Raw genomic sequence first — 143,340 nt, forward strand, 5'->3', positions numbered from 1 at the left:
CTGAGCCAGACATGGCCTAAGTCTTATGCATTCTCACAAGGCATGGGAAGGAGAATGTTTTTGAGACGTTAACTACTTTCTCCCCCTTTCCTTCTTCACATCGATGTGAGCTCTGCAGTCATTGATGTGGGGTTGGGGGAGGTTGGGGAATGAAAGAACCTGAAAGTCTTGTTCATGGGTTCCCACAGCTGCTCAAGTCCCAGCCAGACAGGGAAGGGAAGGCAGGGCATTGACAAGCAAAAATAAATAAGTAAATAACAACAAATTAAAAACTGGCTATAAATCCCTCATCCTAGGCCAGGAGAGGAGCCAGATGGGCTGGATCCCCTGGAAGCACACCTCCGCTGGCCCGACCTCACGGGTCAGGGCTTCACGCTGCATCCAGAGAAGCTGGAGTCTTGGGTGGCCTCTCAACGGGAAGGGGCAGCCTGATTGGACACTGTTTGGCTTGGGCTGTCCTTCCTGCTTTCTCGGAACGTTGTGCCAGCGAGACCTCTCTTTGTGGCCAGCACAAGCCTGCCCATTGCCCGATACAGAGCTGCGTGTTGAATGGAGGAGGCAGTACACAGCACAGGTGCTCCAACTCCCTTCAGAGAGAACTGGAAGGTGGCTCCTGGGCAGCTCACTTCCCTGGAGGGTTTGGTTTGGGAGACCCTTCTGATCTATTTCATGACGGCCTGGTCAAGTGTCATCACATCCTCCTCCGCTCAAGGTACCAGAGCCTCGTGATGCATTGGTGCAGTAGCCAGGCCTGAGGTAGGAGAGTTTGGCTGGTGTTCACCCCCTGTTGGAGCGAATCCCACCATGTGATTTCTCTCTGGCGCCAGAACCCCAGGTATGGCCTTTCACAAAATGGGTTTGCCCTTTTTCTTCCCCTTTGAAAGCATTTTTTAAATGTGACTGCCCTCTGGTGGCTAAAATTACATGTGTAAATGCCCCATGCCCTTCAAACAAGACCCAGGTAAGTGATTTGGAGTCACAGGAAATGAGTTGCTGGATCAGATTACAGAGTTTGTTTGGGATTAGGGTGAAGGAGTGGGAGGTAATACCTCTTTTCTGTGTTTGTTGGCACATAAAAACAGACTTTAGGTAGTTCATTCGATCAGGATCGTTCCAGCTATAAGCTTCATGAGGGCTGGGAATCACCTCTCTTTGGGCCCAGCATTGTCTCTCCTAGCGCTCAGGAGACTGTCTGGCACAAGGTAAATGCTCAGAAATATGTATGGAAAGAATGGAAGAATTGCAGGCATGCCTCAGAGAGAGCAACCACAACCTCCTTCATTTTTATCTTATTTTGCTGCATCGTCATAGCTGCTGAAAAGACATTTGAAAAATTCACCATCTATTAATATTATTACTTTAAAAAAAAAAAAAACAACTCAATAAAATCAGAACAGAATGACTTACTTGACATGATAAATAAATAAATCTGAACCCGGGCTTAAAGGTAAAGCCCCGTTAGTGGAAGAATTTCCACTCAACTCAGGAACACAGCAAGCTGTTCTTCTGGGCAGAATGCAATTTCCAAAGTTGGCCACAATGGTGTCTCCCATCCCACACTCTTCCTAGGGTGTAATCCTGACAATCCACCCCCGTGTGGACAGTCCATGTCCCTTTCCCCTGACTCTGTGGGTGGACTTTTGTGACTGCTTGGAATGATACAGTATGATGGATACTTTGTGACTTTTAAGGTTAGATCATAAAAAAGCTATACACTTCTGCCTTCCTCTGTTGAGATGTTCACTGTTAAAAACCAGCCACCCTGTTGGGAAGAAACCCAAATTAGCGACCATGGAGAGACCACTCGGAGGGGCCACGTGTAAGTGCTTTAACCATAGACTCTGGACATCAGCCAACGAAAACTGTCTGACATTCGTGTGAAGACGTCTGATGATTCTGTCCTTCAGGTACTAACTCATCTCTAGCCTTTACATTTTCCCAACTGGAAGCTCCAGATAGTAAGGAGCAAAGGGAAGCCATGTCGCCTGTGTCCTTGCAGATTCCTCACCCACAGAATCTGTGACTGTTTTATGCCAGTTTGGGGATAGTTGGTTACACAACAATAATGACTAAAACATTTACTGTTACCGTAATTACCACATTGGTGTCACCATAACAAGATAATACCTCCCGAGGAAATACTAAAAGGACCAAAACTGACGAGGAAGTAAATGTATCATTATTTGCATCTGGAATCATTACATACCTGGACAAGCTAAGAGAATCAAATGAAAAAAAAGTATTAGAACATCAAGAGAATTCAATAAGTACTCGTAGTTTTCTTTTCAGTTTTATTTGTTTGGTTTATCTGTCTTCTTATTTCTGACATGTATTACTTAAACATACTCATTATGCCACTTCTTTAAGATTCAAAATTCTTCCAGTGGCTTTTCTAATATACTTATTATCTCATCTGTTGAGTTTGAATCTTTGAACCCTACAGAACATATTTACGTATATGAATTGTCTGGCCAGAAATTACTGACTTAGTTTCCCCCAGAAAGTAATTCAGTATTCAGTATTCACCACATATTACCTGCTTATGCAGTTCTAGCTAAAAGTGGGTTTGACAAGAAAGGGCACAAATAGGCCTAGATGAAAGTTTGGGATCCTGAATGTAGTCTGGTGGAATAAAATATTAGTTTTGCTATTATCTAAGGAACTCCTATAAATTAAAAGACCAAACCATGGTACATAAATGGCTAAAGAATATGGACAGTTTCAAAAAACGGAAATGTTTTTTGTATTATATTTAGCCACATATTTGTGGAAAAGGGGAGGAAGGAAATTTTTTAGAAATATACTTTGATTTCAGAAAGAAGGGAGCAGGATAGAAACATCAATGATGAGAATAATTGATCAGCTGCCTCCTGCATGCCCCCTACTGGGAATTAAGCCCGAAACCCGGGCATGTGTCTTTGACCAGAATCGAACCCAGGAATCTTCAGTCCACAGGCCAATGCTATAACCATTGAGCAAAACTGGCTTGGGCGAAAATTTTGAAGGTCATTTAGATAATTTTCAAAAAATGAATTGCTTCCTAATCACATGGTATGAAACTTTTAAATATACAAAAATGTGCAGTGGAAAATTCTCTTCCTTCTTCCCTGCACATTTGTCATATCCATGAGATTCTGCCATGCAGAAATTTAAAAAAATATATATTTTTATTAAATTATCTGTGTACATATTTTAACATTGCCCCCCCCCCTCCCCATGCAGGAATTTTAAATATTTCAAAAATTTCATTTGTGGTTCCTGGATTTTTGTCATGTTTCTGACTCTATGACTATTTCAAAGTCAAAACATTAAAACTCCTCCATGATTTCTTTTCTTTTTTTTTTTTTTTTAATATATTTTATTGATTTTTGTACAGTGAGGAAGGGAAAGAGATAGAGAGTTATAATAGAAACATCAATGAGAGTCATCGATCAGCTGCCTCTTGCACACCCCCTACTGGGGATATGCCCGCAACCAAGGTACATGCCCTTGACTGGAATCAAACCCGGGGCCCTTCAGTCCCCAAGCCGATGCTCTATCCATTGAGCCAAACTGGTCCTGGCTCTTTTCTTCTTTTTTTAATATTTTATTGATTTTTTACAGAGAGGAAGGAAGAGGGATAGAGAGTTAGAAACATCGATGAGAGAATCATCGATCAGCCGCCTCCTGCACACCCCCTACTGGGGATGTGCCCGCAACCAAGGTACATGCCCTTGACCGGAATCGAACCTGGGACCTTTCAGTCCGCAGACCGACGCTCTACCACTGAGCCAAACCGGTTTCGGCTCCTCCGTGATTTCTTGTACTTTTAAAAATATTTAAATCTCTGATTCTTTTTAACTATCCGGATATAAGGTGTGACTATGGATTTAACACCATGTGTTCAATTACCCATTTGTCCTCCACGAATTTCATTTTTTCCATCACCATTTATCCCTTCTATGCCCTCTTCCACGTCCACGCACCCTCCTCATCCCCCACAACCACCATTGTTGTCCATGTCCATAGTTCTTTTTTTTTTTTTTTTAGCTCTATCCCTCCATCCCTCCAGAGTTGTCTGACTGTTCTCTATCTAAAGTCTGTCTCTATTTTGCTTGTCTCTACCACTGACTTTAAAGGCCATCTTTTTCATAAATTAAATTCCTGCATATATTAACATTTGGAGGTAGGCAGGTGAGCTGATCAGAAAGCAAACCCCTGGAGAGGGAAGAAAAATAACTGGAATTAGAGAACCTTTCCTTCTCGCTTAACTGACCTAATGAGTGACCACATGACAACTGGCATCGTATTCACCTAATAGGACCACTGAAGGACACTGAACCACCAATAATATAGAAAACCAACATTTTTATTCCGAAAACTATGTATTTGGGCACAAAAATGCAATACATAGCAGGAACCACAATCCTATCAATTGTGACATTATTTCAGCTAAGAACACAGACATTAAGTTATCTAGGAATGCTAAGAGGAAACAAAATCCTTTTAAATATATATTTTTTATTTTATTTTTCCCATCATCATGCATTCCCCCCTATATATTTTATTACTCTTAAGGTGTTTTTCACCTTAAGATGAAAGTCCTATTTAATTTACTTTCTTCGGGAGCACCAAGTTTATTTGGCTCTGGTCACAGTTCCATCATTTCTACTTCCTTTGTGAGTTCAGCTTCAATGGTAGCCTAAAGGAAGAAAGAAACACCGAAAATACTATAAAGACAGAAAACAGGTTCTCTAACTTCTACCCCTATTTAAAATAAGAGAAATTCAAAAACAAAAACACATTAAAACAAAAATTAAAAAACATTATAAATATTAAATATGCTTTTAGACATTCCCTTTTACATCTCTCCCCTTTTCCAAACCCCAGAAGTTTTCAGACTCCTGATTGTAATCAACATCTAAAGAGGGGGGGAAAAGCCTTAGAGAGATGATTTAGTATAATGAATGATACGGAGTAGATTTTCCTGACCTTTATTCCTTAAACAATGTACTTCTGTAATTGCAACTTTCCCTGGTCTCCTATAGAACCCACCCTCTTTACACCAAAGGCCCTTTACATCATAAACCAATTGGCCTTCTGCAGTCCCATCTTCCATTGAATACTCCCAAGCAGCTGGACCTCATCGTTTCCCTAAGCTTGGAAAGCCCTCCATTTTTGGCTATTGAGCAAGAAGAAAGAAAGATGAAGGGAGCTTTAGCTATATCAGCATTTATTTTATTTCCTTTTTAAAAGCTGAAGAAAACAACAAAACTTACTAATTCTCGCTTTGCTTCTTCAATTTTCACTTGAGCAAGAGATGGATCCTTTTAATGAAAAACAAAATAAGGAAAGGTTATATTACCTCAATTAGGGCTTGAGGGGAAAAAATTGCAATGATGCTTTCAAAAGTAAAAAAATCTAACAGAGGATATACCCATTGAAATTCAGCTTGAATTTTAAATCCTTAAGCATGGATTCACTATTTTAATGGTCATTTAGTGCATACTAAAAAAAGACATCTGCTTTTTTTAATTCATAAAAATGATTACCGGCATTAAATCTAAATAGGACTCCAATTTTTTCTTCAAAGGTATAGTCTGTTGTTTTAGTTCTTCCAGTTTCTGGGGATGAAAAAAAACAGTCATAGAGTAATAGAGATATTCACAATTAAATACTGCTCATTTCTGAAGTAAAACATAGTAAAGCATTAACACTAGGAATTTAAAATAATGGATCAAATAAAGAGTTTCAAGATAACAGATAAACTCACTTCCAATGGAAACAGTCTTTATAAGACGCTTAAAATAGAAAAGTTTTACTCCCATTTACTAAAAATAGGATTTAAGTATGCTGTCTAGGAACCCAAAATAATGTGATTAAGAGAAACTGAAATGTAAGGGAACAATTAGAATCTCAAATACATATTTTATGAATTGTCAACTTTAGATTTCAAAAATTAAAGTATAAAAAAAATCTTGGAGAATCCAAGATGGCTGCTCGGGTAGGCAACTAGCCGCAGCCGCACACAACAATTTTAATAAAATACAACTAAAATATAAAATGGACATTACCCAGAACTACAGGAAAGTCGACTGACTGGAAATCCTACAACAAGAAGCAAGGAGAAAACCAGAAGGAAGCACGGAGGAGCTGTAAAAGCCCAAGGTACGGAGACACGCGGCGCGCGGAGAGGACGGAGCCGGAGAGGAGGGAGGCCGAGTGCCTGGCAGGCGTTCCCTAGCGGAAAGGAGAGAAAACTCCGACTGTGCTGGGCCCCCGACTGCTCTGAACCCCCGTTCTGGGCCAGACCCCGGGGACTCAGGCTCAGCCATAGGGAGCTGGGCTGTAAGTCGGAACCCCGGGGTAGCGGAGAAAGGAGGTCCCGGAGGCGCGCACACTGCCCCCAGAGAAGGGACGGTCGGCTGTGCCGCGGGATTGCCCTGACGGGAAGGAGACTGGGGCTCCAGACTGCTGTGAACGCCACCTCCAACTCCACTTCCAACTGAACTGAACCCCAATACCGGGTTCATTGGGGGAGAGCATAGACTGTTTGGCAGCAGGCGAAAATCGAGGGCACCTTTCTCTCAGAGGCGCCGGCAGCGAGCACTGAAGGACCCGCATAGGGCGGGGCTGACGGAAGCCAAAGCTGCAGGCTCCACCCTGAAACCCCGTCCCAGCTGTAACTGCGAAATTCGACAACAAAATAGATCACAAACAAAAGAAATGGAGGACAAAAAGCGTCTGGATATAGAGTTCAAATCTACGCTTATAAGGTTTTTCAAAAATTTCCTAGAAAAGATGGATAAGGCCTATGAGGATATGAAAAGAGATCAACTAGAATTAATAAGGAGTCAACAAGAAATGATAAGGGATCAACAAGAAATAAAGAATACATTGTCTGAAATAAAAAATATTTTACAGAAATAAAAAATAAAAACAGAAGGGAAGATCGCAAGAATCAAGTCAAAGATTTGGAACATAAAGAGCCAGAAGACACTCCTCCACAGAAGCTAGAAGGCAAGAGAATCCAGAAAATTGAAGATAATGTAAGAAACCTCTGGGACAACTTGAAGCGAACCAACATCAGAATTATGGGGGTTCCAGAAGAGGAGAGAGAGCAAGATATCGAAAACATACTGAAAGAAATAGTGACAGAAAACTTCCCCCACCTGGGGAAAGAATTTGACTTACAAGTCCAGGAAGCGCACAGAACTCCAAACAAAAGGAATCCAAAGAGGACCACACCGAGACACATCATTATTAAAATTCCAAGAGCAAAAGATAAAGAGAGAATATTAAAAGAAGCAAGAGCAAAGAAGGTAGTAACTTATAAAGGAGCACCTATACGATTGTCAGCTGACTTCTCAACAGAAACCATGCAGGCCAGAAGGGAATGGCAAGAAATATTCAAGGTGATGAATAGCAAGAACCTACAGCCAAAAATAAGCTACCCAGCAAAGCTATCACTCAGAATCGAAGGTCAGATAAAGAGCTTCACTAATAAAAAAAAGCTAAAGGAGTTCATCACCACCAAACCAGAATTATATGAATTGCTGAAGGGGGTTCTTTCAGAAGAGAAAGTAAACAAAGATAAAAATTATGAACAACAAATACGTAATTATCAACAAGTGAATCTAAAAACCAAGGAAATTAAAAAAATCTGATGAACAATATTAACTGTTGAATATAATAGAATCAGAGGTATGGAAGGGGAGTGAACTGACGATTCTTGGGGAAAAGGGGAGAGGGGGGCGTGGGAAGAGACTCAACATAAACTGTGCACCTATGGATGAGGACAATGGGGAGAGGGGAAAGGGCAGAGGGTGGGGTGGGAACCTGGTGGAGGAGAGCAATGGTGGGGGGGGGGGGGAAGGAACATTTGTAATAATATGAAAAATAAAAACTTAAAAAAAAAAAAAAAAAAATCTTAAGCTGAAAACGGTTTGGCTCAGTGTATAGAGCGTCGGCCTGTGGACTAAAAGGTCCCAGGTTCGATTCTGGTCAAGGTAATGTACGTTGGTTGCAGGTGCATCCCCAGTAGGGGGTGTGCAGGAGGCAGCTGATCAATGATTCTCTCTCATTAATGTTTTTAACTCTTTATCCCTCTCTCTAAAAAAAAAAAAAAAAAAAAAAAAAAAATCAATAAAAAAAAATATATATATATTTTTTAAAAAACCTAGAAAATGTAAGGTTTTAAAAAAAATCTTAAGAATAATAAAATATATAGGGGAGATAAATGGTGATGGAAAAACAATGAAATAATCCTATATAATAAAAGGCCAGCCACCATAAGCGTAATGACTGGAATGACCAGAGACCAGAACCACCATGGTCCCTCAGCTGGCTGGCCCTGCCCCCAAGCAAGCAGTTAGGAGTGATCAGCCAGGCAGGCAGAGTAATTAGGGGTGATCAAGTAATTGGCAGGCAAGTAATTAGGGGCAATCAGGTATGCAGACCAGTGATTAGGAGTGATCAAGTAGGCAAGCAAGTGGTTAGGGGCGATCAGGTAGGCAGACAACCCCTTGCAGAGCTGGCCCCACCCCCCAGCAAAGAAAGAGGGAGGCCCAGGCCACGGGCTGTGACTCTGTGGCAGGTGTGTGGCCGGCCAGTGATTGCCCCACAGAGTGAAGTCCAGGCCAGCTAAGCCATTGCACCCCACACCTGCCACCTACAGCGGGAGGCCACCAGTGGGCAGGGGAGGGGGAGCAGTGTTGCACAGATGGCAAGCAGTGGCAGCTTCGGGGGTGGGGCCAGCTGCCTGCAGCTGGTGGAAGGAAAGCCCCGATAGGCCCTGATCTCAGGCCAGGCCTATGGACCCTACCCGAGGGGGTCCCGGATGGAGAGAGGGTGCAGGCAGAGCCGAGGGACACCCCACCCCTGAGTGCACTAATTTACATTGGACCTCTAGGGCTAGGGCTCTTAAAAAAAATTATATACATATATGTGTGTGTGTATATATATATACATATATACGTATGTATAGGTCCTAACTGGTTTTGCCCAGTGGTTAGAGTGTTGGCTGAAGACTGATGAATCTTGGGTTCAAGTCTGGTTGAGGGCATGTACCTCAGTTGCAGGCTCAATTCCCAGCCAGTCAGAGGCAACCAGTCGATGTGTCTCTCTCACAGCAATGTTTTTCTCTCTGTCTGTCCCCCTCCCTTCCATTTTCTCTAAAAAAAAAAATCAATTGGAAAAAATATCCTAGGTGAGAATTAACAAACAAACAAACAAAACACACAGAGTAAAAAAATAACACAAAGTCCTTATTATTGCCTTTTCCCACCAAAACAGATAAAATCTTTATAAAATCTAAAAACCCAGAATTACATTCTGCAGTTTTGGGGCCTGCGTTTTTACTGTACTTTGAAAGAGAAGGAGGAGGAAGACCTAGATGGCTAGCACAGAGTTCCTCAATAAATTTGTTTAATAAATAAATCAATAGTGTATAACTGACTCCAGCAAAGAGTTTCTAGCATACAGTAATAAAGAAAACTAAACAGATGTGAGTATGGACAGCTAGACAAGGAATAAAGCTATCAATACCGATGAACATAAAGTACAGAGACAAAGGAAAAGAAATCAGGTTAACAGTGAATAAAGCTCTATAAAAAGAAACAAGTGAAAAAGCAGATTGTGCACTAAGATTTTAAAGAAAGTTAAACTGGGTTAAACTAAGCTCACCTCTGAAAGCTCCACTAGTGACTGATGAGACAGAGAAGCCTCCATGCCTCTGGCTGCAAGTTTCTCCTGCGGATACAAAAAAGGGGGGTTCGGTTAAGGAAATTATTTTCTAAGTGATCATTAGTAAATGTTTCAACATATAACCCAGTAAAGGGGAGCTACAAATCACAGATGAAACACGTATCTAAACACTTTTATGTTGCATGTCAATCTTCCCAGAGCCACAGATGTGTGACAGCATGGGCACAGTGCTTCTTAAGAGCCTGAGCTGCGGGGCCGGCTGCCTGCATGGGAATCTGGATCTACCGAGAAGCAGCTATGAAACCTTGGGCAGTGACTTTCTCTGTAGTTCACTGGTCTGTAAAAAAGGATTGGTAATACTGCCTAGTTGTGAAGATGGTCAAAAAGCAGTATGAAGAGACCTAACATTTTTCAGTCCTTCATGCATACCTCTAAAGCTCTGATTCCAAACCTGGACTCCTCTGACTTTGCTTTTAGGAAGTCCATGTTCTGAAGACGATGGTTAACTTTGGCCCTTTCTGTAGACAGCTGCAGCTCTGTCTTCTTGAGATCCCTTTAAAAAGTAAAATTGAAACATTTTTTTTCTCCTCAGTGAAATTATCATTTTTAAAAAAGCACTGTTAGCCGAAACCGGTTTGGCTCAGAGGTAGAGCATCGGTCTGAAGACTGAAAGGTCCCAGGTTCGATTCCAGTCAAGGGCATGTACATTGGTTGCGGGCACATCCCTGATAAGGGGTGTGCAAGAGGCAGCTGGTCGATGTTTCTCTCTCATCGATGTTTCTAGCTCTCTATCTCTCTCCCTTCCTCTCTGTAAAAAATCAATAAAAAAAATATATATACTTTAAAAAAGCACTATTACTTTTTGGATTCAACTCTGAATTAGACAAGAATACATAATATAGTTGCTGGGTTTTCTACCATAAAATTTATATCCTAGACTAATTAACAGGCATTCTTTAAAAAAAATATATATTTTATTGATTTTTTACAGAGAGGAAGGGAGAAGGATAGAGAGTTAGAAACGTAGATGAAAGAGAAACATTGGTCAGCCGCCTCCTGTACACCTCCCACTGGGGATGTGCCCGCAACCAAGGTACATGCCCTTGACCGGAATCGAACCTGGGACCCTTCATTCTGCAGGCCAATGTTCTATCTACTGAGCCAAACCTATCAGGGCAATAGTCATTCTTTTAGGTCATCCTCCCCTCAATGTTGACATCTGGGTTTTTCTCAACAAATATGAAATAATTTTAAGGTTAACTTATGCCAATTATTCTTAGAGAAAGTAAATCACTGCTTAAAAAAGTGACTGAAAAATACCATAAAACTGCCCAACTGGCATAGCTCAGTGGTTGAGCATCGACCTATGAACCAGTAGTCATGGTTTGATTCCTGGGTTCAGGGCTCAATGCCCAGGTTGCGGGCGTGATCTCCAGTGGGGATCAATGATCAGATTCTCTCTCATCATTGATGTTTCTATCTCTCTTCCTCTCTTTTCCTCTCTTAAATAAATAAAAATATATTTTAAAAAATACCCTAAAGCCAATTTGAATTATGGAGGTCCCAAAAGGCCCAGAGCATCAAGAGAGATAGTAGAGCACTAGCATAAAAAAAAAAGAGCAACAAAATAAAATGCACTTCAAGTTTCCCTACAGTTTATAAAAAAGAAAAGAAAGTTCACATACATTTAAAAAATGAACAAACCCAGATTATTTGTAAAAAAGAAGGAAAAACTGTATCAAAAGGTGAAAGTCTATTCCCAACCTTCATTCAAGTAATTTTCTGCTTTAAAAAACATTTTATGGACCCCATTTCTTAAAAACTAAATATGATAAAGTCCTATTATTGCCTTTTAATAAAAGTTGTCACCGTTTCCAATTCAGTTACTTACTCTCGTAGACATTTTTCTAATACTAAACTTGCAGTTAATTTTTTTTCAAGTTTTGACAATTCAAGCTTGAGTTCTTCATTTTTGGATTTGGTACGAAAAAGGTCAGAGGTCAAATCATTCACTGCAGAGAGAAAACTAAAAAAAAAAAGAAAGAAAGAATAAGAATCTGGTCACATAAATGGACATCAAGGACAAGAATTACAATTGTTCCTCATTTCGAACAATGACTTGATCTCTATGTAGATTCTTCCATAACCACGCTATTTCGTACCTCTATGGATTTTGTACCTGCTGTTCTCATTGCCTGCAGAGCCTTTCTTAAAAAAAAAAAAAATAATAATAATAATAATAGTTATTATTATTATTGATTTTTTTTTACAGAGAGGAAGGGAGAAGGACAGAGTTAGAAACATCAATGAGAGTGAAACTTCGAACAGCTGCTTCCTGCACACCTCCTATTGGAGATGTGTCCACAACCAAGGCACATGCCCCTGATTGGAATCGAACCTGGGACCCTTCAGTCTGCAAGCTGACGCTCTATCCACTGAGCCAAACTGGCCAGGGCCAAAGCCTTTCTTCACCTGGCAAATTTCCTTGTCTTTCAAAACGCAAATAAGATGGACTCCCATCCTGGAATTCACTTCCTTTTTCTCTGTGCCTAAGCTATAGCTTGCACATTCCTGTTATGTTACAACTGTCACACTTGGTGCTATACTTTTACATGCGCCTCCCTTATTTGACAACGAGCAGAGATTGTTCTTCACTGCAATTACTATCCTATTCATCTCACTTCTCCAATGCTATGTATATGTGTATAGGTGGCATGTAACCAGTATTTAGCGTCTACTAAACGGACTTAAGTCTAGATGTCTGCTGCCATACAATATGCGTTTTTATTCCTGAAACACTACTCTTGAGCATATATATATATAAATTCCAAGCCCTTATATTGACAACGAAGCAGAAGAGCTGTACAGTTCTCTGTAAGTTATAATTGTCATCCTAGCTAAGATATGGCCACCAGAGATATTCATATAGACTTGGGAGTCAGACAGGGTTTGAACCTCAACTCTGCCGTTTACTAGCTCGGAGAAGTTATTTAACACCCCTCCTGAACGTCAGTTTCCTCTTGGGGTTAATGGAAGAATAATGTCTTTATACAGGTGAAATGCCTGTCACAAAGAATAAAGGTCCTTAAACTACTCTACCCCGTAGGGTAGGAACATAACCAAAATTCAGTATGCTCAACCAGATGATTTAAGCTACGACTTTTCTCATGGTATACTTATAAGGAACAATGTAAGTGGTACCTAATACCTTTCCAAATATACATGTGAATCAAACTTCAAAAACCTGATCCTGGAAAGAGAAAACACTAAAATTTAACCAATACCAAGTTTAATTTAACCAATACCTGAATGAACTACACATACTCACTGGCAACGATAAAGAGTTAATTAAATTCAGTGTTCGGGCACTTATTGTTCATTTCCCACATAGAATTACACTGAGTGTTTAAACAGTCTCTTAGGTCAAGACCTTATAACATACATGATTACAGAAATAAAAACTATCGTAAAAATTACCTAGATACTGAGGTATCCTTTACCTCAAGGGCCACTGCACTGTCAACCAAAGCATTCAGATACCTAGAACCAATGCTGGAGAGACTGGCAGGGGAAAAATTCACACTCTCCATGAGAAGGTCTTGAAGATGCTTGGCTGAAAAGATAAAAGAGTTCTAGATGTTTGTTTTGTTTTACTTTTAATTTTTAACAGTTTAATTGAAATCTTTCACATGTCATACAATTCACCCGCCTCAAGTATACATACCTGTAATTCCATGGCTTTTAGTATATTAAGAGTGGCATACCCATCAATACAGTCAATTTTAGAGCATTTTTATCACCCCAAAAAGAAACCCCAATTCTTAGTAATCATTTTCCAATTCCCAACCCGTGAAGCCCTAGCAACCGCGAATATGCATTTTGTCTCCACTCATTTGTCCATTACGGACATTTCATGTACATGGTACATCAGCCCTGGCCAGTGTGGAGCATCCTCCTACACCGAAAAGTCTCGGGTTTAATTCCGGGTCAGGGTGCATGCCCAGGTTGTGGGTTCCATCCCCTGTCAAGGTGTGAGATGTTTCTCTCTCACATAGATGTTTCTTTCTTTCCCCCTCTCCCTTCCTCTCTAAAAACAAACAAGAAAACCCCAAAAACTTTTCTACACCAAATTACTCTTGTATACTTTAGTGTTATAAAATTTGGTTCCTTCTGATTATCATCTCATTCAAAAACTCTGGAATTAATCTCACCTTCTGATTCATATTCACTTGCTTTCTGTTTCAGGTCCTCTATTACCAGGTGGCCATCCCTGTCCCGGACCCTGTTGCGTTCTGAAAGGTGATGTAAAATCTCTGTGGTCCGGGCATTGACCTCATATTGTGGAATAGGATGATCTCCAAACATCTTTTTCAACCACGCAGCAACCTAACCATAAAAAGGAGGGTAAATACTTTAAGTCTTGTTTACTGTAATAGCACAAAGGAAGTATTACAAATAAGCAATGAGAAGCAAACAAAATGCTTTCTATGAATATTCTGAAGTCCTACTGACTTCACATCCTAAAGTGTCTTTAAGAAGATACATACCAGATGTCAGGAAATAAGTGAGGAATCACAAGGAACAAAATGACCAGAAAACAATCCATCCTTTTCCAAAGGAAACAAAAGCGGCACATAGGCTAGTAACTTGCACCACTCAAATAATTTAAAAGATCAAACTGCATGTGCTAACTAAAGCATTAGTTACCCATGCAAACTCTGAAAAAAGGAGTTGTCCACAATACACAAGCCCCACAGAAGCTCGTGGGGCTGGGTTGTGGGCCACGGATGCAGGTCAGGAGTGTGTAAGGACAAAAAACAGATCTTTCCTTTTCTTTGCTATGGCCTTCCACAATTTATGAGAGTACCTGGTGATTAAACCCCAAGATTGTTGGCTCCTCTGATTCAAACAGCGCCTCGGTTCAAACTATGGCACAAGATTAGCTACTCTCAAGGCTACATTCTTGCATGCACTCCCCTCTTTAGAAGTCCCCCTTCAGTCGCTGGAAGGGATTTTGTACCAGGGGGCTCCTCAACTCCACTCCGAGCGCAAGACTAAGCGGGGGAAGGAAGGGAAAAGCTCTTTCCAGGGCAGTCCAAGTAGAAAGGGGAATCAAAGAGCGCGAAGGCGGACTAAACATGGGCCCCCGGACTAGGCAAGTAAACCTAGCAGGAGATCCGCCCTGCGGGCGGGTGTGTCAAAGACTCCGCTGGCAAATGCCGGCCCCTGCCCCTTACCTGCGCCTCTTTCTCCTCCGGCGCTTCCATAGCGGCTGCTCCCGCCACTTCAGGAGCAGCTCCCGCCTGAGAATTGCTGGGCTCGCTCTGAAGGTCCCGCCCACACCCCGTGGGTCCAGCCTCTTAGGGGCCCGGGACTTCTGGGAGTTGTAGTTTTCACTGGGACTCCAGGCTGCTGCAAGGCTCCAGCACTGCAAGCATCTCCCTGCTGGCCACCTTGTCTCGCCTTCTGCCCTCCATGGCATAATCTGCAGGACGAGAATAGAATCGCATAAAGCCAAGCTGTGTTTTCTTACATGTTGACTAGAGGCCCCGTGCACGGAATTTGTGCATAGGAGGGGGGTCCCTCAGCTCAGCCTGAACCCTCTCCAATTCAGAAAACTGGCAGTCGGACACCCCTCTCACAATCCTGGACCGCTGGCTCCTAATCGCTCACCCGCCTGTCTGCCTGGTCGCCCCTAACTCTCCTCCCGCTCCCCTGCTGACCTGATTGACCCTCACTGCCTCTGCATGCTGGCCTGATTGCACCTAACTGCCCCCTTCCTGCTGGCCTGGTCACTCCTAATGCCCCCCACACCAGCCTGGTCGCCCCTAACTGCTTCCCCTGCCAGCATGGTCGCCCCTTAGAGCCTACTGTTCAGTTGTTTGGTCGTCCCTAACTAACCCCCCTGCTAGCCTGATTGTAGGCAGCCACCTTGTGAGGGCTAATTTGCATATTACCTCTTCATTATATAGGATTACTAACTTAAATTGCTTGTCTTAAAAAAAAAAAAAATACCTGAAACTTGTTTTTTGGATAGCAGATGTTTGTGTGCACTAGCTTAAATTTTTTATTTTACCTCAGCATTATAAACTGCAGCAACCTTAGATTTACCCGTTAGTCTCCACTACCAAAGAGCTAAATGTGCTGGAGACTTTTAAAATAAATAGCTGACAGCCCTGGCTGGTGTGGCTCAGTTGTTTGGAGCATCCTTCTTTATACCAGAAGATGGCAGGTTCCATTCAGGTCAGGGCATATACTAGTACCCTTGGGGCACATACAAAAGGCAGCCTATAGATGTTTCTCTTCCCCCACCCTCTATAAAAATCAATGGAAACATGTCCCTGGGTGAGGATTAAAAAAATAAATAAGATAAAATAAAATTGTTGACGGCATTCAACTGCTAGCGCCGCCACTCGGCTACTCTTCCATGGAAAGTTCTCTCCCCGCTTCATGATAGTAGCTAATAACACTGTGCGTGATTCTTGATACTGCTACTGCAATGCATACTTTTCCATGCGATTTCTTACTTTTGTTCCTTGTTACAGGAACCCTGTAAATTAGACACACACTATGTTACATATTTCCACATTAAAACCACACGCACATAGAGGCCTTCCCTGAGCTTGTCGAGTTTAGTATGTGGCCCCTCTTTCGTCCACGTCCACGGGTGCTTGTCAAAATCCAGAGCCCAACGTTTCTGACACAGAGGGCTTGGGGAGGGGCCCCGTGGATCTGAGAATCACCTCTTTCTGCAGAAAACTGTTTCGTGGTGACAGCCTCCGACCTGACACCTCCAGCCCGCCTCGTGGTCAGCCTGCCTGCCTGCGCCCTCAGACCGCACCTGTCACCTGTCACGTGGCCCGGGAGCTGCTTCCTGGCCGGCTCCGCTGCCCACGTGGTCGCCCCGGGCAGGCACAAGGTCAGCTGCAAAGACCAAAGTAAACGTGTAAGCCATGCCTGCGCGGACGCTGGCAAAGGTCTAATCATTCATTTTGAACTTTACATCTCTAAAAATAATACCTAAAAAAAAAAAAAAGGAAGAAAGTAACCACTCCCACCTCGCGCAAGGCAGATTTGCATCCGGGAGGTGACGGCGAGGGGCGGTACTTCCGGGTCAGGTGGGCTGGCTGCCTTGACCTTCCTCGCCGCTCGGCCATTTTGTCCCAGTCCGTCCGAGGCTGCGGCTGCAGAGGAACTTCTAGGAGCTGCCAAGATGCTGTCCGTGCGCGTCGCCGCGGCCGTAGCCCGCGCCCTCCCTCGGCGGGCCGGCCTGGTGAGCGCCGGGCACCGGCGGGAGGGGGCGGCCCGTGCGGGCGGCGGCGGGCGATGGCGGGCGATGGCGGGCGCTGGCTCGGGAGCTCTTTCTGCAAAGGAGGGCGAGGGGCTGTGGCAGGCGCCGCCATCTTGCACCGCTGGCTGCTCGGCCGGGCCCGGCTGGACAAGGAGGACGGCGGAAAGGCCTTTGTGTTCGCCATCCGTGCGAGATGGTGCAGGGGGGTGCAGGGGAGACCGTGACCTTGATGCTGTGCAGCGACGGGGCCCCAGGAGGATTCCCTTCTTTGGTTGAGAGCAGCTCGCGAAGGGCCTGGGGAAAGGTCAGGGCCTGGGCGCTAGCTGTCCGGAGCCGGGGCGGAAACGGGGCGGCCGGGCCCTGCTGGTTCTCCGGGGCCCCCTCGCTGAAGGTCAGAGCGAGCCGCGAGCGCCCGGCCTGTGAAGGTCATGCTGCCCGGAGGTCAGTGCAGAGGGGAGCGGTGAATGAAGGGGGTTTTCTGGATACGTCGGTGGGCGACCTCTCAGTGCTGATTACTGAAACGATGCTGAAAACCCAGCACTGACGCGGGTCGGGTGTGCATTTCTTGTGGCCCGTGCCCTGACTGCAGGGAAGCCGGCTTCTGCACTGGCCCAGGCCAGCGGGAGAGCTGGCTTTGTGCTACCTGGACAGGTTGTAAGATTCTGTCCTTGGGGAATTGTGAGGCAGTGATTGAGGACTCGAGGAAAATAGAACATAGGTTGGGAAATACCTGTAAAGGTCAGTGACCTTCATTACTTCTCTCTCATTCAGTGAAGAGCATAACCCTTGCTTAAATCCTATGTAAGCGCTTTTACATATATTTATTTTTTTTCCGTCTTAAAAGTAGTCTCAACCTGAAGGATGAAATAGACATACTGCCCTAACACAACCGCTGGTAGCATAGTTTCTAATCAAATTTCAACATTGGCAGTTTTTTGTTTTCTTGATTAAAAACAAGTATTTTTTTATTTTATTGATTTCATAGCGGAAGGGAGAGAGATAGAAACATCAATGATGAGAGAGAAGCATTGATCGGCTGCCTCCTGCACTCCCTACACTGGGAACCAAGCCCACAATCCAGGTGTGGGGCCCTGATCAGGAATCCAGTTGTGACCTCCTGGTTCTTAGGTCGATGCACAACCATTAGGCCACGCTGGCCAGTATAATTCATATCTTAATAGATAACTTGATTAAACTAAGCTTGCATTCAAGCTAGCCAGTTTTATAAAGGCCCTTTCAAAAACCAGATTTAAAAAAAATATTTTTTTGCCCTAGGTCTCCAAAAATGCTTTGGGATCATCCTTCATTGCTACAAGGAATCTCCATGCCTCTAACACTCTTCTTCAGAAGACTGGTGAGTCATTATTTCTAAATCTACACCACACTTACTATCTTCTCATTAAATGAAAGATAAGTTACTAGCTGCATAGTTGTTGCAGGCATTTTTCCCTACTTGTTAATTTTTCTCAATTTTAGTTACTGCGGAACCCCAGATTTTTTTTTCTTTTTCTAAATATATTTTTATTGATTTCAAAGAGGAGGGGAGAAAGAGAGAAACGTCAGCTAGAGAGAATCATTTACCGGTATTTATCGGCTGCCTCCTGCACACCCCCTGCCGGGGATCAAGCTGAAACCCGTGCATGTGCCCTGATATGGATGGATTGAACTGTGACCTCCTGATTCATAGGTCAGCCACACCTGCCCGGCAGAACCTCAGATTCTTAACCCACAATGTGCCATTTACCATGTTGGTAGGTGTGCTTGTTCTAGTGAAATGAACTACAGTTTTATATAGTTCTCTTTTGACGTTAGTACAGCTTCTGATAATGTCCCCTTGGGTGGAAACAGAATGTGCACATGTCAGGTGGTGGACACACTTTCTAATCTATGAAAGATTTTTTTTCCTCTCCTAAAAAGAATTACAAAAAATAGCAGTTTTACCTCTATATTTTTCAAAGGCAAATAGCTGCTAATCTATGAATTTGCCCTTGCAAGTTTATTTTAAGGATATTTTAATCTTACTAGTTTTTTTTATCTGTCTTGTGAAGTTTTCTCTGAATCACTTGGGTTCTTTTTCATAGGTCTCAAGCTTTTTTGAATAGAACTATATATATATATTGCATTTTGGAGTATAATTTGATCATTATGATCAAAAAGCTATATTATTCATGTTGTTATGAAAATAGGCTTTGAAAAGAAACTGGGGCCAGATTATTATTTGTAATGAAATTGCTCTCAATAGGCACTGCCGAGATGTCCTCTATTCTTGAAGAGCGAATTCTTGGAGCTGATACTACTGTTGACCTTGAAGAGACTGGGCGAGTGTTAAGTATTGGTGATGGTATTGCCAGAGTACATGGGCTGAGGAATGTTCAAGCAGAAGAAATGGTAGAGTTTTCTTCAGGCTTAAAGGTAAATTATAAAATAGTATTTTGCTGTTTTAGGGTTGTTGTCTTTGTTTAGTTATTCATTTAGTAAATCAGATTATGTCATTCCTCCCCCCTTAATTTTTAATTAATTAATTTTTTTTTACTTTAAATCTCAATCTACCTCAGGGTTTTTGTGGTCAATGTCATGAATTTATTTTATTTTTAATATATATTTATTGATTTCAGAGAGGAAGGGACAGGGAGAAAGAGAGAGAAACATCAATGATGAGAGAGAATCATTGATCAGCTGCCTCTTGTAAACTCCACTCCCCACTGGGGATGCCCGCAACCAATGTGCATGCCCTTTACCAGAATCAAACCTGTGACCCTTCAGTCTGCAGGCTGACGCTCTATCCACTGAGCCAAGCCAGCTAGGGCGTCAATGTCATAAATTGTGAAAATAAATTTAAGGGTTTTATTCTAGAAACTGATACACAAACTGTAGCCATTAGCTCCTAAATATATAGTTTAGTAAAACCCAAATTCTAAGAAGTTCAAGTCTGTTCTTTGTAGCTGTGAAGATCATTTTATATAAAAGCATTTGCTAACTTTAAACTCATTTAATTAAATTAATAAATTCATTTCTGGTGGAAAGTTCAAAGTCACTGACTTTGTATTTCTGGTAAGAGTAGATCTATTGGTGAGAGGTGAGTTGCTGATATCGCTATCATAAGTTCTCTGATTATATAAGCCCACTTTCTACTAGGTTAAGCCTAGTTGGCCAGTCCGGTGAGAATTAAAAGTTGTAGGAATCATAGTTCTCTGAGGAAAGCAGAGCCTGATGTCTAGATAGACCAGGGGCAGTAGTACACAAATAGGGAAAAGGATCGTCTTGGTCCTCTTGCTATTATGGAAAAAGAGCCACCTAATGTACAAGACGAATTGTAGAGTCAAAAGTTTTATCAGTGTCTAAAAATTTAACCTCATTTATCTCAGTGTGTGTATCTTATATGTCTTTGAAAGCTTAGGCTGAAATTAATGAGCTCTCGAGTCTCCTTTTAGCTTTTAAGAAGAGTCTTAACCCATACCATCCAATAGAACTTTCTGCAATGACAGAAATATTTGGTGTCTGCGCTGTTTAATGTGGTAACTAGTGTATGTTTGAGACTGTTGAGCATGTAAAAGGTAGCTGGTGTGACCTAAGGGACCACATTTGTAAATTTGACTAAGTTTAAATTTAAGAAGCCACATATGGTTAGTGACTTAATATTGAAATCAGATTTAGACTAAAGATCCAATACCTCCAATAATCTACAATATTCCTCTGTATTCTAGGCTCGACCTAGTAGAAAGAAGTGGACGTATATCATCAGAGAGCTTATGATAGCTACACCAGATCTTACATTACTGACCAGACTGAGTTCCTGAAATAGCCTTTTTATTTTGATTTAGGGACTGTAAAATTTTACCATTTTGAAATATGGTTGTAATGACAAATGACCCAGTTCTATTAGGAAAATTTTATCTTGATTGGGTAGCTTTTAATTTCACTTTCCATTAACCTGACAATTACAGGTTTTCGTTAGATAATTAAACTGTTTATAGAGCTTCTTATAGGTCAAAAGATGTAAATCAACTAAGTCTTAAAATTTCCAATTGCGCTTGATCACTGTTTCATATTGATCACCCAGCTCAAAAACTATGGTCAAAGGAAATGCAGTAGAAAAATCTACCATGTTCAATGTCTTTCCTTCCATGTGCTCTTTAAGGATGTGATAAGAAGCAAGTCCTTATTTAAAAATTTTACTTATTGATTTTTAGAGAGAGAAACATTAATTTGTTGTTCACTTATTTATGCATTCATTGTGGACTCCTGTATATGCCCTGTCCAGGGATTGAACCTGCAACCTTGACATATTGGGATGAGGCTCTTAACCAACTGAGCTATCTGGCCAAGGTGCTATTTTAAAAGTCTTCACCAAAGAAGATTTTTTTATTGGAAAAATACTTAAGAGTAATCCAAATCTAAAGAACAATACTGCTTTTCCCCCCTATAGCTATTTTCATATCTTGTAGTGTTTGGTATGTGGGGAGAAGAGCCACTCGGGTTCATTGGTGTTCAATTGTCTTTCATGTAGGGTATGTCTCTGAACTTGGAACCTGACAATGTTGGTGTTGTCGTGTTTGGGAATGATAAACTAATTAAGGAAGGAGATATTGTGAAGCGAACAGGAGCCATTGTGGATGTGCCTGTTGGCGAGGAGCTGTTGGGTCGTGTAGTAGATGCCCTGGGTAATGCCATTGATGGGAAGGTAGGTTTCTCATTCATTAGATGTAGTTCCTTTTTGATGTGGTTGTAGTTTCTAACAAATATCAAGACTGATTGTTCTGGGGATTCTTTTTATCATCAGGGTCCAATTGGTTCCAAGATCCGTAGGCGAGTTGGCCTGAAAGCCCCCGGGATCATTCCTCGAATCTCTGTGCGGGAACCAATGCAGACTGGCATTAAGGCTGTGGATAGCTTGGTGCCCATTGGTCGTGGTCAGCGTGAACTGATTATTGGTGACCGACAGACTGGGTAAAGACTCAGTAACTTGTTAACAGTTCTAACTAAAATTGTCTCTATGAAAAGATTACTGTATAGAGTTGGAATGGTAAATGCTTTGGATATAACAGGGAGAATAAAATTTGATGTGTGGATTAGTTGTAGTGAAATTTTAATTGGGAAATTTTTTGAAACGTTTAGCTAATATTTCTGTTTACTTTTGCTTTTTAAAGCAAAACATCAATTGCTATTGACACAATCATTAACCAGAAACGTTTCAATGATGGAACTGATGAAAAGAAGAAGCTGTACTGTATCTATGTTGCTATTGGTCAGAAGAGGTCCACTGTTGCCCAGTTGGTGAAGAGACTTACAGATGCAGGTATTAAAGAATTTTAGTCCTAGTCCCATTATTGTTACCTGGGAGTCCTATAGCTGCCAATCTTAGGATAGTGTCTACTTAATGAAGGCTCATTTTAATTACTCTCTAATGAACTCTATACTAATATAATCAATAAATAAAAGAAAAATAAATGTAAAAATTAGCGCAGTACAATAAATTTTAAGGTTTTATTTTTTTTTAAAGTAGAAGCTGTTTGACTCAGATTAATCTTAGTAGTAAATCACTCAGTAAAGCATTTACATAATTTTTATTACAGTAGCCTCTACTTTAGAAATCACAATATTAACAACCTTGTAAAACAAATCTGTGTTTTTCTCAGATGCCATGAAGTACACCATTGTGGTCTCAGCTACCGCTTCTGATGCTGCCCCACTTCAGTACCTGGCTCCTTATTCTGGCTGTTCTATGGGAGAATATTTCAGGGATAATGGCAAACATGCTTTGATCATCTATGATGACTTATCCAAACAGGTCAAAATAATGTATTTTTAGACTCGATATGTTGCATTATGTGACCACTTCTGCCTAACAGGTGGATTTCATAACCCTTTTCTGTACTATAGGCTGTGGCTTATCGCCAGATGTCTTTGCTGCTGCGCCGACCCCCTGGTCGTGAGGCCTATCCCGGTGATGTGTTCTACTTACACTCCCGTCTGCTGGAGAGAGCAGCCAAAATGAACGATTCTTTCGGTGGTGGCTCCTTGACTGCTTTACCAGTCATCGAAACACAAGCTGGTGATGTGTCTGCTTACATTCCAACGAATGTCATTTCCATCACTGACGGACAGGTATTCTTATGTTTAATATAAATGGAAAAGCTCAGGGTGATTCCAATGTATTGGTTGAGAATAGTAGTTCTGAACTGATTTTACTTTTTTATTATGGAAATTTTCAAATGTATGCAAAAGTAAAGAGGATAGTATTGCAAAACCCCATATATTTTTCCATATATCAATTCGTAGTACAGAGTACTTTATTCTTGCTTCATTTATACCCCTGCTGTCCTTCCCCCTGCATAATTTTGAGCAAATCCCAGAGATCGTTTTCACTTCACCTGAGTATAATAATAAAAGCATAATATGCTAATTAGAATGGACAGCCGAACGACCTTCTGGATGTCCTTCCTGACGAAGCTGCAGTGGTGGGGGCTGAGGTAGAGGGGTTAGGAGCAATCAAGAGGCAGAGTGGTTAGGAACCAGCGGTCCTGGATTGCGAGAGGGTGCAGGCCAGGTTGAGGGTCCCCCCCTCCTCCCGCATGGATTTCATGCACCAGGCCTCACATATTTTAATAAAACGTTACCTTTTTCTTTTCATGTCACGCACATCTCCCAATCGGCAATGAAATACATAGGCTTATATGGGTTGTGAAAGATTTGAGGAGCTATTTACCATAAGATAGCATTTAGTATTCAACGTTTTTGGGCTTCAGTTTTTCAGCACAGTGTCTTAATTTTGAAATGTTGATTTCTAAGTTTGCTAGCGTGTGCACTGTCCTTACATTGTAGATCTTCTTGGAAACAGAATTGTTCTACAAAGGTATTCGCCCTGCCATTAACGTTGGTTTGTCTGTGTCCCGTGTCGGATCTGCTGCTCAAACCAGGGCCATGAAGCAGGTAATTTGAATCACTTTTGGGGAGAGGTATCATTTGGTTAACATCCAAGAGTGTTTGTATAGTGCTCTGTGTCATCGAGTGAAGTACTTTTGTATCGTAGGAGTTAACCAGTTCTATATTTCAGGTGGCAGGTACCATGAAGCTGGAATTGGCTCAGTATCGTGAGGTGGCTGCTTTTGCTCAGTTCGGTTCTGATCTTGATGCTGCCACTCAACAACTCTTGAGTCGTGGTGTGCGTCTGACTGAATTGCTGAAGCAAGGACAGTATTGTGAGTTGCTCTCTATTTGGTCACACAGTGGGAATGTCACCCAGCTTCCTACATGCTGTTATCTCATCAGAAATGCTGCCTTTTGAATGCAGTTGATGCCCAGTTTAATTAATCAAAGTACAGACAGTCCTTATCATTTAAATGTAAATGCTATAGACTTAATAACCAGCAAAACTTACTAAATATGTTTAATACCTTTTGGGGAATTAAGACTTACTAGATGCTCCTCTCACCCCACTATATGAGTGTAAAATTTGGCCTATTTAAAAGTGTTATGCATTTATCTTGTTGTAAAAATTCAGCAAATTGTTTATAACCAAAATAATTTAAACGCTGTCAGGTGATACAGTGCTTGTGGAGAATGCCCTAACATTATATGTTAGGACTTGCAAATATAAGAAAATTGCTATTTCCTGGGGAGGGGGGGAGGGGGGATGGAGTTTCTCACTGAGAACGTGAGAATAAGTGATAGGAAGAAACTTGTTAATGGAGGAAAAAGTAAGTTTCTCTGACTTTGATAACATGGTATTTATGTGAACAACTCACTGGCATCCTTTTGTTTCTCTGCAGCCCCCATGGCTATTGAAGAGCAAGTGGCTGTGATTTATGCCGGTGTAAGAGGGTATCTTGATAAACTGGAGCCCAGCAAGATCACAAAGTTTGAGAGTGCTTTCTTGTCTCATGTGATCAGCCAACACCAAAGCCTGTTGGGCAATATCAGGTATGAACACAATTGTATGAAGTCTTGCTAAAATTCTTTTGTGCTTTGTACTTAACCTAGTCAGTGAATTTTTGTTCTTTGTACTTAACCTAGTCATTGAGTTTTTGTTCAGAATTAATGATCTTTTCTTTCCAAACAGGACTGACGGAAAGATCTCAGAACAGTCAGATGCAAAGCTGAAAGAAATTGTAACAAACTTCTTGGCTGGATTTGAAGCTTAAACTCCTATGGATTCACATCAAATACCAGTTTGGTTTTGTCATTGTTTCTTCTAGTAATCAGTCCATTTGTAAAAGGTTTACTCTCATGTTCCAGATGTACAGAATCACCTTAAAAATAAAGGTTCCATATTGCTTGGTGGTTTTCTGTAGTTTGAATGATTCCTTTAAAAGACTTGAGATTGCTATGAGGAATTGGTAAGCATTGCTTCGTTACTTACTTTATTTGACTGTTATTTGACTGCTTAAAATAATTCACAGCTAAGTTCTTTGCAGATTCTAGAGTGCTTTGTATTGGGTTAAACAGAAATTCATTGACTTGGCAAATTGAATAACAGCTTACTCTTGCCCTCTGATGTTTTCGGACTATAGCCTCTGCTTTACCAGGTTCTGGCCCCAGATCTCATCTGGCTTTAGCTAGCACCGGGTTTACACGTCTTTCCTGGATGGGAGGGATCAGACTATGGGGAATGAAATAAAACATATTGTTATTGAGGATCAGAGAATTAATTGAATTCTCTGGCTGACTCCATCATCTCATCAGTGAATACATGAGAAAGATCTCTCTTGAGGTGCTTTGCAGTCTTGGGGAGGTAAAATATCCATGAGAAACAGAAATTAGAGAACATAAGGATATATCATGTTATTAAGGACTAGTTTGTGATAAAGTTGACAAGTTCTAGTTCAAGAAGTGGGAAGACACTAAGGGCCGGAGAAAGGAGTGATGACCAGAGGAAGCATGACCCATAGCCTGCAAAGCGTGAGCTAAGATCCGGTGGCAGGACAGAAGAACCTGACTGGCATGGGGTGGGGAAGCTGTGGAATGAGATGGGAAAGGTCAGGATAGGGCTGCCCCTGAGGATCAGCAAAGCAGATGCATGTAACTGACTTTCTGCTTTTCTTCCTCTCCCTCAAATTCTGCACCTGTACTTAAAATTGCAGCCTTTAACGTGATGGCTTCTCTGGGCATGTTCAGATTCCTTCCAGATTCAGTGAACACTAACTGAGCAGTTACTCTATGCTATTGGCTATGTGGGAGGGAGGGGCCGGGCTGCAGTGTCTGTCATGGACTGGATGTCCTGCTGCCTCTGCCTCCAGCAGCAGTGTGATCCCAGGCAGGCCACCCCACCTTGCTAATCCTCCATGTCCCCATCTGCTCAGGGGCTGGTAATCCCGATGCCCCACGGTCATGAGGATTCAGTGAGGTCACTTGTGAAACACCTAGCATTGTGCACCGCACACAATAGGTATTCAGGAATGCTACCCGCCACCTTGTTCTCAGAAGAGGATCACCACAGGGTAGTGCTGTCCTTGAGCTTGCAGTAGTCGGCAATCATGGGCTGTCTTTAGTTCTAAAAGCTTAGTGGAGATTGTACCTTTCCCCTAGCCAGGCCATGGGCCTGGCCCAAAATACCAGGGTCTGCTTTCAGCCGAAGATCTCTAGCCCAGTACAGTAACAAGGGTCCTCAGGCTGACAAGAGGCTTGGATATTCATCCCCATGCCTTTGATTCATTTAAAAAAGAATTGGACTAATTTTTGCCTGGTAAGTATGGACGTTCAGAATATGGGGGAAGGATGGAAAGTGCAATAGCCTATCCTAACCATAAACATAACTCTAACCTAACTACTACTACACAGAGGCTTTTAGGACTGAATTCGTTTTGTTTTTAAATCCTCACCCGAGGCTTGCAACCAGGGCACCAATTGGCACCAGCAGTTCATCCCAGTAAACCCCCTGAACCTGTCTACAAGAGGCCCCCTTTTCTCTGATTTCTTAGTGAGCCAAAGCAGCCAGCCTACGCTCATGTCTCCACTTAGTTCCTTCCAAGGCCAAATAATTTTAAAAACATACATCATAATATATCGAGGCGATACTTTTAAAAAATCTTTATTGATTTCAGAGAAGGGAGAAGAAGAGAGAGAAACATCAATGATGAGAATCATTGATTGGTCGCCTCCTGCATGATCCACATGGGATCGAACCTACAACCTGGGCATGTGCCCCAATTGGGAATCAAACCATGACCCCTGCTCCGTAGGTTGATGCTCAACCACTGAGTCATGTCAGACGGGCAAGACAATTCTTCATGGGTGGACATTTCATTGCTTCGAATCTTTGCTAGAATAACCATGCTGCTATGAGTTACTAATTCATACATATTTCACTTTGCACGTGGGGGAATATATTTGGAGGGCAAATTCTTCAACATGAAAATGTTGGGTCAAAAGATAGGTGCATTTAAAATTTGGATGACATGGGCAAATTTCTCTTTACCAAGATAATCAATTTTACATGCAAGAGTGTGTTTTGGCCAACACTTTTTGTTAGAAAAGATTTCTCTAAGGAATTTAGAAAATACTTCTGAAACGTTATGTTAAAAAACCAAGACTCCAAATTTTATGTACAGTAAGAGCTAAACTATGCAAATGTATATTCTTGGAAGAGATTACCGTATTTTTCCGTGTATAAGACTATTTTAATCTAAAATGGTTAGACTGAAAATTGAGGGAGCCTTGTGGGTGCTTAGCTGCCCATCCCTTGTCAAACAGGCTTCCTCCAATCACGAGCCTTATTGTTACTGACGTCAGCTGATGCCGTAATTGGAGGTGGAGAGTGCACAGATGCAACAGGGACAGTAGCGTTCTGAGCCCATAAACATCAAAAAAGAAAAGGATAAATACCAGTAATGATTGATTTACTCTGCAAAATTCAAACTGAATGTAATCAGCTATGCAAAAAGAGCATGGAAATAGAGCTGCAGAGAGACAATTTGGACCTCCTCCCATTGAGTGTATGATCAGACAGTGGAGAAAACAAGAACAACTTAAGATGCCAAAAAAGAAGAAGGCCTTAAGAGGAAAACCAGCAAAATGTTTAAAATATTGATTTTTTAATTTTGGGTTGGAAAAGTGGGTGTCTTATACATGCAAAACTGTCAAAATATCGGTTATCTTAAATGTATTGACTATTAAATTTCTATATTTCATAATTGCTCTAGTAGTGTTATTTAACTTTGTTAGTAAAGTGTCCCAAATTTATCATAGACCATTGTATGTAGTACACATTTTACTTGCCTTTTCAATCAATACCTTACCAGGTGATGAGCATAAACGGTTGAGGAAGGCAGCTTTGACAAAAAATTTGCAATTTTCAATCTTGCCACCAGATGGTGGTAGAGCGTTAGAATTCAAGGATCTTTGAAGCCTACGTGGGCTTCAAAAATCAAGCACAATGTACCACAAAATTTTTTTTTGACTTAAGACTTTAAAAAAGTATTAAAAGTTAAAAGTTAGACAATTGGAATTGTCTCCTAAATATTTGTTCCAAATCTTCAAAACTCAGGGAAAGCCTGACTGGCATGACTCTGGTTGAACATGGACCTATGAACCAGCAGGTCAGGGTTCTAATCCCCGGTAGGGCACATGCTGGTGTTGTGGGCTCCATCTCGAGTGGGGACTGTGTAGGAGGCAGCTGATCAATGATTCTGTCTTATTGATGTTTCTATAGCTCCCTCTTTCTTCCTCTCTAAAATCAATTTAAAAAAAACTTCCAGGAAAAGTTTGGTTCTGTCTTTGGCCCTTCAATTTCTTTCATCTTCCCATTTTGCGCTATTTCTTACCAGTTAGGCTGGAAGTAAAGGAAGTGCTGCCAGGCTTCCTTTCCTCCCAGCCTAACTGCTTTCCAAAGAGATGAAAGACCAGATGAGCAGATGCATGTCCTTGAAGTCACCCAGGCTGGAGGCTACCTCTCCATCCTTGTGTTGTGGGACTGGGGGTGGCATTATCAAGCAGAACCTTTTAGCTGTCCTTCAAATCTCAGTCATTGCTCTTTCACTATGTCTGGACAGAGCTATAACCTCTTAAGAGGCGAACACTTGCCTCTCTAGGCTTTGTGTTGTGCGCTCACTCTTGGTACCCTTGATCTTCACCCTTTCCTCCTTGCGTGCATCTGCTCCAGGAGTGCCATTGGCTCTGGCCCTGTTTGGAAGGGCGGAGCTCTCCATCCCTTAATACACTGTGATCTCCGGCTACTCACGCGGCCTCTCTGGGCTGCAGTTCTAGCTTGGGCCATAGCGTGCCATATTACCACAAAGCAGGGATGGGTCCGACTTGCCCTGGGACTATGCTTTTATGGGGGTGTTTGTCACTTAGGAGAGTGGAGGAAGAGGAGGGAAGCTCTGAGCTGCTGCTGGAGTGGGATTGGAGGAGAGGGAATCGGGTCTTGAGAATGGGAAAGGGTCCTGGAGGAGCTGAGCCCCTGGCCGCCCAGTAGAGACCCCATAAGGGACCTAGAGTCAAGGGGGGAGGAAAGTATTCACGACCTTTCCACGACCGTTAGACTAAACGGTGCCCCGGGGACGGGGTGGGTGATTTGCACGGAGCACCTCGCGTCCTGAACACGACTCGCTGGAAGCGCGGCCGCCCTCTGATCGGCGGGGACTCCCCCGCCACCGCGAGCCCGGATTCTCTGCAAGGAGTTCGGTCCAGGGAGGAGGGGACTTGAGGGCAGGAACGGAGCCCACTTTGGGCGGGGAGGCTCCTTCCAATCACCGGGGGCTTCCTGGAGGAGGGGGCAGCTAGGTGTGGCCTGGCGCCGCGGGGTGCGTCTGGGTCTGTCTGGGTCCGGGATTCTGTCCCGCGTGGCGGGGGCGGGGCGCCTCGAGGGGCGTGGCCAGGGCGGGCGGCCGGCCGGGCGGGCGGGGCGGGCTTCGGGCGGGTGAGTGTCCGGAGTCGGACTGCGGATCGCGGCCGTGACCGTGCGCCGTCGCCGCTCCGCTGCCCTCCGCACCCGCCGCGGCGCCGGCCATGACGCCCTCCCTGTTCAAGGGGAACTTCTGGGTAAGTCCTGGGGGCGCCCCGGCCCGCGGGGACCCGGTCCCGCTGCTCCAGGCAGAGCCGGAGCGGACCCAGCCCGCAGCGCGGACCAAGTCCCCGGGGCCGGTCTCGGCCCCTGCAGCGCGTGCTCCCACGGCCGGGTGCAGCCCGAGCCCCTAGAATGGGGACACCCACCCCTCGTCTTGCAGATGAGGAAACCGAGACCCAATGGGAGGACCAACTCGTCGGGGGAGAGAACCGATGGCCCCGGGGGCTGCGCCGTGAGCGGATTTGCGGGGGGGGGGGGGGCGGGGGAGGGCCTGGGATCGGGGACCTGGAGTGAGCTTCGCCGGCGGGCAGCGGCACCCCTCTCCCTTCTCTCACTCCCCCACCCCCCATGGTCTTTTCTGGTCCTTGGAAATACACAACCTGTCAGCGCCGCATTAGCCCCCACTTCCCCTGTGGACCTTAGAAGGTTCTCTTGCAGAAGCTTCGTCCCCTCAGGCACCCCGTTTCCTGAGCCCCTTCCCAGGCCTTGGCCCCAGCCCAGAGCAAGGCTGAGGCCTGTGAGACCCTGCGGGCTGGTGGGGGCATCCAAGCCCGGTAGGACCAACCGAAGCCGGAGGCGGCAGGTCTGCTGTCCCCACCCTCTGCCCAGTCTTCTCCTTCCCCGGGGGCCCTCAGGGTATTATCCCTGGTCTAGAGGAACCCGGCTCATCCCGTGAAGGCAGTGGCGGGAAGCCTGCACACCTCGGAAGTTGACCTGTAGCTGCCAAATTGCTCCAGCTCCTTCCTCAGGACCCTGCTTGCCCCCCATTTAACGTCACAGCTCCCTGCCCCCCGTGGAGGGCTGCTGGGTGGAGAACCCCGGCTCTGTGGCCTCAGGGACAGTGTATGCCCTCCCTGCCTTGTGAAGTCCCCTTTCCTGGGGTTTTGAGGTCCGTGGAGCTGCACAGGGAGGGTGAATGACCTCCCAGCAGGCGCTGGGACGAGTCCTGGGAATTTTTTTAGGTAGAATATAGATGGGACTTTGGGGTCCCGTGACAGGCATTGTGGGAAAAAGCAGGGCAGAGAGACCTGCCTCCCCCTTTCACCCCCAGTTTTCAGATCTTCACCCAGATGTCACCTCTTCAGGGAAGCCTTTCTTGATTGCACCCAGTAAGCTCTGTCACCTGCTCACCTGGCACACATTTTGGCCCTTCTTGGCATTGGTTAGTTTAGAGTTTTGAATCCGGGGCCCGCAAACACGTGAACGCCTGTGGAGAGGTGCTGTGCTGGCTCCCAGTGCCCCTGCGCCGTGCGGGGGCTGACCTACAAAGAGTGCTCCGCACATAGTTGCTGAATGAGTAAGGTGGATCTGTAAGGCGGGCAGGGCATGCGATGAGGTAAGAGCTGCAGCCTCCGTCCTCAGAGCCCTCCCAGGCCACAGTAAAGGAGACGCCCAGCTGTTCCAGAAGCATCCTTGCAGGCGTGGTTAGGGGAGGGGACAGAAATGAGGTTTGGGTTGGGACTTAGAGGTCTGGGGGAGAAAAATTTCCAGGCTGATGCTGTCAGAAGGTATCTGAGATCCTCAGAGATAGCTTGCAAAGTTTATCTTCCATCTCTACTTTCCTAGGACACCTTACATAAAATAATAAAAACAATAATAGCTGTTATTACCGTGCACAGAGCCCATTCTAAATGCTTCATACACACTACTCATTTAAGCCTCACAACTACCTTGTGGTGGTAGCTTACTTACCATCCCATTTTACAGATGAGGAAACTGAGTGGCAGAGAAATTAACCAACTTCTCAAGGTCCTGTTAAATAGTGGAGCAGGACTGCCTGGACAGTGGTGTTCAGCATGCGTGTCCGTCCCAGCATAGCTGTCTGCTTGTCTGTCTTCCATGGCAGTGCCAGAGGAAGTGGGTGGGTCACCATTGGACCTTCATTTGCATATATCTTTCTCCTCCCGCTCCGACCATGAGCTTCTGGGGTGTCCCATCACCTGGGTCCCCAGCACCTGCCGTAGTGCCTCCTTGCATTGGATGCTCAGGAGCCAGGCAGATGGGACAGCCAGCCAGGACTTGGGAAGAGAGGGGCAGAAGGGAAACTACTGGGGACCTCAGAGACCGCCTTTGAGGCTTTCACACTCCCTGGGGGAGGGAGGCAAGGCGGTTGAGAGAACTGAGTGGCTGGCAATAACTTGCGAACGGTGAACAGGAGAATGAGGTGCAGACCTCAGAAATAAGGAAGTTAGAAGGAGGAACTGGTTTGTGGAGAGAGGAGGAGGAGGAGGAGCAGAAGTGATACTAGCAATATCTAACCACAGGAGTAGTGCTGGTGAGGACCCAGGCCAGCGGCATCCTGAAGCCGGCGCTCCCCCAGCTCTCAGCCCCCAGCACGGTGCCAGGATGTGGGAGGTCTTAGAGATGTGATCCGGGAAGGGGATAGGCTACCAGGCGGCAGGGTTTGGAAGTATTTCAATGTTTAAACAACCAGGATGGTCAGCATTCTGGGTTTGCGGGGTTGGTAGAGATGGATGGTCTTAGGCCCCTGGAAATGATGTCCAGGCGAGAGAGTGCATGGAATTGCATGAAGTACTGAAGTGGACAGCAGAATCTCCGAGGTGGACTGGCCGGGTTCAAATCCCGGGTTTGCCCTTTACTAACTGGGTACCTTAGGCAGTTACTTCAAGCCCAGCCTCAGTTTCCTGTCTATAAAAATGGGGATAGCCCTAGCCGGTTTGGCTCAGTGGATAGAGTGACGGCCTGCTGATGACGGGAGGGTACTGGGTTCAATTCCAGTCAAGGGCATGTTCCTCAGTTGCAGGCTCCTCCCTGGTCCTGCCCTGGTCGGGATCATGCAGGAGGCAACCAATTGATGTGTTTCTCTCACATTGATGCTTCTCTCTGTCTTTCCCTCTCTATAACTCAATGGGAAAATATCCTCAGGTGAAGATGAATGAAAAAAAAAGGGGGGGGGGAATGGAGAGAAGGGATAATAACAGTGTCTACTCCATAAGACTGTTTTGAGAATGCAGTGCCTGCCACATAATGAGCACCTGTGATTATCAGCGATTATGAGCACCGAGATAACCATTAAAGGAAGTGAGCCACAGTCACTCAAATGAGGAGAAAGAACAAAGTCCCCAAAGAAGCAGGAGGAGAGAGGAAAAAGAAAGACAGGCAGGGCCGCAGGACTACAACCAGGAAAGAGCCATCGCAGGCCCAAGAGCAGAACAGTCCATCAGAACTGAGGGGCCGGCGTCAAATGAGGTAGCTGTTCCCGAAAAGGTCTGAGTCAGCACATGCTTCATGAACAACCTTATTCAGATGCTCCATGGAAATGCTCATTTCAGGGAACCTTTTCGTGGGTCTGCTTGAGAAGGGAAATGCTCTGGGTTTCTTTAAACGGAGGTTGCCTAACAGGAAGCACGCCTGTGTGCCGTTGCTCCCCGATCCTTCCCCAGTGGACCTCCTTTGTGGCCGTGCGGTTAAGCGGTGCTGGGTAACTCGTCTTGGTTAATGTGGAAGTTCCCCCCTCAGAATAAGACAGGCAGGGATCATGGCCGTGCTTTCCAGAGCTCCAGGGAAGTGGCTGGGCCGCAGTTGGAGGAAAAACCACTGTCTTCGGCATGATCAGACACAAGTGTCTTCCAGAGACAGGGATGCCCGGGTGACTGGAGAGCTTGCCCCTGAAGAGGGAGGTGTCCTCCCGCCCCGGGAGGGTTCCACGCTCCACACTTGGGTTTGAGGCCCAACCTGTCCCCGTCTGTCCTCCAGATCCTATTTTGACCCAGCCTTCCCCGAGGCTCGAGGCGTTGGCTCAGCCCAGCTTCCGAGACCCTGTGTCAGCAATTCCCCCTCCCCCTGCAGCTGCACAGAGTTTAGGGAAGTCTTGGTGCTGTCTGAACTTGCTGGGTGCTCGGGGCTGTCTCTCTCTTTGACCAGCTTGGAATCCCATCCTTCCAAGGCCTCATCATAGCGGAAGCTGGCTCTGCATCTGGCTTTGCTCTGTGGCTCTGCTCCATACAGTGTGGGAGGCTCCAGTTTGTGTGTGTGTGTGTGTGTGTGTGTGTGTGTGTGTGTGTTTATAAACAAAGAAGAAAATAGGTTACCGCATAGACTCTCTTGCTGACCCCATAAATATTTATACATATATATTATTGATTTCAGAGAAGAAGGGAAAGGGAAGAGAGAGAAAGAAACATCAATGATGAGAAAGAATCATAGGATCAGGCTGCAACCTGGGCATGTGCCCTTGATGGGAATCAAACCCGAGATACTTCAGTCTGCAGGCTGACTCTCCATCCACTGAGGCAAACCAGCTTTACTCGTTTTAAGTACTTTTTCTTGGAAACCTGGGCATGTGCTCTGACTGGGAATTGAACTGGGACCTCCTGGTTCATAGGTCAACACTCAACCACTGAGCCATGCCGGCCTGGTGACATCACTATTTTTACAACTATATTTTACTTTTGTTACCTGTACCTTTGGTGTTATATTAAGAAATTATTGTTAAATACGCCGAAACCAGTTTGGCTCAGTGGTAGAGCGTCGGTCTGCGGACTGAGGGGTCCCAGGTTCGATTCCGGTCAAGGGCATGTACATTGGTTGCGGGCGCATCCCCGGTGGGGGGTGTGCAGGAGGCAGCTGGTCGATGTTTCTCTCTCATTGACGTTTCTAGCTCTCTGTCCCTCTCTCCTCCTCTCTGTAACAAATCAATAAAATATATTAAAAAAAAAGAAATTATTGTCAAATACAATATTGTGAAGTTTTTGCCCTATGTTTTCTCCTAAAAGTGTTGTTGTTTTAGGACTTACATTTAGGTCCTTGATCCATTTTGAATTAATTTAGTATATGATATTAGGTAAGGGTCTAACTTCACTCCTTTGTATGTACATACCAGGTTTTCCCAGCATCATTTGTTGAAACAACTGTTCTTACCCCATTTAATGATCTTGGCACTGTTTTTCTAGAGTCTAGACACTCAGGGAAAAGCCCCGAGACTCAAATCTCCCTTCGTAAGTGGAGGGCAGAATGAGATAGAAGCAAGAAGCAGGCCATTCCAATCCAGCAACTAATAGAGTTAATGAAGGGAAACTTATATATGAGGTGTATTTGCAAGATGAAGTGGATATTTCTCTGGTGAAAGGGGGAGGGGGAGACCAGTAGGTGAAAGCTATCAGTATGGGAAAAACTTCACATGGTTGATCAGGTCAGAACAACAACCTGTTCCAGGAATCAGCACATATTAGGCAGCAAGGGAAAAGAGCTGACTTATGTCAGAATGAACATTGATTGCCATCAGATAGCCTCATACGTTTGCTGAAAGCAGCCTCCATTTTGGCCTGAGTTCAGCTTGTGGGACAGAAAATGGCCACGTCATGGAATAGTCTCTCCTCCACAGCACCCTTGTCAAAAATCATGAGAGGCCCTGGCCAGTTTGATTCAATGATTAGACTGTTGGCTGAAGGGTCATGGGTTCGATTCCCGGTCAAGGGTACATACCCTTGCAGGCTGCATCCCCGGCCAAATTGGGGGCACATGCAGGAGGCAACCAATTGATGTGTCTCTATCATACCCATGTTGTTTTTTCTCTCCCCTCTCCCCCAACTTCCCTCCCTTCCACTCTGTCTGGAAATCAATGGAGAAAATATCCTCAGGTGAGGATTAAAAAAAAATCATCTGAGGATTTATTTCTGGGCTCTCTATTCTATCCCATTGGCCTGGACTTGTTTGTCTGTCTTTATGCCAGCACCACACTGTTTTGATTGCTGTAGCTTTGCAAGTTTTAAAGTCAGATAATGTGAGTTCCTCAGTTTTTTTTTGTTTGTTTTTTCAAGATTGTTGGGCTCTCCAGGGTTCCTTGAGATTCCACATGAATTTTAGGATAGGTCTTCCTAGTTCTGTAAATTATTCACTTTTATCAGAGACACTTTTTTTTTTTTAAACGCTCCAGCATGCCAGGTATTTTTTAGAATCCTCTCCACCCTGCCCTCCTTGCACACCCTTCTTGGAGCCCTCTGCCCCATCCCGGTCTTCACTGGGCATTTTCCAGGCCTGCTGCACAGCCGTCATCTTGAGCTTCCCTTTAGTGCTGTCTTGAGTTGGAGCCACTTTTCCGGATTCCATGGTAACATTATCAGTCCCTGCTTACATTCCTCCAGGGGCCTCCCTTGGAGTCTAAAAGTCTTACCAGGCTCTGCCTGACCCGTCTAGCCAGCCTCCCCGCACTTACCATCACTCTCCTGCTCACTCCCTATCCTGCAGCACTCCTAACTCAATTACCAAAGAATGCATTATTGTTTCCAGCTAACCAATTAGTGTGCCCTGCTGCCTGTTTTCATGGCATCCTGTGGCAGGAGCCAGTCCATGGTATTGTAACTACCTCGTTACCTCCCTCCCATCAGACTGTGAGCTGCATGAGGTGTGTCTGAGGTGTGTATCTCTCCCACCTAGCACGGTGCCTGCCAGTGTAGCAGACACTCAACACATATCCAAATGAACAAATGAGGGAAGGGTGAGACCATGTGGAGGTGAATGGAGGTTACTCATTCAAGTCAGCACTCTGCCCTTGCTCTCCCTTTAGTCTGAAGCGTCATTCCACGCTTTTAAAGAACCTGCTCCCCCATCGCATCATGGAAACCGGTCATCGTGTATGTAGGGAGATATCATCAGGGCTGGACTCTAGCTCCACCAGAAGAAGCCCCAGGCCCAGGGAAGAGGCGGGAGGGGCACAGCACCCACGTAAAGAGCAAAACCCCCACACTTTGTGCTCACCATCTGGTGAGAGATCTGTGGCCAACAGAGAAACACCACCGCTGCTTAAAGAGAGGATGCTCTTCCCGGTCATGGTGCAACCTCAGGCATTCAACTCAGCTGTCTGTGAAGTGAGTGCCAGCCCTGTGGGAGCTGCCACGGGTCACAGAGAGGCACACACACCTCACCTTTTAGGGATTATTACCTGCTCATGGAGACGATCACACATGCTGTGTTAAAAATAACAGTTTTTAATATTAACACAACAAAACTGAGGAACTTTAAAATCTTTTATTAGTAATTTGGTACTTTCCCCCCATTTTCCCCTCCACGTGCAGTTATAATCATAATATGTGTATTATTTTTATATCCCACTGTTTCAATATAATGAATGTAAGGATGAGAATAAATCATCCTTAAATTTATTTTATCTGTTTCTATTTACTTTTCCTAACAATTATTTAAAAAATCTGATGTGATGTAACTATTCTCTTGCTGTTTGGCATTTATGCAATTTCCAATTTTTTTTTTTTTTTTACAATGTTGTGATGCACTTCTTTATTCATTCAGGGCACTTAAAAGTTAGATTCTTTATGTATCTATTTCTGGAAACTTGTGAAGAACTTGTCTGGCCATTTTCCGATGTTTCTCTAATAAGATCACACTCACTTTCCAAATGATAATTTCATATCTTTCCCACTCTGCTCAGCCCTCCACTTCCCTCCCACATTCTCATTCTGTTTTGATGATCTTGCCTCCTACTCTATAATAAAATCAGTCACCAGCTGGAGAAAGCTCATTTACATTCTATATAAACAGGGCTAGGTTTGGCCACGAGTAAGAGAAAAACCAAAAACAACAGTGGGCTAACCAAGAACAAAGTTTGTTTCTCTTTCATGTACACAAAGGCCCCAAGAGGTCATGGCCATCCTTGGTGTCAAGACCCACACTGCTAACCGTTTACTCCAATAGCACCTGGTTCAGTGCTTGGCACATAACAGATTCATGGTAATTTAAAAAAAAAATTATTGATTTTTTATAGAGAGGAAGAGAGAGGGATAGAGTTAGAAACATTGATGAGAGAGAATCATTGATCAGCTGCCTCTTGCACACCCCCTACTTGGGATGTGCCCGCAACCAAGGTATATGCCCTTGACCAGAATTGAACCTGGAACCTTTTAGTCCTCAGGCTGATGCTCTATCCACTCAGCCAAACCGTTTCGGTAATTTCAGTTGAATAACTAAAAATAGCGTTCACTAACAGTAGAACATTATAAAATTTTGGATATATAGAACCAGACTGATTTCCTAAGGGGGAGGTGTCTTCTTGGTGTCTTTAATAATGTCTGAAAATACCAGTTTCACATTAGTCATGGCCATTGTGGTTTTTACCCTTCCACTAAATCTGCAGCAATGGGTGCTTTATTCAACTTGCTTTTGTGTCTCTCTGCCCCCCTCCACCTCCCCTCCCCCCCCATGGGCACCATGACTAACGATCAACTACTCAGATAGCAAAAAATTATGCTTCCGAAATCTCTTAATGTCGATTCCGCATGTAGAGCAATCCAGCTGCCCTACAGGTGCCACTCATGACAGAAGCCCCCCTTTTTCCTTTGTATTTTTAATCACCAGAGAGTGAACATGTTTTTATTTTCTTGTTGTTTTTCCTCTTTTACAAATGGTTTTATTTCCTTTCTCTTGCTTTACTTATATATCTTCCTAAACTTTTAAAAACGATAGATATTCTTTGTCATGGAATATTTGGTATTGGAATATCTGTTCTTGTATATATGTGTGTATATACAGTTTTAAAAAAATATATATTTTATTGATTTTTTACAGAGAGGAAAGGGGAGGGATAGAGTGCTAGAAATATTAATGAGAGAGAAACATCAGCCATGGGCCTCTTGCACACCCCCTACTGGGGATGTGCCCGCAACCAAGGTACATGCCCTTGACCAGAATCGAACCTGGGACCTTTCAGTCCACAGACCGACACTCTATCCACTGAGCCAAACCGGTTTTGGCTACATACAGTTTTATGCGTAGTTCACATGTCCTAGCATCCAGTAGGCACAATGCAGTACTGAAGGTTGGTCCTCAGGCGCACAATCTTTTGTGTTGGACACACCTGGGCTGAAATGCTGGCTCTGCTCTTTCAAACTGAGGGATGTGCCCTTTTCAAATCACTCAGCTTTCCTACACTTAGTACCCTCATCTGCAAAGTGGTAATTATACTCAAACAGGTGTATTTACTTCAAAAACACTTCATTTGTTGGGCTCATCTTTTGCGATGTCATCTATTACACAGCAAAGTTCAAAACTCTTCCCTGTGCCAAAAGCTTGATAAACACTGAATTATTATTTTTTGTGCTTTACACTTTTTTTTTTGGTTCAAATATTACCCAATGTTTAATTGTCTTTGCATCTGAGCCTTTAGGTGTTCCGACATGTGTGGAACCAGAGATTGTGTAGACCTTTAATCAGGAGAAGACTGAGCCTTGCCCTCAAAGGCCCACGCTCTTGTTCAGGCCCACATGACAGTAATCGGGAATAGGCTGACCTATTCTCCTCACACTAAAAGGAGGGGTTAGCAGGGCAAGATTCTGGGGCAGGCCCAGCTGGGTGGGTGCTAAGGGAGACCAGCCCGTAAAAAGTGCTAAGAGAGCACTGGGCATATGACAAGATGGGGAAATCTGTTTCTAGAACACCACCAGGGAGGGTATGACATGGCATTGGGGCTGGAATGAATATTTGAATAAGCTGCTTAGGGTTGGATGACCCACCCTAACCGAAGTTCTTGCTTGAGTGGAAATGGTTGATAGTTTGGCTGCTTTCTGGTTAATTCTGGGGCTCAGTTTTGTTGAGTGTTGGATGTAAGGTGACACGCCAGGAAGGCAGTTGCCACGGTCTTTCCACTCTTCCCCCCCAGTGCTGAGTCCCTACTCGTATTGTAAGACCACATTTTCTATTTAAAGAATAGCTGCTTGTCCTAGCCAGTTTGGCTCAGTGGATAGAGTGTTGGCCTGCGAACTGAAGGGTCCTGAGTTTGATTCTGGTCAAGTGCGCATGCCTGGTTTGTGGGCTTGATCCCCAGTAGGGGGCATTTAGGAGGCAGCCGATCAATGTTTCTTTCTCACATCTATATTTCTCTCTCCCTCTCCTTTCCTCTCTGAAGTCAATAAAAACAAACAAACAAACAAACAAACAAACAAACAAACAGTAGCTGCTTGAAGTGACAGGTTCACAAGTGGCCACAAATGTCTGAAAACCTTAAAACTACCAACATCTCAGTTCCTTCATGGCTCCAGGCCCAGATCGCCCAGCCTCTTGGAATCTGTGTGGGGATATATCCCTTGTTATCAAACACAGACACTGACCTTCCTTCATCCCCAGAAACCCAGGTTCTGAACTAGGGGTCCAAGAAGACCTAAGCTCTCCAGAATGAAAAGTATTTACTTCAGGCTTGGTCAGCGCTTGTGTGGATGGCCAGATCTGGACAGCTGACCGGTCCTGTGGGCTGGCTGTCCCCAGCTCAGGCTCCCCACCTCCATGTCCTGTGTCAGCACCTACCTGTTTAATCAAGTTTCCCACATAATTTTTGCTCGTAAGAGTGGTTGGCCTTGGTTCTGACCGGCCGTGGCCCAGGGTTCCTGTCTTGCCGGCAGGCCGATCCCTGGCTGACCAAAGCTGGGATTGTGCCTTCCTGGGCAGCGTGGTTTGGGGTCTGCCTGTGAAGGACCTTGTGCCCTTTCAGGTGTCCTCAGATCTGACTGGAATGGAGCAGATGTGCTGCAGGTCTGGGCACCTGCCTGTGAGTCACATGGTCCCTTCTGCAGAAACCAAACTGAAAGGCACCAGGGCCAAAGGGTGGGGTCAGCTGCCAGCCCAGGGCCAAAGTCCTGTGGGGAGGGTTTCAGATAAGGAGCTGGAAGCCTGGTATAAGACTGCAGCTGCCAAAACTGGTTTGGCTCAATGGATAGAGCGTCGGCCTGTGGACTTAAAGGTCCCAGGTTCAATTCGGGTCAAGGGCATGTATCGTGGTTGCGGGCACATCCCCAGTAGAGGGTGTGCAAGAGGTAGCTGATCGATGATTCTCTCTCATCGTTGTTTCTAACTCTCTATCCCACTCTCTTCCTATCTGTAAAAAAATCAATAAAATATATTAAAAAAAAAAAAAAAAAAAAGACTGCAGCTATTCAGACTGAATTGTGGTTGGCCAGGAGAGCATAGGATGAGGGAGGGAGAGGTCACCCTCCTGGTGCTGGCTCTTGTCACTTGGAGTCGCCCTCCGTTTCCACCTCAGACTATGTGAATGATTTGCCCACGGCCACACAGCCAACCCCTCTGGGCTCGAGCTTCCTGCTGTGCAGGGAGGATAATGCTATCTGGGCGGCCCATTCCAATTCCAAAATTGGTTACAGTGGTGTTAAGGAGCTGGAATTGGCATACATTAGAATGTCAAAATTGCAGGTTTTATTGCAGTTAAACTAATTTTAGAAATTTATAAAATGAATGAAAATGAGGGAAAACATTTTCAAAGTGCTAAAGGATTTTTAGAACAAGAGAAGTGAAATACATATAACTTTAAAAGTAAAGAATTAAAAGATTTTCAAAAATTAATCATTCAAGGAAAAACTAGTACACGTATTCAGACAGTAGAATAAACGTAACAAACCCAGAGGGTTGTGGACCAGCCTGCCGGGAAGGGGCCTGGCCGCCAGCTTGTGTTAGGCAGCTGCACCTGGCTAGGGGATGGAGATTCAAGTGCAGGAAAGCGCCCCTATCCACCCGTCCAGCTCCCACACATGCTGGTGACAGGCCAACCCACTCAGAGTGACCTGTCCTGTGAGCAGAGAGAACCACCTGTGGATACAATGGGTCATTTGTTTAAACATTCTATTGGTACTTTTAAAAAGCAGGAACGAAACGCATGCTCATTGTACAATAGTAACATGATTCAGATGCGTCTATAGCAAAAAATATATGTATAACATAAAAGGCCCTCCCTCCGCACCTCAATCCCAACCGCCCAGGGTAAATTATAGAGTAACCTTCGGAAGGAGTTTCTAGATTCTATGCACACATACTTGTACAGCTTATCTATATAAGCCGTGGAAGAAGCATTTTATTATCCTGGGAAGGAGCAGCAGGCTAGAAATAAACACATTTGTATTTTTAAAAAAGTATATAAATGGAAGTTCTCTCTGGTTTTCTAAGTTATGGGTGATTTCAATGTTCTTTCTTTGTGAAGCATTCTTCATAGAAGAATCAGATAGCCTGTAAATTACAAAAGAAGTTTTAAGCATCTCACTGTTATTAATATCCTGAATTAGTGTGGTACATTTGTTACGGTTGCTGCACCAATATGTATACATTATTATTAGCTAACGCCCACACTTTACATTAAGATTCGCGCTTTGCTTTCTGCAGGTTTTGATCAAGGCCTAATGTCATGCATCCACCATTACAGGATCATACAGAATAGTTTCACTGACCCGAAAAATCCCTTATTCGTCCTTCCTTCCCTCCCCCTGAGCTCCTCAGCAACCACTGGCCTTGTTATTATGTCTATAGTTGTGCTTTTTCTAGAATATCATGTAGTTGGAATTATATAGTATGTAGCCTTTACAGTCTGACTCCTTTCATTTAGCAATATGTATTTAAGATTCTTGCCGAAACTGCTTTGGCTCAGTGTATAGAGTGTCGGTCTGTGGACTGAAAGGTCCCAGGTTCGATTCCGGTCAAGGGCATGTACATTAGTTGCGGGTACATCCCTAATAGGGGATGTGCAGGAGGCAGCTGGTCGATGTTTCTCCCTCATCGACATTTCTAGCTCTCTATCCCTCTCCCTTCCTCTTTGTGGAAAATCAATACAATATATATATATTTTTTAAAAAGATTCTCTCATGTCTTTCAGGGCTGAAATAGCTCATTTCTTCTTATTACTGATAATATTCCATAGTGTGGATGTATCAGTTTGTTAATCCATTTATCTATTGATGGACATCTTGGTTGCTTTCAATTTTGAGCAATTATGACTAAAACTGCTATAAACAATCGTGGAGGCTTGTATGGACCTAAGTTTTCAACTCCATTTAGTTGAGATTCAATTTTAAGGAATGATATTTATTGATCTAGCTCAGCTGACATGTCATTTAACACATGTTTCACATCCCAGATGTCTGAATATCCTTTATGCTCAAAATTCATGCAAGTTGTTTATTGGATCAAGCTGGGTAAGAAATGAGTGAGTTAGAGGAGACGAAGTGTGGATTTACTAGTAGATGAACATATACTAGGGAGATACTTCCTGTTTTTGAAACTTGCTTCTAAAATCCTGACATTGACACATGCATAAGTCTTAAATTTGAATATAAAAACATTCTCATTCTCAAAACTTGTGGAGAGGAAGTACAGAAAACCCAAACTACACTGAACTTGGGGCTGACCCCAGGGCAATGGCAGTGGTGAATCTAAAAATAAATTAAATCCAAAGCACAGCTCAATTTACATTAAACCTCGGGGAAAATTTAATAGAGAGTCAGTAGGAACAAGTAGAAATAGGAGTCACATATTTTAGGGGCCAGGGAAGGCTGAATCACGGAGACATGGAGGATGAGTAATTTCTGGAATGATGATATGGTTACTTGGTGTTATTCCTCAGAACCAAAGTTAATCAGCCTGATGTGCAAATTTGGAGATTATTGCATTTATTTGAATGGTATCAGCTGAGTAACACATTTACTATGTATTTCTATTCATGTATTTCTATTCAATATGAACGAGAGAGAGAGAGAAAGAGAGAGAGAGAGAGAGAGAGAGAGAGAGAGAGAGAGAGAGAGAGAGAGAGAGGGAGGGAGATTTGGATCTGTTGAATGTTAGATGGGTAAGGTTGAACATTAGCCAACTTTCAGAACATTGACATCTAAATATTATGCACAGGGAGTATCATCTTTCACAAAGCCATGATCTCACCACACATAATAAATAATTTAATTTATATTTAGTAAAATGTGAAGTAGTTTCTAGTTTATGCCCAGTTGTATTATAGGAATCCAAACAGTATAGAAATAGAGGTTCGCACTAGCAAATGTTCAATGTGCTTTTTTCCAGACTTCTGTCTTTGAAGTTTTATACAATGTAGGTTTAAATTTTTTTTAACAAATATGGGCTCATCTATGCAACTTTCCTTTTTGTTTGTTAGTTTATTTTGTTCATTAGATTCCACTTGTAAGTGAAATCATATGGTATTTATCTTTCTCTGACGGGCTTCTTTCACTTAACATAATATTCTCTATGCTGTTGCAAATGGTAAGAGTCCCTTTTTTTTTTGTTGTGTAGTATTTCATTGTGTAAATGTACCACAGCTTTTTTATCCACTCATCTGCTGATAGGCACTTGGGCCGCTTCCAAAACTTGGTTATTGTAAATAATGCTGCAATGAACATAGGAGTGCACATATTATTTTGATTTCATGTTTTGGGTTTCTTTGGAGATATTCCCGGAAGTGGAATCACTGGGTCATAAAGCAGTTCCATTAAAAAAAAAAAAAAATATATATATATTTTATTGATTTTTTACAGAGAGAAAAGAGGGATAGAGAGCTAGAAATGTCGATGAGAGAGAAACATCGACCAGCTGCCTCCTGCATACCCCCCATCGGGGATGTGCCCGCAACCAAAGTACATGCCCTTGACTGGAATTGAACCCGGGACCTTTCAGTCCGCAGACCGATGCTCTACCACTGAGCCAAACCGGTTTCGGCCCATTTTTTTTTTTAATAACAAGTTTCTTTTCTTTTTATTTTATTGATTTTCTTACAGAGAGGAAGGGAGAGGGATAGAGAATTAGAAATATGGATGAGAAAGAAACATCAATCAGTTGCCTCTTAAACAACCCCCCCCCCCCCCCACTGGGTATGTGCCCGCAACCAACGTACATGCCTTTGACCATTATGGAACTTGGGACCCTTGAGTCCACAGGCTGATGCTCCATCCATTGAGCCAAACTGGTTAGCACACAGCAGTTCCATTTTTAATTATTTGTTTTTTTAATCCTCACCTGAGGATATTTTTTCATTGATTTTTAGGGAGAGTGGAAGGGAGAGGGAAAGACAAAGAGAAACATCAACGTGAGAGAAACACTTAGATTGGTTGCACAGCCCTGACCAGGGCCCAGGCTGGGGAGGAGCCTGCAACCAAGTTATGTGCACTTGACCAGAATTGAACCTGAGACCCTTTGGTGGCAGGCAAATGCTCTATCCATTGAGCAAAACTGGCCAGGGCCATTTTTAAATTTTTGAGGTAACTCTACCAGTATACTGCTTTCACAGCAGCTGCTGCACTAATCTGCATTCCCACAAACAGTGCACAAGAGTTCCTTTTTCTCCACATCCTTGCCAACACTTGTTTATTGATTCATTGATGATAGCCATTCTGATAGGTGTGAGGTGATACTTTATTGTGGTTTTAATTTGCATGTTTCTGATAATTAGTGACATTGAGCATCTTTTTATATGTTTATTGGCCATCTATATGTCCTCTTTGTAGAAGTTTCTATTCAGGTCCTTTGCCCATTTTTAAAATTAGATTGTTTGTTGTGTTGGTGTTGAGTTGTATGAATTATTTATAAATTTTGGATATTAACCCCTTATCAGATGTATCATTGGCTAATATGTTCTCTCATTCAGTGGGTTGTCTTTTCATTTTGTTGGTGGTTTCTTTTGCTGTGCAAAAACTTTTCAGTTTGATATAGTCCTATTTATTTTTTCTTTTATTTCCCTTGTCCAAGGAGCTATAGCAGAAACAATATTGCTATGAAAAATGTTTGAGATTTTACTACCTATGTGTTCTTCTAGGATTTTTATGGTATTATGTCATTTGCACATAATAACAGTTTTACTTCTTCCTTTCCATTTTGGATGCCTTTTATTTCTTCTTCTTGTCTGATTGCTGCGGATAGGACTTTCAGTACTATCTATATATATAAAAGCCTAAGTGACCATTCAACCATTTGACTGTCAGACTGGTAGCTATGATGCGCAATGGCCACCAGGGGCAAACACTCTGACCAGTAGCTATGGTGTACACTGACCATCAGGAGGAAGATGCTCAATGCAGGAGCTGCTGAGTGGCAACAACTTTGCCGAGTGCCCTCAGGGGATGTCGGACTGCCAATTTCGGCCAGGCCGAGGGACTCCTTTGAGCCCTAGTGCTGCCCCAGGTGCAGCTGGCCGGGGAGGGACTGTGAAAGGTTGGTTCAAGGGCCTGTCTGGTCCAGTCCCGCCCCGCCAGCCACCTTCTAACTAATTTCCTTTCAATGGGCAATGGGCAATGTGCCTCTAGTGTTGAATCCGTGCAACAGGCCTCTAGTGTTGAATAAGAGTGGTGAAAGCAGATATCACTGTCTTACATCTTTTCTTAAGGGAAACGCTTTTCATTTTTGCCCATTGAGTATGATTTGGCTGTGAGTTTGTCATATATGGTCTTTATGATGTTGAGGTATGTTTCTTCTATTCCCACTTTGCTGAGAGTTTTTATCATAAATGGGTGCTGGATTTTTATCAAACACTTTTTCTATATTTATTGATATGATTATGCAATTTTATCATTAATTTGGTTATATAGTGTATCACATTTATTGATTTGCAGATACTGTACCAACTTTGCATTCCAGAAATAAATCCTACTTGATCATGGTGTATCATATTTTTAATATATTATTGGATCCAGTTAGCTCATATTTTTATTGAGGATTTTAGCATCTATGTTCATCAGGGATATTGGCCTATAATTTTTTTCTTTGTAGTGTCTTTACTGGTTTTGGAATTAAGATAATTATATTTCTTTGATTATTAATAATATTGATTCTCTTTTAAAAAGTGCTTATTGAACATTTGTTTTTTGTCTTAAAAGTACTGCCAGTTTATATCTCTTACCTATTTGAAAAACTTTGCTTGTTTACCTTTACACGATTGATTTTAGTTGTTCATTATGTGCATCAATCCTTGATGAATTATAGCTCTGTCTTCTCAGTTTGTCATGTGTCTTTTTCCTTTGTTTGGAACATCTTTTGTTATGGTGAATTTTAATCTTTTTAACTTAAAAATAATTTTATATTAACAGAAAAGTTTCAAAATAGTGCAAAGAATTCCTATATACTCTTCATTTAGATTCTTCAGATGTTAAAGTTCTCTCTCTCTACTTTTGCCCCACCCCATATAAATATTACATATATATTTAATTTATTGAACTGCTTAAAAGTAAGGATATTTTCTTACAAAAACTATTAGCTAGTATGTAGATTCGACTTAAATCTCTTCAATAGTGTCCTATATAGTAAGGGAAGAAAACGTCTGCAATCCATGATTCTGGGTTACCTCCTCCTGTTAGGTTGCTTCATTTTCCTTTAATCTGAAAGAGTTCCTCAGTCTTTCACTATATTTATGACTGGCATTTTTGAAGAACGCAGGACAGTTATTTTGTAGAAGGCCCTTCATTTGAGCTTGCCTGTTTCCTTAATGATTAGATTCAGGTATGCATTTCGAGCAGGAATTTCACAGAAGTGATGCTGTGTTTTTCTCAATATCAGGGGGCAACATGGTGTTTATTTGTCCTGTTCCTGGTGGTAACTTTGGTCCTTTGGTTAAGGTGGTTGTGTTCGTTTCCTGTTGCTGCTGTGTCCAATGACCACAAGTTTAATGACTTTAAACAACACAAACTTGCTAACTTACCGTTCTGGAGGTCAGAAGTCTCACTTGGCTAAAATCAAGATGTTAGCAAGTTTGGTTCCTTGTGGAGGTTCTAGAAGAGAATCTTTTTTCTTGTCTTTCCCAGAGGCTGCTGCCATTCCTTGGCTTCTGGCCCCTCCCTCCATTTTTAAGCCAGCAGCATAACATCTTCAAGTCTTAGTGTGTGTGTCTCTCTCACCTCTGCACCTATCAATCACATTCCCTACTCTTATTCTCCTGTCTTCGTCTTTCTAAAAACTATTTTTATTATTGATTTCAGAGAGGAAGGGAGAGAAGGAAACATCACTGATGAGAATCATTGATCGGCTGCCTCCTGCACAACCCCTACTGGGGAATCAAGCCTGCGACCCCTGGGCATGTGCCTTTCAGTCCCCAGGCGGATGCTCTATTCACTGAGCCAAACCAGCTAGGAACTCTGTGATCACACTGGTTTTACCTGGATAAACCAGGATAATCTCCCCATCACAAGATCTTTAGCTTAATCCCATCTGTAAAATTGTTTTTGTTAAGCAGGTAAACAAATTCACAGTTTCTGGGTTGACGTTGAGGGCGTGCTCAGGGTGCCATTTTTCACTTTAGACCACAGTGTTAGGTGCTAGAAAACACTTAGCACTTCCAGTGACTTTCATAGGTGCTTTCACTGTAAAATTAATGCTTTCCTGGTTGTAATGAATAAGTAGTTCCCTGGAAGATACTTTGAAACTAGGTAAACATACCAGTTTCCTCAAACCTTCATCTATTAATTTTTGATATTATTAATCATCAATCTATTGATGATTCTTGCCTGAATCACTTATTACTAGGATGGTTGCTATATGGTGACTAAAAGTTTTTAACAACTTTCTTGAAGAATAACCGACATATAATAAACTGCCCATATTTAAAGAATACAGTTTAATAGGTTTTGACATGTGGGTACCATCACAATTAAGGTAGCAAACATATCCATCACTCCAAAAGTTTCTTCTTGCCCATTTGAAACCCCTCTTACCTCATCAGCCTCTCTTCCTAGGCAACCAGTGATGTGCTTTCTGTCACTATAGGTTAGCTGCATTTTCTAGAATTTATATAATTGAAGCACAGGAAGCACTTATTTATTTATTTTGGCCTTGCTTCTTTCATTTATCCTAATTATTGTGAGATTTATCCATCTTGTGAGTATTAATAGCTTTTTAATTAGTAAATAATATTCCACTTCATGGGCATATCATAGGTTGTTCATCCATTGACCTGTTAGTGGACATTTTTTGGCTATTGTAAATAAAGGTACTATGAACGTTCATGTACAAGTCTTTGTATAGTGACTTTCTAATTCTGTCTACATAAGTTGGCATTCTACTTAAGGAAGAGCTCCTCCCCTATCCTTACTAGGATTTGTATTTTATTTAATGGATTATAATATGTTACCATCATTTTTTATCTTTTGTAAAATATATATTTTTTGTTGGTTTCAGAGAGGAAGGAAGAGAGAGAAACATTGATTAGTTGACTCCTGCATGCTCCACACTGGGGATGGAGCCCACATTTCAGGCATACTCTGATCCGGGATTGAGCTGTAACCACCTAATTCATAGGTCAATGCTCAACCACTGAGCCAAGCTGGCTGGCTTTCTTTTATATCTTCTAAGTTTGGAGTCATACTTAGAAAAACCTGTTACCTCAATTAAAAACATATATATATATATATATATATATATATATATATATATATATATTCATTCTATATCTCTTACATGTTTGTGAGATCCATGTTTAGACACTTAATTCCTCAGAGACATTTTAGAGTATGATTTTAGAAAGGGTTCGACATTTAGTTTTTGGCAAACTGGAGTGATTGTCATAATAAAATTTATTGAGTAAGCCATCCTTTGATTTTTGGTTTCAAATGTTCCCTTATTATTGTATATATGAAATTTCCATATGTACATAATGCCATTTCTGGAATTTGTTTGTATTTTATTTACTTGATTATCAATTATCAATGTCAGGAATATACTTTACAAAGTTTCAGTTACTTTATACTCTTTTTATATGGTAGTGTAAGTCCTCACTCATTATTTATCTTGTAACATTTTATGGGCTATTTTCATTTATCTACTTTTTTAGGTGGGCTTTAGAATGAACTTAGATAAAAACAATAACCCTTATTTGTTTTGTTTTTTAATATATATATATTATTTATTATTTGATAGTTTTACAGACATCTCCACTCATTCCCGCCCCCCCCCCCCCCGTGACTCCCTTTACCCTCCTCCAGGTTTAAGTGGTTATTGTTGACATACTAGTATAAGAAAGCTATTGCTTTTTAAAAATATTTATTTTAGTTCCTAGATTTGTACTTGATATCCCTGGCTTCCTAAATAGATGTTTACATCATCTAGAAACAATGTCAATTTCTGATATTTTTGCCTCTTAAAGTGATTAAGTGAAAGGTGTTACCCTGGAAGTGCAGGCATTTACAGGGCTTTGCTGTGGAAGCTTTGGTGGTGCCTTGGGTTCTGGTCTTCATGTCCTTGCCAGGAGCCTGCTGAGGGTGGAATCCTTACCAGCTGCAGCTTTGGCGCACATGTCAGAATCAGCTGCTCTGTTCCCACTCGGAGTTGGGTAGGCGCTGGCTGGGTTCCCGGTGTCCCACTGGCACCCTCCTGATCCCGGCACGACTGCTTCAGCTTCAGTCCCTGCTGGTTTGAGCTTGGGATTTCTAGGGCTCTGGAAAGTTTGTGCAATTTTTTCTCCTTTAGTTTGGGAAGCATTTGACCACTTCAAAGCACATGATCTCATTTGATCTTCCCAGTGATCCCTATTTTACAGTCTAGTAAATTAACAATAAGAGAGAGAGAGCTAATAGCTCAAAGTCATAAGGCTTGGGCATGGCAGAACTGGGACTCAAACCCAAGTCTGGGGTTAAAGCCTTCTTGAATTGCAAGGAAATGGACTGACAGAAAGTTAGATGTGGTCCTTGTCCTACAATAAGAGAAGCTGTGCAATTGAATGATTTAAGAATACAGATTTTAGTTTATCTCAGAACACAGATTTTGATCCTCAGTTTCCTGCCCTATAAAACAAAGGTAATAACATAGTCTATTTCAATAGGATTGTTATAAGAATTAAACAAGGACCATGGTTGGTTTCTCACGTAGGGGTGTCGAACTCAATCAGAGAAGGGGCCAAAATCTAAAATCCAGCCTAAATCGCGGGCCGAATGGTTTACTGAACAGTCATAAACTGACAATGTCATAAACTGACAGCGGAGTGCAGTGATGACAGCGTGGTGCGGGCCACATTGCAAGGCCTGGTGGGCTGGATTTGGCCCGCGGGCCTTGTGTTTGACACATGTGGGTTAGAGCATTGGCCAGCACTCCAAGGGTCAAGGGTTTGATTCCTGGTCAAGGGCATATACCTGGGTTACAGGTTTTATTTTTATTTTTTAAATCTTTATTGAGATTATTACAGATATCCCTCATTTTCTCCCCATTGCCTCCCTCCACCTGGTTCCCACCCTGCCCCAGGCCTTCACCGCCCTATTGTCTGTGTCCATAGGTAATACATTATATGCATATAAAATTTTTCTTTAATCTCTTTTCCCTCTACCCCCTTCTTTCTGAGAATCATCAGTCTGTCCCATTTCCATGTTCCTGATTCTATTTTATTCACTAGTTTATTCTGTTCATTAGATTTCTTACTCATTTATTTTGATTTTTAGATTCAATTGTTGATGAGTCTGTACTTATTGCCATTTTGTTGTTCATATTTTTATCTTTTTCTTCTTCCTCTTCTTAAAGATTACCCTTCACCATTTCATATAATACTGGTTTGGTATTGATGAACTCCTTTAGCTTTTTCTTGTATGTGAAGCTCTTTATCTGACCTTCAATTCTAAATGATAGCTTTGCTGGGTAGAGTAATCTTGATTGTAGTCCTTGCTGTTCATCACTTTGAATATTTCCTGCCACTGCCTTCTGACCTGCATAGTTTCTGTTGAGAAATCAGCTCACAGTCATGTGGGCATTCCCTTGTAGGTAACTAACTGCTTTTCTCTTGCTGCTTTTAAGATTCTCTCTTTGTCTTTAGCCTTGGCATTTTAATTATGATGTGTATTGGTATGGCCCACTTTGGACTCCTCTTGTTTGGGACTCTGTGCTTCCTGGACTTGCAAGCCTATTTTTCTCACCAGGTAGGGGAAATTTTCTGTCATTATTTCTTTAAATAGGTTTTCTTTTCTTTTTGGGGGGATATTCCAATTTGTTTATTTTTAAACAAAATCTCCAAAGTAACAAATGTTGTCAATTGCTTTTTTTCCAGTGAAGGACAAAACAAATTTATTGTTGATATGCAACACTTCTGGGAGAAGTGCATCTAGCTGCTGCTCAGTATATCCCTCTTCCCCCCCTTTTTTCAGCATTTAAAATCTCTTTTTTCCCCCTTTCTTTATTGATTAATGTATTACATATGTGTTCTTATTCCCCCATTCCCCCTTTCCTGGTGCCTGTGTCCATTGGTTAGGCTTGTATGCATGTATACAAGTCCTTTGGTTGATCTCCAAATAGGTATTCAATATCTTGCTCTCTTCTTCTGGCACCCCTAAAATGGGAATGTGCATTCTTTTTTCTTTTTGCTCTTCTAGTTGAGTGTTTTTTTTTTTTGTTTTTTTTTTGCTTCCTCATATTTCAAATTGTTTATTTGATTCTTAGAATCCTCTACTATTGAATCTATTTGGTTTTATGTCTTTGGGTGAAAGAGGTAGGGAAGTAAATTAGAAAGAAAGATTAGGGGTAAGAGCATAGTGAGATAAGTGAAGTCCTTAGTCATTGTCCCAAGTCTATTGTTGCCATACAGCAGGGGTCCTCAAACTTTTTAAAGTGGGGGCCAGATCACGGACCCTCAGAGAGCTGGAGGGCCGGACTATATGAACTACTAATTCCTACTGTAACACCTCGGCTGCGCTCACTGCCCAAAAAACCTGGCGGGCCGGATCAGACTCCTCTGCGGGCCGCATGTGGCCCGCGGGCTGTAGTTTGAAGACCCCTGCCATACAGTATTGAATAAATAACAGATTGGGATAGTATTGCTGGTTGAGGTTTAAGCTCTTTCTTTGTGGGTGGAGGCAGTGATAAGGAGAACTTCTCTTCCCAGAGTCTTATTTTCTTCAGCTGTAAAGCCTGGAAATCATTCATGTCTGACTGTGTTTTTGGAACATGCTGTGGTCCTTTAATGCAACATGTGACACATTTACGCATCATATGCCCAAGGGTCAAACAAATGCAGCCTATGTATGCAATGCAAAATCAGCAGCCTCCTCTCCACGCTTAGGGCTCCGTGCTTCCAAAAGGCATCAATGCCACTTTGCGTTTTTTAATTCAGAATTGGGGGCTTTAAAATGAAAAGCAAACCATGGAGTCTTCTCTGGCCTCTTCTCCCTTTGCCCTTTCCAACAGTCATTCTCTCTCGGCTCCCTTCTGCTGTGTTCTGTGGTTGCCTGAGAATGTACCCTGCTTTCTTCTTGTAGCCAGCTCCTCCTCTGGGCGGGAACCCTGATTGCTCTTCTGTCTTTTGTAATTTCTGTGGCAGCATTTCTCAAATGGTATTACAGTCACTTGGGGGTGGACTGTAAAAAAAAAAAAAATCGTTATTTCCCCTCCCCTAGGACTGGGGTGGGACCTAGAGGGTCTGCATGCTTACCAAGCTGATTCTAGTCTTTGGAACCCACACCTGGAGCAATTGTGTGTAACAGACATAGTGATGGCATGGCCCTGAGAGGTAGCACAGAACCAGATGTGGGATGCTCTGAGGCAGCACTTGCAGTTCTGATGGAGGCTTTGGAGGGTGCGGGTGCTCTTTGCTTCCTCTTTGCTTCTGCACCTTCTGCCTGGAGGCCATGTGCAAAAGGAGCCTGGAAACAAGTTTTCAGAGGCCTCTGCAGCGGGGTGCTCAGGGATTAAGGCTAGGCATGAGGGGTTTTCAGGTGATTTGACAGCCTGAGTGAAACCAGCCTTGAGCATTAGAGCTGGCGGGCAGCCCCCTTAGACTTCCTCCCTTTCTGAACCCACACCCCTACCTGCTTTGGATTGCTCACTGGTCTGCTCATGATAAGTTTGTTTTTATTATTCTTGGGCTCATACATCTGCTGGATGTGGTACCGATGTGCTCACTGCTGGATCTGCTGAATTTTTTGTTTAAACCCTAAGTGGCTTTGTGATTAAAGTATAAATCCCTTGATTAAACTTGAGCATTATTAAACTTTACGTTCTGGGTCTTAGGAGGTTTTCTGGGTGCTTGGATCTGCTCATCCTTTCTTGTTCATCTCCTGCCTCACCCAGGACTCCAAGACTAGGTCCATTTCCAAGGCTGGGCCTCTCCATCCTATCAGCTTTTTTTTTCCCTTTTAATTTTTTGAGGTTTAATTTATATAAGATGAAACACACAGATCAATGAGTTTTAAAAACTGCATATACCTGTCCAATCCACACCTCTATAGGAAGATCTTGATAGGAATGTGGGTCACATGCATGTATCCATTTCCAATGCCAGGAATTTCCCAAATGGCCCTTCCCAGTCCACCCTTCCTGACTCAGCCAATCAGTGTTCTTATGTGTTTTTCCATAGAAATAAATCCTACAACTGCTTGCCTGTCCTACAATTTCATATAAATGGGGTCATACCATAAACACCTTTTGCATTTAGTATCTTTCACTAGGATAATGTTTTTTGCAGTTCATTTGTGTTATTATCCGTCAGTAGTTCTTTCCTTTTTATTGCAGAGTAGTATTCCATTGTATAAATAAACCACAAATTGTTTATCATTCAAAAATTGTTAGGGATTTGGGTTGTTTCCAGTTTGGGGCTATTGTGAATAAAACTCCTCAGAACATTCTTGTGAAAGACTTTTTTGTGGACGTATGTTTTCATTTCAATGGGTAAATGCTTATTGTTGGGTCCGCGCTGAAAGAAAACAGGCCAAGAGACGTTGTGAGAGCTGAAGAAATCTTATTACCTTATGTCACCCTGGGCTGAGACCAGTGTATGGGTGTCAGCCCAAGGGGATGGGTAGGTTCTCTTATATAGGGTCAGGACGTGGGTGCAGAGTTGGTCAAGGAGAGGGGAGGGCATGAGTCACTCAAGCGAGTCAAGGGAGGAGAGTGCACAGGTCAGGCAGGCGAAGAGAAGTTCATCTTATCTCGCTTCCGCGGGGGCCGCCATCAGGCACTGCCATCTGCCCCGAGCTATGGGGAAAAGGTTATAACAACATATATTACATGCCCAAGCAGGAGAGATTAGGGGTAGTTCATCCTAATACTTATAAGTAGAATTTTGGGTATGTGTACGTTCAGCTTTTGAGAAATCACCATCTTCCAATATGATCATACCCTTTTTACACTTCCATCAGCAACGCATGAGAGTTATGATAATTCAATCTCCTTGCCTACGTTCAGTACGGACCTTAATTTTAGCTGTTCTAGTAGGCATGAAGTAGATATCATTGTGATTTTACTTGAATTTCCCTGTGATATTGAACAACTTTTCATGAACTTTTTGGCCAGAAGAATATCTTATAGGAAGTGTCTTTTTATGAAATGTTTGTGAAGTTCAAGTATTATGCCCAGTTTTTATTGGGCTGCTTATATTTTGATTATTATTTTGTTGGATTGTTTAAATATTTTGGATACAAGTCTTTTGACCGATATATGTATTGGGAATATTTTCTCCCACTTGGTGGCTTGCCATTTAATTTTCTTAACAATTTCTCTGATGAGCAGAGGTTTTTAATTTTGATGAAGTCCAATTTTTCAGTCTTTTCTGTTGGAGTTCATAATTTTTGTGTCCTCTTTAAGAAATATTTCCAATTCTCAAAGGTATTTTCCCATTGGTTCTTCGGAAAACTTTATAATTTAGTTTTACATATATTTTATAGTTGAATCTATGATCCATCTCAAGTTAATTTTAGGTCAAGTTTGAGGAATGAGTAGAGGCTTTCTGCTCCCAGAGGTTTACACAGTTGTCCCAGGGACATTTGCTGAAAAGACTGTCATTTCCTCACTGAATAGCTTTGGCACCTTTGTTGAAATTCAACTGATAAGTGGGTTTCTTGATTCCATTCCATTCCATTGATCTATTGGTCTATTCTCAGGTCACTACTAGGCTGTTTTGATTACTGTAACTTCATAGAACATTTTGAAGTCAGATGGTATGAATTAGAGCCAAATGAGATGTAACAAACACTCGAGGCATTCAGAAGGAGAGGAGACCATAGGGCAAATTAGTTGAGGATGACTTCAGAGAGGAAATGGGATTTGAACTGGCTCTGAAGTAGAGGTTGGGTTTAAGTGAAGAGGAGGAGACGCCATTGCCACTGAGGGAAAAGCATGTGCAAAATTGCTGGGGTGGAAATGGACACTGCCCGTTTGGAAGACAGGGAAGAGCCAGTGTGGGGAAGGCTGGGGAAGAGAAGTAAGATGTAATGCGAAGAGGGCTCTGATTACCAAGCTGAGGATACTGGGGTTATGGGTTTGGCACACCCACCTCTGATGGCAGATCTGTGATGCTATCTTGGTGCTCATGAAGACTTTTTCTACTTCGCCCATGCTCTCTGAGTAACATAGGAAGGAGTTTCCAGGCCATATCGTGCACATCTTTGAAATTGGTCTTGGGCACTCTTTGTTTTCTCTTGGGGATTTCCTTTCTTGATTGCCTCTGTAATCCAGTCAGTCCTCCAAAGCAGCAGTTCTGTTTTTTTCAGACTGGTGGCCAGAGGTGTGGTAATTTGGTTTCTTTGTAGGAAACCCTGGCCTAGCTCCATCTTCCCTGTCCAGATCAAAGAGTCTACACACCCTTAATTTAAAACAAGGAAACCACCTTTTCCAAATGAGTAGCATGGAACAGAGAACCCTCTGTCTACAAATCAACATTGATATTGAGTATTTGAACCTATTCATTCACTCAGGAATCTTGGTTTTCGTTGTTCTTGTTTCATGCATCTGGCTGGGAACACAATAGGTGGCTTCATCCTACAGAATTTTACTGTATTTAAGCTGGATGTGTTTGTGTGTGTGTGTGTGTGTGTGTATGGTCCAAGATGTGGAAGAAGCCACAGGCACTTGTAGTGGAGCTGGGACAGCAAAGCTACTCACCAAACAGCGAACTCAGAAGCTGGGAGCTCTGGTTACTCAGAAGGCTTCCAGAAAACTTGGAAGTGGAGAGGCTGGATTGGATTCAGGAGAGGATAATGTAAGCATCATCTTAGAGTTGCCACTGAGCTCTGCTTTTCACGGGGCTGTAAGAGACCTACCTGGCTGAGACAGAAGAGTTGGTGTATGGAGGAGGTGGGTGGAGAAATGAAGCTTTAGTGGAGGCCATTTTTAAGGCTTCCCAAGGCCTAAATCTGTGCTCAAACAGCAGCTAGCAATGGAATTAAGTGTATTTCTAACTTAGATTTATCTACATGTCTCTATATAAAATTTGTTATATGTATAATAATGCCTGTGTTAATGCAGTGGGATTTATGGCCAGTTTAGTTTCTGAAAGCCACGTTGACATCAGCCTCAGATGCTGGCCCTGCTGGACCTCTTTGGGACCCACCAATCTGCTCAGCCAGGCAATGACAAATGGCAGCAAATGGAAGAGAGGACTTCTGCTTCTCCATGTCCTAGGCTAGGTAGAAAGGTGTTTTCAGGTGTTCCCATACACTCCAGGGCAGAGTTGCACTTCTCTCAGCTGACTGGGATGTGGGGAATGATCTGGTTGAGCTGGGCTGGAGTGAAGGAGCTCAAAACTCTCAGGACCACCCTCCCTGAGGACTAAAGCCAGAGTCACCATTTGGGGATAGAAACCAGGGAGCCAGCCTTACTTTACAGGGACCACTTTAGTGGCTGTTCCTTGGAGTCCCTGATTGGTTGGTTTGGGGAGTTGAGGGAACTTTGAGTTTTATAATGTACCTCATCTAGGGCTAATGCTTTGGAAGGCTTGGGCAGATTCCTCCAACCTTGAAGCACTAATAGAGTAAAATAGGAATAAACTGCTAATTTTAAATTTTAAAAAATTCTCCCCTCTTTCCCCCCAACCAAACTGGGACCATGTGGAGCATGCTGATTGCTGGCTTCCCTCCATGCTTCCCAATGGGAAGCCAGACCTTCAGGGATGCTTGCCCTTTACAGCAATACCCTTGACCCTGGGCTTATTGGTTTTATGAGAAGAGATGTTAGGGTCAGGCTCTCATATTCCCAGTCCTGGCCTGATTTAGGTCAGGCTCCCATGTTCCCAGTCCTGGTAGCAGCCCAGAGCCCTGACAGTTCCCTCATCCATGTGCCTCTCAGTCCTCGGCCACTTCCTTCCTGTATTGTGGCCCCTTCAGTTTCATAATTTTAAAAATTCTTCCACAGCTACATGCATTCTTACTTCTTCTATTTTGGTCTCATATGTCTTGGAGGTAGCGTGTTTCAAGAACTTCCCATTGTGGGCTTCCCCCATATTTTCAGGCCTCGGGGCTTCCATCTGTGCTGTTCCTGGTCTGACAAGGATGGTTTCTTTTTCACCAGAGTCCGGACATCCTCAGCACCATTGGCTACGACAGCATCATCCTTCATCTGAACAATGGCCGCAAGAATTGCAAAGAGTTTGAAGACTTTTTAAAAGAAAGGTATACGCTGTTTCCTCTCTGAAGACAGAGGGAAGACAGGATGCTTCCACACTAACAAGGAACAATTCACTGCTTCATGGAACTTGCTCATCTGGTGTGGGATGCTTATGGGACCTGGGACTCGGTCTGCCGAGTTTGGGCCATAGGCTGATGTTGCTTCATGGTTGTGTTTCATGGTTCACAAGACCCCCTGCACTAGGTTATGGGATGCTTCCCAAGACATAAATGATATTTTTGTCCTAAAGTTCTTAAAAAACCAGTTGGAGAGATAAGACTTATGAGTGAAGCACCAAACAAAATGTAATAAAGCATTAAGTTGTGTGATACCCATGACATTGAGGGACCTCACGGGAGAGGGATATTGTGGAGGACTGGCCAAAAGAGGGGGGCGTGGGAGCTTCGTGGAGGAGGAGATCCTTGAGGTGGCCCTCTGAGGGTTTGGTGGATTTGATAGGTGGAGGGATATCCAGATATATGTGGGGGAACAGTACACTTGAAAATGAGAATGAGCATGACCCATGTGGTGGGTGGGGGCAGGGAGCAGAAGAGGGGCAGAGCCTGATTCAGAGACCACTGGGGATCAGGGAGCAGTGACAAAGATGTGGGACAGGTCATGGCACTCCACATGGCAGTATGGCTTGGTGGCAATGGGGATACTAGTTTGCCTTATAGGATTCTCTTTCCTTTTTTACTTTCTTTAAAAATTTAGTTATTTATTTATTGGTTTGAGAGTGACAGCAAAATGAGAGAAGAAATATTTCAGTTCATTGTTCCACTGATTTATGCATTCATTGGTTGCTTCTTATATGTTCGTTGACTAGGGTCGAACCTGCAACCTTGGTGTATTGGGACGATGCTCTAACCAACTGAGTTACCTGCCAGGGCTTGTTTTCTTTTTCTTAATGTGTATGATTTTATTTTATTTTTTAATTCTATACTTAATGAAGTGAGTTAGTGTATGGAACTTTCTCATCTGGAATACTCCATTGTGATTCTGAATGGAGTGCTTTGTAGGGGTGGTGGCCAGGTTAGGGCTCTTAATTGTGTATTGCAACACAATACTGAGTAAGGAGGAGGGAAGCATGCTTGTGGAACACCTTTAAGCATGGAATCCTGCACCACTTGTAGATTAGAGGGAATTTGTATTTTAGAGAGTGGTATTTTATCTGAGCTGCTCTCAAAGGTGCAGTTTTGCCTTCAAGGGGCCTGAGAATCAGCCCTGAGTAGGACTTATAACCCTCTCTTCTGTTCCACTTAGGGCGTCAATTGAAGAGAGATATGGCAAAGATCTGCTCAACCTCTCTAGGAAGAAGCCATGTGGACAGTCTGAGATCAAGTAGGTGCCACACTTCTTTCTGGTTTCCAGGTTGGTTCTACTGCCGAGGCCCATCACTTTAGAGGAAAGAGCTGGCCAGGAGGGCGAAGTGTCTTGGATAATGACAACTTTTAACTTATTTCATTTCAGTTGTGAAAAATTTGGAAAAAATAGGTTAAAGTGAACTATGAAGCTACAACTCATTATTAATATTTTTAAGTTTCCCTTGAAGTCCTTTTCTATGTATACTTTTCATAGGTCGGGTTACATTATATATAACTTTATAGTAGAAATTTAATAGAGAGTCTTACACACACATACACACACACACACACACACACACACACACACACGGATGCACGCATGCCTATATACACATGCATAGTTTGTGATAGCTACAAGAGACTGTTTTTGCACCATTTATAGTTCTTACTACCAATGTGAGATTTCTATACTATAGTTATTTATTCTTCCATCATTCCTGGCTTCATGGGCAGTCAGTCATATAAGAACCAATACTTAGAAAGGCTTCATAATCAGCTTAATGCTCTTTGCTGTCACCTTTGAAATTCTTACTAGTGTATAAACAGGGGATCCCAGATTTTCATTTTGCAGCGGATCTCACACATTTTGTGGCCAGTTCTTTGCATATGGAAATTTCTAGATTGTTTCTCCAAAATAAGAATGTTGTTGGGGGTGTGGGCGGGGCATCGGGAGAACTAGTTCAGACTTTGCAGGCCTCTGCAGACCCAATCACATTACATACTGACCTGCATACTGCTTTGCTGTGCTATTTATAGCTGCAAAGAGGTCTGTGTCCTCTCAGAGGTCTGAATGGGGCAGTCATGATATTGTCATTCCTTTTCTCTTGCTTCTAAAATACATGCATATACACATGCCCACATGCACTCCAAGATTACAAAGTACTAGATCAGTGAAAATGACAAAAATGTTGGGAGATAGGTAAAATATTTATAGTTGTATAAACCTAAAAAATTGTTACCCACAGACATAGGACAATAATACAAAGAAAAAAATTTTAACTTAATGATTATTTTTTATTTTTTATGTTGTAAATGAAAAGTTTAAAAACATACTGAACTCTGACTGGTGTGGCTTAGTTGGTTGAGTGTAGTTCTGTGCACCAAAAGGTCACAAGTTTGATTCCTTGTCAGGGCACATATTCAGGTAACAGGTTTGATCCTGGTTGGGGTGTGTGTGGGAGGCAACTGATGTTTCTCTCTCACATTACTGTTTCTCTCTCTCTCTCTCTCTCTCTCTCTCTCTCTCTCTCTCTCTCTCTCTCTCTCTTCCTTCCTCGATCTCTAAAAAAATAAATTAAAATGTATTAAAATAAAAAATAAAATAAAAACACATTAAAAGGAAAAAGACAAACATAAGAAACCCATCACCTAGATTTCATAATTATCCACATTTGCCATATTTTGTTCATATAACTTTGGGACTTTAATTTAAACCTGGAACAGCTATTTCTCAAAATATACTTAGCTCCTTTTAATGACCAATCAGTCATGTTTAGAGATGAGACTCTTAAGTTCTGGCATTGATCATGTCACAGAGATGTCCCTGCTTCTAGGGGACAGATTTTAATAACATGAGTTCATATTAATATTTCCAATTCCAATTTCACTTTTCAGGGTTTTACTTAGCTTCCTTAATTTTATATTCATTTCCTCTTAAATGGGAAATCTTACTTCCTGACATAATTATTAGCATAATTATTTGCTTTATATGATAATATATATCAAAAATTTTCAAAATAATATCACTATTGTTACTAACAAGAAAACTTGTGAAAAAAGTTCACCCTTTTCTTGCAGTTCCTTTTGATCTCAGGCTATATTTCACTAAGAATCCTGTGTTCTTAGGTCACTTAAAATTTCATTTTCTCTCTGTCATTATGTAACCAATTTTATATTAAGTTCATTTCAGTTTGTTTTAAAATTTAAGGATTCTTTTCTTTTTTTCTGTTTGATTTAGTTTTATTTTTTGAATATGTAAAATATTTACATGTTCACAGGTCAAAACCGGGTAGACTTAGGCAAGCTGCACTGTTATTCCAGCAGGATTTTTAAAAATTAGTGGGTCAGCTGACACCCCTACCTCCCAAAAAACAACCAATAACACTTATTTATAAAATATATAAGGTGTTTGGCAAAATATCCAAAACCTTTTGAGGTGATGTGATGGGTAATAGCCACATTCTCTCACATAGTTCTTGGAAAATATATTTAGTGGAATGAGTCTGATCCAAAATGGTGTCTCTTATATTGTTACACAGTTGACTGGAACCTGAGTAAATTCATAGAGAGACTCTGGCCCCGTTCTCTTCTGTCCCGTGAGAAAAGCCAGTCAGTTCCCTAATTTATGATTACACACCTCAGAGAGGAACACCCAGTAGGAGATGAGAACTGGGGGCCTCGCTGCCAGGTTGAAGTGAAAGGCCATTTAGGTGACTTGTTTTTATCACCTCCAGGATTATCTTTAGAAAGTGCCCTATGAGAGTGAGTGACTTCGCTTCTCTATGGGCTAGGTAGGATTTGTCACCTCCTCGGCTTTACTGAGGGCCTCTGGCCTCTGGCCTCTGATGGGCCTACTTAGGGTTTAAGGCCAAAGTGCTTGTCAAAAGGGTGGTAGAGCCCTGGCCGTTGTGCTCAGTGGTTAGAGCATCTGCGCATACATTGAAGGGTCTTGGGATAGATTCCCGGTCAAAAGCATATACCTGGATTGCAGTTCAATCCCTGGTCCAGGTCTGGGAGGCAGTCAATCAATGTGTCTCTCTCACGTCAATCTTTTTCTTTCTCTCTCTCTCTCCCTCTGTTCTCTCTCCCTCCCTCCCACTCTCTCTAAAAATCAATGGGAAAAAAATATTCTCAGGTGAGGATTAACAAAGAAAAAAAAAGTTGGTAAACTATTTCCTTGTTGCAAAGTAATGAAGAACAGCAGGGAGACGAGGAGATGACCATTGCCAGGCTGCCACCCCCAAAGTTAGATTCCGCCCCTTCTGAAGTCTTGATCTTTTGCTGTCCTTTTAAGCTTGGGGGCTAAGATGAGTCTAGAACTGTGGGCCAAGGGGTATATGCAGTGGCATTAGAAGGAGATTGTACAGCCAATTTCCAGAACTTGACATTATATATGTACTTGTTTTTTAGCACCCTGAAGCGAGCCCTTGAAGTCTTCAAGCAACGTAAGTGATTCTTTAAAAACGTATTTACTGTCCTTGGCAAGCTCTGTCTGTCATCAAAAGGTGGATTTTCATTTGAACAGAAATCTCACATTGGGTGGAAAAAATGAAAGAACTCCTAAGGTGAGAAATAGCTCTGCAGAGTTGACATGAGCTGGAGAACCTTCCACACCTGCATGTCGGGCTGTGCATTTGACTTCCTTACAGAAGTGGTTCTCACACGTGAAGTCCAGGTTGAGGCTCTGGCATTTGGTTGTCAAGGGGTCCTGTCCAGTTCTAATAGTCCCCAGGCCCGTTACTCAGAAGCTCCTTTTGAGGCTTTCTGTTCTTCAGAATACTTGGTGCTTCCACACTGAGGAGTTTAACCCAGGCACGGTATGTACCTGTGCCCAAAGTGTTTCTGTAGCCAGTTGAGTGGTTCTAGAGCTTGGTAAGGTTAACCATATAAATATTCATCTTAACTTTTCCATAGGTGTCCTCTTCCTCCTTTAACTCATCAATGAATGCATTTCTCAAGATGTGGACAGTGTCTTCATGTTTCTTGCATGCCCACAAGGCCAACCATGGTTAGCCCAGGGGAACTTCAGCATAGGCTGGGTCTCCTCAGCATATTTATTTGCTGTTATTGTCCTTGTTTTCTTTTTTCCCAACAAGTAGCTTCATTTTATTATTAAAAATAGATATTTATATTAAAAATTCAAATGAGACAACTAACTGTGAACAAGATAGCGAACACCCAAGTATTCAGTTCTCAGTACTAAGCAGTTACAGGTGAATATGCCTCCAACATTTTTATACCATATACACAGTTATGTTTGTATCTATTCAGATAAATAAATAGGATCACACCATGGCAATGCATCAATATCTATGGGGTGCAGCTGGTTTGGCTTAGTGGATAGAACATCAGCCTGAGGATTGAAGGGTCCCAAGTTCGATTCTGGCCAAGGGCACATCATGCCTGGTTTGCAGGCTCTTTCCCCCCCACCCCCCAAGTAGGGGGCATGCAGGCTGCAGCCAATCAATGATTCTCTCTCATTGATGTTTCTATCTCTCTCTTCCTCTCCCTTCCTCTCTGAAATCAATAAATATATATACATATATTTAAAAAAAAACTTTACCAAAATCTATGGGGTGGCACATATGTTCCTAAATTGCTTTTAAAATGAAAAATATCAATTTTTAATCATGCTAGCAGTTTGCTATATATCTTTCCAGACCTTTATCTATGCATTTACAGCTCTTAGTCTCTCTCTCCTTTCTCTCTAATTGCAGACACACACACACATGTACAGACATACATGAGATTATACTATGCATATTCTCTATAATTTAGTTTTTCAATTGATAGGATAGCATAGACATCTTTCCATTTCAGTTCATGTGGATCTGCCTCATTCTTTTACATTAAATTTTTTTTGATCCTACAAAATGCCAAATTTCTTCCAGAAAGGTTATATTGATTTTTCCCCTTTCAGCAGTACTGTTTTTCCCCATGTTCTCCAATACCACAAATTTTAATACTTAAAAATTTTGTCAAACTGAAAGATAAAAAATTATGTTTCTGTGTTTTATTTAATTTATTATTATTTTTAATCCTTACCTGAGGATATGTTTTTATTGATTTGAGAGAGAGAAAGAGAAGAAGGAGAGAGGGGAGGGAGTGAGGGAGAGTGGGGGGAAGAGAGAGAGAGAGAGAGAGACAGAGAGACAGAGAGACAGAGAGACAGAGAGACATTGATCGACTGCCTCCCACACATGCCCTAACCAGGGATCGAACCTGTGACCCTTCGGTGCACAGGATGACACTCCAACCAACTGAACCACACTGGCCAGGGCTATTTCAATGTTTTAAAATTTTGCATTTTTGTGTTAAGGCTGAATATATTTTCTAATGTTTATAGGCCATTGAGCTGATCTTTTTTTTTTATATTTCAAGTTCTTTAACCAACTTTTTATACTGGGATATATATATATATTTCTTTTGTTTTGTGAATACTTTTAATATAGTTATTTCCTTTTTTGTTATACAAATTGCAAATACCTTTTTTGGGTCATGTATCTTTTAACCTTGTTCAAGTTATCTTGACACAGACAAATTAAAAAATATTTTTAGATCAGATCTCTTAGTCTTTCTAGCTTACGTACTATACTTTAATTTGTTTTCATAGAACAAATTGTAAGTAAGATTAACATTTTAAGTTTTCTACTGTAGAGGTAAGCCATGCTTATTGCAAAGGTTTTACATAAAAACCAACGGGGGGTGGGGGGGAATCAACAATAACCTTTCTCTCCAGAGATAACTTGGTAGCCAAAATTTTGGTGTATGACTTTCTTAAAAATGCTCAGGCACATGAGATGTTAGAGATCCTTAGAGCTCACCTACTGAAAACTAAGGATGGGATTTGAAATTGTAGTGGGTTTAGGAATGTCTCTTAGCACGTAAGCTCCATGAACTTCTCCCTGGCCCTGGACATACAGTAGGTTAGTAACAGCTAGAGGTAGAAGGTTAAGCGAAAGCCCTGCCAGCCTTGATCTTGTTGGTCAGAGCATTGCTGGGCACATGGATAGTCTCAATAAATGTTGGTGACTAAGTGTAGTCAGTTAATTTAGCCACTTGTTTAAAAATTCTGTATATAATTTTAAAATGTGTACAGTTTTGCATATTATATGTCTACCTTGTTTACCATTTTTTGAAATTCTTTTGCAGAAGTAGACAATGTGGCACAATGTCACATTCAGCTCGCACAGACTCTAAGAGAAGAGGCCAGGAAGCTAGAAGAATTCAGGGAAAAGCAAAAGCTACAACGGAAAAAGGTCTGGCTTGCATATGTGTTAAGATATTGCCTTTCTTATGGTAGAATACTCAAGGCTTGCTTGTTCATTCAACTCCTTGGCTCGGTTCCCACGCTCGTGTAAACATGCTCTTGTTTTAACCTATGGGATTATTTATTGGAAAACTATGTGGAGACTCATGGTTCTGTCCCCAGTTACCCCCCCAGGCCACTTCTTTTTACAATTTTTGCTAGATGTAGGGTTCCAGCCTGCTTTCCTCTTCTTCTCATATCTGCTGCCACTATTTAAGTTCTGACTGGAAAGGGGAACCCCCTCTTTCTTCAGTAAAGTCTAGCATAGCCACAATGGAGAGCTTCTAGATCACACTTCTCCTCCTGGACAAGGAAATAAAGGGAGGGTAAGAGGTAGAGGAGACTCACTCCGTGGAGACCAGAATGTAGTCCAAACTCTCTGTTTTACAAGTTGGGTAATCAGTTCTTGTCTTCAGAGCAGATGTACATAAACTCTTTTTCATTGGGATTTACTCTGGCCAACTACATGTAAGGAGATGCGAGTGAGCAAGTTAAGAAAACTGGAAAATATTTGGGGAAGTTATAAAGATCAAGTGTTACTTATACTAGACCAGCCACTATTCTGACTCCTTTCTATTTTTTAAAAAAAAGGTTTTTAAAACTGATTTTTAGAGAGTGAGAAATGGAGAGAGAGAGAGAGAGAGAGAGAGAGAGAGAGAGAGAGAGAGAGAGAGAGAGAGAGAGAGAGAACATCTATGTGAGAATGGAACAGTGATAGGCTGTTTCCTGCACACCCCTCACTGGGATTGAGCCTGACCCTCCCTTATGTTCAATTCCTAAAACATTGCTTTGCCTCTATTGTCATTTTGTGAGAAGCTCTTATAGCTTTGCCTTTTACTAGCCAGGAAGGCTAGAAACTATCATTTAAGGAATACCATATTAAGCACTTCCACACAAATGCAAGCTTCAGGTACCAGGTTTCAGGGGTCTCTCTGGGCCAAAGTATTTTTCAGAGCAGAAATAATATGTATATTATACCCACTATTGGATGGGAAAACTTTTTTGGCTGATATTGCCAGCCCTGCCCACCTCTCTAGAGGAATTGCAAACTTCAAGCAGCAAAATGCCATAGACCAGTGGTCGGCAAACTGTGGCTCACGAGCCACATGCGGCTCTTTGGCAACTTGAGTGTGGCTCTTCCACAAAATACCACTTTCAGGTGTGCATGTACAGTGCGATTGAAACTTCGTGGCCTATGCGCAGAAGTTGGCTTTCGGCTCTCAAAAGAAATTTTAATAGCTGTACTGTTGATATTTGGCTCTGTTGACTAAAGAGTTTGCCGACCACTGCCTTAGACAACCAAGGTCCATGCACACATGATTACCACTAAAAGGAGAGGAGGGTCATTCTTTCCCATCTTTCAAGTGCCCTGGGTAGTCCTAGTCATTTCGGAGAAAATGTTGTTAATTTTGAAAGGCTTTTGAAACTTCCCCTCCTAACAAGTCACTGAGAAAATTCTCAGACCTAGCCACCCACATTCTGAAATCTGTTAGGCAATAGAGCAACTGGCATTCAGCCTACCCTTGTCATCCAAGTTCCCTATACATCCTAGGGTGCTCTCTACAGCAGGACAATGCTCCTTCCCAGCCTTCTGGGAGAAGTCCCAGGTTGATCAATCCATTTGTGTATACTTGCATCACAATGAACTCTGGGATGTACCAACTTCTGTATATAAATACTTAAAAAAATTTTTAAACATTGGGGGAAAATATGCCATTGCTAACTTCTCATTTCCACTGATAAAACCCTGCACACTTTGGTTTTCACTTCCTAGAAATAAAGCCATTTCCACTTATCAAGGTAAGCCATCAATTGGGTTCTGTTGTTAAACTGGGGCAGGGAGGTGCATGTAGAATGGCCAGAAGTCTATGGGGTACTTACTTCTACAACTATTCGAGGGTGGTGAGCAATAAGTGAGGGTCACCGTTCCCTCACTGAGTGGTGAGCATGGCCAGAGAGACCGAGGTAGCATAATCATGGTAAAGTATGATGAACCTTAAATGGTAGGGGAGATCAAGGCCACCTGAAGGTACAGAGTGAACACCTCACCTAATGTATGGGGCTTGGAAGGCCTCCTGATGAAGTGATCTTGAATCTAAAACCAGTAGAGTGAAAGCCAATATAGGTGAGAGTGGTAAGAGATGAGACTCTCACTCCTGGTGGTTGGCAGGTAGGGTGGGGTCTTTGGAACTATTCTCAGGAGTCTGGATGTTTTAGGGTACTGAGGTTCCTTCCCTGGCCCAGAATGTCCTAAGCCTGACAGGCAGCACATGGTCAGCTACTCTCTCCTCTGGTGCCCACATCATTTTACCATAGCAGCTGAGATGGGAATGACCATGGCAGAGTTTTGTCCTGCCTATTTAGAGAGCCATCTCCAAAGCATTACAGAGAGTGATGCTTCCAGTTTCCAGAATATAGTCTGAGTGGGGTAGACAGACAAACAGATCGCTAAGTAGTTATTTCCATAATTAGGACAGGGTCATTTGGGCCATTTATAAATCTCTCTTCCTTTTCCCCTCCCGCTTACTTCTCCCCATCCTGTAACAGGGGTGATTGTGTTTTTGCACTACTTTGTGTTATCAAATTTGGTCTGAGCAGAAAGTCTGAGTCCTCAAAGAAGTGCTTCCCTAAGGAAACCTAAAAGAGAACCCTTGACTTATAGGGGCCACCAAGAGTGGGGTCCCCCTTAAGTGAACCATGGACATGAGGACACTTAAATTAAGGTGGTGCAGCAGGCAGAGCAGGACGTGGTGTCACCAAGTAGCCTTGAGCAAAGGTCACCAATGGTGTGAGGTCTGGGACCCAGGGTTCCACCTGTCAGGTGAAAGAGTAGATTGCTGCTCTCCAGGATCCTACTGATGTACAAATGCCAGGAATCTTTGAAGGCAGAGAGAGGAATGATCTGAAATGAAAAGGTTTGGCTCATATAACTTTGTAGCCACCTGAGAGGTGCTTGAAGCAGGTGTTATGTGCCTGAAGCAGGTGTTATGTAGAACTTTGGCATCAAGGAGGCCTGGCTTGGGCCATAAAGTATAAAACAGTCACAGCTTCCAAACTGGAAGAATGGCAGTGTGTATATTCAGACTTGAAAGGATCATGGAATAGACCAGCATTGCTAATTGATCTGCTCCATGGAGCCAGGGAGAACCAGGAACTGTTATCAAATAAATAAATCCAGCTCCTCCTCTTGACAAACACATATAGGGGCTAATGTGAACCACACAGCTCCATGCCTGCAATGGCAAGGATGTGCCCATGAGTCCTCCATGTGGGGATCATGTTGGAGCCCTATCTGTTCTGTCTATTGTATCTTCACCATTAGAGGTGCATAGCTACTTCTGGTCTTTCCCTTTCAGAGAAGATGATGCCTCAGTTCTCTGAGGGCCTCTTGGGGTCCCCCCAAGAGAAATTCATGTATTCTACAAAGCTCATATATATTTTAAAATATATTTTATTGATTTTTTTACAGAGAGGAAGGGAAAGGGATAAAGAGTTAGAAACATCGATGAGAGAAACATTGACCAGCTGCCTCCTGCACACCCCCTACTGGGACTGTGCCTGCAACCAAGGTACATGCCCTTGACCGGAATCGAACCTGGGACCTTTCAGTCCGCAGGCCGATGCTCCATCCACTGAGCCAAACCAGTTTTGACCAAATCTCATATTTGAAGTGAGATATTCTCTCCAGATATCTTGAAAATCTGTATTTGTGGGTTATGGTAACAGAGAGCAACTTAATATTGCAGGAAAGAAACCACATTCAACTTTAATTTTCAATATTATTTTGCATTACATTATTTCGCACAAGAGCAATGTCATAGCTCATTTTGAATGATTGCATCTCTTGATCTTCTATCTTCCCAATTGCTTTTATAGAGCTACTATAGAGATAATGGTAGTTTATGGTCACGATTAGGAACAAGGGCACAAGAGTCAGGTTTCTGGGCTCAAATCTCAACTCAACTTGCTGAGTGTAATTAACCTCAATTTACTGTCAAGAAAATGGGAGTAAGAGTATTAGGTGTTATGATGCATGAAAACTGCTTATCACACAATGCTTGATACATTGGAGGGACTATTATGTCTGAGGTACATTTTTATTATTAGCTGCATCACTCTGACTAATAAATGTATTAATGTCACAGCCACAATAAAAAAATTGCTCCCAAGTGAACACAACAAAGTAGTTTACCTTACCTGGAACAGCCTGGTTGTTGTGGCTCAGTGGTTGAGCATCGATCTATGAACCAGGAGGCCATGGTTCAATTCCTGATCAGGGCACATGCTCTGGTTGCTGACTCAGTCCCCAGTGGGAGGGGAGGGGGCATGCAAGAGGCAGCTGATCGATGATTCTCTCTTATCAATGTTTCTATCTCCCTCTCTGAAACCAATAAAAATATATGTTTAAAAAAAAGAGTGGGAGAACAGCTTCTTTTCACTGTCCTACAAACATTTCTTCCCTTCATTCTGTCCAGGCTCCTGGCTGGGTAAGGGTGTGTCACTGATGAATGCCACGGAAGTGAATGTTTGTAAGTCTCTAATTTAACTGTGCCCATATAAGCTTACAGAAAAAAGACCCCTTTCAAAATATAAAGGGCACTTTAGCAAAAGTTAAAAAAGTCTTTTTTTGACACCAAAGTTTCTTGATCTCAGAGTTGCTGAAGCGACTGTTCTAAGGTGATGAATGTTTCACAATGGTGGCTGCCCAAGTTCAAAGACGGACCTCCTCCATCAATCAGCCATAGGACCTTGGGCAACTTGTTCAACCTTTTTGCTGCAGTTTCCTCACTTGTGAAATAATAAATAGTACATCTACCTTCTGGGTTGTGTGAGGACTCAGTGAGATAATCCATCTTGAACACAGCCCTCAAGACAAGATGGTATTAACAATATTTTCTGTTTTTATTAATAGTGCTTGTGTTCTCTTCACAGACAGAGCTTATAATGGATGCTATCCACAAACAAAGGAGCGTACAATTCAAGAAAACCATGGATGTGAGTTTCATTTTATTGCCTTTTCCTGAAATCCTGTCCTACTCAATTAACATTTCAATAATGTTATTTGTTAATGCAATGCCTTTTTTAGTGATATCACTTTTCTTCTTTTTAAAGCCTTGAAAAAATTGAGGATGAAACTAGATAGTAGGAACACAATATTATCTTTCTAGTAGCCTGGGAAAGTATAGCAAGCTAATTTAAATATTTTAGGCCAAGACACAAAATTTATATATATATATATATATATATATATATATATATATATATATATATATCTATCTATCTATCTATCTATCTATCTATCTATCTATCTATAATCACTAGTGCCCCAGTGCTTGGATTCGTGCACATTGAAAGGAAATTAATTAAAAGGGGACCAGAGGGGCAGGACTGGATGATACAGGCGGGACATCCCTGGATCCAACCTCCCATGGTCCCTCCCAGGCCAGCAGCACCTGGGGGGCTGGTGCCATGGCTTGAAGGTTGTCTGTTGAGTGAACGGGGGTCCCTCTGGCAAGTGGGTTCCCTTAGCCTGGCCTGCGGGATAGGGCTGAAACTGGCTCTCTGATATCTCCCGAGGGGTCCTGGATTGCGAGAGGGCAGTTTTTGGGTGATGCACTCTGAAATCAGGCTCCCTCCTCTCTGGTTCTGGGTGTGTCACTGAGAACCCCCACTGCCAAGCCATGGCAGAGAGGCAACTCCTGTGTTGAGCATCTGCCCCCAAGTGGTCAGTGCGCATCATATCTATCAGCTGGTTGGACAGTGGGATGGTTGTTTAGCCTTTTATATATATAGATATGATCCCATTTATCTTCCCCCCCCCCATTTATCTTGTTGGATTTGAGCTCCCCCCTGTGACTATTCTGAATCTTGATTTCTTTTTTTCCCCCAAAATCTTTTTTAAAGCCTCACCTGAAGATATGTCTTTATTGATATTTATTTATTTTTTAAAATATATTTTTATTGATTCAGAGAGGAAGGGAGAGGGAGAGAGAGATAGAAACATCAATGATGAAGGAGAATCATTAATTGGCTGCCTCCTGCACGTCACCTACTAAGGATCAAACCCACAACCCAGGCATGTGCTCTGACCAGGAATCGAACTGTGACCTTCTGCTTCATGGGTTGATGCTCAATCACTGAGCCACACTGACCGGGATGGATTCCATATTTTATAGTTACATAGGTCTTTTTATTTTTCCCATATGAAATGCCATCTTTTGTTCTGATCAGTTTTTAACACTCATGCACTTTGTTTGCCAAGTGAGAGTTTTTATTTCCTTGCTCAGGCTGCCACTATGGACATAATTTGGAAAAGGGCTAGAGAGATGTTTCAGCGATAGACAAGAAAGAGCATCTGCCTTCTGAGCAGCCATGTTCTAGTGGTAATCATAGACCTATTCAGGGTACCTTGTATTCGCTGGGCTTGGCAGGCTAGGATGGCTGCTTTTCAGGGTTATGTTCTGCTCACTTATTTTGGTCCTCTTTTGGCTCATAACAACTAAGGCAAAGAAGAACTATGAGCAGAAATGCCGAGACAAAGATGACGCAGAGCAGGCTGTCCACCGAAGTGCCAACCTGGTAAACCCGAAGCAACAAGAAAAGGTACCTGGGAGGGCTGACCACTTGAAAAAGCTGAGATTTATGATCTCAAGCTAAAGCCAATTAATGATCTTAATTAAAAATGGACCTGCTCCCCAAACTTCTGGCAATATCTTCCTTTAGGCTAATTAGGATCCTCTGAGCCAGGAAAGCCCTTCACATGCTTAGGGATGTGGAAGAGCTAGAGAAAGGAGGCCATGGGGGAGAGAATGGTGTGATAAGTGGGGGAAAGAGTTTTGATTTTTTTTTTTTTATCATCTTTCTTTAAAGCTTAACTCATGTATTCTTTGTAGCCAGGCTGCCTCCTGCTTGGGTACATTATAAATTTAATTTTATAAAATCTGGATATGAGATTGGCAGTAACCAGAGGGCAGGAGTATGGCTTTAGGAAGACGTAGGGCAAGATGCTTGATGGATGGATATTTTGCAACTGTGAACCGTTAGAGGGCAAGTTGAATGATTTGCTCATGAGAGAACCCTAGGTAAGGCTTGTACTAGCGCTTGTCTCTGTGCAGCCACTACTTTTAGATCTGTTTTGCCTGCGGAATCCTGGCCCAGCATTCCTGGTCCCTTGATCATTTGTTTTTTGTCCCCACAGCTTTTTGTGAAACTGGCAACCGCGAAGACAGCCGCCGAAGACTCCGGTGAGGGTGGCTCCCGGGATGGGGGAGGATTGTGGTGGGGTTTACCTTATCCTAAACCTGTCCGAGAAAGGTGGTCTGGTGTACCTAACAATGAAGTACACATGGCTATACAATGGGCTCTCAGAAGGGAGAAACAGGAAGTGGGGAAGGAATGGAAGAAAGGGTAGCGAAACTGAGGAAGTGAATGGCCAGCAGTTTCTGGCCAAGGCTTGCTCAGTCTGGTTGCTGTACATGTCACAGGATGGAGATGGTAGGGGCACGTGGCAGCTGCTTTGTGATCTGGGCTCACTCTGATAATTTTTCCTGGGGCATCTATTTAAAAAGCGCATTTCAGCCCTGGTTAACTCGTACCTGCTATGAAAGAAACAGCCACGTCTGGAAGCCTCGTCTGCATTGAATCTAAGGCCCAAGCTTTTAATCCCCAGCTTGTCCGGCAGGACATAAACCTCTCATGACCACGGTCACTTAAGAAGTCTCTAAACCCCAAACTAAAGTAACTAGGTGCCCTTTTGGGCTCAAGGTAGATCTCTGCATCTGTCATTGGGTACATTTCCTGGAAATGAAAAGGGGTAGAAACTATTGAGGTGGAATTAGACTAAGCAAACTCTGACCGAGGTTCCCCCTCCGCTCTCACTTCTCCTTGCTTAAGGTCGTTTCTCGCTAATTGCTTGGTTCCGTGAGCATTTCACAAAGCTGTTATGAGGGTGCACGATGTGATGATGGCCTTCCAGGGATCAGAGCTCATGGAGCCTGGTGGGCTCACTGCGAGTTTCATTGATGAGCCTGGGGGGTGGGTCTGCTAGCTGCCCCTGCCCTTTTCTGAGCCCACGCCCCTCCCCTTCCTTGCAGACAAGGCGTATATGCTGCACATCAACACGCTGGATAAGGTCCGAGAGGAGTGGCAGAGCGAGCACATCAAGGCCTGCGAGGTAGCCCAGCCGGACGCTGCTCAGGAGGGGGCGGGTCTTGGTTCCAGAACTTGGAGAGTCTATTTTTGCCGAAATGTGCCATCATCCGCTTATTATATCTACCAATTCTGGTAGAATCGCTCCAGGGCAGATTGGAAATCAGAAGATTAAGTGGAGGATGGGAGGAACTGACATGTTTCCCCCTAAACCTCATTTTTCTCTCTCTTCCCTACTCTGTCCAACCCTGTTCAAGGCCTTCTATGTTCCGTTAACACAGGCATGAAGCAGATGAAACAATTAATAGTTAATTAATTACTTAGAGAGCCTCGCGTGCACTTGGTAAGTGACAAGGAAAATGCAGATGGCTGGTGAGCAGGCTTCAGAATGTGTGACCTCCTTCCACCTTTGATTTCACCATTACCCCCCCCCCCCCTTCATTTTCAGCACATTGCGTTCTCAAGAGAAAATAAGACATGACCCACAAACTTCCTCAATTTTCAGTTACCCTCTCTACACGTCTTACCAGAGGTTCTCAAACTGAGGTGCCATTAGCACCACCGGGGAACTTGTTTGACCAACTGCAGACCTCCTGACTCGGAAACTCTGGAAGTGGGCCCGGTAACCTGTGTTAAGAAGCTCTGCCGATGATTCTGATGCCAATTCAAACTTGAAAACTGCTGACCCACACACCCCTTCCCTCCTTTTCTCCTGATACAGCCCAGAGTGGCTGCTCCCATCCCCTGGGCTCAGGATCCCATCCAGCTGCCTTGTGCACAGCTCCCTTTTATGGGGCTTTCTTCCATTATCATTTACGCAAACCCAACTCACTCCTGGCTTTAAAACTTAGCAGCCATCGCTTCCCATCTCTACTGTTTCCTCTCCTTACAGCCCGGCTTCTTAAAGGAGCTGTTTCTACATCCTACAGCCCCTGCCTGTCCCACCTGTTGTTCCTGGGGTTTGCTCCCTGCCCCACCCTCTTGGAGGAACCAGTGACCCCCTTGGTGTAAGGTCCAGTGGCCTGCTTCTAATGTTCTGTTAGCACAGGCATGAAACAGAGGAACCAATTAATGGTTAAGTAATTACTTAGAGAGCCTCGCGTGCACTTGGTGTGTGATAAGGAAAATACAGGAAATGCTGCAGTTTCTAATCTTAGTTGACCTGCCTTTACCATCTGACACTGTGGGTCACTCGCCCTCTTCTAAAATACTCTTTGTTGTTGTTGTTTGTTTTTTACTCTTCATCGAGGATATTTTTTCCATTGGTTTTAGAGAAAGTGAAAGAGAGGCGGGGAGAGAAAAAGAGGGAGAGCGTGTGAGAGAGAGAGAAACATCGATGTGAGAGGGACACATGGCTGGGTTGCCTCCTGTACTTGCCCTGACCAGGGCCTGGATCAAACCTGCAACCCAGGTATGTGCCCTTGACTGGGAATCAAACTCAAGACCCTTTGGTGGGTGGGCTGATGCTCTCACCACTGAGCACACTGGCCAGGGCTAAAACAGTATTTTTTGCTTTACTTCCTTAACTCCACACTCTCATGGGAAAGCGTGAAGTAAAGCCATTTTTATAAGGTTTGAGAACACGTAAAGCTAGGCATATTATAAAAACATGCATGGGAATGATAAAATTTAGGACAATGGTTATGTCTGGGAAAGAAGGAGGGTGACAGAGATTGGGAAAAGCACACAGGAGCTTTAACAGAATCTGAAGCAAGGTTGGTCAAAATTTTTGACAAAGCTGGGTGGTTGGTACATGGGAATTCATTATAGTATCTCTCCACTCTTTTATATGTTTAACATTCTACACGGTAAAATGTTGTATTCAATATTTTAAAAATACATGAATATATTACATTCATTGTTGAATAGAATTGCATCCATTTTATAGAATAGCTTGATTTTCCAAAAGTTGTTATTTACATGAAAAAACAAAACAAAACAAAAAAAAAACTTGTTGAGGCAATAACTTAAAACCCCCCACAACTTTAGAGGACAAGTGCAGGGACCCCCATATACTCATCAACTAGCATCAACAATTATGACCAATTGACCAATCTTGCCAATTGAATTCATTCATTGAGGGGGTGGGTGTGTGTGTGGGGGGATGGGCAAAGTTTTGAACTGAGTTCTGGCAGGCTGCCTTGGTGGAGATGCCCCTTAGGCAGTTGGAAATGTGAGCTGGAATCTGGTTAGAACCAGGGTGTCTGGATTCTTCATAACTGCTTACCTTCAGAATTATACCCCCTTCCGTTTGTGTTAATGCCATATGGGACTCCATCTGCATTCTTTGGTGAGGAGAGTACCCTAAGTGGACAATAAGCTTGCATACCTGAGGGGTGACACTGTTTCTTAAAGTCATAGCCAATCTAGACAAATGGCCCCTTTCTCTGCATATGTATTCACATGTGGTTATGTTTCTCTAGGTGCTTGAAGCTCAAGAATATGAGCGAATAAACTTCTTTCGGAACGCATTGTGGTTACACGTGAATCAGCTGTCAAAACAGTGTGTCACCAGCGATGAGGTAAGTCAGCGGCATCCATTGGCATGGAAGGAGCTGTAGACATTTATTAGTTCACCCCTCTCAATTGAAACGCAGAGAGGTTCAGTGACTTATCCAGGGCCACTTATCCAGTTGGTTGATAGAAGGACCCAGTTAAGCACCTAACCTGCCTGCCTCTTGGCCTATTTTACTGCTATGACTTTTTCTTCAAGAAATTCAGAGCAGGAGGGCAGAGTAAGGACATCTTAAATACAGTTTAATTTATGGAAACAGAGGTGTTACACCATGAATGTGAGTCCCAAGGGACACTCCAGGACAGCACCAAGTACTAGCAGCTGACTGATGCCCTGGCTAATGGTCACTCCAGGATCCAGGATTTACTTCAAGGCATTCCTGGGCATTATTCAAGTTCAATTTGTGCACAGTCATCCTCATGGGAAACCTGGATCTCAGAGGGGCCAGAATCAAGTTATCGCAACCTTCTTTGCTAAGGAATAGCCACTCTCACTCAGACAATGCATTCACTTTAGAACAGTGGTTCTCAACCTTCCTAATGCCACGACCCCCAATCATAAAATTATTTTCGTTGCTACTTCATAACTGTAGTTTTGCTTCTGTTATGAATCGTAATGTAAATATCTCTGTTTCCCGATGGTCTTAGGCGACCCCTGTGAAAGGGTCGTTCGACCCCCAAAGGGCTCATGTCCCACAGGTTGAGAACTGCTGCTTTAGAAGAACAATTAAACACAAAGAAAACCTGTAGGATGGAATGGAAGAACTTTTCCCCAAGTAATTGTCTTTGTGTCCCTGTGTTGCATTGGTCTTGGGACTTGGTATCTGTTTGCTTTGCCCCATCAGTATTTAAAAAAAAAAAAATCTTTCCAAAATAAAATTTGGAAATGAGTCAGCCATATATCAAAGCCTCTGTTTTAATAAGCCACATCACACGTTTTATGGAATCCCTCTTCCTGGATGTATCTTTTGTTGTTAGATGTACGAAGAAGTCCGTAAGAGTTTAGAGATGTGCAGCATCGAGAAGGACATTGAGTACTTTGTGAATCAACGGAAAACTGGACAGACTCCCCCAGGTGAATGGAGCGGCTGGGGCGGGGCTTCACTTCAGCAATTCTCTTATCATATGTTGTTGACAGTGGAAGACGTCTGCCTCTTCATGTTTTGTTTCTTGATGCCTCTAGCACCCATCATGTATGAGAATTACTACTGCCCCCAGAAGAATGCAGCCCCATCGGGAAAGGCTACGGGGCAGAACTTAGCAAGGTAATGACCAGCTTCTTTTCATGTGAAGAAAAATACTTTCAATAAACTTTTTTTTTGGGGGGGGTCATTAGTGTTCTAAGACATCAGCATGGAAACATAGCTACCATTGCATTTGCTAGATTTTTGGAAATAGCTGTTTTAGGGCAAATGTGAAATGGATTTCTCCAGTCATAGCTCAGAGAGGACAATATCATGCCCGAATGTGAATTTTATTATTCATGCATGAGTCCTATGCCATTCTCATCGCCTGCAGAGAGTAGGAGTCAGCAAACTCTGGCCCCCTGTGAGTCAAATCTGACCTGCCTGTTTTGGTAGTGCCTGTGAGTATTTTATGGTTGAAAAAAAATTAAAAGAATACTGTCTTATGACATGAAAATTATATGAAATTCAGATTTCTGTATTTGTCTATAAAGTTTTTTTCTTTTTTCTTTTACTTTTTTCCATTATTATTTATCCCCTATACCCTTTTCCATCCCCTTTCCCCCCTTAAGTATATAAAGTTTTTATAAAATATGTGTTTATTGATTTTAGAGACAGAAGAAGGGAGAGGGAGAGACAAACATTGATCAGCTGCCTCCTGCATGCAATCAAGCCCCTACTGGGGCTCAAGCCTGAAATCCAGGCCTGTGCCCTGACTGGGAATTGAAGTGGTGACCTCTGGTGCATGAGATGGCATCCTGCCACCTGAGTCACACCTGCTAAGGCTATATAAAGTTGTATTATAACAAGGCCAAACTGTTTGTTTGCATTCTGTCTATAGCTGCTTTCCCACTAGAGTTGACTAGAGTTGCAGTGACTGTACAGGAGAAGTGATTGTAGCCAGCAAAGCCTAAATCACTTACCATCTGGCTCTTCACAGAAAAGTTTGCTGCCCCGACATAAAACATCCTGAGAGAAGAGGAACTTTTGTTTTATATACAGTCACTTTGAAGTCTAAGTTGTTGAATTATTTTTAAAAAGATAATGGGGTGGGGGTTTTTTTTAGGGGGGGAGGGGGGGAAAATGGCATGACCATCATCATTATTCAAAACAGTTCATAGAAATTAGCTCTTCTAATCCTCACAGTGAGGTAGGAGCTGTTTGTACTTCCCATTTCACACGCGAATATGCCCGTGTACAAGATCAGGAAGTCTTGCCCACACAACTGAGATGTTCCTCCTGCCAGTCTGGTTGTGGGAGCAGGGCCCTGTGCATCTGACCACCGTGCATCTCGCTCCTCAGCATAGCAGAATGACTGCTTCTTGCATTCCAGTGTCAGTGCTGCAGGCCTTTGGCTTCATCAGAACTTTTCTTGACCTTCTAAACAGAAGCTAGATCTGAGGAGACTGCAAAATGCTTGTTGTGTGATGTAAAAACTAGGAAAACAAGAACTTCTCTGAAAGACTGTGGTTTTCATTTTTTACAGGAGAGGACCTCTCCCGATTCCTAAGATACCAGGTATGCCAGCAAGAAAGACATTTGGAAATGCTTGTCAGGGTTTCTTTAAGGTTGAGTAGCTAGAATTGTGAAATAAAGGGAAAGAAGGGAATAATTAGAATCAAATTTCTGAAACAATAAGTCTATATTAGAATCTTACTGTAATGCTATGTGTCACACAGAGGAATTTGGTAATTGATGTCCATTTTATAGATAGCCAAGAGAATTTAGCTCCTGGAGTGTCAAAAGGAATTTCCTAGAAGGCAGTCTGACTTAAGAGATTATTTTATCTTATATATCTTATACATTGCCCATAATTGAATTTTTCACTAGTCACTAGTCTTCCCCTCTCCCTCCAAACTATTACCATATCTCTGGGAGAAACATGCAAGTTAGCATTTTTTGTTAGTTATATTCTTTGGATAATGAGGAGATCCTTGAGGGCAGGCACTTTTCGTTTTCCTGTACCACTCATAATACCTAACACAGTACTGGGCATATAATAGGGACAGAACAAATATCTATATTTGAATAAAAGAAAGGTATACCTAATTATGTTCAAGGGAATGAGGGGAGAAACAGCTATTGCTGCATGGAACAGCTTAGAAAAAATTTAGTAATTGGGGGAAAAATTAATGGCTGAAAATCTTTGAAGAACATAAGGATTTACATTATTTTATTTCTTGTTGTCTTATAATTACATGATAATGTGGGACTTATTTTTGTCCACATTTGAAGATGAATTTACTGTAGGGGCAGCTAGCTAGCTAGACATGGATGAAAAAGGGAAAGAAAAAAAAAAAGGAATTTCCAGAATATTTTCTGGTTTGTAGTCATGACTACCATTTGTAGGCTTTGTTGCTTTTTTACAAAAGGGCAATCACTGGAATCTTTGAGTTAAGTACCTTGATTTGACAGGGCTAAGATCCTATGAAAAAAATGTTGGCTTCATGTTGCTTTGTGTTCTGCTCTTTGCAGATGACCCAGATTATTCTTTGGTTGATGACTACAGTTTGATCTATCAGTAACATCCATGGTAAGAGCCATTAATTTTTACATCATAAGGGTGAATTTAGACTGGTGATAATATTTTTGAAGTCTTTGATGCTTTTTTTTGTTTTGAATTCTCACTAGAGGATACCTTTCTTTCCATTGATTTTTTAGACAGAGGGTACGGAAGGGAGAAGAGGAGGTGTGGAGGAGGACAGAGATAGAGAAACATTGATTGGTTGGCCTCCCACACCTACTTTAGGTCATGCTTTTGGTACATGTCTCTGGCTGGGGAATTGACCCCATGACCTTTTGGTTCCTGGGCTGACCCATGACCTGCTGAGCCAAACTGTCCAGGGCTGATGCTTCTTTGTAACACCACTGCACCAGGCATGCTGGTGGGTGTGGTGTTCCTGCAGGGTGACTTCTTTGGATTCACCACTGAAAGGGGACTGGAGACCACTCCATACTTATTTGAATGAGGGTAGTTTCCCTTCATTCATTATTCTACAACCCTTTTTCTTGCTCTCATTAAGCTCTTTTGTGGCTATTACTCATCTACATTAAAAGCAATGCTCACAAGCAAAACACACATGATCTTCACCTTTTCATTTTCCAAAGGGGAAAAATCAAGTAAAAAGGAGTCAATAGAAATAATGCAAATATTAGTACACTTACCAAATACATAAGGGCATCATAGGGTCATCCTGCACCAGATTATTACTGCTCTGAACCAGCAAACCACAAGGATTCCTAGAGCAGGACTACTAAGTCAACCGTCTCTGCAAAGATGATTCATATTCTTTCGCATTCAAGTGCTTGCAACATGCCCCAAGTCACTGTCAGTCTTCACAAATGTTTCAAAATGCCTTCGAAGCCAAAATAGCAATATCAAATGGAATTTCTCATAAAATATAATTTTTAACCCAATCAGGTATATCTTGGGGTAGATATGCACACACACACACACACACACACACATATAGAAAAGGTCTGAAAGGATATGTTCCCAAACAAGTAATAGTTTTTCTTTTTGTTTGACCCTTTGTTTTAATTTGTCTGCAATGAAAATTTATTACTTCTTTAATTAAAAACTGTTTTAAAGAATTGATCTCCTTGCCCTGGCCAGTGTGGTTCAGTTGGTTGAGTATCATCCCAGGCACCAAAAAGTCGCCAGTTTGATTCCCAGTCAGGGCACATGCTCTGATTGTGGGCTTGATCCCCAGTACAAGAGGCAGCCAATGGATATTTCTCCCTCCACACCTCCCTCTTTCCTCCCTCTCCCTTCTTCTTTCTCTAAAATCAATAAAAACATATTAGCCGAAACCTATTTGGCCCAGTGGATAGAGTGTCGGCCTGTGGACTGAAGGATCCCAGGTTTGATTCTGGTCAGGGTCATGTACCTTGGTTGCAGGCACATCCCCAGAAGGAGGTGTGCAAGAGGCAGCTGATAGATGATTCTCTCTCATTGATGTTTCTAACTCTTTATCCCTCTCTGTAAAAAATCAATAAAAAATAAAAAACAAAACAAAACATATTAGAAAAAGAATTGACCCTCTTGTATATTTTGTCCTTTTATTTATTTATTTTTATTTGGCCAACGCAGATTTATTGCTAATTCCCAAAATATACAATTTAACGTTGACAGCTTCAAATACTCTTCCTACTATTTCTCTAGCATATTTCTGATCTTAGTGTGTTCCTGGGAATGATAGAAGAGGCAAATAGTCAAGAAGTTATAATGGAAGTGGAGCAATCTCTCTGCCCCCTTCCTGGTTTTGTGTACAGCATAGTGGTTGGACAGTCATATACTTTACATAGTGTTCCCCCTGATATTTCAAGTACCCACCTGACACTGTACATAGTTATTACAATATTGTTGACTCTATTCTCTATGCTGTACTTTATATCCCCAAAACAGATGATAATTTTTTAAAAAAATATATTTTATTGATTTTGTAAAGAGAGGAAGGGAGAGAGATAGAAAGCTAGAAACATCGATGAGAGAGAGTCATCGATCAGCTGCCTCTTGCACACCCCCTACTGGGTAATGCCCGCAACCAAGGTACATGCCCTTGACTGGAATCGAACCCGGGTCCCTTCAGTCCCCAAGCCGATGCTCTATCCATTGAGCCAAACCGGTCTCGGCCAGATGATAACTTTTGAATTAAAAAAATATGTGTATCAAAAATATAAATACATGTATTATCCTATATAATAAAAGGGTAATATGCAAATTGACCAAATGGCAGAATGAATGGTCACTATGACATGCACTGGTCACCAGGGGCAGATGCTCAACGATGGAGCTGTGCCCTGGTGGTCAATGCGTTCCCACAGGAAAGTGCCTCTAGGCCACAAGCTGGGCTGATGGCTGGTGAGTGCAGCAGCGGTGGCGGGAGCTTGCCTCCATGGCAGAAATAAGGATGTCTGCCTGCAACTTAGGCCTAAGCCATCAGTTGGAAATCCCCTAAGGGCTCTCCTCTCCCGCCCCCAGTGCACGAATGTCCTGACTGGGCCTCTAGTTTCCCATAAACTGTTGGATGCTATTATCACATCTCATTTATCATTTGGAATACCCGTTTCTTGCCATGTGTTTTCCTTTATTCACGTTGAGTAAAATCTCAAGGTAGGATCAGGGTGCGGAGGTGAATGGTTAATTCAAATGACATTTCTTTGTTATTTTCTTTTTAGAAAACAGAGATTTTTCTGGCTGGTGCTTCTCTGGCACTGAAGTGGGCACTCCAAGCAGCTGAATCCATGGAAATTATGTCAATCATGAGGACTTTGAAGTGAACCCTGCTGTAATTTTTTGATATTTTAAATTCATGGTAGACATTTAGTTTAACTTAGCTAGTAGAGTTCTGCAGTTTCTAAAAGAAGTCGACAAACTGGCCGAGACTCAAGGATGATCCTTTCCCAATCAGTTACTAAAGTTGTGGATGAATTGCGTTTCTTACTTGAGCTAGAACAGTCTCTGGATTTGGAGCCTTGACTCTTGGAGGATGGGGAACTCTGGAGAGGTGTCTGAGCATCAGCCTGCACAAGTAGTTCCTAGGGCTTTGGGGCAGCGTGCTACGGCACTCCCATAGTGACACACTCTCAAAGGTGCAAGATTTAAAAGCACCTTCCTTTTTGGCTCGAAGATTTAGAGGCCCACTGATCGCATTTTCTCATTTTACAGATGAGGAACTGAGGCCCAAAAGTGTGAAATCAATTTCCTTATTGTTGTCCCAGCTGGTTCTGGACAGAACCACAACTAGAGTGCAAGCTCAGCCCACATCAGCTATCTTCTAACCCTTCCCTAGGGCGCTGATGCTCATGTTGAAATGTAAGACACCAAATGTTTCTGCTGGCATCTTCTCAGTTGGGAAAACTACCAGGGTTTAAATGTCAGGTTTATTTTTATGTGGCTTACTGTGTCTCCTGAACTACACAGCACCATATTTAATTGAATGAAGAAGCATCTAGTATAAAATATACCATTATGTATACCACTGAGAAAGAAGGGTGCTAGAGAGTTGACAGTTAACTTGTGATAGTTAATTGGCCAAGCCCATTTGAATTGGAGATGCTAAAGTTGTAAAGAAAAAAGTACACCCTAGAATCAATGAGATATGATATTTTGACTATTAATTGAAGAGAAATTTAGAGTTACAAAGCCAGCCCTCAGTGCTGGGTCTTCTTTAAAGCATCAACCTAACCCTTTCACAAAAAAACCCGGATCTTCTTTTGTCTCCTCCAAACAATGGGGAAATTACGTTCCTTTTGTACAACACTCACACACTGAGAAAGCAGTTCATTTTAGTTCATGACAAGTTAAAATAGCACTGGTACTTATTCAGTTGTTGTAAAATTCTGTTCCCACAAGGCAAATATCGTCTTCTCCTACTCTGTGCAGTAGCTTTCCCAGAGCTATGGGCAAGTTGATAGGAAGAAGCTGGATTATTTTCCCTCTTTTCATGTAAGGTGCTATTGAAAGTGGCGGCTCCTTGTCATGACAAGGAGTTGGATTTCCTTTTGAGAAATTGAAGTTTGCAAAGAGCCATCGACTTCCCCAAATTGAATGGTCTCAGGACATTTTCCTTCGTACTCAGCACATCCTGAGTGCTTTATTTATTATGGGCAACTCCTCAGGGATTTCACTTTTCTATTAGTAAGTGTGATTGATGTAAAAGTGTTTTATGAATTGAATAGTATTTTTATTTTAAATGCTCTTTCAGTTTGATATAAGTGAAATAAAGGTTCTTGGTGATTTGGGACTTACTTTGCATTTTTGTGTTAATCATATCTCTCTCCCAAGTGCTGTTTGGCCCTTTGCCACACTTGCCATGGTTAGAATACAGAAGGACAAACTGCCATTGAGGGAACCCACGTAGAGACTGGTGCCATGCCACTTCCTAATCCTCCAGATGCCAGCTTCAAAGCCACTTCCTCAGGGACCCCACTGCTGTACCCTTTCTCCTTCCCACATTTTTCTTGTTAATTACATGATTCACTCTTGAAATCAGTTGTTCAAGGTTGGGCTTCCCTCCTAGACCTTAACCTCCATGAGAGCAGGGCCCCTTTCTATCCTTTTCCCACCTGCATCCTGACACCATGACACATACCTATATATATAATAGCCTAAGCGACCTTTATGGCAGAATGACCTGAATGACTGGTCGCTATGATGTGCACTGACCACCAGGGAGCAGATGCTCAATGCTAAAGCAGCCCCCTGGTCCTGGTTTAGGCTCCTTTCTGGCCACCTGCCACTTGGCACACTGCTATATCCCCCGAGGGGTCCTGGACTGTGAGAGAGATGTTCAACTGCCGGCTTAGGCCTGATCACCATGCGGATAGGGCCTAAGCTGGCAGTTGGACATCCCCTGAGGGGTTGCAGATTGTGAAAGGGTGCAGGCCAGGCTGAGAGACACCACCGCCCCCATGCTTTCATTTTCTGCACTGGGCCTCTAGTTAGTAAATATGAAAGAATAGTGACCTAGAAGAGAACATAGGGAAACAGCCAGTGGAGAAATAGAGTGTAAAGGGAACAAAGCCAAATACATGTTAAACTTAGTAAATATGAGCTACTCTGCTGACTGTTGGTATCTTTTTAAAAAAAAAACACAAAACACACACATATTTTTATTGATTTCAGAGAGGAAGGGAAAGGGAGAGAAAGATAGAAACATCAATGATGAGAAAGAATCACAGATTGGCTGCTTCCTGCATGTCCCACACTGGGGATTCAGCCTGCAACCTGGGCATGTGTCCTGACTGGGAATCAAACCGTGAACTCCTGGTTCATAGGTCAATGCTCAACCACTGAGCCATGACACATTTGGGCCGACTGGTGGTATTTTAAATGTGTTTGCAAACAGTGTAGAAATATATATAATAAAAAGTTAACACTCCTCACCCTAGAGTTAACAATTATTAATCTCTCATACGTTTTCTACCCATGTAAAAATATCTGAAATACTCAGTATCTATGCATATATTACCTGTGACCTTTTGATTTATAAAGCTTGGAGCTATTTCCTTGTAAGGACAGATAGCTTATTTTTCCTTTAATTAACTAAATGTTCTATAACTTTATTTAAACCAACTTCTGATGGTCATTGTTATTTCCAATTTTCCACTAATAAAAACAATGCTTACAAGTGGCCATACTTGCATATTTTTGTGCATGTGTGTTTCTATACTAGTATGGTAGATGCCTTTCCCCTGAATCTTACCCTGATTCACCATAGATGAATAATAATTGTGATGCTTTAGATTAGAATTTCTCATAATTCTGCTTCCATAAACAGTGAGACCCTTGTTACCGTCTTACTGGGAATGGATCTAATTCCAGTATCTGATCCTGACACCTGAGCTCCATTTCTAATACTGAACGTCTTAGTTTGGGCTATCCCAGAAGGAGGTCTAGAGACAGAGACTTGAAATCAAGTTGCTTATCTAGGAAGTGAGTTCAGCAAACACCAGTGTTAAAATGGGAAGTCAAAAAGGAAAGAGAAGTGAAAAAATAGTTGCCAAGGTGGGGAATGAGCTGACTCCCACTAGGGACTCGGAAATAGACCAGAACACAAGCCTCAGTTCTTCCACCGGTTGGGTGAGGGAGCCGGGTATTTAGTTTGCTAAAGCTGCTGTACCACAAATTAGGTGGCTTAAATGATAGACATTTACTGCCTCACAGTTGTGAGTTCCAAAATCAAAATAAATACTCTGCCAATGGTATCTTCTAAAAAAAAAATGTATTTTTATTGATTTCAGAGAGAAAGGGAGCGGGAGAGAGAGAGAGAGAGAGAGAGAGAGAGAGAGAGAGAGAGAGAGAGAGAGAGAGAGAGAGAGAGAGAGAGAGAGAGAGGGAGAGAGAAACATCAATGATGAGATGTTTCGGCAGGACTGGCTTTTTCTGAGGGCTGTGAGGGAGGGATCTGCTCTAGGCATCCTTGCCTTATAGATGGCTGTCTTCCCTCTGTGTGTATGTCTGTGTCCCAATCCCCTCCTCCCTTTTACAAGGACACCAGCTGTACTGAATGAGAGCCCACCCTTATAGCCTCATTTTGATTTGATTACCCTTGGATAAGACCTTGTTTCCAAATAAAGTCACATTCTGAAGGGCTGGGGGTTAGTATTTCAACATAGAAATATTTGGAGGTTACAATTCAACCTGTAACTACTTATGTGGCAGCTCTCATCTGCCACTGGTTGAGTGTTGCTTTCAGCTCAGTGCATTATTCCCCTGGCACTTTCATCCTGTCATACATGTGGCCAGAGAGAGAGCTGAGGCTCAGAGGGGCTAGCTGCTGGAATTTGGGTCTACATACTCAGAAATAAGTGCTCAGAGGATACAAGCAGGACGCCAGCAGTGTCTGATGTTTTGGGGTTGCAAATAACTGTTTCTATGACTCATTTACGGTAAATTTTTTTCTTAGAAAATAAAATAATGAAAGGGGAACTAATAGGAAAAATAAAATTTTATGTTTTTCTTCCTGTAGAAGTAAAAGATCAACAGAAGAGATCCCCTCTATACAAGCGTCTTTTTAAAAAATGTAGGTTGGATATTTTTGATAATAACTTTCACTGCCAGCTAATTGTCTCACGAAATTGAAATAATTTAGAAGTAACATGATTTTGAAAAATAATTTGAAAATGCATTTAATAACCATAAATGATGAAATAATGCTGCATACAGAATAATGTACAGGGAGTAATTAACTAGAATGAATGACTTCTTGGAAATTGTCACAAGAGGTTTCACCAATGGGGAGTTGCCACCAGATGGCAACAGAGATCCTTGGAATCTAATTTTCGCCAGCGAGCAAGTTTAAGAAAGGTTCACCCAGGGCTCCTTCCTGGTTCAGCAGCCTTCACTGAAGCCCTTATGACAAGTGCTCTTCCGGATGCTGGCTGACACAGGAATCATGGTCAGATTACATTTGGGGATGCCATAATACAATATGTGAATTATACTCCTTTTATGAACGCCTGGCTTTTGTTTTCAATTGATTGGGATGTTTTTCTGAGCTTAAAAATTATTTTAAATGATGAAAGGTGCAATAAAATTAGTATAACCCGTTGGAGGGCATTTTGATATTTACTAAAAAAAGAGCTTCCCAACGTGGCCCCGGCAATAATGACTCCCACAAAGAAGGGCGGTGAGAAGAACAGGGAATGTTCTGCCATCAGCGAGATAGTGATGAGAGAATACACCATCAGCCTTCACAGGCACATCCATGGAGTGGGTTTCAAAAAGTGTGCCCCGCAGGCACTGGAAGAGATCTGGAAATTTGCCATGAAGGAGATGGGAGCTCCAGATGTGGCATGGACACCAGGCTCGCCTAAGCTGTCTGGGCCAAAGGTATAAGGAATGTTCCATACTGTATCCGGTGAGGTTGTCCAGAACACAATAACGATGAAGCTTCACCAAACAAGTTCTGTATTTTGGTCACCTGCATACCTGTCCCCACTTTAAAAAGTCTAGAAACAGTTAATCTGGATGAGAACTAACTGCTAATTGTGGAATACAATTAGAAAATTGCCCAAAATAAAAATAAATGAGAATGTCTCTGAACAGCAATGTAGGTAGGAATCTATCTTATAGAAGTAGTACACATGCACAAAAATATGTAAGTATGGTCACTTGTAAGCATTGTTTTTATTAGTGGAAAAATTGGAAATAACAATGATCAACAAGAAGTTGATTTAAATAAAGTTATGGAACATTTAATTAATTAAAGGAAAAATGAAATAGAACTATCTTCCCTGACAAGGAAATATAAATTAAAAGGTCACAGGTAATACATGCATAGAGTATTTCAGAATGTGATATTTGTACATGGGTGGAAAAAGTGTGAAAGCATGTATGCTGCACTGTTAATAATGGTTAACTCTAGCCGAAACCGGTTTGACTCAATGGATAGAGCGTCGGCTTGGGGACTGAAGGATCCCGGGTTCGATTCCAGTCAAGGGCATGTACCTTGGTTGCGGGCATATCCCCAGCAGCGGGTGTGCAAGAGGCGGCTGATCAATGACTCTCTCTCATCGATGTTTCTGGCTCTCTATCTCTCTCCCTTCCTCTCTGTACAAAATCAATAAAATATATATATATATATTTTTAAAAAATAATGGTTAACTCTAGCCGAAATTGGCTTGGCTCAGTGGATAGATCGTTGGCCTGCGGACTGAAAGGTCCCAGGTTCGATTCCAGTCAAGGGCATGGACCTTGGTTGCGGGCACATCCCCAGTGGGAGGTGTGCAGGAGGCAGCTGATCGATGTTTCTAACTCTCTATTCCTCTCCCTTCTTCTCTGTAAAAAATCAATAAAGTATATTTTTAAAAATAATGGTTAACTTTAGGGTGAGGAGTGTTAACTTTTTATTATCTGTACTTCTACACTGATTGCAGACACATTTAAAAATATTATAGCCCTAGCTGGTTTGCTCAGTGGATAGAGCATCAGCCTGCGGACTGCAGGGTCCCAGGTTCCATTGGGGCCGATGGCACATGCTCAGTTGCAGGCTCCATGCCCAGCAGGAGGCAGCTAATTAATGATTCTCATCATTGATGTTTGCCTCTCCTTCTCCCTTCCTCTCTGAAATCAATAAAAATACATTAAACAAAGAATATTATAATTTAAAACTATTATTAAACAATAAAATAAAACTATTATAGGAACACTTGAAGAAAAAAAATAAATCCAATATCCAACAGTCAACATTGTGATTATTATAAATAATCCAGTGTCTTTTAAACAATATATTTCTGATACTCTTCTTGGCTTCAGTGTATAAGTATAGTATACTATAGAGCACATGTGTCAAACACAAGGCCCGCGGGCCAAATCCAGCCCGCCAGGCCTTGCAATGTGGCCCGCACCGCGCTGTCATCACTGCACTCCGCTGTCAGTTTATGACATTGTCAGTTTATGACTGTTCAGTAAACCATTCGGCCCGCGATTTAGGCTGGATTTTAGATTTTGGCCCCTTCTCTGATTGAGTTCGACACCCCTACTATAGAGTATTGTAAAAATAGAGAGACCTAGCCTGGCTTCCTATCTTAAAGTCCATTTATACTACACAATCGCATTGGTTCAAATCCCAGCTCCACCATTTACTAGTTGTGTGATCTTAGGCAAATAATTCAGCTTCTCTGAGCCTTAGTCTCAGCCTATAAAATGAGAACGATAAAAATTATTGACTTGGTAGGGTTATCAAAATAAGGTTAACAGGCAAGCACCTTTCCCCGGGCTCCTTTAAGCCAACGCGGTTGACCTTTGCGAGCACACGGGGGATCCAGACCGAGCGTGGCTCGGCAGAGCTCGGGAAACTGACTCGCGACCTGTCAGGCAGAGGGTTCGAGCCCCGCCGCTCCCTGAGACCCAATGCAGCTCAGAGGCGTTAGCACGCCCCTAGGAACCAGGAGGACCGGGGCCAGGGGTGGGGCCGGGGCCAGGGGCGGGGCCGGGGCCAGGGGGCGGGGCCGCCCGCATCCAGTGAGCAGCCTTCCCGGAGTGGTTTGTCCTACTCTGCGGCCCGTAGAGGCTCCGGGTTGCCGCCCCTTCTCCGGGAGTGGTGGAGATGTGGTCATGTGACAGCCTGGGGGCGGAGCTGGGCAGGTTGTGGGAAGCGCAGGGGGTTGACAAAAACAAACAGCGACGCCCGACGCCGTGGGGTCTATGGCTGAGGCCGTGAGACCCGCACGCCGGGCCAAGGCCAAGGCCAGCCGTCCCAAAGCCAAGGTGAGGCTGTCCCTCCGCCCGCCCTGCCCTGCCCCTCTCTGGAGGGGCTGTGTGTCCCCCTGCTCCTCTCTGGGGCCTCTCAGGCCAACTCCACCCATCCCCGGAGTCCCTCGCATCCTCTTCCTCCCACCTCCCCGTGGTTGATCCCACCCCCCATGACTCCATCCTGCCCTCTCTTCCTCCCCCATGTCCCCTGCCAGACTGTCAGGAGTCCGCTTTTGCTTTTTGTTTCTCTGACCTCGCTGGGCTCTTGACTTTCCTCACTGGGTCTGGATTCCTGCCACGAAGCAGCTTTTCTCGTCCCAGCCTCATCTTTGAATCTGTCTCTTTTCTCCTTTATAATCTGACAACATTTTCAGTACCTCTCGTGTGTAAAGAGGGAAAGAACCTCCCCTCCACGCTCAGAATGTCTCCTTTGGCTTTACAGATAGTGATAGACAGAGACGTGATGGGCCTCTCCACTTTTAAAACTCAAGATGATGGTGGTGCTAGTTATTTATCATTTTCTTGGTTCCTTAAGATGGAGGAAGGGGCACGAATGCCCAGAAGTTAAACTAGGGTGAGACTCACAGGGTTGGGGGATGGGGGAACGGATTAGACTGACATGTGGTATTGGTGTGTGTTTTTAGGTGTAGTCCGAGTTTTCATTTTGTTCGTATATAGTCTCTGAAATGATATTTATTTTACGCTGAACATGTTAAATGTTACCCCTGGATGGCTGGACCTAGATAATTTTGGCTTACCTGCAACTGGATTTACATTAAGGAAATCATGAGGATGGTGTTACAAGTACAGGAAATTTTCATTTCTACAAAAGGGTGATGATGTTCCAGAGCAGGGGTCACTTAAAAATGAGACCCAAATCTGATTTCCTCATGGGAACAAGGCTTGAACAGGAGACTAGTGTTCAAAGGCACTATATTTAATAAGTTGTACATGAGTTAGGTGAATTCCTTTCATTATGGTGCCTTTTAAAAATGCTCTAGTGGAGTCAGGCGCATCGGTGTACCTCGATGGGCTCATCTCTTTGGGGAGAAAGCCATCTTGCTACCTAATTTCAGGAACATTTTTAGAGAAATAATTTTGCACTTAATTGGGTAAGAACTATCAAAACAGAGGAGAAGAAAAAAGTCATGGTCAGCCACGCAGAAGGTCCCTGAACCTAGAATACAATAGTGTTTAACATGTAAACATCAGTCTGTAGAGAATACAATCTTAATGTATTCTTAATCTCTATTAAAAAAATGAATGATGAAACTAATGCATGGATAAGTTAAACGGTAAGCCGAAAGGCATGCAGTTAGTGAGAAAACTTAAGTTAAAGCACCAATAAATTCTAAAGAAGGTTTTTTTTTGGCTAAACTGGCCTCCATGTTCATTCTTGCTGCCCATTGTCTAAACTAAAGCTGCGTGGATAGGGATTTTTATTTATTTATTTATTTATTTTTAAAAATATATTTTATTGATTTTTTACAGAGAGGAAGGGAGAGGGATGGAGAGTTAGAAACATCGATGAGAGAGAAACATCCATCAACTGTCTCCTGCACACCCTTCATTGGGGATGTGCCCGCAACCAAGGTACATGCTCTTGACGGGAATCGAACCTGGGACCTTTCAGTCATCAGGCTGATGCTCTATCAACTGAGCCAAACTGATTGATATAAAACAAAACAAAACAAAACAAAACAAAACACTGATTACTCTCTTCCTGAAAACCTTTCAAAGCTTTCCTGTATCCCAGAGGCTAGAGTCTATAAAGTCCTTAGCAGGGACTCAGGGCCCTCAATGATCTGGCTTTTTTCTCAGGTCTGTTTCCAGCTCCTCCCTGCCCCCATGCATCAGTACCACTCTACATCTTTATGTCATTCATTTTACTTGTAGTTACTTTGTCGCCATCTCTATTTTTCCTTAAACTGTGGACTCAATGAGGGAGGGACCTGTCTTGTCTGCATGTTCCTATTACCTTCCACAGTTCTTGGTAATATTTGTTGGATTAAGGAGTAAATATCAGTACTGAATAATATTTCCAAGCTTTGTCACTCAGAAGAATTTACTCTGGTAGATTTCCTGAGTGGTAATTTACCTTAGTGGTATGAGGAAACAAATGGAAAAAGTGCACAATACCTGCAAGGCCCTCATACTTGTCAATCTAGAAAATTAATTCTCCTTTTAGAGTAAGTAGATTCATTTCTTAGCACTGGTTATGGTTTGGCATTGATCATAAAGTTCTACATCAATGAAACCTTTGCCGTCTGTGCTATAATTTGGCAACTATTTACAGATTCATAAAGTCGTTCCGAGGCTCAGTTCAGGAAGTGAGTAGTGTCACGTGCTATTGTCTTTGGAATGGTTTGAGTGGCTTCTGGATTTTACCCAGTAGTTGACCTGCATTCTTCATTGTTAATCACCTGGTAGATGACCTCACATTGTTAGGTTGTGGTTATCACCTGATACCTAAGAGCTAGTCCTAATAACATTTTCATTAGAAAAAAGTCATCTGCTAAATATATGCCCCACCTCAGAAGACCATGACTTTATTGATCTTGGTAGACTGTAGGTTAAGAAGAGTAGATTTTTAGATTGGGCTTCGTAGAAGCAGAATATTTTAGAGTCATAAAAAGTACTTTATAATTAATTTTAAGTTCTGAATGCCAACAACTCATTAATAGTGAGAGTATATGGTAATTGCTAAGAATAGACTGAGTTGTGGCCCAGAAAGCTGATAACAGAAAGTCTTTTTAAACCCTTGTCCCCTGTTGCTCTTCAGCTTAGAATCTTAAGCTTAGAGCACTAGTTAAGTATACAATTTTACCTATATGTTCCCAAAAATTCTAGTTTAGCACTTCTTAGTTGGGATTCAGGAATCTGTAGTTTAACAACTCCACTAGGTGATTCTCATCATGAGAGAAGTTTGGGAAACACTAGCTTAGATGATTTGTACCTCTTAATCCCTCCCTTTCATTAGTGATTTTAGGAATGACGTTGGGAGATACTATATATTATTACATAGCTCCTTTTGTGCCTCTCAACAGTCATCCATTTGTTGAAGAAACACTCATCGATCACCTTCTCCTACTATGACCCAGAAACTGTTCTAGGCATTTGGGACTAATAGAAGAAAAAACAAAGAACCTGACCTTAATGGAGCTTGCATTCTAAATAAACAAAAAACCCTTTACAAACAAATAAAATATATCATGTTAGAAGATGATAAATGCTGTGGAAAAAAGGAAAAGAGCCAGGAAAGGAGTAATGGTGAGATATTAGGATGGGATGAAATTTTAAATAGGCTGTCAAGGCGATTCTTAGTGCAGGTGACATTTATATAAAGACATGAAAGAGATCAGATAGTTAATTGTGAATATTGGGGAAGAATGTCTAGGCAGAGGTAATAGCTGGGGCAAGAAACCAAACTTCTAAATGTGCCAGAGCACATGGTAAGTATAAATATTTGTTGAATAATTCAATAATTTTTTCATATTAAGATGCTGTACCTAGGATGGAGTTCAGCATGTAGTTGGTACTTAATTTTTGTAAATGATAGCTGATCATCACTGTTTTCTTAAGAAATGTTTATTGAACATAGTGTCAAAAATCAAAGGCAGATCCGACCCTTCAATCCGATAGTCAGTGCTCTATCCACTGAGCCAAACTGGCTAGGGCAGTGATCGGCAAACTGCAGCTCACGAGCCACATGCGGCTCTTTGGCCCCTTGAGTGTGGCTCTTCCACAAAATACCACGTGCGGCGTGCACGTACAGTGTGATTGAAACTTTGTGGCCCATGCGCAGAAGTCAGTTTTCAGCTCTCAAAAGAAATTTCAATCGTTGAACTGTTAATATTTGGCTCTATTGACTAATGAGTTTGCCAACCACTGGGCTAGGGCACTCTCTTCTTGTTTTAATTTTAGCTAGCTAGTTACAATGGTAACGTTACCATTGTCCATCCTTCCCCTCCCTCTGTCCTCTGATCTGCTAGTCCATTTTCCCAGTTACATCTTCAGCTTCTCCTTTCCCCCCATGTTTTTCCCTGGGACAACTCTCTGTTAATTCCTCTTTGGACCTAACTTTCCTGTCTCCACAGGTAGAGAGTTTTCTTTGGTCCCACTTTTGAAACCATGAGAAGCATTAAGTTCTCCCAGGGAAAATAAAATCTAAAGGCTTCTGGTTCTGCCCTGGAGGGCTGGAAGCTTTTAAAAATTCTTTAGTTGGTTATCTAACCACATTATCTGTTGCTATTATTATGGTAATGATTATTCCTTGCAAGGTAGATCTGATGGAAGTAGGCGGCAAGTTGGGGGTAGCAGCTGGAGACTTAATTTTGTTTAGAGAGGGTGAGAATTTGAAATTGCAAGGGCAGTCCTGCAATGGGGAGAGTGGAAGAGGGAGGTGTAGTCGGAGTGGTTAAAAGCTGCATGAGGGATGGGCTGGAGAGGAAACATGAGGTAGCCTGTGACTGGAGGAGGTGTGGTTGTTTTCTGTGCACTTGATCATGTGGCCTGTCATGCGCCTGCTTCCAGCTTATCTCTCTTCTAGTTAGCATTTATCCTCCCAGAAGTCTCAGAGTTTCAGAAAAGAGAACTAAAAATTTTCCTTCTATTCACTTGTCCTGTCTCTACTTGTTTACTTTTCTTTATTTCCCAACTCAGTAAGTGTTTAAAATCCCTTAGGTTTGTTTTTAACAGCTTTATTGAGCTATAATATAATTCATATACTATACAGTTTACCTATCTAAAGTGTATAATTCAATGGTTTTTAGTGTGATTACAGGGTTGCTCAACCTCCGCCACAGTTAGGAACTGTCAGGTTGTGTTGTGTAGTGTCTTCATCTTGTTACATTCCCTATAGCAGTGTATGAGGATTCTAATTTCTCTACATCATTGCCACTACTCATTATCTGACTTTAAATAGTCATCTTAGTGGCATCTCATGGTGAGTTTGATTTGTACTTCTCTAATGGCTAATGATATTGAACATCTTGTTATATGTCATTAGTATATCTTCTTTAGAGAAAGGTGTTTTCAGTTCCTCTGCCTATTTTAAAATTGACTTATTTATCTCTTCATTATTGAATTAGAAGAGTTCTCTTAAAGAAATTTAACCAGTAAATTTGAAGACTTAATAGTCTTTATTAAGTGATTCGTGAATTGGGAAGCGTTCCATCTAGAAGGGTCCTCTGAGGAGTTGAACAAAATGAAAGGCTTTATAAGCAGAAGAAGGGTGGGGCTAAGAAATCAAGAGAAGATTATTTCAACTCTGGCCAGTGTGACACAGTTGGCGCATCATACTGTAAATCAAAAGGTGGTGCCAGCAAACCAACACCAGGCTTCCCCCAAGTGGGACACAGGCCCCACCACCACCCCAGAGCAACAACCCAACAAATCGCAGTCAACACTGCCAAGACCCCATGGTGCAAAATAAGCCCACAGCCCAGCCTAGCCCAGAAACAGTCACTGTGGATGCTGAGTAATGACCTTACATAGCAACGCCCGGTTTCCTCTCCTAGCGACTAGCCTCCTTGGAGTTTCTTAGCCCAGGAACCCGACTTGCTTTATAGCCAGGCGCAAACATTTTACAGTTTGACCAAATGTTTGTGAAGCATTTTCTCATGCCTCATCTCATTCGATCCCTGCAGGATTGGGCCTAAACCAGCAGTCGATCACAATCCAGGACTGCTGGCTCCCAACTGTTCACCTGCCTACCAGCCTGATTGATGCCTAACTTCTCCCCTGCTGGCCCAGTTGCCCCCAACTGCCCTCCCCTGCTGGCCTGGTGCCCCTAACTGCCCTACCTTGCTGGCCTGATCGCTCACAACCACCCTCCCCTGCTGGCCATCTTGTGGCAGCCAAATTTGACCACATGGGGGTGGCCATCTTGTGTAAGGATGTGAGAGTCAATTTGCATATTACCTCTTTATTAGATAGGATTAATTGTATGATTTTTTTAAGTTAATTTTTATATATGATAGGGTTCAGTTTCATTTTTTGATATTAGTTGTTCATGCCATTGCTTCCCACCCCATTGTCTTGGCATTCTTATTGAAAATCAATTGGCCTTAAAATGTAGGGCTTATTTCTGGATTCTCAATTTTGTTCCATTTACCTATTTGTCTACTGATGTGTTAGAACCACACTGTAGAAATACTATTGTAGTTGGTTTTGAAATTGAAAAAGAAAAAGCAAACTGTCAGTTTTCCAACTTTGTTCTTCTTTTCAGGATTGTTTTGTCTTTTTTTGGCCCCTGGTGTTTTCTTTTTCTTTTCTTTTTTTTTTCCTTTTCTTTTTTTAATTTTATTGATTTTTTACAGAGAGGAAGAGAGAGGGATAGAGAGTTAGAAACATCAATAAGAGAGAATCATCCATCAGCTGCCTCTTGCACACCCCCTACTGGGGATGTGCCCGCAACCACGGTACATGCCCTTGACAGGAATGGAACCTGGGACCTTTCAGTCCTCAGGCCAATGCTCTATCCACTGAGCCAAACCGGTTTTGGCCTTTTGTGTTATCAGCTTGTTAATTTCTTAAAAAAAAAAAAAGGCACTTTAGGATGAGAAAATTTAGATTTTTATATGCAAGTTTAAAATTCCTCATTGAAAACATTGGTTACTATTATAAGTTATTTCACTGTATAAATCTTGTTTTTAGGAAAAGAAGAAATCTGAAACACGGCAGAGGGAAGAGTTTGATGAAGTCTCCCTTCTAGACAGCGCCAGAGAGCTGGAAATCCCTACCCCAGCTTGTGAACTCACAGGAGACCAGCCGAAGGCGTTATCTGATTCCGAGCTTCCCAGTGATGCCCGTGGACAAGATGAAAGTGAAATGTTTGATGTACAACTTTCCTCCTTAACTATCACTGATGAAGGGGCCCTGACATGGAACACAGATACCCTAAAAGAAGGAGAGGAGGATGGAGCCTGTGTTGGGGGTGATGCAGTCAGGCTGAAGGTTGACCCTGGAGACAATGTTGGAACCAAAGTAGGAACCCCCAAGAACTTGACAGAAGTAGAGGAAAGTAAATTGGTACACCGTGGACCTTCTGAAAGCACACTGCAATCTAGTTTTTCTTATAATCAGCAGGAAATGGAACATTTACAGGTCAGAGAAACTCAGCATAGCAAAGAAGACAAGCAAGCCTTGAATCTTCCTTCAAAGGTGCTACAAAATGTTGGCTTGCAGAGTTCTTGTGATGCTATGGACGTTTTCCAGCCACCTAGAGTGAAAAAACTGTATCCCCAGTTGCCAGCTGAAATTGCTGAAGTGCCAACCTTGGTGGCCCCAAAACCCTTGCTCCATCATGAGCGACTCTACCCGGAGCTCCCATCTCAACCAGAAGTAGTACCATTTACTAAAGAACAGCTAAAAATCTTTGAGCCTGGTTCATGGCTGGAAAATGTTGAGTCATATTTAGAAGAATTTAACAGCATGGCTCATCAAGACAGGCATGAATTTTATGAGTTGCTTTTGAACTATTCACGATGTAGGAAGCAGCTGATTCTGGCTGAAGCTGAGCTGTTTGCTCTGACATCTGATTGCCAAAATGCTAAAAGTCGACTCTGGCACTTTAAGGAGGAACAGTTGTCTGTACAGGTATTTTGACTTGTGTTCTGTTAAGCTTTCTGGAGCCTGGGGAACTCCTATTCCCTTGATGCTCTCTAGGTCTGGATTCTGCTGCTTATACCCACACTGAGCCTGTGTTAGCTGAGGAGTATACTGCAGGAATTGTAAACTCAGGCACCTGCAAGGGTCATGTAGCTGAAGAAATGATGCAGACTGAGAGGGGTAGTAGTCACTGAGTAAACCCATGTCTGGTCCAACAGAGACAGCTGCTCTTGAGTCCTTGCTGCTTATTGCTGTGAGGTTGTGTTGATCCAGCATTGCCACAACTTATGATTTTCCAAATGTGAGGGATCTTGATTTGTTAATGTTGTCAACTAATTTATACACACACACACACACACACACACACACACACACACACATGAGTGAGAAGAGGCCAAGCAAATCATGTGTCCAAGTCAAATTCAGCCTGTGGACTTTTTTTTAGTTTGTGACCTTGGGCATAATGGCAAGAATATTCAATGTGTAGAGAGTATCAAGGAGGAACAAGGTTAAGAGGAGATGAGGAAATGGGAGGCAGTAGATGTGTCCTGTGGAACCATGGTGACCATCAGGAAAGCCATTTCATAATGGCTTGGAAGGATTGGCAGGGAAGAGAAAGGCATGCTAGACAAGCTTGTCATTGAAGGAAACGAGGAGATGTCAGAGAGAAACCGTGATTTTCCCTCACCCCTAATCTTCTCGTTCATTGGGATACCTGTGTATCTCTTTGTAGATAGGAAGGAGTCTGTGGAGAGGGAAACATTTGGGGATATTGAAAAAGAGGTTAGAAACAACAACACAGCAGGCAGTGTTCGTATTGAAAAGGAAAGGAGTTTCTTTTTAGCACAATCACAATGAATGATGAGATAAGTACAGAGATATTTTGAAGTCCCTTGCACATGAGGGGTATATCACATGGGCCTTAGTGGGTTTGTAAAGTAGAACTATAACATCAGTCAAGGGAGTCTTAGGGATAAGCTCTGTTATTTCTTGTACCTTTCCCCACCTACTTCTTAGGGTTTCTCTTCTCTGAACTTGTGATTCATGGGTGATTGGCGGTATACTTGGCACTATATTCCTTGACATGTAATTCTATACTTTATTGTTCTCTATGTGGTATCATTGCTCTCTCACCATGATTTATAAGCATGTTGAAGATGGTACTGAAGCCTATGTGTGTTATACCTGCTGCCTGATTATTTAAAGTCTAAAGAGTAACTGGTTTCATATTTTACCCTTTTGTCCAATGCTAGGGTATCTGTGCAGATCAAGTGAAAGTATCAGGCTATCATCGCTACCAAAGAGTAGAGATGAGTGAAAATGCACTGGGGGAGCTAAAGAAGCTATTTGATGCCAAATCTGAGCACCTCCACCAGACCCTGGCTCTGCACTCCTACACGTCTGTGCTCTCACGGTTGCAAGTGGAATCTTACATTTATACACTGCTTAATAGTTCAGCTATTCTGAGGTCATTAGCAGTTCATCAGCAAGGCCGAGGTGTGTAAGTAATGGAAGTCTCACTTTTGTAGTCTGAAATGTCAAAAAAAATTGAGAGGTACAATCTGGTTGAATTGATTGTGCACTAATTGGTATTACAAGGTACCATTGTACTAGTGGTACAATATATGATTGTGACTTGCCTTACTAACATTTTTAAGGAGCAGCGTGAGGTCTACCTTACCCACGGCTGTTGTCTCCTGCTTCTCCAGGAAGCCAGCAAGCTCATGCTTTATCCTTAATGTCCCTTATTGCCCTAATTTACGTGCTTGGACCAAGTGAGGTCCAAGTAAGAGTTTTTGATTGTAAAACTGATAATTGGAATACTTTTTCATTCTCTGTCTCTTGCACTTTGTTTTTGCTTGTCCAGCTTATTGGCCTGTTATTTATTGTATTTAATTTTTATCAGAGGATCTAATGTTCTGAAATTTTCATCTTATTTTGGGTTTTAAGAAATTAGGCTTGCCGAAACCGGTTTGGCTCAGTGTATAGAACATCGGTCTGTGGACTGAAAGGTCCCGTCAGGGGCATGTACATTGGTTGTGGGCACATCCCTGGTGGGGTGTGTAGGAGGCAGCTGGTCGATGGTTCTCTCTCTTCCTCTTTGTGGAAAATTAATAAAATATATTAAAAAAAAGAAATTAGGCTTTACTATATTGTGTGTAAAGTATTAATTATACTAATAGAATCATGTATTTTTTATATTTGGAAGTATAACATATTAGGATTGTTTAAAGTAAAAAATCCTTCCCCACCCCATCTTGTTCTTATAACTAATCAAAGAGCTGGGACTTGGGCCATAGACCTGCTGCATTTTAATATATTTATTTTTATTGATTTCAGAGAGGAAGAGAGATATTATAGATAGAAACATCAATGATGAGAGAGAATCATTGATTGGCTTCCTCTTGAACACCTCCCCACTAGGGATTGAGCTCGCAACCCAGAAATGTGCCCTTAGCCGGAATCCAACCTGGGACCCTTTAGTCTGATGCTCTATCCACTGAGCCAAACTGGCTAGGGCTGCTGCTTTTAAAATAAAAAATAAATTCTAATGAAGTTAATTTTATCTTGCTTTGGAATATTTCACAAAGTTAAATACTTTTTGGTTTACATATTTAGTAGAAATTCAAATATCTTTGATATAGCTTTTCTTGGATTTTCATCTAAAGTAAATATTTTAAAGAGTACTTTCTTAAAGTGAAGATAATAAATATCCCTCCCCTCAAACACCATTTATATGGGATTCATTTAATTCTCTCTTTAATTTATAGCTTCTAAACAGGTAGAGAGCATTCCCTCTGATCTATGTCAACTGAAGGAGTGCATTAGTGTCTTATTCATGTTCACCAGGAGAGTTAATGAAGATACTCAGTTCCGTGATGATATTCTTCTCTGGCTGCAAAAATTGGTAAAGCAATAGAAATAGATATAATAGTTTTTCCTTTATTTCCTTTCTAACTTAATTATTTCTTCTTTCATTATAGTTTTCCTCCAACAGTTTCTTTAGCTAATTCATTTAATTTATTAGTGACATTGTCTTTCATCATGACACATGAAATTAAGTTATATTTATCTACTGCATTGTTAAATACAAAGTGCTTTTCTCTCAGATAAACTTTATGTTAAATGATTTCTAGCTTCAACTTAGGAAGAAATAGAAATGTTTGAAGCCTGTTACATTTAATACTAGATTCATATTTATAATATAGGTATCTGAACTAAAATTTTTCTATATTTTTTATTATTTTATATTTAATCTTGCACTTAGTCATACTTTAAAATTTTTTAAGGGGAGAAAGAAAGATGTTCAAAAAATGTAGGAAAGTTGTTAGGTGTGTTATAGGGAAGGTTATTTGCTTATTGGTTATATTTCTTAATGGGCTGCCTTGGGTGCTTTTTTTTTTTTTTTTGGAGTTCATACTAAAGTTCTTAAATATGGATGAGGTTCCAAATATACTTATTTGTATTTGAGAAACTAATACAAACTGAGAATAGATAAAAGTACTTGACTTCTGTGTATTCACAGATGGCTAGGAATGTTAGTTATTTGTAATTTGCCAGATGTACAATTTTTGCAGTGAAACGACGGAAGATATTTTTATCATAAGTACTTACAGCTTCATAGGCCTCTATGTGCCTCCATGGTAGAAACTCAACCAGTGAATAGTATGTCTTATGTCTTTTGAAGGATCACATGTATATAAACATCAGATAAGTGATTTCACTAGACCACTAGATACATTCTTCTTTCTTAAATCGTGAAACTATATGTCCTTTGTTGTTCAGGTATCAGTGTTGCAAAGAGTTGGCTGTCTTGGAGATCACCTCTTCCTTCTAAACCATATTCTTCGATGCCCAGCTGGTGTTAGTAAATGGGCTGTTCCTTTCATTCAGGTTTGATGAATATCCTTCTGGTTTTGAGCGGTATGGGAGGGAGATTTTGTAAAACATTTTTCCTAAAGAAACTGCTTTTAAAAAAGGCTATTTAAAAAAATACTGATATTTCACATAAAATTCTTAAAATATATCCAGAATATATTTATAGGAGTTTTTTATGCTATAAGTTCTTAGGCCACCCGTAATTGATGAAATGAAGTAGAACTGCAAAAGTTCAGTTGTAGTCTGGCTTGGTGGGTTCAGTAGTGTTTAATTCTGTAAAATTTCTGTGTGGGAAGGCTCTCTCTGACTTTTTTTCTGTAATACTCAACACAGCTCCCTAAATTAATCTACTTCACACCACAGTTGGTACAGGTGAAGCAGAAACTACCAGCATCTCAAAGTTTATTAATACTGGCATATGTCCAGGTCTGTGTAATCAACTCTCATATAATTAACTTTGGCGTGGGTTCCATGGTTTATAGACTTTCCTCTCTGCTGCTTGCTTTTGGGTTGTTTTGTTTGTTACTAGTAGCAATCACCTCGATGAGTAGAAAGAAGCCAAGTGTATGCCAAGTTCAACCTCTTGACCATTACCTTTCCTTTAGGATTTCTAGTGGCAAGAAGTTTGAATTTTTTAAAAAGTAACTTTTATTTATTGATTTTATATATAGAGAGAGATACAGAAACATCGATCTGTTGTTTCACTTATATATGCATTCATTGGTTGCTTCCTGTATATGCAATGACCAGAGATCAAACCTGCAACCGTGGCGTATTGGGATGATACTCTAATCAACTGAGCTATCCAGCCAGGGCAGAGTTTGAATTTTTTTAGGAAGAAGGAGGATTTTTTAAATTTTGTTTATCTTTGGATTAAAATAGCAGTATTGTCCTTTGATCCATATTGTTGAGGTAATTGATGTAAACTGCTCAGCTACCTCTGCTCTTTAAGTATATTTGCATCAGTCCTGCCAGGTAACCCGTGAGTTGTGTTCCCACTCTTGTGGGTTAGGTGCCAGTGCCATCTTTGTTTTTTTAACAGCTCCCTTTCTCAGAATTCCTGTGAACTAAGATTATGGATACTTGCGTTGTTGGTTTTCTACAGTACGCTTTTTCCTTTTCTGATTTCAGATCAAAGTTTTGGATAACCCTTCAGGGGTCTTTCATTTTATGCAGTCCCTTGCCCTGCTAATGTCTCCTGTTAGGTAAGTGTGGAAGATCTTTTTGAAGTGGAAATTGAAATGCTCTTTCTGTCAAAGGATTGACTTCCCGTAAATTGTCCATATCCAAGGAACTATCAAAGGCTGTGCCAGCATTCCAGAATCTAATATTGTAGGCCTTCTTTGGGTTTGATGCCCTTTGTCCCAAAATGACCCCAATAGCACTTTTTGGTCTCCCTTTTAGTGGTTTGCCTCTCCTGTCTTATTTTTCTTTGCGAAAGATACTGTGGGGAGAGACAAAAAGATGACCTGTTTCTTCGAAGAACAGCTATAGTGAAAAAGGAAATAAATCCCACAGAGATTTAAGTGCTGAATTGTGAAGCCATGATTGGCGTAATGAGAATAAAGAGAGTAGAATGAAGTTGTCAGGGCCGTAGTGGAGGAGCTGGGTTTGAAGAATGGAATGGATTCCAGTAGGAGAGAAGGAGTAAGGGCACTGTAGTGAGGAGAACAGTGAGCAGTGGCCCAAAGTGCAGGTGAGGATAGCTGTGCTGGGGACAGGTAAGAGGACAGCATGGCTGGGATGGTTACAGAGATGAACAGGGTGAGTTGGATTATTACATTGATTTTAGTTAATTATTCTTTTTTATTCAATAAAGCATGATTTTTTAAAGTCATCTCTCTGGCCATACTCTGCAGGCCTGGTTAGAGTTACTGCAGCAGTCCATGTATATTGAGGAACTAGTTTAACCACTTTTATGTAATCTCATCATTAGTGGTCTCTGCACTGAAATTAGTGAGATTTTGGTCTCCTTGAGTTTCAGTCAGTTCTATTTCTTGTTTTCTAATTTAAACCATTTGAAGATTGGGTCAATGTCTGACGCTTCTTCAGGGTCAGTAGGTGACCCAGAATGCACACATGTGGGCTGTCTGTGTTTGTGATTGGAGTGATGTCACTTGTCCTTTAGAAATCGAGCGGAGTTCCTGTGTCACATGAAGCCCAGTGAGGGGAAGCCGTCCACGTCGGGGCCTGCATCTGGGCCATGGACACTAGTAGACGAAGGAGGAGAAGAGGTAGCTCATCATGTCTGCATTATTTTGATTAATCATTTTTGAGCTCTTATGTGCCAAATATTGTTCTAAGCACTTTCCACATATTATCTCACTTAATTCTCCCAACAACCTCATGAGCCAACTGCTGTTGTGGTCCCATTTTACAGATGAGGAAACTGAAGTGCAGGGTGAAAGAATTTGTTCCAGATCATAAGTGGTGCAGCCTCCAGGGCCTGTGCTCTAATCTAGTGTGCTATGCTGACACTTTTTAAGAATACATCCCTGTTGAGCTGGGAGAATAGAACCTGAAAATATTTATAGATATAAACTTTATGTTAGGATTGTGTTTTTTGTAGAAACCATTTTCTGGGCTTGAGATCTCAGCTACAGATTATGTGAGGCTGTGTCATAAAGAACCAGAGTTTACCAGAGTTCTGCCTTGCCTCTTACAAACTTACTGAGTTCTCATTTGAAAGTAGAAGATGGTTTTCTAGTTTTGCTGAGACTTTAATGATCAAAATCCAGTTTCTCAAGATAACCTCATTGATTTTTCTTTCTAATATACATATGGTTAGTGGATCTGTAAAGAATCTTTTTTCCCAATTAGTTATTACTAAATGGACATGACCCAGATACACGTAAATTGTACTCACAATTTCAGTTATAGCCCATGCATAGAACTGATGCCATAAATTTCTGTCCTGGAAAAGAATTTGATGAAGGCTCGTCAGAATATCACACATGTACCACTGAGAACTGTGATAATTTAGCTTCTGTAACTCTAGGCCCTGGTGTTATCTGATCAAATCAGTGGACATGTTTTTTGCATCTTTTCCTTTAGGATGAAGACCCTGAGACTGGTTGGATTCTCCTTAATGAAGATGATTTGGTTATCCTTTTCTCACAGTTTCCATTTCATGAACTCTTTCAACATCTTCTTGGGTTTAAGGCAAAAGGTAGACTAATTCTTTGGTCATATGTAAAATGTGGTTGTGACAAGTTCAAACACAGGAACTCAGCATCAAATCTTACCCTGAGCAGGCTCCTGATTCAGGATCCCTTGTGCCCTGCCAGGCTCTACAGAGGTGATTGCATCATACCTTGATGAGGGTTCCTTCCTTTCTCTTGTGCTTGTAATTTTCTACCTACTGTTTAACTGCAAAAAGGTGACTAGCTCACACATTGCCCAGCTTAAATAAATTGTTTTAACTTCATACCTTGTTTCAAGTTTCCCATTTTACATTGACACAGGAGCCAGAGAAATGGGAATTGTAATTCTTCTCCTGTTGGCTTTGTTTCCTTATTGAGGTATCTATACCTGTATCTTTCAGTGTTTCTCCATAGTAATTATATATTTTTTTCTTTTCTCTGATTTTAACTTCCAGGTGATTATTTACCTGAAACAACAAGACCTCAAGAGATGATGAAAATTTTTGCTTTTGCCAACTCACTAGTGGAACTTCTGGCTGTGGGGTTAGAAACCTTTAATAGAGCACGTTATAGGCAGTTTGTGAAGCGGGTTGGTTATATGATCAGGTAATACTGCTAGTGCTATATCTTGTCTATTTGCTTTGGTAAGACACAGATACTGCATAATTTAGATTATGGACATTGTGTATACTTCAGGTCTTATTTATCATAAAAGTAAGAATTGGGTTTTTTCCCCAGCATCTACTAGATGGAAATTATATAAAGGCTTCCAGTCAGAGTATGTGGTTAATGTCTAGATTTAACTCTTGCTTGGTAATTGCTCCTGGAGGCAAGATCCTCAAAGCAACTGCTGGGTTGAACTTAGCCAGAGAAACTGAACTTGGTCAAGGAAAATGCAGGCTCTTTTCCCTTCCCTTGCTCTCTATTTCCTTCTCTCTCCTAGCTTCTGCCTGGGAATTGTCACTTAGCTATGGGAAATCAGCAGTAGCTCTTTTGTGTCATTGTTTTCATTTTCTTTTTTATTTATTCTTATCCTCATTCCTGTTAAATATAATTTAAAGAAAATTGTAAAGACTTCAGCAGTGGCTACTCTTTTGATCTTGGAAAGCATATGATTTATTGAAGTGAAAATTTGGTTTATTATCAAGCGAGAAGAAATTTTTGAGAATAAGTACTACTTTTCATAGATTTAATTTTATATATTTTCTGCATCATCAATTTTTCTGTCTGCATCATTTCTATAGCATAGAAATTTGCTTTTATTTCTTCCAACATCCCCCACCCCTCACAAAGCCCTTCAAAAAACTTCAAAAATTGCCCTCCCCTCATTTATTTCTAAAATAACATTAATTTTAGTTAATTTGTTTTAGATGTGTTATGTATTCATCAGTCCATCAGCTTTATAAAGCCAGCTAAATGATGTAGGATGTCCCACAAAGGCCAGGGATCACTTTTAAGGTCTAGAAAAAAATCTTCAGTAGAAGGTTTGGAAATGAGATGGTGGGAGGAGGGAGTGTTGATTTGGAGAGTAATTTCTTAAAAGCTAAAAGCTAAAAGCTTACTTATTATCAGAAGTCCTGCTATATCTTTTCTGATTCTGTTCGATAAATCAGATAAAATTCGCCCTTGGTCTCACACACATGCTATAGGATTGAGTGCTTACCATGTGCCAGGACTATGCCTTCTTATTTTATTCCTGTAATAACTCTATAAGAAGGACATTGTTATTATTGTTTTAAGATCAGTATTCTGTCTTTATATTATTTCTATGTAAATATTTGTAGCTGATTACTATAGCATATTATGTTTATCCTTTTTGTTATATTTTCCATCTGCTTGCTTTTGTTTATCACAGATTCTTCTCATACCTTCCATTGTAGAAGGTCATCTATTGGACCCAGTTTTTCCCATCATTCTCTTTGGAACTCTCCACAATCAGGCTTTTCCCCGGCCAACACTACCCAAGAATGAACTTTGTGCTAGTAACACTAGTGAACTTTGTGCTAACCCTGTGGCCATTCCTAAGTCTTCATTCTGCTTTACATCTCTCACATAGTTCACTAGCGGCCTTTCTCACAGTTGATCACTTTCTCCTTAAAAAATTTTCTTTGCTTGGCTTCCAGGATACCACATTCTCCTGGTTGCTCCTCCATGTTAAGGGCTCTTCATTTTCTGCCTCCTTGGTTTTTTCTTTCTCACCTCCCAAACTTCTTGTTGGAGGGCCTCAGGGCTCAGTCCCTGGACCTATTCTCTTTATTCAGACTTGATCCTTAGGATTGCATCCATTCTGATGTCTTTAAATATCATCTAAATACGGTTACAGTTCTCATAATTATGTTTTCACCCGGTACCTCTGTCATATGCTTGTATATCTAGCTGCCAACTCAGCACCTCCACTTAGATGACTCTTGAATATTGTAATTTAATATTTCCAAAGCAATCTCACTCTTCCCACCTTCTAAACCACTCCCCCCACAGCCTTCCCAGTTTCCCTCAGTTTTGGTCCAAGCAATTTTATTCTTTTGGTTGCTTGGGCCAGAACACCTGGTGTCATTCCTGACTTTTCTCTTTTACACCCACATCTCATCTAATAGCCAATTTTATCATATCTACCTTCAACACATCATTTACTTTTTAATCCAATCTAAGATGCCACCAATTCTGAAGATGTATTTTGTGTGCCACTAAGAAAGAAAAAATGCTGCCAAGTTATGGCATTTTTATGGCCACCCGTTTTAATGTACACTCCAGTAGCAGAGATTAAAGTGTAAAAGATGGGCATCGTTTTGAGTCTCACCACCTTCACGGCTACCACCCGAATTCGTTCTTAGTTTTTTCTCCCTGGTTATCACAGTGGCCTCTTTACTTACCTTCTTGCTTTTGCCCTTCTTCCCCCATCACCCGCTCGCATCTTATTCTCATGGCAGCCAGTGTCCTCTTTAAATGGTGAGTCAGCTCATGTCACTCCTTTGCTCAAGTCTTTACTGCTCCCAGTCTCTCATTCAGAGTAAAAGCCAGTCTTCAAAGGTTCTGGTTTCTTGTCACTTTTCTGATTTCCTCTCCAGCCAGTCCCCCTCACACTCACTTTGCTTTATTTTATTTTTTTGTTAATCCTCATCATGGAAATTCTTCTATGACTTTTTAGAGAGTGAAAGGGAGGGAGGAATGAGGGAGAGAAAGAAAAAGAGAAACATTGATGTGAGAAGGACTGGTTGCTCCCCACACATTCCCTGATGGGGCGGGGAGAGAACCTGCAACCCAGGTACTTGCCCTTGACCGGGAATCGAACCCCTGACATGTTGATGCTCCAGCTGATATTCTAATCACTGAACTCCACAGGCCAGGGCTCACTCACTTTGCTTTAGCACACTGGCTGTCTTGCTATTTCTCCAACATACCAAACACACCTACGGCCTTCACACTGGTTGTTGCTTCTCCTTGGATGCTCTTCCTTTAGCAGATATCCCTGTGACTGCTTCCTGTCTTTACGCTCACGCCCCTCCCTCTTTAGGGAGACCTTTCCTGCTCCCAACCTACTCCCCTTCCATCAACTCCAGAGAAACCTGATTCTCCTCTCCTACTTATTTTTCTCAATGTCACTTACAGTCGTGTGACAGACTATATATTTTACTTCATTTTGTTTATTGTCTGTTTCCCCTACCCTAAATATAAGCTCCCTGAGTATAGGGATTCCCTCCCCACATTGAGTTCCCTGCAGAACATAGAAGATAGTAGGTGTTCAGTAATGATTCAGATAGAATTAAAGCTGCCTACAGTGAGGACATTGATGAAGAGTTATTGTCTTTTCTTTCCTCATGCTCAGGATGACTCTTGGTTATGTGAGTGACCATTGGGCCCAGTACGTGAGCCACAACCAGGGCATGGGATTGGCCCTGGAGCCCTACTCCTTGGAGAAACTACAGGTTGAATTTGACGAGCTGTTCTTGAGAGCTGTCCTCCACGTGCTGAAAGCCAAAAGGTAAGAAGTACGACGAGAAGTGTTGAGAAATGGCTCCCGGGCTAGTGAGAAAGATGGTCATGAAAGTATTGACTGAAGTAGATTCCTTGGAAAGTCTTAGTGAGTTCCCTCTAGTCCTTATCTTGGGAAAATTCATGGGCTTTAGATTCCTTATCTATAGTGCTGACTGAAATGATTACTCTTTCAGGTTTTTCTTAGTCTTAAAATAACTGGATTCTGATATCTAGTTTTGATGCCCCTGAACTTGGGGGTAGCTTAGAGCAGGGGATGACCTGGTGCCCGCAGCGAGGCAGAATAGGTGCTCAGTGCATGGTACAGATGATTTTCTGACTTCCTTGTTCAAGTCGTGAGGAGTCAGTGGAGGGTTTCTGACCCCCCCCCCCCCACCCCCTCACCCAGTACCCGTGAACCTGCACGCGTGCTCAGGCACACGCATCCACACCTCTGCAGCCTGTCTTAAAAGAATCTTTGGTTCAAAAATCCAGTTCTGCCCTTATTACCATCCTCTCTGTGCCTTAGTGGCCTCCTGTGTGAGTTGGGGATAATATCAATAGCAGTGCTTGCCTTGTTTTAGTGAGGATGGAATGAGATATATAAGCAGAAGCAGGGGTTACAACAGTGCCTGGCACAGACTAGGTCCTTCGTGCGGATTTCCTATGACTGATCTATCCTTAGGATGTTGATGACCGAGACATGTCAGAAAAATTACTGTAGTATGATTTAAGAATCTTTTTTCTGTCAGAGCTGAAGGTTTGTCTGCTTTCTCAGTGTGGTGAGGCTGACTGATAATATAACAGGCTTCCTGCTCTTTCTGAAACACGCAGACTTGGCATTTGGCTGTTTATGTCGGAAATGCCTTTTGGAACACTGTCGGTCCAGATGCTCTGGAAACTCTTCTACCTCATGCACCAGGTGGAGAGCGGGACCTTGGAGACTCTCTACACCGCCCTCCCACCCATGGAGTGTAAGAAGCAGCTCCAAGGTATTAACACCCCCCACCCCCCGCCCCAATACAGGCACCCTCTTTTCCCACTTGTGCGCCTGTCCTCTGCATTGCTTTCTTCTCTTCACTCTTTGAAGGTCTAGGGAATTTTTTACTTTGTGTATTTGGGTGATAATTTTGAAATTCGAGACTGCTTCGTGGTTTTTGACTTATTAGTTCCAGATTTCATTATTCTAGAAATGCCCTGGATAGTAATTTCTATGGTAAAGCCAATTTGTGGATGGGAAATGAAATGGGGTTGGTAAATGCTCCATGGAATTATTATTTTTTTAAATTATTATTTTATTTATTTCAGAGAAGGGAGAGGGAGAGAGAGAGATAGAAATATCAATGATGAGAGAGAATAATTGATTGGCTGCCTCCTGCACGCCACCTGCACTCGATTGGCTGCCATCGAGCCCGCAACCCTGGGCTTGTGACTTTGACAGGAATTGAACCTGGGACCCTTCAGTCTGAAGGCTGATGCTCTATCCACTGAGCCAAACCGGCTAGTGCCCCATGGAGTTATTTTGAAGATACAGGAAATATGATGCACTACCTTTGATATCTCAAATGTGCGAGCATATGAAAAGCACTGTTGGCTTGTTGCCTTCTTACTGTGGAAGGGTCTGTCAGGAGAATGTGTTTTCTAAACAGACTATTTTTCTTCATTCTATGCAACTTGCCTTTGCAGTATTTAGTTTTCAGTCATGCATTGCAAAGCTATTGCCCCCTATTGGTAAAATGTAATGTTGCTTACATGGCATCCTCTGAAAAATAGGCAAAACTTACACAGGGTGTGGAAAAGTACGTTTATAGTTGTGAGTACGTGAAAGTTTTTATTTTATTAATTATTGTATTATTTTCCATATGAACAGCTGTAAGCATACTTTTACCCCACCCTGTATATTGTGCGTCACATTCATCAGTGTTTCAGTCATTGTTATATCGTTTTCATTTATAATCAAATCTTTTTAATTTGGAATGCCACGCTTGTGCCGAGTAGTTCGCACTTAGTGGTTTTCATTAGCAGGGTTGCCATTCATTTGTCTGGCAATTTTCAAGTCGTTTCAAGTTTGCCTTTGAAAGTGTCTCACATCTAGTGGCAGTACTAGTGCTTTGCAGTTGACAAAGCACTTTACCAGGGACATGTCATTTAATCTTAAATAAACTTTGGAAGCAGATGAGGAAACTGAGGCTTGAGGATGTTAAATGTGAACTCTGAGGCTACATTATAATAGTTAGAGTAGGAAATTTGTCTGGCCAAGCCTTCTTCTTGGTGCCTGTAGAAATCCATTCTGGAACAAAGAAAGAGCTTTTGTCTTGGTTTAGCAGGAAAGAAATGAAAATTTAACCACATGTATTCCTCCTGTATACACAGGAGAGACCCAGGCACACTGAGTAACTTTAAGAAAGAACTTTTGTATCTTTACATATTTCTGAATGTCTTTTAAATTTTATATCTCCTTTCTCTCTGGAAGAGTAAAGTGATATATATTTATTCTTTCCCCATTTTAATTTTTTTTACTTGAATTTGCAGACCCAGAACATTTTGTGAACTTTGAGAAGTGTCTTTCTTCCATGAATAGCTCAGAAGAGATTTGCCTTTTGACTACATTTGCTCAGATGGCTCAGGCCCGGAGAGCCGATGTGGATGAAGACTTCGTAAAAATTATTGTTCTGGAGATATACGAGGTTAGAATATTAAGTTTTAGAAGTCAGCTAGAAAATATTTTCTTTTGGATTATCCTCTCATTGATTCTTTTGGAATTGCTTTAAAAAGTAAAAGTGACTGTTGTGTACTGTCTGCTCTCATGGGAGCTGGTAATCAAAGGAACATCATCCTATGTAATAAAAGCCTAATATGCTGAGTGTACGGTTGTTTTTGAACATTGTATGAGGTGGGAGGCTGTTTTTCTTTTCTTTTCTTTTTTTTTTCCCTTGAAAACATATCTAAGTAAATTATGGAAATGTGTTTTGACAGATAATTGGTATTAACAATGCCATCTCCATCCCCTCCCACTTTTAGGTATCTTATGTTACCCTGTCCACCAGAGAGACTTTTTCAAAGGTTGGTCGAGAGCTTTTAGGGGCCATCACAGCTGTTCACCCGGAGATAATTTCTATCCTTTTGGATAGAGTTCAAGACACCATTGACCAGGTTGGAATGGTAAGAGCACTGCTTTTGTTTATTTGTTTGCTTCTTTTTCCTTTTTTCTTTTTAAATCCTGGTGTAATGGAGCAATGGGCAAAATAGTAAGGCTGTTGGGAATGAGTGAGTCATGGGCACAACAGGACGAAGAGAACATTCAGTGTCCTGGGTTCTGTGCATGCACAGGCCTGTTTGGGATCAGCTGCTGCTTACAGAAAGCTGGGGTTGTTTTTCTTTAATCTCCTCAAAGTAACCTTTCTACCTCCTTCAATAACAGGTTTTTACTTTAAATAATTAGCTATCAAGCCTATAGCTTATTAACAGTTTTTATTTCATAATTTTGTTTGGCTTTCATAATTTTATATTTTACCCCCAGAAGAAATAACTCTGATTGAGAAACAAGGCGCTATTCAAATAAGTCAAAAACAAAATTAAAAGCAGTAGTTTGAGTTGAGCAAGACACATATAGTTAGTTATTTTCTGTATTTTTCACACTTTCGTAATTTTTATGTAGTTTAATTGTTTGTTAATCCTTACCAGAAGATATTTTTTCTATTGATTTTCAGGGAGAGTGGAAGAGAGAGGGAAAGATAGAAACATCGATGCGAGAGAAACACATTCATTGGTTGCCTCCTGCACAAGCCCTGATCAGGGCCGAGGCCAGGGAGAAGCCTGTCACTATAGTACATGCCCTTGACCAGAATCGAACCTGGGACCCTTTGATTCACAGCCCTATACTCTATCCTAGGGGTGTCGAACTCAATCAGAGAAGGGGCCAAAATCTAAAATCCAGCCTAAATTGCGGGCCGAATGGTTTACTGAACAGTCATAAACTGACAATGTCATAAACTGACAGCGGAGTGCAGTGATGACAGCGCGGTGCGGGCCACATTGCAAGGCCTGGCGGGCTGGATTTGGCCCGCGGGCCTTGTGTTTGACACATGTGCTCTATCCACTGAACAAAACCGGCCAGGGTTTTATGTAGTTTTTAATAACAGCTTTATTGAGATACTAGAGGCCTGGTGCATGGGATTCATACACTGGTGGGGGGGCGTGGCCTGCGGGGATCGGCTGCTGCTGAAGCTTCGCTCATCCTAGTCAGCCAAGTGGCGCTCCCACTGACCACCAAGGAGCAGCTCCTACACTGAACATCTGCCCCCTGGTGGCCAGTGTGCATCATAGCAACTGGTCATCTGGTCATTCTGGTCATTTTGCTGTTCAGTTGCTGGGCTTTTATTATATAGGATAGCTCATATATCATATAATTCATGTACCATACATTCTATCTAGAATGTAGAAGTCAATGTATTTTAGTATTTTCACTGAAATGTACAACCATCACCACTGTCAATTTTAGGATATTTTTATCATCTCAGAAAACAACCACATACTCGTTAACTATCATGCTCTATCCTTCCATCCCCTCCAGCCCTAAGCAACCACTAATCTACTCTCTCTATATAGTTTTGACTATTGTATACATTTCATATAAATAGAATTATGTACACAGGTCTTTTGTGACTAGCATCTTTTGTTAGCATGTTCTCCTGTTTCATCTGTGTTATAGCAGGTGTTAAACATTCATTTTTAATTTTAACATTTTTAATATTCATTTGATTTAGTTGTCTATTTCATGTCTCTAAAAATCAAACAAAATCCATTTTCCTTTGGAGAAAAAATTTTGTAAGCAGTTTAATGATATAGTATTATATATAGGGTTGTCTCTAAGTTTTGATTTTAATTATCATTTTCTTCTTAATAAGGTGTCTTTATACTTGTTTAAAGAACTGCCTTTGTATCTTTGGCGACCCTCTGCGTCTGAGATAACTGTGATTCGGGATTGGTTATTGAATTGTGACCTGACAATGGTGAAGAACAAATTGGCCTGTGTCATTCTAGAAGGACTGAACTGGGGATCTGGTGAACAGGTATGTGTTAAAACCATTCCTAGAACAGCGATTTTCAACCTTTTCTATCTCATGGCACACATAAGCTAATTACTAAAATTCTGCAGCTCACCAAAAAACATGCTTTTGCTGATCTGACAAAAAATAGGTATAATTTTTTTTCCATTCACACCAGCTGGCTGTTGTGTTGGCTGTTGCCATTATTTTATTTGACAGTCTAAGGGAAAAGAGGTCAGTGCCCCTAACTAAATAGGTATTGCATGCTTGAAAATTTCTTGCGGCGCACTGGTTGAAAATTGCTGCGTAGAAACTGCAGACTCTACATACATCCGTTTCAGAGAAACATTTTCTCAAAACATTAACCTTTCCGAGTATCATTTGCAAGATCTGCAGATTCTTTCAGCTGTATGTTAGAGTTTAGGATCTTCTCTTTCATTCTGTTTTTGCGGAGTGCATCCTCTGAATGAAGATACATTATTCCACATTGAAAGTTCTTTCCTTTTTTTAAAGACAATTTGTATCTGTTTTATCTTTGGCTATTTACTGCAGTTCCTCCTAATTGCCTCTCTTGCCTCTAGTCCTTCCTCTTTCTGCATTTTGTCTTGCATGTCATTGTCAGATTTGTCTTCCAAAACACTCTGGGTTGATTGAGAGCCTGAGCCAGCCTGGGTCCTATTCCCACTCTGCCACCTCCTGGCTCTGTGACTCTGGGCAAGCTCTAATGCTCTCTGGGCCTCAGTTGCTCATCTCTAAGCATCAATATTACTAAGCTTACTTCATAGGGTTTTTGTAAGGATTCAATAGTTTGTAAAACATGACAGTTTCTGGCACACACCAAGTACTCAATGGTGGTACTTGAAGAAGTGGCATTGTTTTTATTAACAACTAGAGGCCCAGTGTATGAAATTCGTGTTTAAAAAAAAACAAACAGACTTAAACTTCTTCTAACGCCACTTCTTCAAAATAGACTTGCCCAGGCCGTGGTATTTTGTGTAAGAGCCACACTCAAGGGGCCAAAGAGCTGCATGTGGCCCGCAAGCCACAGTTTGCCGACCATGGCTCTATCCACTTAGCCAAATGGCTAGGGCTCAAGTGATTTTGACTGTTAAACCCTTCCTGTCTCTTTACCCTAGGAAGGGGAGGAGGATTACATTCAAAGATACCTTTTATGGCTAGAATCTGGGATGACTCGGGTCTAAACCTATCTAGGTACAGTGTAATGATTCTTTAAAATAAGGTTTTAATTCCCCCCCCCCCCATTGTCATTTTATAACTTAATTATTAGGGAATGTGGTTTTAGAAAATTTAGCTTCTGCATCCAAGATCCTTTTTCACTGTTCAATCTAGTTTTTTGGTTTAAAGGTATATTTAAAAAAAAAAAAAAATCAAGATTGCATATTTGTGCTTAATATTCTGTTCAATAGGGTACCCTGCATTTGGATCAAGCAGTCCATGCTGAAGTGGCTTTAATGATTCTTGAAGCATACCAGAAATACCTTGCACAGAAGCCATATGCTGGACTTCTTTCTGAAAGTATGAAGCAGGTATTGCCTTCTCTTATGTATTGATAACATACATCTCGCTTATAAATGGCCTGGGTGGATAAAGTTACATTATTTACCCTATGGTTGGATAAAAATTTTCCTTTAAGAAGTAGCCCACATCTGACCATTTCAATATCATGGAATTTGAATTGAGCTACAGAGGTGTGCTGGAGCTGACCTGTACGGGCTCAGGAGAACTGATTGGGAAATTTTCAGGAACTCTGCAAGCCAGGTTAACCTTTTAGTAGCTTGAAATTGACCATGGTGGAAGTTATTTTAAACCACCAAAATTGGCAAATGTATGAATGTGTTTCCTCAACTCCAACTGGTTGTTAAACTTATTTGCCAGCACACCATTTTTTGAATAATAACTTTTATGTTATTGTTTTGTTTGGCCTGACTAAGATCAAGTTCACAAAATGACTAGCCAGTAAGTAGAAGTGGTCACTTTGAGAACTTCCTTTAATTTAGTGTCACAAACATGAATATCAGCAAGTGATATATTCTCTCTTTCGGCAGCATTATTGATCACAAAGGAGAGGGGTGGGTAAGCTTACTGATTTAATGTGCACATGACTAATCTGGTTTAAAATAAATCATTGTTTTAGGTTTCTTATTTGGCCAGTATTGTTCGATATGGAGAGACACCTGAGACCTCATTTAACCAATGGGCCTGGAACTTGATCTTGAGGTTAAAACTGCACAAAAATGATTACAGAATGCAGCAGAATTGTCCAACTGTTCCTTTCTCCAGCACTGTGCCCGACATGACAGAGTCACCCACGTTCCATCCCCTCTTGAAGGCTGTTAAAGCGGGCGTTCCCATTGGCTGTTATCTGGCCTTAGCTATGACGTCGGTGGGCCACAGGTACAGTGTTTGGGCTGAAAGCTTACAGTCAGTGATACTAGAACCTTCTCCTTCACATCCCAAGGTCTGAGGCCTCCATTAAATCTATCTAGAGTAATCAGGGCCAAAGCATAAGCCTTTAATTAATAGCTTATTAAGGGGAAATGTTGCCCAAACTCATAGGACACATTTATAAGTTACCTTATAAGACACAGAAAGTTACCTTGTTACATTATGAAGTGGTGTTGTACGTGTCACCCAGTGTAGAATGTTTAAGTCAGCAGTAGATGTATTTATTCTTTTCCTCAGAAGAATACCAGTAATCAAATAAAAACAATTGCTCACCTGTACAGAATTTTAAAGTGATGGCGGCCTTGGTTCCTCAGCTAAAGGGGGATGAAATTCTTGATGAGTTACATGCTTCTCTGAGATGAGCTCATAGCTGTCTGTATCCCTCCCCTGGAGCATGTATTCTGCTATATTGTAGTTGTCTGCTTAATTTTATCAGGTGCCTTCTCTGAGGTTAGAACTCGGGAACTGTGTTTGTCTTGTATTACCAGAAACAATGAATGAATGAATGAATCAATCCTTAGTTGGTTAAAAATTATTTCCTTTACAGGTAATTTTCCTACAATGTATAAATTTTTTTCTAGCCTACCCATTTTTCTAAAAACCTCTCTGACCTATGCTTTCTGGTTCTTGAATTTCATTCTTATTGTAACTCCTTTTTAGCATTCTGATTTCAATGTCATGTTCTACATTGAGTATATTTTCAGTGGGATGCCAGTTGTCCTATCAGCTGTTAGTGTTCAACCTTGTGCTATAGAGCAGGAGAGAGATGGAATTGCTAGACAGCTGCCCTCAGGTTGGTGACAGCTTGGTGGAGATGGTAGACTGAAAACAATGGTTAGTACTAAAGATATACTACTCATGGACTGTGTGATATATTTAGAGCAGAGGTTCTCAACCAAGTGGCTCTTAAAATAACTTTTGGAGTGATTCTAAAAATATCAGTGTAGGGGAAAGGGTGAGAGAAATCCTGATCTAATTGGTCTGAGGGGCCAGGTCTTTAGATTATTCTAATATACAGCATGAATTGAGAACCACCCGTATGAGCAGGAGGGATTTAAAGGACTTTACCTTCATGGAGGAGCTAAGCTTTGGAGAGGAGTCTTAATTAGAGATGGTATCTTAGGCGAAGGAGCAGAGTGGAGACTCTCACCTCCTCCAGGTGATCAGCACCCACAGTGTTGAAGATTCAGCCCAAGGTCACCCCTCCTCCCTGCAGCACCTGCGCATTCTGAGCTGCATGCTCACGGTCCTGTAGTATAAAGGTTTATCTCCCCCTCCTTCAAGGTCCGGGTGTTGTCTCATTCACCTTTGTACACCCAGAACTTGTGCTTAGTAGGTACTGATAGAATGAATGTGAGAAGGAGCACCAGGTGTCTGAGAGGTTAGGAGGAAGTGTGTGTGTGTGGGGGTGGGGAAGTGATGAAAGAAATACTTCTGACTGAAGCCTGTGATTCCTGTTGGTGAATGGAGGTGATCAGCCAGGTCAGTAGGGCCAAGTTTATTGACAAATTTGGAGGTCAGGTTAAAGGCTAGAATTGATCTACCAGGAAGAGGGAGATGTTATATAGGCTTCTTGGAAGGTACTCTGCATTGTTTCCAGTAGCTCTAGTGTCATTCACAGTTCACTGTATCTCAGGTTCTTTATCTTTAAAATGGAAATAATAATAGTTTTGGATTGTATGAGGCCTTAGGGGTATTATACATTTAACATGCATAGAACAGTGTCTGACATGTGAATTCTTTGAATGGTGTTCTGAACTTAATTGTTTCATGATTTCTTTAATTTTTTGTAATCATTTGGAACTATAGTTTCTTATTGATACTGCTACAGATGCTCTCTAAAGATAAATACTTCTTTACTGCTAATTACTGGATTCGGAATGGGAGTGAGGCCAAGGATAAGGTTTTTTTTGAGGGCTTGAACTCTACTGTAAAAGTCCACCATGATCATCTGGGATGTATATATACTAGAACTAAAGCGAATTTTATGAATGAGCTTGAGGATAGAGTATGCAAGGAGATAAGTTGTACTTGAATATAACATCACAGACAGTTCAGAGGACAGCAGTCAAAAATATTACCCAGAATCTTTCTCACCCTAATACAATACAACATTGTTGGGTTTTATTGTTATTGTTTTGATTATTTTTATACAATTTTTTTCCTTTGCTCTTTTTTAGAGTTATAAATGTACTAGAGGCTGGTGCACCAGTGGGATCGCTCAGCCTGGCCTGTGGGATCAGGCCAAAACCAGCTCTCTGACATCCCCTGAGGTTTCCTGGATTGAAAGAGGGTGCATGCTAGGCCGAGGGACCCCACCAGTGCGCTATTGGGGCCGGGGAGAGATGCGGGATGTTGGCCAGCCAGGGAGGAACCACCGGAGGGTTCCAGGTGTGTCTGGCCTGTCTCACTCAGTACCTATCTGCCAGACCCCAGCAGCAAGCTAACCTACTCATCAGAGCATCTGTCCCCTGGTGGTCAGTGCACATCATAGTGAGTGGTTGAGTGGCCTTAGCAGATCATTAGCATATTACACTTTGATTGGTTGAATGGACCACTGGACACTTAGCATATTAGGCTTTTATTATAAAGGATGTCACAATAAGCATTTTGGTGTGATATCAACCCTGTGTGTTTTACTCCTCTATGTAACTTTTTTATAGTAGTTGTAGTCAGAAGTATAACATTTTATGTTTCCCCCCCTCTATTGTTATAGCAGAAGTATTTTTTCATGTTGCCCATGGCCATCAAATGCATTATTTAAAAATTGTGCAATAATATTTCATTGAATGATTTTCTCAATATTTACATGTCATTTTGGCCTCCAAGTTTGCAATTATAAATAATTGTGAAAAGCACATTTTTAAATAGGTTATCTCTCTTTTTCCTATTTTTGAGATTATTTCTTTCTTTTTTAAAAAAAATATATATATATTTTATTGATTTTTCACAGAGAGGAAGAGAGAGGGATAGAGAGTTAGAAACATCGATGAGAGAGAATCATCGATCAGCTGCCTCTTGCACATCCCCTACTGGGGATGTGCCCGCAACCAAGGTACATGCCCTTGACCGGAATTGAACCTGGGACCTTTCAGTCCGCAGGCCGACGCTCTATCCACTGAGCCAAACCGGTCCCGGCTGAGATTATTTCTTAAGGGTAGATTCTCGGGAGTAAATTTTGATGCCAAAGTGGGTTTAGAAGACCTTTGCCAGAATATACTGTCAGATTGAGCTCACCTTTGAGTCTTCCCTTTGCTTTGACTACTCTGTGGGACTAGCGAACGAGAGCCCCTTAACTCTTAGCAGAAGCACCATTTGGGAAACAAAATAGTGTAGCAGCAAGCACTCTGGACTAGAAATTTGCAAACCTGGTTCTCATTTTGACCCCACACTAGGAAATTACCATGTGTATCGGTTAATAATAGCATATTTTTTAATCAAAGAAAACACAATAATTTCACGAGAAGCATCAAAAGTGCTTTATTCAAAGTAATGTCCATCACTAGCTACACATTTCCATGGTCTTTCAGGTAATCTGTGGATACCGTCCCAATAGAACTTTTCTTGTTTTGAGGCAAACCATTCAGAGATCTAATTTTCCACTTCTTCGTACGTTTTGAAGTGCTGCTCAGAAAGTGAGTGTGCCATCGATCAGAACAAGTGGTAATCTGAAGGATTGAGGTCTGGTGAATACGGTGGGTGGGTTAATACTTCTCAAGCAAGATCTTTTAGCGTGTCTTTAACCGGCTTTGAAGTGTGTGATGGTCACACTTTTGCATCAGTATGAAGCAAAATTACTTTGCCATGTCGTCTGGCACATTCTGATTGTTTTAAGATCAAAGTATGGTTCAAATTGATTATTTGTTGTTGGTAGTGATCAGCATGAACAGTTTTACCTAGTTTTAGAAGCTCATAATACACCATACCTCCCTGATCCCACCAAATGCAGAGTATTGTGTTCTTTCTGAAGCTATTTGGTCTTGCAGTCGATGTTGATGGTTCACCTAAATCAACTCATGATTTTGTGCATTTGGAATTCTCAAAATAAATCCACTTTTCATCGCCAGTCACAATTCGATGCAAAAAAGACTTCCTTTTGTGCCGTTGAAGCAACATTTTACTGATGACTTTTTGGTTTTCCATTTATCTTTCGTTCAGTTGATGTGGCACCTATTTTCCTTCCTTTAAAATCTTTCCCATTGCTTGTAAATGATTGGAAATTGTTTGCTGAGCAACTTTTAATCTTTCTGCAAGTTGTTTTTGAGTTTGACATGCATCTTCATCCAATAATGCTTGTAATTGTTGGTCTTCAAACTTTTTTGGTTGACTTGGACGTTCTTTGTCTTTCACATGGAAATCATCACTTTTAAAGCGTTTAAACCAGGGTTCACAAGTATCTTGAGATGGAGCATGTTTAACATAAGCTTCCCGAAGTATACAATAACCTTGAGCAGCAATTTTCTTCAAAATAAAGTTGTGAATTAAAATTTCCCGCAAATGCTTTTTTTGGCACAAAATTCAACATTTAAAAAAAAATACATTTTATTGATTTTTTACAGAGAGGAAGAGAGAGGGATAGAGAGTTAGAAACATCGATGAGAGAGAATCATTGATCAGATGCCTCTTGGACACCCCCTACTAGGGATGTGCCCGCAACCAAGGTACATGCCCTTGACCAGAATCGAACCCGGGACCTTTCAGTCCGCAGGCCTACACTCTATCCACTGAGCCAAACCGGTTTCGGCAAAATTCAACATTTTTAAGCATAAAAATATCTCTGATGTTAACACCTTCAGAAAATTTGACATATGCAGTTTTGAAGTTTTCTGTCAATACAACAAAATAACATACATATCAAATCGCACGTATATCAACATATGTACAACTCCATCTTTTGAAACAAATCTGCAGTATTAACCAGTACACGTGGTATGTGAATTTGGGCACATACTTCACCTTTCTCATCTATAAAATGAAAATGTGGATGAACTTTTAAGTTCCTTTGTACTTCCAGAGTTCTGATTCTAATATTTATGTGTGAAGTTTGTGTATGCAAGACCTAAGATAATCCTGGTAGCATGCAGGCTGACAGCTCATTGGCAGAACATCAGTTTATGAACTGGCTGCCTTGTGTGCTCATTGCCTTTTTCTTTTTCAATAGCATTGAGAAGTTCTGTGCAGAAGGCATCCCACTGTTGGGAATTCTGGTCCAGTCGAGGCATTTGAGAACAGTGGTCCATGTCCTGGATAAGATTCTGCCTTTGTTCTACCCTTGCCAGTATTACCTTCTGAAGAATGAGCAGTAAGTAGAGAACAGCTCAGCAGGTACAGATGACTACGTCTCTGGTTTCTGTGTGCTGCTCCCATCTGTACAGTGGTGAGCAAAGCGGGTCGGGCATTGCTCTCAGACACAGGAAGTGATCGCATCCTCAGGATGCAGTTACTGGTTTTAAGGACCATGAAGGGTGCTATGAGAGAGGTTAATGGGTTAGATGTACTTTAAATAAGTGCCTGTATGTGACCTGTGTGAAGTTGACACCCAAGACAATGCTGTGGAATGATTTTGTTAACATTTCTGCTTGTGTTAGTGAAGTGGGGAGCATAGAAGGGATATTGGGGTACTTTGTGGAGTGTTTTTCCTCAGATGCTCTTTAATTGCACGTGTTTGTATGTCTATTCACACCCTTCTCCAGGTGAATAGAATGAATTCCTTTTAACCCACATAAAATTGGAAAACTTGATTTTTTTGAAATTCTTGAAGATTTATCAGAATCCCTGAATAGAGCTTCAGTCTAAAAATGGGACCACTTTAATATTCTTCTTCTTTCTTCTAAGTAATTACCCACTGGGAATTCTGCTGACTTTGTTTGGGAGATAAAGTGTGTTGTATGTGTTGGCAGGTTTTTGTCACACCTCCTGCTGTTCCTGCACTTGGACAGTGGCGTCCCTCAGGGTGTCACGCAGCAGGTCACCCACAAGGTGGCACAGCACCTGACTGGAGCCAGCCATGGGGACAATGTGAAGCTTCTCAACAGCATGATCCAGGTCAGGACCCTTCCCAAGCATCCCTAGCACCAATGTATCTACATGTTGGTCATTCCAGAGCTCTTTGCACAGTCCTTTAGGCCAAGAAAGTCAGCAGATTGGGGTTTTGGAGTGGAAGTAGTTATTATTTTGTTGGTGTTTTAAAATGGTTATTACCTTTCACCTCACCTGAGCCCTTTCTCCATAGGCCCACATATCTGTGAGCACTCAGCCCAATGAGGTGGGCCCTGTTGCCGTGTTGGAGTTTTGGGTTCAGGCTCTAATAAGCCAACATCTTTGGTTCCGAGAACAACCCATCCTCTTCCTTATGGACCACTTGTGTAAAACAGCTTTTCAGCTGACACAGGAGGACTGTGTGCAGAAATTACTCTACCAGCAACATAAGGTAAACCTATTAGAGAATTTATCTTTTAAGCCCTTGCTAGATAGTAGCCTTCTAAGAAGCTTCCCCCCAAAACACCATTCTCAGCACTACACTGTGGCTAAAAAAACTTGCCTTATCTCAGTAACCGCAGTCCATTGGCTCAGATCCCCATAAAGCCAAAGAAATATTCCCCTCCCCCCCCCCCCATTACATTTGGCTGTAATACACTGCCTGGGTCTGTAGTTGCTGGTGGACTAATGAATTATTGAAATCCATGTCTTACCAGAATCTTACATTGTAGTAAGATAATTGCCGATATTCCTGAAAAGGTCATTGATAAGTTTTGTTTTTTTTTAAAGCCTTCTCTTTCTGTTCCAATCCTCTCCCTGGTATAGAATGCTTTGGGTTACCACTGTGACCGGAGTCTGCTGTCTTCCTTGGTGAGCTGGATCGTGGCCGGCAACATCACTCCTTCCTTTGTGGAGGGCTTGGCCACGCCCACTCAGGTAGGAAACCCTCAGGAGCATTTGTCACCTCAGTGAACTTTAGTATCTTTATCATCCTTACTGGTACATTTTTTCTAGCCTACCATAGCTAGCATTGACATAGCACTCCGTAGGAGAGTATGTTTTCATTTCATCCTCGTGGTAGCCCCTGCTGAGGTTGCACTGTCGCTGTCTCTGTTTCACAGAGGGGTTAACTGAGGTTTGATGGCATTAGTGGCCAGCTCAGGTTCAGACAGCTGGAGACTAGACCTGGTCTGCCTGACTGCACAGCCTGGCCAGCCCCATGGCAGAGTGGTTAAGGGTGGACGCTAGAGCCAGAGTGTACTGCCATTAGCTTAGCGCTATGCCCTGGGCAGCTTGCTTACCTCTTTGTACTCAGTTTCCTTAACTATCAAAAGGAAATAACGATTGCACCAACTTGTAAAGCATTAGAAGAGTGCTTAGCATGTAGTGCTCACTAGGTGTTGGCTGTTATTATTGATATTACTGTCATCATTCTCACCAGCACATTATTTTCATCATTATTATCACCTCTTAGACTTTGCGCGTTGAATTACGTGTGTTTCATCACTTAAGCCAGTAGTAACATCCTTCACCTCCTATCAGTCTTACTTCCTGCTTATACTTCTTGGGATCTAGCTGAAGCCAACTCCTGCTGTTACCTGCTCACGTCTTTGCCTTTGCCTAGCTGATTGCTTACTAGGCATGCCTTTTCCTCCAGTCTCTACGTAGAGCCTTCTCTGAACATACCCTCCCTCCTCTGGCTTCCCATAGCACTTTACTCCTGACTCAGTAGTCACCACTGCATACCTCCACATTTGGTTACTTACATATTAATCTTGTCTCCTGATTTCAGAGAGAGGATGGGAGAGTGAGAAAGAGATAGAAATATCAATGATGAGAAAGAATCATCGATCAGCTGCCTCCTGCAGACCCCTTAATAGGGATCGAGTCTGCAATCCGGGCATGTGCCCTGACTGGGAATCAAACTGTGACATCCTGGTTCATGGGTCTGTGCTCAATCACTGAGCCCCATCGACTGGGCTAAATGGAAAACTTCTTAACCTGTTAACCGGGGAGTTCCCTTTTTAATGACGCAACCTGTAACGGGCGTGTACTCTTTCACTTAGACGTGTCAGTACGTCACGCCCGGAGGACGTAATTTCATATTATTATTTTTTTATTTATACTTAATGAAAATAAATGAAATATATATATATTTTCGTTTATATATATATAAAGCACAAAGGAAAATACAAAATTACAACAGAAAATAGAAAAGAATACCGACAAAAAAAAATGGACACGTTGAATTAAAAAATTATAAATTTTACAAACAATGATAAAGAATAGCCAAAACCGGTTTGGCTCAGTGGATAGAGCATCGGCCTTCAGACCTAAAGGTCCCGGGTTCGATTCTGGTCAAGGGCATGTACCTTGGTTGCCGGCACATCCCCAGTGGGGTGTGTGCAAGAGGCAGCTGATCGCGATATTTCTAACTCTCTATCCCCCCCCTTTCCTTCCTCTCTGTAAAAAATCAATAAAATATTAAAAAAAAAAAAAGATTACAAAAAATATATACCGTCCCTCTTAGGGCACAACATATATTTCAAGGACGTATTCATACATCCTACCCGTTCCCGATATTGTTTACGTTTGACGTATTTATAGGTCCCGCTCGGTTAACAGGTTAAGAGCAGAGCTTGTGTCTACCTCTCTTTCCTGTTTTCTGTGCATATAGAAACTGCCCACTAAATCTTTTTTAGCAAATACCCTCTTTTACTAAAAAGGAATTTGACATTTTTAAGTGAACTATTTTATCGGAATTTATATCTGTGATTAGTTTGTGGATTATCAAACTGTATTTTGTTTGTCCAAGTGAGCTGCTGATTGCTCTTCTGTTACCTGCTTCATCGTAGGTGTGGTTTGCATGGACCGTCCTGAACATGGAGTCCATCTTTGAAGAAGATTCTCAGCTCAGAAGAGTTGTTGAAGGGGAATTGGTTATAAACCCTTCTTTCACTCCTGACCAAGCTTTGAAGGTGCAAATATTATAGCAGTTCTGCATTTGAGTGGGAGAAGGTGGTTTATACTTTGATGCTGATGGATTCATCTGTAGCTTTTGAACACCTATGTTTTCTTTTGTTGTGAATGTTTGGAAAGCACATAACTAGACCAACGTAGAAAATGTTATACTTGAAGTATATACGTCCTCCCCAGGGTTCATTTCGCATTGAGAGTCACACTAACTACAATATTAAAGGCCCTGCTCACCGGTATTTTAAAGCAATTTCCAGTGTGTCCCATGTACATCAGAATCTCCTGGAGATTCTTGGACTTCCAACTTCTGAAATTCTGAGTTTGGAGTAGGATCAGGAATTTATTTTTAAAAACTCCTTAGCTGACCCTCAGGCACACTAAAATCTGAGAAAGACTGGAACAAAGCTTTAGAACTAAGTGCCTTCTCTTTTAGGGTCTCCCAAGCATGTCAAACTTATGGCCGGCAGACTGCATGCCTCATTTAAATTCCGGCTGTGAGTTTGACATGCTTGGACTACATAGACTGCTTTGGTGTTTCAGAGCCTATCAAATAATTTATCACTCTTCAAAGTCCTTTTATAATAGAAATCTAATTTTCAAGAGATTGATAAAGTTTGACAGTAAACTTTACTTTTGGTTTTCATCTCCTTCCTTCCTTCCTTCCTTCCTTCCTTCCTTCCTTCCTTCCTTCCTTCCTTCCTTTATAAACGTTGGCTGTTTTATTTTTATTTATTTAATATTATTTACTAGAGGCCTGGTGCACAACATTCATGCACTGGGGGAAAGGGGATCTCTCAGCCCAGCTTGCACCCTCTCAAAGTTTGGGACCCCTAATTCCTTACTGCCCACCTGCAGCAGAGGTGGGAGAGGCTCTGCCACTGCCGCTGCACTCACTTTGGCTTCTGGCTGAGTGGCGCTCCCCTTGTGTGGGAGTTGAGCATCTGCACCCTGGTGGTCAGTGCGTGCCATAGTAACCAGTTGTTCTGCAGTTTGGTTTATTTGCATATTAGGATTTTATTATATAGGATTTTAAAATATATTTTTATTTCAGAGAGGAAGGGCGAGGGAGAGAGAGATAAAAACATCAATGATGAGAGAGAATCATTGATTGGCTGCCTCCTGCAACCCTCCCCACCTCCCCATGGAGGATAGAGACTGCAACCAGGCATGTGCCCTTGATCAGAATTGAACCTGGGACCCTTCATTCCCATAGGCCGGCTCTCTATCCACTGAGCCAAACCCACCAGAGCCATCTCCTACTTTCTTGCACTATAGTGTTTTATGTGCAAATACATAAAGGCATGTCAAGGCCTGGACATGAGGTTAGACAAGGTGACAGTTGAGACCCTTTTCAATTCTAGGGTCTGTGAAATGTTTTGACAGAAGAAAAGCTGCCCCTTATCTCCTGCTAACAAGGAGGTTAAAGTGTTAGCTAGTGGGTTGGAGAAGTAAGTTCTGGATCATTTAGAAAGAGCAAACTTTGCGCTTGTGTTCATTTCATGGCTGCTCACAGCCCCACCTCTTCTGTAGAAAGCCCAGGCCCAGCTGAAGCTCCCCCTGGTGCCATCGCTGCAGAGGCTTCTGATCTATCGCTGGGCCCACCAGGCTCTCGTCACTCCATCTGATCACCCTCTTCTGCCGCTCATCTGGCAGAAGTTCTTCCTGCTGTACCTGCACCGCCCAGGACCGCAATACGGGTAGGTAGCCAGTATCGTCGTCCGTTTCTGTGACTCCTTCCTGCCTTAGCACTGCTCTGCTGCACTGACTTCTCACACTGAAGTGGGTGAGTTAGAGTCTTCACAGCTAGGAGTCTCCCTTCCTGCTTCACAAGTATTAGATAGACCTTTTTTGAGTTCAGGGTATGTTGTGGCAACTCTCTCCTTACCATCTCCCATACCTAACTTGGGGAAGACAACACCCTGGGACCCCTGGAAATGCAAAGGGAGAGAAATTGCCCCAAATGGGCTGCTTATGTGACTGTCACGGGGCTCGTTGGAGGAGGTCTGTGATTAGTTAAGCAGGTGTGGACAAGGTCGAGCTGTGTCTGGCAGCCCTTGGGCTGGGCCTTGGGACGTTTAACATTTCCATTGGATTTGAAGGGACTGACCAGTTGGAACTGCTTACTGTTACTAACCATTGATATTTAGCTCCAGTTAATTCCTAGCTCATCTTTCACTACCTTCACTTGCTTCCTTAAACATAAATGTTAATTCTTTGAAACTTCTGTTTTCTACCAGATTGCAAGTTCTTCAAGAGAAGAGACTATTTTTAAAATATATATATATAGCTATATTATTGATTTCAGAGAGGAAGGGAGAGGGAAAGAGAGATAGAAACATCAATGAAAGAGAATCATTGATTGGCTGCCTCCTTCACGCCCCCCCACTGGGGATAGAGCCCCTAACCAGGGCATGTGCCATTGACCAGAATCAAACTGGGACCCTTTAGTTCGCAGGCTGTTTTGCTCTGTACACTGAGCCAAACTGGCTAGGGCGAGAAGAGACTATTTTTAATCTCTTCCGTACCTCTAAGTGGATAATATCTTGAATTTGCATAGCATTCCACTAAAAAAACAACAACTATTTTCATATATATTATCTTGTTGGAGCCTCATAATAACTGTTATGATAGAACTAGTATGTATTAATTTAATGCTGTATATATATAGCTATAGTAAACTGACTTGTTATTGTGATTTTGTGGTTATATAAGAGGTACATCGTGTATTGATCTTGTGATCTATGCTTGTATTTCTTAAGGCTACCCATAGATGGGTGTATTGGAAGAAGATTTTTCCAAAGCCCTGCACATATTAATTTGTTGAAAGAAATGAAGAGGCGCCTGACTGAGGTAGCTGATTTTCACCACACAGCGAGCAAGGCCCTCCGTGTTCCAGTAGAGGGCAGTGAAGGGCTACCCGAGAGCCAGGCTGGCACCCCTGCTTACCTGACTTCACCGGAGCTGCACACAGAGTTAGTGAGGTAACACGTGGTTGTTTAGTCATGTACATGCTGTTTGCAGCACAATACTGTGCTGGGGCAGTTATGTGCTTCTAAACTACTAGATGTTATTCTCTTGTTAGATTCACTAGGGAAGGCAGCTTTGACTATAGGTTTATGTCTTGTAATGTTTCTCTTATGTTTCTTGTGGGAAATGAATCAGCAATTTGTATATACCTCTGTTGAGTACCTGGAGTCTTAAACTAGATCTTAAACCAGAGGCTTATGTCATTAGTTTTTAATGTAAAAACAGAAATAAACCTAAATAATTGGCTGTGGCAGGTGAACATCAAGGGAAGCCTGCTTGGTAGTTTTGTAAAAGAAATAAATGAGCATGGCAGGGCTCTTTAAGTGGGAGTTCATAGGCCTCTTAGGGGATTTCAGGACTCACCTGGGGCGGAATGCAGTAATCTCCCAAAACTGCTTCTAAAATCGGCACAATATTTTCATCCACAAAAGGTTAAGAACTTTGAAATAAATGTGGGTTCCTATCCCATTTTCCTTCGCTCTTCACTTATTTTTAAATATATTTTTAAAAATACGTTTTTATTGATTTCAGAGAGGAAAGGAGAGGGATAGAGAGGTAGAAACATCAATGATGAGAGAGAATCATTCATCAGCTGCCTCCTGCATGTCCCCTACTGGGGAACACGCCCACAACCTGATTGTTAACCAGGCTTAACCAGTGGGAAGACCATCTTTGGACATTTAGATCAGTGAAGAGAGTCTCTGCTGTTCCCTTCTGCCTCTTTTAACTCCCCCTTCCTTTGTCATGTTGGTAAAGTGTCCATCTGATCAAATCAGAGGCTGGAAGAGAGATCCATACCAGCCTCTTCCCTGCAAGAGCTCAAACCCCAGTCTTGGCTCTCTTCCTACCCAGACCACCCCAGGGGTAAAGGAGGTAATTTTCCACTTCATTGAGCAAAGCCAAGTCACGCCACCTCCGCCCAGTTCCCCACCCAGTCACTCGTGTGCTGGAGGCCACTCTGGTACCTTTTGCTGCGAACAGCTGCTTAAAGGACCAGTGATTTTAGCTAACTGGACTGTTTTCCTTATTAAACAAAATAAAAACAAAGGAAACATTAAGCTTTATAAAATGTTTTTACTGGAAAGTGTAGATTGTTTTTCTTTCTTTTTATAGCCTGGCTTTGTTTTATTTCTTCTTAATGGGAATGGGATCACATGCTGTGAGTTCTATCTGTGACTCCTGGGGCAGGAGATGCCACTGAGCCTAACGCTGACAGGTGCTGCCAACGCATAAGTTGAAAATGGCTTTTACTGTTTCTCAGGGAGACGGGAGGTATATTTATTTGGATGTTATTTAAACTTGTCAAAGCACGGAGGCTCACTGACTGGATTGCTCAGGAAAGAGCAGCTCCAAATTCATTCCTATGTTTGTGATAAAATCACCTCTTCTGGTTTTTTTCTGTTTACTGTATTTAATAATGCAATTCCCAGAGTCCTTCCTTCAGATCTTATCTTTTAGCAATTATTGCATAATATTTTATTTATCTGTAACCTGTTTCTCCCCAGCTGGCTCATGAGCTTTTTGGAAGAGTGATGGTTGTTGGAAACATTTTCTGTAACATGTGCTTTTTTTTATGTTGTGGTGCCATTGTTTCTAGAGATGTAAGAAACTTCATCTGTGTGCACATCTTTTATATTTTATATAATTATGTTCTTTTCTTTTAGGCTCTTCAATGTATATATATTATGGCTAGAAGATGAGAATTTTCAAAAAGGAGATACCTATATTCCTACTCTACCAAAGCATTATGATACTCACAGGCTAGCCAAAGTGATGCAGAATCAGCAGGTGAAACTATGGCTGTGTCTCTTTTAGCATCTCTACTGTACTTTGAATTGATCACATTCATAATCGAATGGTAAAACCACTTATAGATATGGAGACCACGTCCTCGAATGGTCATTGTTTTTGTGGATTTTGTCAGTATACAAGTGATTATTGTATTAATGGGATATTCCCTCTTGAATTTCCAACCCCACCATGACCTCACCTGAATGCTTGAAACTCAGTTTAGGACTTTCTACCATCTCGTAAACATAACCTTCCTTGTATACTTTCTTAATTTAAATTGTTGTAAGCTGAATACTTTTAGCTGTCATCTCCACTCCTATAAAAAGCACCGTGTAAGAATTTATTAGGATCCATACATTATATATGAAGTTACATGAATAGGTAGGAGCTCACCTATATGTGGCTTTGGAGATGACTCGTGGGTGTCGTCGTTTCTGTTGCCCTCCTGAAAGTACTCCATTCTAGTCTTTACATATTCTAAGCTGTTCTCTCCCTAGTACCCAGAGATGTCTGTGGTCCTTTTTTAGGCCAAAACTTCTAAGTTTTCTCTTACCTGTGTGTGTATTTCTCCTATTCCAGTTCTCTTTTTCTAGGTGCTGAACTCTACTAGGCATTGACCTTTACACTGGGATGGGATTTAGGAACCTCTAAGACTTGAGAGACTTTAATTTGGATCTTTAAACTTATCTGCTTCCATATTATATGTAGTATTTCATCTCTAGTAGGTATCTTTGGTTTCCTTCTTTCTTCCTTTTTTTCTCTCTTTCTTCCCTTCATTTCTTTCTTCTTTCCTTCTCTTTCTTCCATGAGTATTTATTTCGTGGTTTTAAAGTGTCAGATATCAAATGCCAAATATACAAAAAGAGACCTGGCACTGTCCCTGCATTCAAGGAGCTATGTCAAATGGGGGACTAAACAATGATCACATCTGGTGAGAAAGATTGTGGAAGTAGAATGTACAGGGTGTAAGAGGAGCAGCTCCCAATTCAGACTGCGACAGGAGTGGTGATCTTTGAGTTGAGACCTGAAATAGGAAAAATAAGTGTGATCTTAATGTCGTGAAATCCTGAGTGAGGTTCCATGCCCATTTCTTCTTTACATGCCACACATCAAAGCTTTATCCATGGTTTGGCACATGTAGGTACTTGGTGTTGTAGCATCTACTGAATTAGTTGTTTGTTTTTCTTAAGTCTACTTGCCCTTTTCTTTTATAGCTCCTATTTTTTAAAAATATATTTTTATTGAGAGGGAGATAGAAACATCAATGATGAGAGAGAACCGTTGATCGGCTGCCTCCTGCATGCTCCCTGCTGGGGATCGAAGGCACAAACCAGGCACATGCCCTTGACTATAATCGAATCCGGGACCCTTCAGTCCGAAGGCCGATACTCTAGCCATTGAGCCAAACCAACTAGGACTATAGCTCCTATTTTTAATCTGTAATCCAAGTTCTGGGTTTTTCTGCCCTTTTGTGTTTTCTGAGGCATCTCTGCTTAATCCATCACTGATTCTCAGGATTCTTCTCTAATTGTTAGCCTCTGTCAGCAGTTACTTAGCACAGAGGCAGAGAAGGTAACACAGTGGCCCCACTTAAAGAAGATGTGTATGCACAGCAGGAGGGCCTGGCATGGCACCTGGAACAGTCAGGTGCATTTAGGAACCATCCTGTGATCAGGATGACTTGGGAGCTCCTTCTCTGAGTCTGGAGTGCCTTGTGCCATGGTTAGTTTGGAAATAATGAGTTAGGACTTAATGGGAAGTGTGCTAATTTGAAGACAGGGATATCTTCAGGTTCAGAAGGATCCTTTAGACCACTTAAAATCAGGAAAAATAAAAAGGAAATTATGGTGCACAAAACCATAGTCTATAACTGATCACCTATATTACAGTTTGAAGTAGTTTTTAGTGTTCAGTGATGGTTGACTCTTTTTTCCTCATTAAAGTGAGTCCACCATTCTAATTTGTATTGATCACCAAAGTGAAGTACATAGAGAAATACAAGAATGTGCAAGACAAAAAAAAGAAGAAAAAAAAAAAAAGAATATGCAAGATAGTTCACTGAAGTGTGGGAAAAGAATGCTAGAAGTCCTGTTTTTTCTTATTTTTTACTTCATCTTTTACTATGAAAAAATTTAGTCATACAGGAAATAGCATAGTATATCATAGACATGCCCATTCTCCCCCTCCCCCTTTGTGTACCATTTGTGTAGTTTCATCTATAGTTCACCCGTACCCTCCACCATGTTATCTTGGAGATGATTCTAGAGAGCACTTGATAAATAGAAATATTAAAAGATAGGATTAAAAGTATGCACATGGCTTACCATGCTTGCATGCACTTTCTTTTTCCCTGAGTCCTTTTTGATGATAGGGGGAAAAAAAGATGAAGATTCAAATATAACATACTTCCAAAAGCATTTACATCTGAAAAACAATAATAGGTTATTAAAATCAAGCATCTAATCAGTGTTCAAATTTCTCATTGTCTCATAAATGTTGTAAAAGTTTTGTTGTGCTGTATTTGTACAGTTTGTTTGAATCAGGATCTGTATTTTGTTATTGGTTTATAGCTCTTAAGTTCCTTTAATCTGTAAGTCCTCCCCTTAGTCCTTTTCCCCCTTGCAATTTATTTGTTCAAGAAACTGGGTAGTTTGTCCATAGTTTCCCCACAGTCTAGATATTGTTTACTGCATCTTTGTGGTGAAGTTTAATATGTTTTTCTGTCCCCTATATTTCCTGTAAATTGTTAGTGGGACATAGGGTTTGAGCTAGTCCAGCTTCAATTATTTTCAATATATTTAAATTTATCTCTATACAATTTGTGTTATTTACCCATGTCTTATAATTTCTTAGTAATATGTATGTATAATTTAGAAACATACATTTAGTGGGGCTATAAACTTATTTTTTTCTGATCCAATGGTACTTAATGAAAAAAATTTTGAGATTCTTGCTAAGATTGTTAAGAGTACCAGTTTTAAATGCGATTCTTCCTAATGCTGGAGACCTTGGAATAGAACAAACTTATTGGTTCACTTTATAGTTAAATATATAGTTTTATATGTGAATATTCTGGAAAAGTTAAGGTTCTGTGTTTTCATTCTAGGATCTGTGGACGGAATATCTGAATATGGAGCGCATACATTATGAGTTTCAGGAAACCATTCGTCTGTGGATACAGGCCAAGCTTGAGTCCCATTCCACATCCTGCAGTTTGTCAGTTCAGCTAGACTTCACTGATCCTTTTTTGGGTGAGTCATACAAGCATCAGCCCCTTTGAATGTATGAAGGATGGAATGGATGAGTGAATCAGAGCGATTGAGGGTTAAGGTGTACAACAATGCATTCCTTCAGTAAGCATTGATTATTTTAGGAGTTCATAGTAACTTGTCTACCACTTAAGATTAGGTTAGGCTATGAGTGAGAGAAAATTCCACAATAGTAATAGCTTAAATAAGATAGAGATTTAATTTGATTTTCTCATATAAAAGGAGTCTGGATGCAGGCATTTCAAAATGGTAACTTCATGACCTATAAGCCTTCAAGGACTCCTGTTCCTCCTATGTGGCTGCCCCACTATTTTCACATATGACATCCACTATGGTCCAAGGTTGAGATTGTGGTCACATTCATGTTTTACTCAGCACGAAGGGGAATTTCCCTCTTTAAGGACTCTTTTGAGAAGCTGCTTACAGAATATCCAATTGTAGCTTATTGGCCCAAACTGAGACACATGGTTGTACCTACCTGAAAAGGAGACTAGAAAGTGACTTTAAAAAGACGTTTTTATTGACATCAATGTGTAAAGTGCAACTTTAAATTTCATTGTTTTGGATTTGCAGTTTTACAATTCAGAAGTCTTTCCGCTTATAAACTTTTCTTTGTATCTGGAATTCTTACCATACAGTACACATGGATCATATTCGCAGAGATACATTTAAAAATATATATTTATTGTTGAAAGTAATACAGATATTTCCCCTTCCCCCCCCCCCCCCCCCTTTGACTCCTACTAAAGACCTAGATTTTTAAATAAGAAGCTTCAGGTTTTTCTAGATAAAAGGTTAGGCGATAACCTCGAAGGATGGCACTGTGGTTGTGATGGTAGTGTTAGTTTTAGCAGTTTCACCAGTTATTGCACACTTATGACATCAACTTCCTTTTCTTGAATTAAATTTGTTTTGTTGACTTCATAGCTTTAGTCACTTTTGGTCCAGAGTGCTCTGCATTTATTTTTGCCTGTCTTCTATTTTGCGCTTAAAATATCCTTTATTTTTTATTTTATTTTTTTATGATAAGTGATATTGACTTTGAAAAAGAGCTTCCAGTTTTCTTTAGAGTCATGCCTTAAAATGTTGCTGGAAAGAAACCTGAACATATTCAGTAATCTTATCCAGTGGTGAATATCTAACTTGTTATATTCTGTGCAGAGAGTGGTAGTTCTAGTGGAAAAACCCCAGCTATAAGGGACGATCCTGGACTTGACCTGTTTGGAATGTTAAATTCCATCTGTTTGGGGTACAAACAATACAAGTCTTCTTATGCCAAGTAAAGTCTATTAAATTTAGTTTTTCTTAACAAGAATAGAAAATTGAATGCTACATTTGGAATGAAATCAGAAATTCATAGTAGTCCCTTAAGTGCTTGTTGACTTGACACTCCCTTGACCTCTCATCCCTTGTTATCTTTTTGTGGAAAAGAAACAGGGATGTGGCAGCTTTTCTTCAAGTTCTTCAGTTCCTGCCTGCGCTGTGGTATGTGTATAGTGCAGTGAGGAGAGAGGGAGGGAAGGCTGGCAGGCAGAAGTGGTTAGGGGCAATCAGGAAGGCAGGCAAGTGAGCAGTTGGGAGCCAGCAGTCCTAGATTGTGAGAGGGATGTCCGACTGCCTGTTTAGACCCGATCCCAGTGGCCTAAACAAGCAGTCGGACATCCCTCGAGGGGTCCCAGATTGGAGAGGGTGCAGGCTGGACTGAGGGACACCACCCCCTCCCGCCCCCATGCACGAATTTCATGCACTGGGCCTCTAGTAAGTGATAAAAGGTTTAGGCCTCTGAAGTATCTATTTTGTATATCTCAGCATTTTTTATGATGGTAACAGGCCAGGGCTTTGCACCCTCTTAGTAAGTTACTACCTAGTTGTAGCCATTACTCAGTAAATATAACTTTATTTTCTTTCAGCTAAAGAGAGGGTCTTAAGTAACTTGCAGAAACATGATGCTCCCCAGCCTCCCCTTGCTGTGCACCCAATGAGGCCTCCTGTGCCGGTTATTTCCTCTGATGTGCTCCTGAGTCAGAAGGACACCACCCAGCTGGTGCGCACAGACCTCAATCTGTTGCGACAGCAGGCCAGGTAAGCCAGGAGGCCCCTGGGTCACGCCTCCCTGCTTGCTGTCTTGACAGCTGGGTGATGCAGTACCTGGAAGGGTCCTCATCAGCATTCTGGCCATGTGGGTAATTGGTGGAGATGGGCCCAGACGGTTACTGTAGTTAACCAAGTTGTGACAATTTTAATTTCCCATTGAAATTATGTGGTGCTTTCATGAACGATAAATTTGTACATGTTTCCTATGGTGGCATTTCTGAGTGTCAGCAGTGCCAGCTAAGGGTTTCCCATGCTTCTCCTGAGGAACCTTCTGATAATGGAAAGGTTGTATTTAAAGGGAATGAAATGATTTACTTTCTTTTGTCACTGCTTTGTTCTCTCACTCTCTATACTCTTAAAAATCGGCACTGGCATTGATCGAAGTGCGGGAAAGGCATTTAGTGTTCTGTGTTCACAGGAGAGACAGAATGATCAACTCTTTCAAGTTCTAGCTTGCCATCTTATGAGAAGGAGCCTTATAAAGTAAAAGTCGATTTGGCAAATCCCACAGGAATCAACCTCTCCTTTTTTTAAAATTTATCTTTATTGTTGAAAGTATTACAGGTGCCTCTACCCCCTTCCTCCCGCCCCCCCGCCCCCCACACACACACCCCCCGGCCGCCAACCCACATGACCCCACCCACTCCACACCACTCCTGCCCCTGGGAATCAATCTCTTACTGGCCTTTGTTTCCTTTGCTGCTTTTGGTTCAGTTATTTATTTGTGTGTGCACACAACTCTACATATGCTCACACATACTGGCCTGCACGACAAAGTAATCATAATACTCTTAGAACAGTATTGACACCATGTAAGAATTAACTTTCTCCATTAAAAAATTATATATGTATTTTTATTGATTTCAGAGAGGAAGGGAGAGGCAGAGATAGAAACATTAATGATGATAGAGAATCATCGATTGATTGGCGTCTCCTGTATGCCCCTCCACTTGGGATGAGCCTGCACCCTGGGCATGTGCCCTTGACTGGAATCGAACCTGGGCCCCTTAAGTTTGCAGGCCTTAATCCTTTTATCCACTGAGCCAAACCAGCTAGGGCAACTTTCTCCATTTTTGAAAATTTAGTTTGAATTACGAATACATAAGAAATCAGTGGTACTTACAAGTAAGGGCACCCCTTTAGGGTAGTTAAATTAGGATGAATTTCTCATTTATTCTTGTATATTTTAGGGTTCATTTATAAAACACAGATTCTAAGTGGAGTTTTATTTCTGGCTAAAAAGTTGTCCCACTTTTTGTTTCTTAATTTTGTGGTTACCATGACTGCCAGGCTGAGAATTTGGATAAGTCTTGGCACACACACCTTTGGTCTTTTTACTGTGGAATACTTACTAGCATATCTTGCTCTAATGCAGGCTTGGGTAACTGTAAGCCTTTATCACTTATTATGAAATATTTCCTAAGACTTTCTTTGACCTCCTGATGATATTTTTTTCTCAGAACGGCAGCTCTTTGGGAATCTCAGCAAGTTGCCCTGGATAGTGAGCTGTTGGACACAATGCCCAAACAGTATGTTAATCGAGAAGAACAGACCACACTACATTTGGAGTGTAGAGGCATTAGTGGTAAGAGATGCCAAGGAGCAGCAGTTGTAACAGTTCAGGTAAGATGGTTTAAATTCCTTTGTAGTTCAGAGAATTTTAATTGAGCCCCTAATTGGCATGTCATTGAGAAACACTGAAAGAAGCACATAGCAGGTAAGCCATGTCTCAAAACATGTAACAGTTTTTAGAGGAGTGAAGACACACAGCTAATCAGCTGTTTCCATAAGTGCTGACAAGTCATATAAAACAGATAGAAATTCAAAGAAAAATCATCAAGGAGATTTTGAGAGAGGGAGCCTTAAACTGGTCCTTAAAAGATTTTGATAACGATAGTTTGGATTCAGTAAGAAGCAGAGTGGGAATGGAGTCAGCGTGACTTCATCTAGGGGTCAGGGGCTGGCTGTGCCAGTGGATTTCAGGTTGTTGGAAGAAGTGATAGGAATCCACAGCAGGAAGGTTGGAGTTCACGTTGGAAAGGATGCTCACTGGGAGTGCTGGCTGTGTGGCGGACAGTTGGGGGGCACTGAAGACAAACATGGGAGGGATCCGTGGAAGGCAGATCAGCTGGGCAGCGCCTGCCAACAGGCAGATGGAGAGATGTGCAACATCAGTATAAAAGTTAAACTGCCTCTAGAGTCACCTTCTTGAATTGGAAACATAAAACATGGATGTGACTTTGGAAGGACTTCCAAATGGAAGTTTAGCTTTAGCCAGCATATTATAGCATTGCTTCATACCATGCATACACCGTCTGAACATTGACAGAAGAAATAGAGGCATAGAGAAGTTACGTTACATACCCAAGGTGACATAGCCAGTGAGTGGCTAACCCAGGAGGTCCCAGGCAGTCTGGTTAGAGGACATACCCCTTAATCATCTCACCTCACTCCATCTGCACATTATTCAGGAATCCCTGAGCTGGGAAAGAAATGCTTAGAGAGAGGCCTACTTAGAGAAAGGCCTCTAAGCATTTGCACAAAAATAGCTCCCCTTTTTGGTGAGCTTTTAGAAATGGGGGAAATTTTATTTACTGACCCTTGGTTGTCATTCAAAAATTTCTCTTTTGTGTGTGTGCCAATCTCCATTTTTACCTGTTCAAATGTGTTCTTTTTATTCCCCCCCCCCAAATTTTCTCGATATTCTAATGTATTCTTTTAAAAAATATATTTCTATTGATTTTTAGAGAGAGAGGGAGAGGAAGAGAGAGAGAAATATTAACATGAAAGGGAGACATTAGTCTGCTGCCTCCTGTGTGCCCTAACTGGGGATTGAGCCCACAACCCAGGGATGTGCTCTGACTGAGAATTGAACTGGCATCCTTTTGGTGCATGGGACAATGCCCAACCAACTGAGCCACACTGGCCAGGGCTCTAATGTAGCTTTATCAATCTCCTTGGGTGACTGTTTTCTCTAAAGTGCCTTCTCAGAAATAACTTCTATATTTTGTATTTTTCCTTACCTTCAAACTTTATTTCTGGCAAAGTGACATATTTGTATGCATCTAAAGTTAGGAAATTCAATCTGGAATGTGACCATTGATTAGAGAATTCATGGATCAGATCATGTTTTAAAATCAGCTTCATGGAAAATGATTTCGTATTTAAAATATATAAATTTTAAAATTAAAATACATAGATGTGTTTTAATATAATTTTAATGACTTATTTATAAAGATTTCAAATTATATCATGAAAATATTTTATTGCTTGATAAAACTTTTCTGGGAGGGAACGCCCTGGAAATTTCCAGCCCTCTGCAAGTGTTTGAACTGTGTATAGCTTGTTGGGGGTATACAAAAGCCAAATATATTTTATGGGAATTGAGACGTGCTTCTTCTGTGGTTGCCTCTCCTAGTAGAAGCCTCTAATAATTCAGTGACATTCCCTGAGGACATGGGGTGATTTATAATAGGGTTCCTTGTGTTGTACTTTGTTATTGTGGGGCATGTTTGCAGGACTCAGAATTGATTTATTGTCATGTGAAAAATTTGTTCATTCCTAGAAATGAGAGATGGAAAAGACCCACCGAGGGCCTCAGGTTATTGTGAAAGCTTACTGGAGGACCAGCTGTGTCCTACTTTTAAATTTCTTTGTCTACTTCAAGGGACTCAGGAGGGGCTTCCACCAGGCTGCTTTGTTCTATTGTCTACGACTTCTTGTAATTATGAGCTGGTGGTCATTCAGTCTCTCTCACCACCATTCTAGGGAAAACTTTCAACAGTGGTGGGAACAGTGAACAAAATAAGTAGGCTAGAAAATAATGAACATTTTGGGGAAGTGGCAAAACTTTCCTACACTAGTTGGTTTTCTTTTATTTTTCAGTATTAGTAATTTCTAGGACATGGATGGAGGTTTTAAAGTTCAAGTTATCAAGTGGACTTGGTCTTGTCTCTACATTTCCCAGTGATGTGAAACTCTGTTCTTTCTCTCTTGTCCTTAAGTCTTTCCACTTTCCTTCATCCTCACTATCTTCCTTGCCTCACATTCTCTTTCGCTCTCTGTTTGGCTGTTTCTCTCCAGGCCAGCCCAGGGCTGTGGCCCTCAAAGACCAGCTTTAATTGTAGTTGTTGACATATTGGGCAAAAGAGCTGACTGCACATATTCCTAATCACATTTTAAGCTATTAAATTTTGGTCTGTTGTTTGAAAGTTTTGAAATTTAATATTTGTATTGATTCAGTAAGTGGCTTAGTGGAAGTAATTTAATTCTTTTTATCTTTCATTTCTCTAGTAGTAAAAACTAAAGCAATTATTGTTAACATTACATATTCTTGGGTAGTCGCTTTCGTGATTTTTGATTCATACTAACAGCCTATGTTTTTCTTTGAAACAAGAAGTTTTCTAAAGATCTTTACCACAATGGTGGTGTATGTTATAGAAGTAAGTTTCCATTATGATCATAAAAAGTAGGTGTTGAGAGTATTGTCAGAGCTGTGCTGTGCAGGGTGCTGTGTAAAGCAAAATAGGACCATTGCTCTTCAGGAGCTTTTGATTTGGAATTTATGCCCCCTGACAGAGACATAGACTCTTGATTAAATAAGTTTGTGAATTAAGTGTTGACATTATTCACAGACAAAGGATACCTGTAACCATTATAGTGTGGCTCAAGACTGGACTACTGCTCACCCATGTGATTGTGGAAAACCATCTAAAGAAAACCATTAAGGAGAATGTAGGATTTAAAACTCCTGCCTCCTAAATGTTCCGGTCTTTTCAGCATTCTCCACCGCGCACCCAAAATAAGTCCCAGTTCCCCAGATTGCTTTAAAGGCCTTCCCCTGCTCCCCAGTCTCATTGCACTGCACTCTTCAGCTCGATCCCTTGCCCCCAATCAGCCTGGCCAGCCTCCTCCTCAATGTCCTGTCCTCCTGTCCCCCACATCTGCCACGTTGGTTCTGTCTTTGTGTTGCAGCCTGGGCCAAGGACCTTTTCTGCATCAATCCCCATCCAAAAAAGGACATTAAAAATGCAGAAACAAAGCAGTTTTTATATAGACCACCATCAATTAATTAGAAAAAGGGTTTTTAACCCTCAACTAGAAAAGACATAATCTTAAATAAAGGTAGTCTTTTAAATTTAAATGAGATAAATTTAGTTGTGTTTTTTTTTTTTTTAAGCTCACTAAATTCTCCTTATTTTTTGTATCTTTACTGAAATCCAATAAAAGTTTAATCAAAGGTAAACTTTCAGGAACCATTGAATTAGTCAATTGCTCTTTCCCAGGCATACAACTGATTTGGGCACTTCCCATGTTTATCTTATTTTATTGTTTGGTTTATATATGCTTCCCCCCCCCTTTCAAAATGGCAGATGTTTTGTTAACAGCATCCATGTCCTCTGTTTATGTGGGCACACGTGAGATGTGCAGTCTCTGTCTCGAGTTGAATTGTATGTTCTGCTGGGTGGGAGAGCAGAGGGGTTAAGGCTTTGCAGATAATCAACAGAGGTGGGGCTTGGGCTTCAGGAAGGGCCTTGTGGAGGAAGACATGGACTCATCTTTTTATGAGGATTGCGGTGCTAAAACATAAGTGACATAGAGCATGTCCTACAGAAGACTTTGAACCAGTGAAAACTAATTCAAATCTGCTTAATTCAAGTCAAAACTAATTTTTCCTTATGAAACATTCAGAGATTCTTGAATAATATTTTTACATTCCTGTCAGGTTCAACCAAGAGTTTTGAGCTATCATATTAATTATAATATTAATCTTTTCATCATATGCCAGTGTGTGTGTGTGTGTGTGTGTGTGTGTGTATGTGTGTATATATAAATAAAATAACATATCCACCTAAAAGCCAGGGGCAAAAAAATCTGTTGACCATTTTAATTTTTGTTAGTTTGAAGGTATGCACAAGAATGAAGCAGTAAGCCAACAGCTTCATGCTTTGTGGAAAGAAGTGAAGCAGTTACAAGCAGAAGCTACTAAACCACCACCACTTAATATTGTGGAGGCGGCTGTGCATGCAGAAAACTTGATTACGTAAGTTGTGAGGACATTCTACTTTAAAATGCTCTTTTGCTATTGTCGATAGCAGTCATGCTACTACACTCCCCCAGGAATCCACTAATTAAATTAGCATTGTTGTGGGGTCGAACCCTGGGTTCAAAATAAGACCACTGGAGGCTGATGATTTATCAAAAAAAGCAGGCAAAGATTTATTGAAATATCTGGCCAGGACAGCCGCAAGAGCACCACACACAGGTGGACTCCACACGACTGCACTGCTTCAGGGGCAGGTAGTTCTTTTTAAAGGTTCTGAGAAGGAAAACCCCTATTTTGCAACAAACTGTTGTTTGGAATTTTCTGCTGTTCTTCCTAGACAAAATGTTGCTGTCTGACCTTGTAGGCCAGAGACCAGATATGCCCACAATCTCAATTCCATGCCAGGTATTCAATTGGATATAACTTTTTCAACTGGATAGAACTGTATTGTTTGCAAGGCCAGCATCGAGATAACCACTAAGTGCACATAGGGTTGGCTCTTTAATAAAAAAAAAAGTTCTGCCTGTAACCTTGCTTAGAATTTGAATTCATCCTCCCTAAGCCCATTGCGCGATTAACAAAGCAAGTCTCTCCAAACTCTCTGACTGCTCAGGAACTCTGCAACAGTTCAAACCACAGGAATTTTCCTTTGTTCTAAATTCTAAATCCTAAAGACTATATTCTAAAATCTGGGGTCAGCCCAAAGGGTCGTTCCCAGTCTCATCCTGCTGGACATTGGAATGTGGCCCTATCTTGCAGAAGCAGAACTCAGTGGTTAATCTCCAAAGGTTATGGTCCCAGGCACAGGAAAATTGCCTGAGCAGGTTTAAAATTCAAACAGCAGTTTTTACCAAAGTATGGTTGCCACTATATTTTGAGCATAGGGACTGGCATACTATGGCCTTTGGATTAAATCTTCCCACCTATTTTTATTTTTTAAAATATATTTTTATTGATTTCAGAGAGGAAAGGAGAGGAGAGAGAACCTGGAATCGAACCCGGGACACTTCAGTCTACAGGCCAATGCTCTATCCACTGAGTCAAACTGGCTAGGGTGCCACCTATTTTTTTCTAAAGTTTTATTGGAATATATCCATGCCCATTTATTTATTTATTTTAAAAATATATTTTTATTGATTTCAGAGAGGAAGGGAGGGAGAAGTAGAAACATCCGTGATGAGAGAGAATCATTGATCAGCTGACTCCTGCATGCCTCACTCTGGGGATCGAGCATAAATAATTTTTATGTATTGAAAATAAGATGTTGGGTCAAGTTGGAAGATGAAACCATGAAATGTTTCTAAAGTGACATTTGTATGGGACTTGAGCACTCTTAAGCATATTGCCTGAGAAATATAGAGTATCAGAAACACGAGTAAGTCTGGATTCTCATACTGCAGACCACTTCTCACCTGTCTTCCTACAGGACCTTAGTGAATGCCTATAAGTTGCAGCCCACCCCTGGGGTTCAGAAGGTTGGCATTAGCCTGTTCTTTACTGTTGTGGATTACGTCAGCGATGAGACTCAACGTCATCCTCCCACAAGGCAGTTCTTTACTTCATGCGTTGCAATTTTGGGACAGGTAAGGTTAATCTGTGCTGTCAGCCTTTTTCAGACATAATGAAATATACCCTATGGTATTCTTATTAGATATGTGATTTCAGACTTATATTGCACGTTCAGGAGCCCTTTTATTTATTTTTAAAATATGTTTTTATTGCTTTCAGAGAGGAAGGGAAAGGGAAACAGGAATGGAAGCATCAATGATGAGAGAGAATCATTGATCGGATGCCTCCTGTGTGTCCCACACTGGGGATCAGGCCCGCAGCCCGGGCATGTGCCCTGACCAGGAATAGAATTGTGACCTGATTCGTAGCTCGAAGCTCAACCACAGCCATGCCAGCTGGGCTCATGACATATTTCTTTAAGTATTTGTTAAGTTGCATAACTTTTCATTTTTGGCCATTTATATCTTTTTAGTGATTTGCTGGTTATTGTCCTTTGCACATTTTCTGTTGCAGAGATGTCTTTTTTTGTTTGTTTGTTTG

At 41.7% G+C, this 143,340-nt stretch overlaps 4 protein-coding genes across 5 annotated transcripts in view; 3 read left to right on the forward strand and 1 right to left on the reverse strand.

Moving 5' to 3' along the window:
* Positions 1-4,480: 4,480 nt before the first annotated feature.
* HAUS1 (HAUS augmin like complex subunit 1) lies at positions 4,481-16,541 on the reverse strand. Its single transcript, XM_084888231.1, has 10 exons — positions 16,428-16,541; positions 14,922-15,169; positions 13,896-14,070; positions 13,162-13,297; positions 11,576-11,710; positions 10,114-10,237; positions 9,664-9,729; positions 5,532-5,603; positions 5,259-5,306; positions 4,481-4,681 (listed from the first exon to the last, which is right to left on the reverse strand). Exons 2-10 carry the CDS (start codon positions 14,949-14,951, stop codon positions 4,631-4,633), a joined length of 837 nt encoding a protein of 278 aa, XP_084744357.1. The 5' UTR covers positions 14,952-15,169; positions 16,428-16,541; the 3' UTR covers positions 4,481-4,630.
* Positions 16,542-16,792: 251 nt separating this feature from the next.
* Positions 16,793-25,255, forward strand: ATP5F1A (ATP synthase F1 subunit alpha). The gene is made up of 12 exons (XM_084888226.1): positions 16,793-16,957; positions 18,251-18,329; positions 19,218-19,387; positions 21,483-21,656; positions 21,756-21,922; positions 22,123-22,271; positions 22,612-22,763; positions 22,856-23,080; positions 23,798-23,905; positions 24,030-24,174; positions 24,745-24,895; positions 25,035-25,255. The coding sequence occupies exons 1-12, from the start codon at positions 16,898-16,900 to the stop codon at positions 25,114-25,116; spliced, it is 1,662 nt and encodes a 553-aa protein (XP_084744352.1). The 5' UTR covers positions 16,793-16,897; the 3' UTR covers positions 25,117-25,255.
* Positions 25,256-29,770: 4,515 nt separating this feature from the next.
* On the forward strand, positions 29,771-79,823 carry PSTPIP2 (proline-serine-threonine phosphatase interacting protein 2). The gene is made up of 14 exons (XM_084888384.1): positions 29,771-29,953; positions 57,957-58,057; positions 59,316-59,393; positions 62,546-62,580; positions 65,288-65,394; positions 70,377-70,439; positions 71,949-72,047; positions 72,643-72,688; positions 73,538-73,617; positions 76,016-76,114; positions 77,085-77,181; positions 77,290-77,371; positions 78,777-78,808; positions 79,766-79,823. The coding sequence occupies exons 1-14, from the start codon at positions 29,921-29,923 to the stop codon at positions 79,813-79,815; spliced, it is 1,002 nt and encodes a 333-aa protein (XP_084744510.1). The 5' UTR covers positions 29,771-29,920; the 3' UTR covers positions 79,816-79,823.
* Positions 79,824-89,873: 10,050 nt separating this feature from the next.
* Positions 89,874-143,340, forward strand: part of EPG5 (ectopic P-granules 5 autophagy tethering factor) — a 77,529-nt gene continuing 24,062 nt past the window's right edge. For both annotated transcript variants that reach the window (XM_084888385.1, XM_084888386.1), the window contains exons 1-29: positions 89,874-90,008; positions 96,651-97,592; positions 98,858-99,101; positions 100,376-100,512; positions 101,391-101,498; positions 102,615-102,688; positions 103,612-103,717; positions 104,538-104,652; positions 105,082-105,232; positions 108,450-108,605; positions 109,430-109,587; positions 111,128-111,282; positions 111,617-111,757; positions 113,503-113,667; positions 115,071-115,190; positions 115,799-116,058; positions 121,271-121,411; positions 122,010-122,154; positions 122,342-122,539; positions 122,914-123,024; positions 124,944-125,066; positions 126,595-126,761; positions 127,824-128,045; positions 129,756-129,879; positions 132,989-133,133; positions 135,062-135,233; positions 136,706-136,868; positions 141,146-141,288; positions 142,718-142,874. In XM_084888385.1, the coding sequence (XP_084744511.1) occupies positions 89,946-90,008; positions 96,651-97,592; positions 98,858-99,101; positions 100,376-100,512; positions 101,391-101,498; positions 102,615-102,688; positions 103,612-103,717; positions 104,538-104,652; positions 105,082-105,232; positions 108,450-108,605; positions 109,430-109,587; positions 111,128-111,282; positions 111,617-111,757; positions 113,503-113,667; positions 115,071-115,190; positions 115,799-116,058; positions 121,271-121,411; positions 122,010-122,154; positions 122,342-122,539; positions 122,914-123,024; positions 124,944-125,066; positions 126,595-126,761; positions 127,824-128,045; positions 129,756-129,879; positions 132,989-133,133; positions 135,062-135,233; positions 136,706-136,868; positions 141,146-141,288; positions 142,718-142,874 (5,106 nt within the window). In that variant the 5' untranslated portion in view covers positions 89,874-89,945. The remainder of the gene's footprint in view (positions 90,009-96,650; positions 97,593-98,857; positions 99,102-100,375; positions 100,513-101,390; positions 101,499-102,614; positions 102,689-103,611; positions 103,718-104,537; positions 104,653-105,081; positions 105,233-108,449; positions 108,606-109,429; positions 109,588-111,127; positions 111,283-111,616; positions 111,758-113,502; positions 113,668-115,070; positions 115,191-115,798; positions 116,059-121,270; positions 121,412-122,009; positions 122,155-122,341; positions 122,540-122,913; positions 123,025-124,943; positions 125,067-126,594; positions 126,762-127,823; positions 128,046-129,755; positions 129,880-132,988; positions 133,134-135,061; positions 135,234-136,705; positions 136,869-141,145; positions 141,289-142,717; positions 142,875-143,340) is intronic.

This window comes from Pipistrellus hanaki (assembly GCF_964339955.1).
Source record: "Pipistrellus hanaki genome assembly, chromosome: 6".
Lineage (NCBI taxonomy): Eukaryota > Metazoa > Chordata > Mammalia > Chiroptera > Vespertilionidae > Pipistrellus > Pipistrellus hanaki.

What these genes read in the sequence shown, in the direction of transcription:
- HAUS1 (XM_084888231.1), bottom strand. Translation starts at nt 14,951, where the DNA reads ATGGAAGCGCCGGAGGAGAAAGAGGCGCAG. An exon ending in AAGTGAATATGAATCAGAAG is followed by an intron (nt 13,298 to 13,895) that starts GTGAGATTAATT and finishes TTATCTTTTCAG; the next exon opens with CCAAGCATCTTCAAGACCTT. An exon ending in TTGGAATCAGAGCTTTAGAG is followed by an intron (nt 9,730 to 10,113) that starts GTATGCATGAAG and finishes TTGTATCCGCAG; the next exon opens with GAGAAACTTGCAGCCAGAGG.
- ATP5F1A (XM_084888226.1), top strand. Translation starts at nt 16,898, where the DNA reads ATGCTGTCCGTGCGCGTCGCCGCGGCCGTAGCCCGCGCCCTCCCTCGG. An exon ending in CACTCTTCTTCAGAAGACTG is followed by an intron (nt 18,330 to 19,217) that starts GTGAGTCATTAT and finishes TGCTCTCAATAG; the next exon opens with GCACTGCCGAGATGTCCTCT. An exon ending in GCTGAAGCAAGGACAGTATT is followed by an intron (nt 24,175 to 24,744) that starts GTGAGTTGCTCT and finishes GTTTCTCTGCAG; the next exon opens with CCCCCATGGCTATTGAAGAG.
- PSTPIP2 (XM_084888384.1), top strand. Translation starts at nt 29,921, where the DNA reads ATGACGCCCTCCCTGTTCAAGGGGAACTTCTGG. An exon ending in AATTCAAGAAAACCATGGAT is followed by an intron (nt 70,440 to 71,948) that starts GTGAGTTTCATT and finishes ATAACAACTAAG; the next exon opens with GCAAAGAAGAACTATGAGCA. An exon ending in CCCGATTCCTAAGATACCAG is followed by an intron (nt 78,809 to 79,765) that starts GTATGCCAGCAA and finishes TGCTCTTTGCAG; the next exon opens with ATGACCCAGATTATTCTTTG.